General features: G+C 49.3%; 1 protein-coding gene across 1 annotated transcript; it reads right to left on the bottom strand.

Moving 5' to 3' along the window:
• Nucleotides 1–24,272: 24,272 nt before the first annotated feature.
• SH3BP4 (SH3 domain binding protein 4) lies at nucleotides 24,273–129,750 on the bottom strand. Its single transcript, XM_034955405.4, has 6 exons — nucleotides 129,581–129,750; nucleotides 85,032–85,105; nucleotides 44,579–44,828; nucleotides 36,372–38,731; nucleotides 27,176–27,364; nucleotides 24,273–26,334 (listed from the first exon to the last, which is right to left on the bottom strand). Exons 3-6 carry the CDS (start codon nucleotides 44,694–44,696, stop codon nucleotides 26,110–26,112), a joined length of 2,892 nt encoding a protein of 963 aa, XP_034811296.1. The 5' UTR covers nucleotides 44,697–44,828; nucleotides 85,032–85,105; nucleotides 129,581–129,750; the 3' UTR covers nucleotides 24,273–26,109.
• Nucleotides 129,751–144,179: the final 14,429 nt, after the last annotated feature.

The following is a 144,179-nucleotide window of genomic DNA, read 5'->3' as shown; positions in this document are numbered from 1 at the left end:
ATCAGTCAAAGACATATGAAGGTTTCATTCGTACCTATCTCTTTGGAGACAGGGGTCCTAATACCCATGCTTTGTGATGCACTTTTAGTGAAATTAAATTTGAGTTGCTCACTTTTTCAATGATTAATTATGCACAGAATCAATTGCATTTGTAAAGACCCAAACTGCTGGCATGGACATGGTGGCAGTCAGCTGCCTACCAGAGGCTGCCAGCTGCCAGAGCCGTTCTACAGGCGGAAGGGGTTCAACGAGAAATGCTCATCATAAGGCATTGCTCTAGGTTCCTCCAACCACACGTGTGCACAGAGAAACTGCCTTGTTCTCAGTCCATTTGGATAATCCACTGTGCTACATCAATCCACGAATGCCTGACACACACATGCATGCACACACACTCACACACACACCCACTCTCACATATACACACATTCACATACACACACTCGCACATACACACACATCACACACACTCGCATATACACACACATCACACACTCACATACACACAGCATACACACATACACGCTCGTACACTCATACACACATTCACATACACCACACACATACACACATACACACACATTCACATACACACACCACACACTCTCACATATACACACTCACATACACACACTTGCACATAAACACACATCACACATACATGCACACTCTCTCATACACGTTCACACACATGCACACACATTCACACATACACATTTATACACACATTCACATACACACACCACACACATATACATACTCATACACACACATTCACATACACACGACACACTCACATCCACACATACATACACACACATACACAACACATATGTACACACACACTCACAAATGCACATACTCATGCATATATACTCACATACACACATTCCCATGCATACACACACACACACTTACAAGCTAACTGAACTAGGGGATGACAGTTGCCACAAGCTGACCCATCAGATTCTCTTTCCTGGGATCTTTAAATTTGTGGACACTACAACTAACCTACCAGGGACAGAGCAGGAATATCCTGTTGACTTGAAGGCTGGGCCACCCATTTGAGGATAGCCACGCAGGACCATGTGCAAATGTGCGGGCTGGTTGGTAGCAGGGAACAATGACAGAGATGGTGGTGAAGGGAATTGACCAGACACAACGGGATGTCACCGCTGCCTTTGTTCCTGACAGCTTTCCCTGTTCATTCGTTCCTGAGTCCTGACCATGTTTCTTGCCTTTAGGCTGCATAAGGTACCTTTGTCTACATTGTAAGGCTCTCTTGACTCACCTGGTTGAATGGGCTTCTTTCTAGAAACCAAGTGTGATGTTGTGAAATATACATTTGGTCTTCCTCACTGTTTCCTAACACACAGCTCCTAAAATCCTTGGAATCTCCAGAGCGATAAGAGTGTCTTTTGTATGCTAATGAGATGACCAGCGGCTGGCAGTCCCTAGATGGCTTCAGGATGGGAGCTGGTCACAGGAAAGACCAAGGTGTGATTGAAGGTTGGGACTTTCAACCTCAGCCTGCAACCTCCAGGGAGGGGAGAAAGGCTGAAGGTCGAGTTGATCACCAATGGCCAATGATTCATCAATCATGTCTATGCAATGAAGCCTCCATTAAAACCCAGAAGGACTGGGTTCAGGAACTTCCCGATAACTGAGCACGTGGAGGTTCCTGAAAGGTAGTGCGCCTGTGGAGGGCCTGGAAGCTCGGCACCCGTTCCCCCACCCCTTGCCCTATGCATCTGTTCATTGGTATTCTTTGTAATATCCTTTATAATACAGTCATGTGCCACATAATGATAGACCACGTGTAGAAGAGTGGTGCCCTAAGATTATCATACTGTGTTTTTACTGTACCTTTTCTGTGTTTTGATATGTTTAGATACACATACACTCACCATTGTGTTATAGTTGCCTACAGTGTTCTGTACACTAACATGCTGTACAGGCTTGTAGCCTCGGAGCAACGGGTTATACCATATAGCCTAGGTGTGTAGTAGGCTACACAATCTGCTTGTGTGAGTACACTCTATGATGTTTGCACAATGACAAAATTACCTAATGACACATGTCTCAGAATGTATTGCTGTTGTTAATCAGCGCATGACTGTATACCAGTACATGTGTCTCCCTGAGTTCTGAGCTGCTATAGCAAATTAATTGAACCAGAAGAGGGAATCATGGGAACCTCAATTTATAGTCAGTAGGTCAGAAGCACAGACACAACCTGTGCTTGCAACTGGCATCTGAAGTGGCGTGGGGGAGAAGCCTTGTGGGACTGAGCCTTCAACCTGTGAGATCTGACGCTACCTCCCAGTAGAGAGTGTTAGAATTTAATTGCATTAGGGACACCCAGCTGGCGTCCACTGCAGAATTGGTTGCTGGTGGAAAGAAATCCCCACACATTTTGATGAACAAGAGTCACAGAAGTATTCTGTGCTGACTGTGCTGTGGTGAGTAGAGAGTAGGGGAAATGGAGTCTGTTTTTTCCTCTATCCTCTCACCAAGTGATTCATGATTGAGACTGAGAGGCTAATTGTGTGACTAACACATTTTAAGAAGACCGTATTTGGTCCATAAGCCACATGTAGAACAATCAGGAGAATAGGGTGAGAATGACAAGGGCAGAGAACAGAACCCGCATCACCCAGCAATTCTGTTCCTAGTTATTTACCCTAGGAAGATGGAAGCATTTGTCCATACAAAGACTTGTCCATGAATGTTCACAGCAGTGTTACTCATGATAGCCTGGACACAGGGACACTCCAAATGGCAAATGTAATCAGCAGAGAAACAGATAAATTGTAGTATATTCATGCAGAAAGACACCCTACCGCAACAGAAAGTAATAAACTACTGACACATGGATAATGTGGATAAAACTTTAAAACTTCCTTCTGAGAAAAATAATGATTTCGTTTACAAGAACTTTTAGAATGATAATACTTAGCTATATTACAAGAAACTGATTGGTGGTTGCCCAGGGCTGGAGTCGGGGAATAAGATTAATTGCAGGGGCCAGGAGGAACCTTCCAGGGGTGACAAAATTATTATTCCTCATGGCTGGAAGCAAGGATCCAACTTTTACCATGTCTTAAAAAAAAATCATGGCCGGGCGCGGTGGCTCATGCCTGTAATCCCAGCACTTTGGGAGGCCAAGGCGGGTGGATCACGAGGTCAGGAGATAGAGACCATCCTGGCTAACACGGTGAAACCCCATCTCTACTAAAAAATACAAAAAATTAGCCGGGCGTGGTGGCACGTGCCTATAGTCCCAGCTACTCGGGAGGCTGAGGCAGGAGAACGGCGTGAACTCGGGAGGCAGAGGTTGCAGTGAGCCGAGATCGTGCCACTGCACTCCAGCCTGGGCGACAGAGGGAGACTCTGCCTCAAAAAAAAAAAAAAAAAAAAAAAAAAATCATTTGCCAGTCTAGAAGTTTCTACTAAATGAACAAGGCAGAAATGAAGTCTTGACAAAAATAGGGTCAGTGGTTTTCAGCCGGTATGAGGAATATCTAAGGGAAGAGGCTGGTTTTCAGCCAGTGTGAGGAATATCTAAGGGAAGAGGCGACTATTACTCACAACATGCTCTTATTTCTTCAGCAGTTATCTTTGCAGGAAAAAAAATGGAAAAATAAAAAAAGAAACATAAAACAATAAACAAGAATAGGAAAGGAAACAGGTTCCTATAGGCCTGAAAGACTTTTGAAGAAAATGAATTCCTTAGAATGAACAGTGAGCAAGTTAACTAGTGAAAAGCTGATGCATCCTTCCTCCCCAGCCCCTGCCAACAGTAGGTCTAGAGGACGTGGTCTGTTACCCACTTGTAATCACGTCGGGATTCAATACCTTGTAAACGTGCATCGTCTCATGCCATGTCTGGAGGGCTTTGAATTTTCACCAGCAGCACTTGAGTGGGTAGGTATTGGCATAACACCACTTTTATTAAGAGTGCGAATGCAAAATAAATGAGCCTGTTAAAGAGCAGTGGTCGGAGATGGAGAGGAGGGGGAGGAAAATCCCCAGATATTTTTCTTTTAGGAAACTGCCCTCTCTCTCTCAGGCCCTCAGGTCCAGAGCCAGGCAGGCTTCCCTAGGTGCTGGGTGAGTTCTTGGCCTGGCTGAGATCACATCGGATCTTCCAGGGTGGACAACGGCATGGCCTGAAGTGAAGGTCAGGCCGGGGGATGCCAGCCAGCTGTAGCCAGTTGCTGTCATGAATGCAGCCATACCTCCAACATGCCAGGCCTGCCTCCTTGCTGATTTCCACTCGAAACACCAAGAGTCAAATCATTTCTCCTTATGTAAGGTTCGGGTTGACTTCTCCAAGGCTAGATAACGTTTTGTCTTTCTTCATTCGACTCTGGATATCTATACGTAACTCAGGCAGAAAAAGCACCAATGGATGGTATCTGCTGCAGAGCCAACTGTAGCAAGTGCAGTTAAAGGCCGTGAGTTTTCCCAGGAGACTAACAGGAACTTCAGCCGAGCTCCTGGGGGCTTATGGCGGCCTTTCATTTTGACAAAGTTGGGCTATTAAGCCACAGGTAATAATATTAGAACCAGGCACCTGCAGGCATTTTCAGGAACCGACCATACATCCAGGACTCTGGGTATGAAATTGTTTTATCAAATATGATAGCAGTTTTGTTCCTTTAAGCGACTCTAAGCACCAGTAGAGGATGCTGCTTAAAAGTGACATTAAGAAAGGTGAATGAGCCCCAAGAGCTGGCTGACTTCTCCAAATGGGGGGAGCCCTCACTCTAGCACCGACAATGGCTGGCTGTTTGCATTTGGATGTAATCAGCCAAATAAACACTGTGTCCAGCTCCAATTTTGAGCTCCGCGGGGTTGTCAAATCACACTGTCCAAATGAGAATTTGGATGGCCCAGCAATGGGATCCTTCCTGCCCTCTTTCCTTGCCTTCTCTTCCATTCCTTCTTTCCTACTCGATGTTCAATGCACCAACCCCTATACTGCCTGCCAGGGATGCAATGGTGAGCGCAGCCAGGTGGGACACCACCCAGAATCTTGTGGGGAGGTAGCATTAAGGAAATAGTTATATTAAAGATGGTGTAGGCTGGGTGTGGTGGCTCATGCCTGTAATCCCAGCAATTTGGGAGGCCAAGGCAAGAGGAAGGCTTGAGGCCAGAAGTTTGAGATCAGCCTGGTCAGCATAGTGAGACCATATCTCTACAAAAGATTTTAAAAATTAGCTGGGCATGATGGTGCATGCCTGTAGTCCCAGCTACTCAGGAGGCTGAGCAATGGGAGGATATCTTGAAACCAGGAGACTATGGCTGCAGTGAGCTATGACGGTGCCATTGCACTCCAGCCTGGGTGACAGAGCGAGACACTGTCTCAAAAAAAGAGAAAAGAAAGACGATGTAATTATAAAACAAGGTAAGTTGTCCAGAGTAAAGGGTTATGGGGCCTGTGACACTTTAACAAAGAAGCCTCCAGGGGTTCAGAGGGCATCCCTAGGGAAGTGTTAGAGGGAGTGACCCAGGGGAGCAGGAGGAAGGGGTGTGATGGAGAGAGTCATCTCCGGGGAGGGGACCCCACCGACAGCCAGAGAACCAAGAGCACCTCCCAGATGTGCTTTTTCATGTGTGAAATGTGACCCTTCCGTTCTTCTTGTTCTCACAGAGGCCTCTGCTAAGGAAGTGACAAGATGTTATTTTGAGTCCTCTGCAGTCCATCCAGTTAAGAGATTCTGGCTGCCTCTAATCAGAGTGACCGGGCCAGCCAGTCACCCAGTAAATGTAGGCTGACTTTAACAATGGCATTTGCGGGCCCCCGCATTTTTGATTGCATATCTCTTTAATTGTTTATGCAGCTCCCACAAGGACACTTTAAAGCTTTACAAGCTGTTCGCAGGATGCCTCAAGATACTCGAAAGCATCAGACTACGTGAAGTATACCTGTTTTAAAATATTGTAGAGAGAGCTGTGATAAACAAAGCATATGTTAAAGAAACATGGCTTTCAATTTATCCTCAGAACCTTAATGGAAGGACTAATATTTTCCCAAATTACAGCTTTTGAATTGCCTTACGGCTATTTCTTTGGGTGTATAGAAAACGTAAATCAAAGGTACTTCACATGATTTTTTAAAATACCATCTTGTGTAACAATGAAAGAGAAGCTATGATCCAAAATCATTCTCCAGTAATTTCTCATAAAAGGCTGAACAAGTATCTGTGTATTTTGGATTTTCTCTGTTGGAAACTAAAAAAAAAAAAAAAAAAAAAAAAAACAACTTTTTTTCTTAGACTGTGGGTTTTTGCAAAGATATACTCAATTATTTTTCCTTATGTATTAAGTCATATACATTTTCTGATTCCTGCAATTTACACCGCATTCAGGACAATCATTTTATTGCAATAAACAAGAGGGAAAATTTGGAGACTATACTATCCAGTAACATCTGTTTAAAATACAAAGGTCTCAAGTTAAAATTTTGGAATTAATGTAAAGAACATGGAAAATTTCCAAGGAAGAGAATGCTTTTAAGTTTATATTCATAATAGTTTCTGGTGAAATGTTACTATCAATTAGTAAGTTATTGTCCTTTGGAGAAGTATCACACTGCAAATATTCCATTCTTGCTTTCTTTTTTTTTTTCTTTTTGAGATGGGGTCTTATTCTGTCACCCAAGCTGGAATGCAGTGGCGCTATCATAGCTCACTGCAGCCTTGAACTCCTGGGTTCAGGGGATCTTCACCTCTCAGCCTCCCCACTAGTTGGAACTACAGGTGTTAGCCACCATGACTGGCTGCTTTTTTTAATTAAGTTTTTTTTATTTCCATAGGTTATTGGGGAAGAGGTGGTGTTTGGTTACATGAATAAGTTCTTTAGTGGTGATTTGTGTGATTTTGGTGCACCCATCATCACCTGAGCAGTATACACTGCACACAATTTGTGGTCTTTTTTTTTTTTTTTTGAGACGGAGTCTCGCCGTGTTACCCAGGCTGGAGTGCAGTGGCACAATCTCGGCTTACTGCAAGCTCCTCCTCCCAGGTTCAGGCCATTGTCCTGCCTCAGCCTCCCGAGTAGCTGGGAATATAGGCGCCCACCACTACGCCCGGCTAATTTTTTGTATATCTAGTAGACATGGGGTTTCACCGTGTTAGCCAAGATGGTCTCGATCTCCTGACCTCATGATCCACCTGCCTCGGCCTCCCAAAGTGGTGGGATTACAGGCGTGAGCCACCACGCCCGCCCAGTTTGTGATCTTTTATCCCTCATCCCCTTCCCACCCTTTCCCCCTGAGTCCCCAAAGTCTATTGTGTTATTCTTATACCTTAGCATTCTCATAGTTTAGCTCCCCCTTTTGAGTGAGAACATATGATGTATAAGGTTTTCCATTCCTGAGTTACTTCCCTCAGAATAATAATCTCCAATCTTTCCATATCACTGCGAATGCCATTAATTCATTCCTTTTTATGGCTGAGTAGTATATGTATATATATGAGATACATGTATGTATCTCACAGTTTCTTTTTCCACTCATTGATTGATGGGCATTTTGGGTTGGTTCCATGTTTTTGCAATTGTGAATTGTGTTGCTATAAACATGTGTGTGCAAGTATCTTTTTCGTATACTGACTTCTTTTCCTCTGGGTAGATACCCAGTAGTGGGATTGCAGGATCAAATGGTAGTTCTCCTTTTAGTTCTTTAAGGAATCTCCACACTGTTTTCCATAGTGGCTGTACTAGTTTATATTCCCACCAGCAGTGTAGAAATGTTCCCTGTACATCACATCCATGCCAATACCTATTATTTTTTGATTTTTTGATTGTGGCCATTCTTGCAGGAGTGAGGTGGTATTGCATTGCCGTTTTGATTTGCATTTCCCTGATCATTAGTGATGTTGAGCATTTCTTCATATGTTTGATATTCATTTGTATATCTTCTTTTGAGAATTGTCTATTCATGTCCTTAGCCCACATTTTGATGGATTTATTTTTTCTTGCTAATTTGTTTGTTGTAGATTCTGGATATTAGTCCTTTGTCAGATGTATAGATTGTGAAGATTTTCTCCCACTATGTGGGCTGTCTGTTTACTCTGCTGACTGTTCCTTTTGCTGTGCAAAAGCTCTTTAGTTTAATTAAGTCCCAGCTATTTATCATTGTTTTTATTGCATTTGCTTTTGGGTTCTTGGTCATGAAATCCTTGCCTAAGCCAATGTCTAGAAGGGGTTTTCCAATGTTATCTTCCAGAATTTTTATAGTTTCAGGCCTTAGATTTAAGTCCTTGATCCATCTTGAGTTGATTTTTAAATAAGGTGAGAGATGAGGATCCAGTTTCATTCTCCTGCATGTGGCTTGCCAATTATCCCAGCACCATTTGTTGGAAAAGGTGTCCTTTCCCCACTTTCTGTTTTGTTTGCTTTGTTGAAGATCAGTTGGCTGTAAGTATTTGGGTTTATTTGTGGATTCTGTATTCTGTTCCATAGGTCTATGTGCCTATTTTTATACCAGTACCATGCTCTTTTGGTGACTATGGCCTTATAGTATAGTTTGAAATCAGATAACGTGATGCCTCCAGATGTATTCTTTTTGCTTATTCTTCCTTTGGCTATGTGGGCTCTTTTTTGGTTCCATATGAATTTTAGGATTGTTTTCTTCTAATTCTGTGAAGAATGATGATGGTATTTTGATGGGAATTGTGTTGAATTTGTAAGTTACTTTTGTCAGTATGGTCATTTTCACAATACTGATTCTACCCATCCATGAGTGTGTGATGTGTTTCCATTTGTTTGTGTCATCTATGATTTCTTTCAGCAGCGTTTTGTACTATTCCTTGCAGAGCTCTTTCACCTCCTTGGTTAGGTATATTCCTAAGTATTTTATTTTTTTGCAGCTATTGTAAAAGGGGTTGATCCATGCAGTTATCCTGCATAGAAAAGGCTTTCAGTTAAAATTCAAGGAAACTCACAGGAATAAAGTTGATCTTACTTCATTCGACTTGAACTCTGTGTAGATGGAAGTCTTATGCCCACATGCAGTCACTCTCTGCACTCTTAAAGACGTATTTGGTCATTTGGTTCAAGATCATTTCTTGTCAATTCAGCTCCCACTTTCTCCGTCAATCCACCAGACTCATTCTCTGCTCCACCTGTGTCATGTAGTTTTATCAAAATAAAACTTGAGTAGTTAAAAATCGTGCCAGTACATTCATCTTAGATTCCAGTGGCACTAGTGAATGCAGATTGTGAGTCATACCCCCTGGCTGCACCTTCACAATGGGGTATTAGGCCAATTTTTAGCCCCAGTTGATCCAGGAATCTGTGCTTGCCAGCTCACAGGGGAAACAAAGCCATACATGGCAAACTCCACTTGGGGCCTGAATAATTTCTCTCTACTTCTATTCTTCCCAACAAGCATCACCCCTAGGGGTACATGGTTAGACTGTAACCAATGAGTGAACAAAATCCTCCCCACCTCACCCCAGGCTCCCTATAACCAGGGGCAGCCATGGGGCACAGCTCTGCTAATGCAATGCAACAGAATTCCACTGAATGCAGTCACCTGCAAAGTCTTTGTTTCCCTTTCACAAAGAGACAGACTGAGCTGGCAGAGCCCCCTCCCCTTCCTCCTGCCTGAAAAATGGACCTGACACCCAGAGGTACAGCAACTGTCTTGACTGTGGGACAAAGCTACACTCTAAGGGAGTCTATGCATTCTGAGTAAGGGACGCTCACCCACCCTGGACAACACATTAGGTGAGAAAATGAAACCCTTTCTTTGCCGCATCTGCTCTTGGTTGGGTTCCTGCTGCAGCCTGTGGAATGCAATCCTGCAGACTGGTAGAGGTGCAGGTGCCTGTTGTGGGTGTGCTTTGCCTGATGTGTATTTGCTGAGAACATCTGGGCAAGGTGTGCCTGGGCATCACAGCAGGTGAGTTGGTCCCTGGAGAATAATGGCCTCACACCTTCATTTTGTTTAGCTTTGTATGAGACAGTCCCTCACCAATACTCATTAACCTTTGAACAATATACTGGCATCCTCCTTTGCCTACCTCCAGGCTAATGGTTATTAAGCTTTTGTGGATCACGAGCCTGTGTGAGACTCTATTGAAAACTCTTGTGGATCATGAACCTGTGTGAGAATCTATAAAAAACTCTGGATAACCTCCTCAGAAGATGCACAGGCCAAAATTAACAAAACACTTGTGCATCATTTTGAGGGTTTCATAGACCCCCTGATATGGTTTGTCTGTGTCCCCACCCAAATCTCACCTTGAATTATAGCTCCCATAATTCCCATGTGTCATGGGAGGGACCTGGCAGGAGATAATTGAATCGTGGGAGTGGTTACCCCCATACTGTTCTCATGGTAGTGAATAAGTCTTATAAGATCTGATGGTTTTAGAGGGGAAACCCCTTTAGCTTGGTTCTCATTCTCTCTCTTGTCTGTTGCCATGTAAGATGTGCCTTTCGCCTTCCACCATGGTTGTGAGGCCTCCCCAGCCATGTGGAACTGTCCATTAAATCTCTTTTTATTTATAAATTACCCAGTCTCAGGTGTGTCTTTATCAGCAGCATGAAAACGGACTAATACACCCCCTAAAGCCCATCCATGGACCCTGGCTGCAAAAGTCTTGTAGGCATACACAATTAGTTTTGATTATCTGTCTGTATATGCCCACTTTGTTGATTAACAACATGTTAATTAGGTACTTGTTTGATTTTTAATTTTGCAAATTGGGATATTTGCTCTATTCCTTCGGTACTTACAGCCAATTCTAAATTGCTCTCATTTCATAAATTATCTGTCGCAAAAAAGTCTGTAGAATTATGAAAATTACATTGGCACTGAGTAAGATTCTGAACAACATAAAAGGATACACAGTGGAAACTGGGTCCTTCTCCAGATGTTGATCTGCAGGTCCCAGCAAACCCATCACTAAGTTTCTTGAGTGTCATTTTAGAAATACTTCACGTACAGCTCTATTTTTTTTTCTTTCACTATAAATGAGATATTTTATACTCACTGCTCTCTTTTTTCCCCTTACTGTATCTTGGAAAGCCTTTCACACCAATAATGATAGAGTTGCCTTTTCCCTTTTAATGGTGGAACAGGATGCCATTGTATAAATGTAGTGCAAGCTATCTAACTACTCCATTATTGATAGACATTTACGTTGCAGCAAATTTTAAAATCACTCTTGGTTCAGGAGGTCTGTGGGCTGTCTCCATGCCAGCCGTCCAAGTGTGCAGAGAGAATAGAAACTAATTATATCTGCTTGGCCAAAGGAAATTAAAAACAAAAAGCATCAAGCCGATGGCAAATCTTTCTCCACTTCTTACTGTCCTCTTCATGTCAGGAGTGAGAAATTACAATTTTTGCTATTTACCACTTTGAATTAAGTCACTATTTATTTCTCTTGCTGGGGTTTTTGACTCAGAAAACTATCACCTGAGCATGATGGCAGCAGGATACTGCACGCACATTAGAGCCTTGGGGCTGCATTTAGATTTCAGTCCACACTTCCTAGCTGTGTGACCTTGGGAAAGTTACTTAACCCCTCTGTGCCTCATTTTTTTAAAATTATACTTTAAGTTCTGGGGTACATGTGCAGAACGTACAGTTTTGTTAATTCTGTCTACTTTACAGGCTATTGCCAGAGTCAAATGAGCTAAAAATCTCTAAAGTGCTTAGGACCGTGATGGGCACAGGGTAAGTGCTAAGTGAGCCTTGGCTGTTATTAGTCCAGGTGGCCTAGGAATAAAACTGGAGCCGCTCTTGCTTCTGTAGTCATGGTGTTGCCCAGGGTAAGGAATGCCAGGAACTGGGCTTGTCTCAGAACCCTCCATGACCCTGGTGGAGACACACACACAGACACACACACACACGAATATCTCACCTGCATACCTCCCAGGGACTTACAGAGGCCTACTACACAGGTACCAGTGTGCAAAAGGGACCTGAGCAAAGTCCTGTCTGAAGATTGGCATCAGCCAGATGTGAGGACTGTGGATCTGCCCGTGTGGTACCTTCCACAGAGACAGGGAGCCTCTGTCCATCCAAACAGCCATGGCCCTTAGTCCCTGAACACATAGCCTCAGGTCAGCCCCAGGCCTTAGCCTGGCCAGGGGCACACGCTGTCCTGTTTCGGAGTTTCCAGCAAGGGGATAAAAATCACTCTCTCAGGCCAGGCGCGGTGGCTTATGCCTGTAAACCCAGCACTTTGGGAGGCCGAGACGGGCGGATCACAGGAGGTCGGGGGTTCAAGACCAGCCTGATCAACATGGAGAAACTCCATATCTACTAAAAATACAAAAAATTAGCTGGGTGTGGTGGCACATGCCTGTAATCCCAGCTACTCAGGAGGCTGAGGCAGGAGAATTGCTTGAACCCGGGAGGCGGAGGTTGCGGTGAGCCGAGATCGCGCCATTACACTCCAGCCTGGGCAACAAGAGCAAAACTCCGTCTCAAAAAAAAAAAAAAAAAAATCACTCTGTGATGCACAGAAAGCCTGAGACAGACACTGGGCAGAGAGAGGGGCCCATCGCTAAGCCCTGGCTGGCTTCTTTATCCCTCTCAGCAGGGGCAGCCCAACAGGTCCCAGTCACGTGGTCTGCATCAAGCAGGCTCCCTGAACACGACTGCCTGGATTTTAATTAAAGTTCAGCAGGAGGCGACTGCAAGTCCAACGATGATTGGAAGCCAGGAGGTGCAGAGGGAACAGGCTGGAGCTGTGGCTGCTGAAATATTTAGAAATCACAAACAGAATCCCCCTCCTCCCCTCCTCTCCAGACACGGAAGTCATTTGTTTCTTTTCTGTCTAGAATTTTACCAAAAAAATCAAAAATGGAGCTTGTCCTCACACTTTAGGACACGGAAGAGTCCGATGGAAAGCTTGCTAAAATGCAGATTCCTGGGCCTCCACAGGCATCAGATTCAGGAGGCCTGGGAAGGCCTTGGAAGCTGCATTTTTAGCAGGCTTTCTCCTGCTGAGTTTTCTTCAGCAGCTCCATGGGCTACACTTAAAGACACAGACGAGTGGTCACAGCAACTATGTTTTCAGAATGATATTAAATAGTGGAATTCTTTCATTTTCTCCAGATTACTAGGCTGGTAGCCAGTCGGCCTCCTCTCAGAGCTGTGAATGAAAGAAAATACATGGAAATCCAAGATAATAATTATATTTCAACCAGAGCTCTGTTGTGATCTGACTTGCAAAATGCCCAAATAAGATACTTTTATAAAAATTTCAATAATGTGGCTGGGTGCCATGGCTCATGCTTGTAATCCCTGAACTTTGGGGGTTCGAGGTAGGAGGATGGCTTGAGGCCAGAAGTTCGAGACCAGCCTAGGCAACATGGCAAGACCTCCTCTCCACTTAAAGTTAAAAAAGAAAAAAAATAGCCGGGCATGGTGGTGGCACACAGCTGTGGTCCCAGCTACTTGGGAGGCTGCAGTGGGAGGATCACTTGAGCCCAGGAGGTTGAGGCTGCAGTGAGCTGTGATGGTACCACTGCACTCCAGCATGGGTAACAAGAAAGAGACTGCCAAAAAAAAAAAAAAAATTCAATAATGTAAGGAAACCATATTTTTTTAAAAAATGTATTTATTTATTTATTTTAAGATGGGGTCTCGTTATGTTGCCCAGACTGGCCTCGAACTCCTGGCTTCAAGCAATGCTCCCATCTCAGCCTCCCAAAGTGTTGGGATTACAGGCATGAACCACTGTGCCTGGCTTAGAAAACATATTTTTAGGACATTTTGAAAAAGTGATACTAGTAATGACACTAAGAAACTGCTTTGTTTGAAGTGAAGTGTGAGTAACCATACAAAGCTCTTTCATTGAAGGAGAGAAAGCTGCCTGACTACAGCAAAGTACTTTAATAATATTTGAAGTAGGATTTTGGAATATTGTTACATGCACGTCACAAACAGAAAATGGAGTTGTTTTTGCTTGGATATGAATTTCTGAATGCAAAAAAAATTATCCTTGTTTTGATATTCTTGTGCCTGGCATAGTGACATCAGCCTTTGGTATATCTCTGCATAAACCTAATATTCTGTATAAACCTAATATTTATGGTTTATTCTGTATAAACCTAATATTTATGGTTTATTCTGTATAAACCTAATATTTGAAAAATGATAGCTATCTCCCAGGTCCTGGGAAAAAAATCCATAAATCTCCAGGGTCCGTGTGAATTATTTTTAAGTAGGTCGAGTGCCCTGAGTCCCTCAACACACATCCCCTTTCCTGTCTTTAATTTCTCAGCTCATCTATCCATGGAAAATGTGATAATGAGGAATATATAAAGGTGTTGTACAAAGCTCCTGGAAGAACTGGAATCTGACTTTCTAAAGATATTTTTAACGCATAATTATATACTTATGAATTCACTGGCTGTGCAAAGAATCCACGCTGTCCAGCACTCCCATAAACAGGCACAGAATTGCGTTTGTACCTGTCAGTGTTACAGGTTGTTATGCTGATCTGTCAGTGTGAATTTTGCTGTAAATTCCTCATTCTGTGTATGTTGGTTCTAACCAGGCTCGGAATAAAAAATGTAAGTGACTCAGTTCTCTGGATCTTTTCTCTCCTAGACAAAAAGGATGGCTCTGAGCCTCCTGGAGTTGCCAGGCAACCTCCCTATCCCCCCTCTACCTGCCTTGGGCTGACTCAGGTGTCAGGGGACTGTTCGGAGAGAACTTTCAACCCCCAGAAAGCTCACCTGAGGCTACAGATGTCCACCAAGCGTACCCACACTTGCTATTCTCGCCTACGTGGGATCGTCTACACCCTGGGTGTGAAGTGATTTTGCACTTCGAGTGCAGAAAAATATGTGGGTGTGTGAAAAATAAAGCAAGCACTTCTTATTCCAAAGTGTGAGCTTCAGCTGAGTTAAACATACGTAACATTATAGCGGGAAGACCAACAAACTAAAAACGAGTAGAGATGAAACTTTCTAGAACATGGTCTGGATCCACCCACAAAACATGTATTTGTTAGATTAAGAAAGAAGGAGTCGGCTGGGGGTGGTGGCTCACGCCTGTAATCCCAGCACTTTGGGAGGTCGAGGCGGGGAGATCACAAGGTCAGGAGTTTGAGACCAGCCTGGCCAACCTAGTAAAACCCTGTCTCTACTAAAAGTACAAAAAATTAGCCAGGTGTGGTGGTGGGCACCTGTAATCCCAGCTACTCCGGAGGCTGAGGCAGAAGAATCGCTTGGACCCAGGAGGCAGAAGTTGCAGTGAGCCGAGATTGTGCCACTGCACTCCAGCCCGGGCGACAGTGCGAGAATCTGTCTCAATAAAAAAAAGAAAGGAGCACCACAAGGTACTCACAAAGCTATTCAGGCACTGGGACCTGGCCTCCATGCCCCTGAGGAAATTTCTCTGAAGATTTCATTCATCCAAGAATGTATTGAGTGTGGAGTGTGAGTCCAGCGCTATGACATCCTCCTTGTCCAGTTCACAGTCTGTGGGGTACACCAGGCAAAGACTCAGCTGTGATACAGAGAGATTCAAGTTCTATTTGTAGTGAGGTCGGAGAGCTATGGGAAAACAAAGGAAGGACCTTTCGCAGAGGGAGCATCTGAGAAGACTCACCTAGGAGCGTGATTTGCAGAGCTGAATCCTGAAGGAGTAAACAGAGCAGGAAGTCAAGGTGTTCATTTGAAGGCAACAAAATTGCCAAGTGTTGATTCTTCACCAAAGGGGCTTATTAAAGGGGACCTGGGCGATTCACAGTAGGGCTGGGAGAGCTGAGCCCCACACTCAGTGCTAAGCTTCCAGGAACCCTGTCCAGAACTGGCCTGGTGACAAAAGTGTGGCTGCAGTGGGCGTGCCTGGCACTAGAGCAAACTGCCATGGCTGTGTGTCCCCCACAGACTCTCGGCCGGGTCAGGAGCTCACCCCCGTGACCACTGCTGCCCTGACGCTCCCGCCAGCTCTCTTCCCTCCTTCTGCATGAATCGGAGCCTCAGAGTCCAAGCTCCACGTGGTGGACTCTGGTCATACGCTTATATTTAGCTGCTAGGGAAGCTGTGAGTTTATGTTTTAAGGGTCCCAAATATAGCGAGAGAGTTTCCAAGATGCTGAGCACACAGACGATATGACAAAGGCCACCCTCCCAGTGAGGGCAGAAATAGCCACAAGGGCAGACAGCCATGGAAATGCTGCAGGCAGGCATCCCGTTTCTCCCTCCCTGTGTTCAACAACACAAGTCCGGAACAATGTGTGATGTATTATCGGCCAGGCTTTCACCTTGCCAAGCGAGGCATTAAAACACCAAAACAACTCCTGCCACTACAATCCCCTGTCACCTTCACTCACCAGGATATAGGACATTTTAACACGAGAAAGGAGTGAAGGGCTTAATCTCAGGATCAGAGACAGTTATTTGATGTGCATCAATGTGGCCTCATGAAAATCCTCTGTGCGCTGTCTTTTCTTCTCTCATTTTTCATGTACCAGTGAAAGCTTCATCAGGACCCACAATGACCTCCAAGCTGGCATTTGGGAGCCTCCATTCATCGGCTGAAACCAGGGGACTGCTGATGGCAGAGGCTAAGCAGGAGAGGGGTATGAATCCTTTTGTTTTGTTTTTTGTTTTTTGTTTTTTGTTTTTTTTTTTGAGATAGAGTCTTGTTCTGTTGCCTAGGCTGGAGTGCAGTGGCACAATCTCGACTCCCTGCAGCCTCTGCCTCCTGGGTTCAAGCAATCCTCCCATTTCAGCCTCCCTAGTAGCTGGGATTACAGGAGTGTGCTATCACACCCATCTAACTTTTTGTGCTTTTAGTAGAGATGAGGTTTCACCATGTTGGCTAGGTTGGTCTTGAATTCCTGACCTCAAGTGATCCACCCACCTCAGCCTCCCAAAGTGCTGGGATCATAGGTGTGAGCCACTGCACCTGGCCTGAATCCAATTTTTAACTTATTTTGTATTTTATTTTATTTTAAGACGGAGTCTTGCTCTTGTCGCCCAGGCTGGAGTGCAGTGGCATGATCTCTGCTCACTGCAACCTCCGCCTCTCGAGTTCAAGTGATTCTCCTGCCTCAGCCTCCCAAGTAGCTGGGATTATAGGCACACACCACCACACCCAGCTAATTATATATTTTTAGTGGAGACAGGGTTTCACCATGTTAGTTAGACTACTCTCAAACTCCTGACCTTGTGTGTCCCGCTCACCTTGGCCTCCCAAAGTGCTTGGGATTACAGGTGTGAGCCACCGTGCCTGGCCTGAATCCATTTTAGAAGGACCCTTCTGGGGGCCATGGAGGATCAGCTGATGGGACAAGCCTGGAATTGCAGTTACAGGGAGAGGTGACAGTGCACAGAAGTACAGCAGTAGCCGTGTCGAGGGAAGAAAAGCGATGGAAGGCAGTTGAATCAGACGCCTAATGACCAACTCAATGGGTAGATGCATGAGGGGCTGCTGACCAGGTTTCTACGTATTTTCACCTTTTCTTCTCACTGGCCGTCTCTCAAAGGCCTTTACCCTCAGGTCCATGATCTTCCAGCTACACCTTACATCCTCCCATTCAGAGCCGAGTCCTAGATCTGCTTCCCCTCCTGCTCCCCCATCTGTGTCTTACTCAGCTTCTCCCCCCACCACAGCCTCCACCCCTCCTCTCCCCCCGTCCAGCATAGCCGTTCAACACAGCCTAGGCCACATTCTCTCAGGACACCAGTGCCTCTTGGCCCAACCCGCTCCTGTCCAGCCAAACGGCAGACTGAGTTGACCCTCCCTCCTCCGTCTCTGTCTGCCTTCCCATTCCTGGGACTCTTCGGGCCCAGCCAGGCACTGCCTGAAGGTCCCACGGCCTCTGCCTCCCTGTCTGCCATTCCAGGCTGCTCACCACTGGCCCGTCTTCTCATCTCTCTTAGTCCATTTGCGCTGCTCTAACGAATGCCCAGCACTGAGTGGTGTCAAGAAAACAGAAATGTATTTCTTAGTTTGGAGGCTGGGAGACCAAGATCACAGCTTGGGCAGGTTCGTGGGCTGGTGAGGGCTGCTCTCTGCTTCCAAGACGGAGCCTTGCTACCATCAAAGGGGAGCAATGCTGTGTCCTCACGGGCAGGGCAGAGGGGCAAGTGTGCCAAACGCTACTTGAAACCTGTTTGTTTGTTTGTTTGTTTTTTGAGACGGAGCTTCGCTCTTGTCACCTAGGCTGGAGTGCAATGACGCGATCTTGGCTCACCGCAACCTCCGCCTCCCAGGTTCAAGCAATTCTCCTGCCGCAGCCTCCGGAGTAGCTGGGACTACAGGCACGCTCCACCATGCCTGGCTAATTTTTTGTATTTTTAGCAGAGACGGGGTTTCACCATGTTGGCCAGGCTGGTCTTGAACTTCTGACCTCAGATGATCAGCCTGCCTCGGCCTCCCAAAGTGTTGGGATTACAGGTGTGAGCCACCGTGCCTGGCCAAAGCCTCTTTTCTTAAGGGCCGTAATCGCATTCTCGAAGGCAGCAGCCTTCCTGATCTCATCACTGTTTAAAGACCCACCTCTCCATCCCACTGCACTGGGCATTACTTTTTAACACCTGGTGTTTCTAGACACATCCAAACCATAGCCCATCCCACTCTAATCCCCCCTTGCCCTTTTAAAAGCAACTTACACTCCAGCTTCTCTGAGCTGCTCACTTTTCCCCAGACTTCACCTCACTGGGGAGGCCTTCCAGGCTACCCTGCTCCAGCCTCGCCCCGGCCAGTGCATCACTGATTTTTCTTCCTAGCACCTCCCTCTGCCTGATCATATGAATTTAGTTTGTTCCTATTTCCCCACTAGCATGTGGGCTCCATGGGGACAGGGACCCTAACCCCAGGCCTAGAACAATGCCTGGCAAATAGAAAATCAGTGTCTATCAATTAATAAACACCTCTCCCTGCCCTTTCTGTATCTTCTCAGGACCCCACCCTGCCTTGGGAGGCTCTTGTCACAGCCTCGGCATACCCAGCCGCAGTAGCATCCAAAGTTCCATCAAGCAGCAGGCGCTCTCCTCTTCCTCAAGCACTTTCTCTGTCCACTGATGACAGTGCTGCCATCTCCCTTGAATTTCAGGTGTTTGTTCCTGGGTCTTTTTTTCTTTCTTTCTTTCTTTTTTTTTTTTTTTTTTTTTGAGATGGGGTTTTTGCTCTGTCACCCAGGCTGGAGTACAGTGGTGCAATCTCAGCTCACGGTGGCAACCTCCACCTCCATGGTTCAAGCGATTCTCGTGTCTCAGCCTCCTGAGTAGCTGGGATTATAGGCACTCACCACCACGCCTGGCTAGTTTTTGTATATTTAGTAGAGACGGGGTTTCACCATGTTGGCTAGGCTGGTCTCGAACTCCTGACCTCAAGTGGTCTGCCTGCCTCTGCCTCCCAAAGTGCTGGGATTACAGGCATGAACCAGTGCTCCTGGCCTGCTTGTGTGTGTTGATCTTCCTCATTGGATACAAACTCCTGGAGGCCCAGGAACCATCTCTTTTCTCCCTTGCTGTCCCTTGGACCCTCTGTGTGCCCAGGACTGACACGGGCCGACCTGTCTCTGACGAGCAGTGAGTCGACCCTCCATCAAGCTGCCCGTAGCTCACTAATATGTATGCTGCACCCTCCCAAAATGAAAATTACATTGAAAGTTGCAATATATATATATGATATAAGCACACAGATTTTTTAAAAAGCCAATTGAAATGGAAAATTAAGAAAGATGACTCTAGATACTTAAAAAGTCACAGGCACAGCCCATTAATTTCTTCACATTTTCCTTCTCCCTCATTAAGCAGAAAATTCTATCAGAGAAGCAAAGCTTTAAAAATACAATTCTTGCTAGCCTGGAGCAGAAAATACTAATAGAAGCACTTAAAAAATGTGTACAGCAAATCTGGGTGACTTCAGTTTCCTTAGGACGAGCTCTTTTTTCTTTAATAAAGGGAAAACATTACATCTTTATTTTCATTAACCTGAACGTTGGCGCTTCCTTCAAGAATGCACCTAGGCAAGGAACCTCTCTAATATTAGGAGTTCCCGTAATGTGCCAAACATAGAAATCTCTGATATTTTTATTTCCATCAATGCTTTTGCAGGTATCTAAATGCTCATCACTATTTTGAGTTTCCGGGGGATGTAAGATTAACTACTAGATTGTGTTATTTAATGCATAAAGAAGTACATATATTACACCACAATTTCTAAAAGTTGTTGGTAATTCTATGTAAACATAATTGCTTTCATCTGCGATCTCAGGGTTTTTATGTGCATTTCCATAATACTGAGGAGTTTATAGCCTTTCTCAAACTGCCAGAGGGGTTGACCTATGGCACAGAAAGAGCTAAGTTGTTCATTTCAATCTATTTTACATAAAGCCAAATTTTATTGCAGCATAAATCATGGACCAAACTGACAATGTTTCCCTCATGCCAGAAAATGATTCATTAAGGAATATAATGGTTCTTGGTATACACTTCATTGAGCTCCATCCCTGCAAGCTTCCTCTTTGACCTCTTAAAATCCAAGCTGGTTTTGATGCATTCATTGGTGGACAACTTTTCGCTCATCTCTTACATTGGTTGTAGACATAGCATGAAGCCCATTCTATTCAGTCCAATAGCCAAAGCCATCTTATATGGAGATGCATTTCTATTGCAGAGATAGGAACAATTCCTTCAAGAAACCAATATTGACTGTGCTAGGCTCTTGGGATTCAGAGATGAGCCAAGACAAGGTCACTGTCCTCAAGGATCTCAGTGTGTCACTCTGCCAGGTGGGGAAGGAAAGGTGCCACAGCCTGGACACAGCTTAGACCAACACAGGGAAGTTTACAAAAAGATGGTCAAGGGAGTGCTGGAGGAAGTCCATGTGTGCGAGGACATAGCAAAGGGGGTGAGCCCAGAGTTGACCACACAGAAGGATGCAGGAAGGGCTCCTGTGAAAGGAGTCCTTTGTCCTGTGGATAGGGGAGGACAGAATTGGAGGGAGGACCAGGGGGAGGGTGTTGGAGTAGCTTGGTCAAAAAGAAAGAGGATGAGCATCCAGGAAAAAAAAGTCTTAATTCTGGTCATGGCAGTAGGAATGGTTGTGAAACCTATGAGTTGCTGGAATCTGGACCACTGATGGGGAAAGGTCCCAGGACCGAGTCTGAGCTTGGGCACTACTGTGGGGTGATGGATACTCAGAGGTGCTGGGGGCTGGAGGATTACAAAATAACTGACTTGACACATGCCCCAAGTGACTTGACAGAAAGATGGCCAGGTGCAGATCAAGGCAAGAATTAATCAGGGACAAAATTGTCCTTTCGTCGAGAAGTCAGAGCCTAACTCTTTTCTAACTAAATCTTTTCTCCTGAATGAGGTCCTAAAGAACATCTACAAATACCATAATGTTATGTTAATTATCATTCTCAACAATGTCAATGTCAAAATCAGCATCAGTGAAAAACTGGAGGTTTAACTGAACTGCTTGGGCTGGCCTCGGAGTATTAGGGAGAAAAGTCATTTATATTCAGACTGGTACTGACCAATTGTGAACACGTTTAGGCCAAGAAAAAATAGTGTGAAAGGGGTGTTCTTGTTGCCGGAAATAATCTGGCTGTGACCATCTCACATCAGTTAGAATGGTGATCATTAAAAAGTCAGGAAACAACAGGTGCTGGAGAGGATGTGGAGAAATAGGAACACTTTTACACTGTTGGTGGGACTGTAAACTAGTTCAACCATTGTGGAAGACAGTATGGCGATTCCTCAGGGATCTAGAACTAGAAATACCATTTGACCCAGCCATCCCATTACTGGGTATATACCCAGAGGATTATAAATCATGCTGCTATAAAGACACATGAACATGTATGTTTATTGCAGCACTATTCACAATAGCAAAGACTTGGAACCAACCCAAATGTCCAACAATGATAGATTGGATTAAGAAAATGTGGCACATATACACCATGGAATACTATGCAGCCGTAAAAAATGATGAGTTCATGTCCTTTGTAGGGACATGGATGAAGCTGGAAACCATCATTCTCAGCAAACTGTTGCAAGGACAAAAAACCAAACATCGCATGTTCTCACTCATAGGTGGGAATTGAACAATGAGAACACATGGACACAGGAAGGGGAACATCACACACCGGGGCCTATCGTGGGGTGGGGGAGAGGGAGGGATAGCATTAGGAGATATACCTAATGTAAATGATCAGTTAATGGGTGCAGCACACCAACATGGCACATGTATACATATGTAACAAACCTGCACGTTGTGCACATGTACCCTAGAACTTAAAGTATAAAAAAAAAAAAAAAAAAGACAGCATCCTTAACTTGGTTGCACCCTCGGCAATGAATAACACGGTTCTAAGCTTCAGTTTCCTTCTCTGAAAATAGGAATAATAATAAAATTAATAATAATATTTTAAAAAAATAAACATCCAACTAGGGATGTTTCCCAGTTAAGAACAAGCTGCATTCCCCGCCAGCTTGTGGATTACAGTGATCATCTGGGTCTAATGTACCCGAGATGAGGGAAAGCAACACCAGCCACCCTAACAGGTAACTCACCTTCTCGGTGGCCAATCATAGTTTTCTCTCTCTGGATACCGTGTGACAGATACTTTGCGGAACAGAGCTTACTGGGGGTCCCTAAGGGACCTGGGGTCCTTCTGTCTGCCCCTGCCTCACCTTTAGGGACTTGGAGTTCCTCCTGATCAGTTGGAAGAAGGGAGGATTTCTGGAAGGTTCCTGTGAGCCAGACTCAACAGCAGGCGGCCCATAGCATTCTGGTTCCCATCTCCTAGCTGGACCGCACCTGACTGCAAGGGAGATGGGGAAAGACAGCCCAGTCGCTGGCTCAGGAAGAGGATGGGTCTTGGGGGAACATGGCAGTCCATCAGATGAGCTTTCTCCCTTTAAGAATTGCCTTCCTCCACCCTGGCTTTGCTTTGTGTTGGGCGGAGGGCACCAAGATAGATTAAATCTGATTTGTGCACTGTTCTTCCCAAACAGGCTACGCCCAAAGGGCCAGGCATGGAGCAGGGTGGTGGGTGAATTGTGCCTCTCAAAAAGACGTGTCCAAGTCCTAAACCCCGCTGTGAATGTGACCCTACTTAGAAACAGGGTCATCATAGGTGTGACCAAGTTAAGATGAGGTGTTGATGGATTAGGGTGGGCTCTAAATCCTAGGACTGGTGTCCTTAGAGAGATTTAGTCACAGACATGGAGAACAAGCGACCACGTGATAACTTGATTTCAGACATCTGGCCTCAAAAACGGTGACAGCACACATTTCTGTTGTCCTTAGCCATGCAGGGCACTTTGTTACGGCAGTCCTGAGTTAAGGTCCCTGCCTCTCTTATTGGCTGTGTAAATTATGGGACCACATTGAGCCCTGTCCTTAACTGCAAAATGGGTATGAGGACCCAGCTGGTAGGTGATGCATGGTGGAATTAACACAGGTACAAGCGGTGGAAAGCATCCAGCTAACAGAGGGCTTGTACTCACTCCACAAGTCCCAGCCACTTGGAGGGTTTAGCCTCTCCTTGCCCCACGTACCGTGTCGTCGACGCTGCCGACACACTGGTCCCCAGGTCTGGTCTGTTGGTGGTCTAGCTGGCTCCCACTCAGCCTTCAAGCCTTTCATCAAAGTCATGTTCCCAAGAAAGATTTCCATTAGCCCCATTCCTCCCCCTACCTCCAGGTGGAGCTGGTCTCCATTAGGAGTCCTTCACTCCGTTCTCCCCCTACCTCCAGGTGGAGCTGGTCTCCATTAGGAGTCCTTCACTCCGTTCTCCCCCTACCTCCAGGTGGAGCTGGTCTCCATTAGGAGTCCTTCACTCCGTTCTCCCCCTACCTCCAGGTGGAGCTGGTCTCCATTAGGAGTCCTTCACTCCGTTCTCCCCCACAACACGGTCTTCCTAAAGCACGGTCTGCCCTTGTTTGCCGCAATCAGCACTCCAAGGCTGACACCTGACACACAGAAATGACTCCATCCTAAACTTTCTATTTCGGGACTGGGGTTGCCAATTCATGGGACCCAGAAAACAGCAAGTCATCGATGTGCTTTCCTTTGGGTGCCTGGTATAACACCAATTCCCATTTGGTTAGTGGTGACTGAGTGACTCATGTTTCAAGAGCAAATTAAATGAACAGCAAGAAAATAGACACCTGCCACACCAGCTGTCATACTGTCATCTAGGGGTGACTATTTTGGGGAGGCAGCCATTGGTGTATGTATAAATACTTACATTAGGTTTCGTGTTTGTTTTATTTAAAGTCTGGTTGGGTACAGAAAACACACACACACTTAACGGGTTAAAATATCCAAATAAAATTTACTGCAACTTTTGTAGAATTTTATTTGTGCTACAAGACACGTTGCATAGGAAACTATTTAAAGCCCCTGAGGAAAAAATATCCATGGTTTAAGGTGCAACTGGTTTTGTTTCTTCTTTGGGGAAAAGGTGATAGATGATCTCTGGGAGAAATTATGGGGTGGAGTTGAGAAGCACAATCGAAGGTTATATGGTGGGATGATTGGCGAATTGTGTGTCCTGGTTCTTGCAGCATAAAATAGCTAATGTTTGTTCTTTTTTTCAGTCCGTTGGTCTTCAGTATCTGAATAAGTAGCTATACAGCGTTTCAGGCCAGTAAGGGAGTACACATTGATTATACTAAGGAAGTAACATGTTTCAAGAAAGCAGTTTTAGAGAATGAGATTCGGGATCCCAAATGGTCCCTGACAACTGCAGGCACACAGGAAGTGTCCTGGCACGTTGCTGAGGATCACCTCACTCTACTGATTTGCCAGTATCAGTCCTTCCTCCCGCTCCCTTCCAACACGCAACATCTACGACGCATTGTGAGATTCACACAGCATGTCTGCACCCTAAAGTTATTAATGCAACACTGTGCCAAGTTCCTGATTTTATGTGAGTCACATTTTCATTTTTACAAAATGCTCATCTTGCTCAGATGATCTTTACATTGTACAAAAAATGGTTTCATCTAAACTATGACTTCCTTCCGAGGAGACACAGGTACACCAGGAAGGAAGAGGGGTTAAGCCTTAGATGAAATGAAATGCAGAGTTTGGCAAATGGCAGCTGGCACCTCTGCACATCAGCATAAGGCGTTGCTTGTGAGGCCAACCACAGCATCTGCAATAAGCACGAGAGTCAGTGGCCACCAAGGCTCTGATTCGGTCATGAAGTTTTCTTCCTGTCCACAGAAGAGGCAGCAAACTCTATGGGAAGCACTGCTTTGACCCCAAGGAAAAAACAGCACAATGGCCTCGTAGCAGCAGGGACCACCTCACTCTCAAATGGCATTGTTCTTGTCAATGACTAATTGCACACTGGCAGGGGCCCTAAAGACTGTCAACTCATGGCTGCTTTCTAATCTATTGGCAGAAACAGCTCAGTGCACCTAAATGCTAATGCGGGACTTCACTCTGCCCACTGAAGCTCACCAAAGATTCACATATTCTATGGATGGTCATTTACTACGAGTGAGGCAAAGCACGGAAGACAATCAAATCCGAGGAGGGAGCAGGACCTGGGGCCTTCTCAGAAAGAATGAGCTGTACCCGTTTACTGAAAAGCCACTTTTTCCCACGTGATTCACCTTCTTACACGCAGGGAGTGAAAGAGGTCCAACAACCGAACGAGCATCTTTCCGGGCTGAGTGTTGAAATGCAAAGTGTGGCCGGGAATCAGAAACGCCCCCAGTGACCTTTAAATACCTATATACATCTCTAACATAATTTAAAAAGGTCTATAACAACATAAAAACCTCAACAGCCTGTGCCCCTAATAAGTTTTCTTTTAAACCTTTATGGTCCATAAAAAAATTAGATACCACCTTTCTCATAGATCCCTTCCCCCCATTCGTTAAAAAAGTGATTTTAAATTTAAATTTATACTTAACAAATAGAAAGCTATGTGATTGGCAACGAGCTGCAGTAGGCAGTCCCTTCAGGCCTCTCCCTCGATGGAGGAGGGCGGCGCATGATGGGTGTAGCCTAGCTGGCGGGCCCTAAATCTGTCTGAGCAGCCGCCCCTTCCTCCCTCTTCAGCTCCGCGGTGACAGCAGGGCACACAGGGCAGAAGAGGGCTTGCACTCCAGAGCAGCAGGAGGGGAGGGGACCCATTCAAATCACGAAGTCGTCCTGGTCCGCAGGGCTGAAGGCGGCTGCTCTCAGAATGTCCAGGGAGTTCACCAAGATCAGAGTCCCAGTGAGGTGCTTCCAGCGCTTGGTGATGGGGTTTTTCATCTTGTCCAGGCCCAGGTGCAGCTCCTGGATGACATCCCGGTAGCTGTCCCCGATCTGATGGCTCCAGGTGAGTAAGAAGTCATACGCAGGCTTCCACATGGCCTGGGAGGTGGAGTTGTAAAAAACAAAAGGAGGGAGAGAGGAAGAAAGATTAGGAGACAGAACGAGATTTGTTCCTATTACTTGGTGCAGCTTCAGTAGTCACTATTTGGGACACTCTTTCACGAGTGAGACAAGCCCACAGAAGAAACAGTGGAACCATCTCGGGGCCAGGGTCAGCACATTCCAGAGGGAAAAGCAGGGCTTTGTGCAAGAGTAGGTGCACAACAAATGAATAAACAGAAAGGACTTCTCTTTCCTTACAATCTTAATGGCACTTTCTCTCTGTGCCATTTGTTTGGAAATTCATCCCATTCATAAAAGACAGCTTTGTCCTTGGGACTTCCTGCTTCCTGGATCTTGCAAGCCTGAACCGTCTTCCAGGAAGCTTACTAGGGTGCCCTCCACAAACATGCGAGAACACAAAGGACCTCTGAGCAAGAGCCCGGCCACACCGGCTTTGGCCCAAGTTATGTAACATACCAGGTATCACTCCAGTCCAGAGCGGCTCACAAAGTCCTCTGTGTATGTGTTATTGCATTATTCAATCCTACAGATGGTAATTTAAGATCAAAATGAACAAGGGACAGGCAGTTCTGTTTGTCCTTCCCATGTCGTGCGGAACAGCCTTGACATCCTAAAGCCAGGGCTCATGACAACCAATCCGGAGGATGGCTCCCACTCAGTGAGGCACACCCAGTGCTGGGCACATGCGTGCACATTTCCACCTGTTGCACCCTCACAGAAATGCCGCGAGGCAAGACTTTTTATGGCTGCACTGCATGGGTCCACGGAACCCAGGGACAGAGGGGCTCGGTGAGCTCGAAGCTCAGCCGCTGCTCACCTCGCTGTCCACAACCCCGTTCCTGTCCCGGTGGGGAGACTCGTAGGCGTCCATCTGCTGCTTGGAGACCTTGGCCAGCTTCTCAGCCAGCTCCCGCCAGCGCTGGGCCACCTCTACAGCCGTGGTCAGGAGCACAAAGTCCTGGATGAGTCTGACCACCAGGCCCTGGCAGTCCATCTTCAGTAGGGCCTGCAGAGGAAGAGGCACAGCGTGAGACAGTGTAGGGAGTGGGGCAGGCTCTGCTCCCCGCAGAATTCCAGCAGACGGTGCAGGAATGGCCATGGGCTCTCTATTCTCCATGTTCCCTGACCTACTACCAAATGTCCCCTGAAATCGATCACTGCCAGGACTCACGGGAGAGAAGAGATGATGTGCAGAGCGTGCCAGGCTCACCAGTGTCTCCCTCCAAAGCCCACATCCACCCAGAACCTCAGAACGTGACCTTACTTGAAAATGGGGTCTTTGCAGATGGAATTAAGATGAGGTCCCTCTGGATTAGGGGAAGTCACCAACGACTGGCGTCTTCATAAGAAGAGAAAGCAGACAGAGAGGCAGAGAGAAGAAGGCCGTGTGAAGACGGAAGCAGAGACGGGACAGATGCGGCAACAAGCCAAGGAACAGAAGGAGGGTTGAGCCAGTGGGGCTTAGGAAAGGCAGGCCTGCAACCCCTTCTCCCCCACCGCTTCCAGACGGAGGCCACCCTGGGACCCCTGACTGAGACCTGTGGCCTCCTGAATGGTGACAGGACAGGTGTCTGTTGTTTGAAGCCCCTTGGTTTGTGGTCATTTGTCTTGGCAGCCCCAGGAAGCTAACAGACAGGGTGCATATGGATTAGAGTTGTCATCACTCCCACTCTCTGGGGACACCAGAGAGAAACGAATGCATTTCACCAAATAGACACCATAGCCTGAGGCCGAGACGGACGGAGGGCGAGCTGGACCTGCTGAGCGTGCGGTGCTGACATTGGCCAGTTAGAGAGCACCGCGGGCAGAAGGGACGAAGGCTGGTGGACTCAGGCAGGGACCACCCAGGGAGAAGAAGAGAACAGAAGAGGCCCCGGGCAGAGACAGGGTGTACCACCAAGAACCACGGTGACCAGGAGATGCACAGACCTCCCCCAGGACTGTGCAACATGAGAAAACAGTTTCCACAATTGGTGGGACTGCTCCCACGTCAAAGCTGCAAGAACTTTCTACTGTGTCTTTAGGACAGGGATTACTAACCACAGAGGAAGTCAGAGGGGAGGTAACAGGACAGACAGCCCTGCTGGGACAGTGAAGTCCCAGCTGAGGCTGGAACAACCACGTGGCCGCCTTGGGACTCAATTCCCTCCTAAAAACGGGGGCTGGATGGGACAGGCATTGAACATATGGCTCAACAGCCTAATATATCTGGGGGGACCCCAGGCTGGTGTCAAACTCACACTTCTGGTTTAAAGAAACAAATCAAATTGGCTAGCACAAGCCAGCAGGCCTGCTAGTCCTGTACACTGTGCCAAGTCACATGACTGCCACTGGGTGTCATGCAAGCGACTCTGGCGCCATCCTAATTATAAATGAGGCCACACATGGTTAGCGTGTGGCTCTGAGCCAGTCAGGATGACGTCATCAGGATGGCAGGAGAGCCGCATGCTGGGTCTGATTCTTGTCTGAGTCTCCTCTGCCATAGAAGGCACAGCTCACCCCCACCCTTAAAGCTTTCTCTCATCCAACAATGGGAAAGGCTTGGCTTCCAGGGCACAGTGGCCCGAGGCAGCCCAGAGACGGTTTCTGAGGCTCCCGTGAGCCCTTGGACAGGCGAGTTGCTAAGAGGAGAGGAAAGTCACCAAGCCTGGCGTTCTTTCTCTCTACGCTCTGTTTCAGCACCTGAGGTTGTCATTTTAGGACTCCAAAGTGTGCTAAAAAACAAACAACCCCCCACCCCCGCCAACCACACCGCTGGTACCGGCGCTCTTTGGCCAACTATTTTGTGCCGATAGCAGGGTCGTCTTGCTAGTGCTCATGCGGTCGGCTGGGCTGCTTACTTCAAAGCGAGCCCAGCTGTTTTAGACTGAGCATTTCAATGTACACTTTATGTTTACTTGGGGGGAGTCTAACAATACAAAAAGGTGACCTTTTTGGCGACGTGTGGCATGCATTAGCCAGAGTAGGTGACTCACGATCCTTCTAGGTGGGCCCCCAGCATCTCAATCCATGCAATTTAAAAAGAACCAGGAGTGACAGATCATTCTGATGCCTCCCTAGATATGAGAGGCTGACAGCTGGCTACCAAGGAGGCTGGCCAGAAGGGGGTTTGAGGACCTGGTGGCCATTTCTGTTTTTGTAGAAGCTACTAGAAACCCAGGGCTAGGCCAGGAGCGGTGGCTCACGCCTGTAATCCCAGCACTTTGGGAGGCTGAGGCAGGTGGATCACGAGGTCAGGAGATCGAGACCATCCTGGATAACACAGTGAAACCCTGTCTCTACTAAAAGTACAAAAAAAATTAGCCGGGTGTGGTGGCGGGCACCTGTAGTCCCAGCTACTCAGGAGGCTGAGGCAGGAGAATGGCGTGAACCCGGGAGGCGGAGCTTGTAGTGAGCTGAGATCTCGCCACTGCACCCCAGCCTGGGTGACAGAGCAAGACTCCGTCTCAAAAAAAAGAAAAAAAAAGAAACCCAGGGCTTGCTGCGAGCCAGACACTCAGCTCCTCCACTCCCCAGAGGCCCCCATGAAGCAGAGGCTGAGTTCAACCCACTTTACAGAAGAAGCTGAGAGAGGGGAAGTGGGTTTCACACCTAGAAATGCCAGAGCCAGAGCTGCCTCTGGGCACCCAACCCCAGGTCCTCTCTGCTGTGTGGGCCGCAAGGCATCTGTTCTACAGATAAGCACAGGAAGCCTGCAGACCCCAGGCTTGTCCCAGGTCCCACAGCTGGAAGTGACAGGCGTGGAGGCAAATATGCAAACTTCTCAGCACTCGGCCAGCGGCCTTCCCAATTCCATGAGCCCCACATGGCATTGGGAATTGAACCGAATGTAATACCGGTCTGGATTATGCTTCATATCAACTATTTATATATTTCAGAAGAAGGTCTGTTTCTATTTGAATTTGGATATATTCAAAACAAATTGTTTTAAAAAATTAAATGTTGACTAGATTTGTTTCAGAAGATAAAAGCATACGGGTGTGTATTCACGTGTCAGGAGTGTGTGTAGTTAGCTGGTAGGCTGTCAGATCCTAATTTTCTTGCTGTGGTGGCAGCCTCGTCTGTGGTCCTGGGAAGGTGTGCTGGACCACCACAGGGTTTGACACGAAGTCACTCAATGTCCCCAACTCAGCTCTTTTGTGGCTACTCAGCACACACCAAGCTCATCTGGCTGTGTGCACAGCTGCCTGGCTCCAAAGCGGCCTCATTTTCTAGGTAACAGAACATGTCAAAGTCACCTGCTTCTGACTCGAGTCATTCCTGGCACGAGTGATCAAAACCGCTCTCTCCCCAGGGGAACTGGGCACAGGTCCCCAAGGTCCTGGGAAACACAGGTGTTCTCTGGCCCCTGGGAAGGAGAGCGCCTGGACTCCATCCAGGGGCAGCCAAGGTCCCATTTCCATGGATCCCGGATGAATGGAGAGGTCGGCACTTCCAACACCAAGAATGAAGGCATCTCTCCCTCACTCACTTACACAACTTTTACTGAGCCCAGCCCTGGTTTAGTTTGTTACAAACCACCCACACCATCAACAAGGCATAATTGATGCATATTTTTAAAGGGCAAATTTTGGGTGCCAACCAATTCTTAGCAATAGAAAAATTTCACAGCAGGAGGCTCTAGCTCTATGAACCTGATCCTTGCAGCTTCCTCTTTTTATGGGCACACAGGTACACCAGGAAACACTCGATGGACTGCTGCACTACCCTGGTTTCAGCTGGAATTTTGTTACAGTGAGTACACCATGATTTCAGTCAGGGTGACTGAACTTTATAAAGGGACAGATAGTACTTTTGCCTTTGTGGGACACACGAAGCCTGAAAGCCACAGACGATGCACATGGGAATGGGTGTGGCTGAGTTCCAACAAAACGCCATTGACAGGAATAGCAGGCCTGGTGGCCAGAGTTTGGCAACTTGCTTCAAGAGATATTCTTGTCCAGCCATGGTGGCCCACCCCTATAATGCCAGCATTTTGGTAGGCTGAGGTGGGAGGACAGCTTGAGCTCAATGAGTTCCACACCAGCCTGGGCAACACAATCAAACCTTGTCTCTACTACAGACAAAAAAAAAAAAAAAAATTAGCTGGGTGTGGTGGCACCTGCCTGTAGTCCCAGCTACTTGGGAGGCTGAGGTGGGAGGACTGCTTGAGCCCAGGAGTTCGAGGCTGCAGTGAGCTGTGATCACACCACTGCACTCCCGCCTAGGAGACAGAGCGAGACCTTTTCTCAAAAAAGGGGCGGGGGGAAATATTTTTATAAAGTACAAAGAAATACAATTTAGGCTTTTCTGCTGCATGTTTATTCCATCCTGCTTCCTTCCCAACATGCCCCAAAACTCGAGGGGAAGCCTTCTGCACATGGCATCTGGACAATGGGCCCATCCTCCTTTCCTCTCCCACATTAACAGCCACAGGCTCTGGCTTTGGGGCTGCCTGGGAGGAATCCCTCAGGACCCCATCCAATGCACACTGTCCATCAACTCCTGCTCTTCTGGAGGTTAAAGTGGGTCTTCTCCCAATCCACAGAGAGTCCCTTCACACCACCCCATTCTTTCCCGCCCCAATGCGCCCCATGCACTTGCTAGCTTCCTTATTTCTGTTAGTTTTCAAGTCTCTTTGGGTTTATTCCGGCCCCCACTCCGCTCCTAAAACAACCACCCTCCCTTGCTTTGCATCCCACAGCAACTCCTTCCCTTTCTCATAGAAACTTCTCTACAGAGCCCGACACGCCTATTTCCCTACCTCCCGCAACTTGACCAAAACGCCCCTGCTACAGCCATCACCGACGGCTCCAGGTCACCACACCCCACGGCTTCGTTCTTATGGTGGATCCAGGACCAGTTGTGACAGCTCACTCTGGCCCCTTAGGAAGTTCTCCCTGGGCCTGAGGCCACCGTGGGCTGCTTCTGCTCCCATGGCTGATGGCCACTGCCCACGGCTATCTCCAGCTGGCTCCCCTTCCTTCCCCACCATAACAGAGACCATGTGCCAAGTGCTGACAGTATCCCGAGAATTGGGAATAGTCTCTTGCATCAAAAGGGCACTGTTGAATGACTTTTCTTATTCTTAAAAAGCTGGGTTCCCTTTCAAAGGCCTCTACCACTGCCAGACGCTGCCCCTCCTCTTTGCCTGACAGGAGCCCACCGACCACGCAGTGTTTCTGGCCAGTCTACAGAGGATGTACAGCGAGGGTTTCATGTTCCCTGCTTAGCCTCTGATGCGTCAGGGAGCTGAAAGAAAACCCTACCCTTGAATCATGCCACCGCCACCATTTTTTGTACATGGGACCCCTGAAGGAGCACAAGGCTTAAATGTGAATGTGCACGTTTCTCCTTTCATAAATATTCATGACTCCCCCTACGGCTTATTGAATATGTATATTTGGCCACCAATATCCATAAATTCTTGTTGCCTTTGCCCCTCCCTTGAAGTGTCTGTTTTTGGCTTCTGGCAGGAGGCTCTGCTTCCCAACCTGTCAGAATAGCCACCCGCAGGCTGCAACCCTTTATGAGGAATGAGGCTCTCCTTTCCAAATGCACAAACCTTGTCATTCTTCAGCTGACACCATCACGGACAGAGGCTCTGGTGGGAGAGAGGTGGCCAGGACAGAGGGGTGCTCTGAGTGCAGCCACAGCCATGCTGCTGGGAAGGGGCAGGCAGAGGCACTGGGATGCCTCACACACGGACTCTATCAAAAACAGGCGCAAAAAGAATGGAAAGAGGAAATGGAACCACAGAACAGAAGCATGGTATGGCCACGTGAGAATGCCTCTAGCTTGGATTCTTAGCCCAGCCCAAGGCCTGCATTCATTCATTCATTCATTTATCATTCATTCATTCATTCATCCATCATTCATTCATTCAATCACTTATCCATCTAGTACCTCAGTGTTTCTTATGTGCCGGGGCCCTTCCTCTCATGGGATCTATGTTCAGTTAGAGGAATAATGAGAAACAAGTGCACAAGAACATAAACACACTTGTTTCTTTTCTTCTCTTCCTTTATTTTCAAGACAGGGTTTCACTCTGTTGTCCAGGCTGGAGTGCAGTGCTGCAATCATAGCTCAGTGTAGCCTCGACCTCCTGGGCTCAAGTGATCCTCCCACCTCAGCCTCCCAAGTAGCTGGGACTATAGGTGCACACCAACACACCTGGCTAATTTGAAAAAAAAAAAATTGGAGAGATGAAGCCTCACTGTGTTGCTCAGGCTGGTCTTGAATTCCCGGGCTCAAGCGATTCTCCTGTCTCAGCCTCCCAAAGTGCTGGTATTACAGGTGTGAACCTCCATGCCTGGCCAAAACAAACCGCTTCTGATTCAAGAAACACCATGGAGAGAGAGGATGATGGAGTGCGCGGGGCTGCAGAGAAGGACGTCCTGGAGAGACGGCATTTGAGCTGGCAGCTGAGGGAGATGAGGAGGTCTGGGAAGGGAGCTCCAGGAAGAGGAACAGCATAGCATCTGCAGGAGCTGGAGGCCGGGCGAGCTGGGTGTGTTCAGGGCAGGGGTGCACGGAGCACAGTGGCCCCCAGGGGTGGGATGGGTAGGGCCAGATCTTACAGGACTTTGTGGGGCAGGGGCAAAGGCTGACCCCGTTCTAAAGGCAGTGGAGAGAGGAACAACCCAGGTCTCATTTGATTCCTTTTTCCTTCCCATCTCCCTGCACACTGACTGTCTCCAACTCTCACACTTTCCCCATCATTTAAACACTGTTTCCAACCCAAGGCATCAGAACAAGGACACCGAAAGCTATGCTAAAAATGAGAGGCAGGGGGTGGCCTGGCTGTGACTCTCTGGGAGGGGCAGGTAAAGCGGTGGCAGAGGCCGCAGAAATCGTGGCAGCCCTGTGATGACAAGCGGAATAGAACAGCCAGTTTTCAGGGTCTCCTAATAAACGCCCTGGGAGAAATCCGTCTGCGGTTTCTATAAGTTTGGCCAAGATGATGACTGACACAGGTGTGGGGGGCGGGTGGGGACACTGCAAAACCAGTTTCACTTTATCACCACAAAATCTAACCTTGCCTCAGGGAGCCGACCTGGCCAAGGGCAAGTTTCACTTCCTCCTCTCTGGGTAGAAGAAGGACTCGGGCACAGATGACACACCCCTCCCTGGAGCGGACAGGGAGGCCCACCAAAAAACCCCCTCCCAGAGATGCTCACCAATCGAATTGAGAGAGTTTGATCATTTATGTCTTTTGGAAAAAGATAAAAAAGCAGGAAAATGAGTGTAAAAGCCACCTACTCGGCGGTTATTTTCCACAGCTGGTGTGGTACTCCTGGTTGTGTCATTTTTCCACCTCCGGTGCAACGTCGAGGTGAGTGTCCTGGGCTCAGCAATGCTGTCAGGTTCCACGACAGCACGCACAGCCACGGCTGTGGTCTCGGGGCCGCCCGCACAGAGGCTCTCACGGGATGGAGGTGCTTTGTCTGCCACTGTGCTGGGTGCACCCATGAGGAGACCAGGCCACGGCCCGGCACCAGGTTCTGGAGAGCCAGGAGGTGTGCTCTGAATCACACACGGGTGATGGCTGACGGGAGGGACGCAGGCCATCCCCTCCCTGCAGGTGACCCCACATGGGGGCCCGGAGGCTTCCCTGCTGCGTTTGTTCGCTTCCTCCCCACCCAAGTGCAGTGATTTCCTGGTTGCCAAGGTGGCCCCCCTGACGGCCGCTTCCAGTTCCATCTCCCTCCCCTGGGCAATCTCGTGGCTCCATGCTTCTGGCACTGCACACGACTGCAGGCCACCCAGAGAGGGTCTCACCCGACTCCTGCCCCACTCCTGCCGGGCTGCGTCCCTTCTGTCTCCTGGCTCAACATGGGCAGCCGAGCCGGGTATGTGCCACGTGTGACCCTTGCCTGCACACCTGTGTCTACAGGACACTCTGGGCTCTCCCAGACAAACAGGACTCAATCCAGGGGAGCTGGGGAGGTGACAGAAAGGCAGGGCACCAAGAACCACGCCTCTCAGAAGCTAGGATGCAAGAAAGCCTGCGGGCTCAGAGGAACGAGGAAGAGCGGCACACACCAAGGTCACAGGGTTTTCCCATAGGAATGAACACCAGCAATGCGCCCCTCTCCGGAGGATGGGGGTGGACTCCGTTCTATCACAGGGAGAAGTCCACAGGGACTCTCCACCACAAACACCCCTGGGGATGCCAGGACACGGGTATGGCTAAGCCTAGCCAAGGTAACCGCCAGGACCCAGCTCTGCTGACGGCGGGGCTGCCTGCAGGGAGCGGTGCTAAGAAAGCGTTGAGCAAATGCTCCCCAGTTGACTCGTGGGCCAGGGCGTAACCCACAGTCTGATGCTTACTTCCCCCTTTTATTTCTTTGGATTCCAGTTCACGGTTGTGCTGGCAAAACAAATGCTGTCCTCGCCCCAACTCAAACCAACACAGAGGGGGAAGTGGAAACAATACAGAGATGTTAGAAGCTTCAAGGAAGCAAAGGCGAGAAAAACTCACATTACAATGAACACAGGCTTTGGGGCAGCGGTTCGTGGGACTCTGGAGTCAGAGACCCTGTTGGGAATCTAACGAACCACACATCTGCTCCCAAGAGATCTAAACTGAATGGCGAGAGCACAGGCCTCCTTCTGCCCCCACCCGCCTCTGGTCCATTCTGGGACCCTCTTGGAGCTCACAGATTCGGTGGGAAAAGTAACTGGAATGCTCTTCTTTGCAGGGTCCTTGGGTTGTCTGGGGCCCCCCAGGATCCCCCGTAAACCCCATCTCCACTTCAAGCACACTTCAAGCCCCACACGTATATCCCAGGCAGCGGGACATCAGCCACAGACACTGTCCTGGTGACTTACAACACCACGGCCCATGCCCACGCATATTGGGAAGGCGAAAGGCTGTGCTGAGCCGCACCTATCTCAGGCAGCGGGACATCAGCCACAGACACTGTCCTGGTGACTTACGACACCACGGCCCACGCCCACGTGCACTGGGAAGGCGGAAAGGCTTTGCTGAGCAGCACCCCTGAACGCCCAGGCACCTGCTGAGCACTCACCATCACAAGTTCCTTCTGGAAGGACTTCCGTTCTTTGTTCTCAGTGTTGTTACAGTCCTCCTTCAGCTTTTCCAGGACAGACGCCACCCGCTCGGGCTCACTATCCAGCTCTGCCCGGCAGAAAAAGGTGAGCGGCAGGTTCACGTAGCCCAGGGCGTCAGCGAAGGAGCGCCAGCTGCTGATGTTCTCCATGAGCAGGGTCCTCACGGAGGCATAGATGTACGTGAGGAATTTGCAGGGCCGCAGGATCTGCTCCAGCAGCACCGAGGTGCTCAGCTCGGGGCCCGAGCACAGGCTGGGCCGGGCCCTGCCGACCACCAGCACGTTCTTGGTGTGCACGAGGCCCACCCTGCCCTGGTAGTAGCCGATGTACCACTCCTTGGTCCACAGCTGGCCCCGGAGCCTGACCCGCTCCTCGCTGAGCAGGGCGATCCCGTCGCCCTTCTTGTACTCCAGCAGGTAGTGGTTCTTGTTCTGCCGCACCACAGTCTTGAGCAACTTACCAAACTTGAGGCTGGACACCGGGCGGTCCTGGAAAGTCGGGTACTTTGTAGTGGTGGCAAACGGGGACAGGATGATTTTCCCGACTTCGTTCTTCTTGAGAAACCTCCTTTGCCCCGAAGGCTTGATGGCACTTTTAGGGGGTGGCTGAGGAGTCTGGACACAAAACTGGGTGAGGATGGCCTCCTGGTCATCCTTCACCTGAACCCGCAGCGTGAAGTCAGAGAGCTCGTTGGGGTTCTGGGAGGTGATGGGGAAGATCAGGCGGCTCACCTTGCCCAGCTTCAGCTGGAATCCTCGCACCACTTTGGCCTGCTCGCTGGCTTTGACCTCGTAATTCGTCATATTGGAAAACATACAGACCTTGAGATCCTGGGGCCTGGACAAAACGAACTGGTGCTTCCCCCACAGCTGCAGGGCCACCGGGGCAGGGTTGGGTGCCTGGCGTGTGACCTCGCTGACCAGGAGCGTCTTTGGGGCACAGTCATGCCCAAAAATGGTCACCACCGTCTTGAAGGATGGGTGGATGTGTTTAGGGCCGTAGAGACCCACTGTGACTTTTTTATGGATGAAGTCCCACACGGTGGAAGGGTAGAGGATGCTTGGGCCATGGGCCACGACAGCCACGTACATACAGGGCTCCAGGTTGTGCAGCTGTGCCTGGACCGTGTCCCCACAGCTGCAGTTGAGCGGGACGGAGACATATGGCCCTTCCTTCGAGTCGCTCCTCAGGCACTGGAGGCCCACTGTGCTTTTGCTAAAAAGGTCATTTTTTATCTCGGCTGACACTTTCATCTCCAAGATGATAGAGGTTTTCACTTCCAGGTTGCTCAGCTTGACCTCCAGCACAGGGCTGATGCTGCAGGACCTGTCACTGTTGAGCTCCAGCGGGGGGTCCAGCAGGGCTTTCATGGAGATCTGCTGGGTCTCCCCAGGGGCGACGTGGCCCTCAGGCACGTGGATGCTGATGCTAGTGTCAGGAAGCTGGACAGCACCCCCGGAGCTATCCAGCTTGCACACGATGTTTGTCTCCACGGCTTGGGTCTGGCCCCAACCAGGGCTTTGGCCCAGCAAGTCCAGGTCATGGCAAGACCGGGCCAGCTTCCGGTGGTTTAGCCAGGCAGTTCGAAAATCCTCCCGGCTCTGAAATTGCTCGGGGGCAGGTGATTTCAAGCCGGTGAAGAAACTCGACGATGTGGGAGCGTCGGACTTGGCTTGGAGGACGGAGAGTTCCGAGAGACTGTAGGAGCGCTTGCTTCTGAAGAAGGGGTTGTCCCGCCTGACCGGCGGCTCTGCGTGGAGTCCGTTTGTGACTGGAAGCTCATCGAAGATGTTGCCAGTGCTATTCGTGGTGGCTGAGCTGGATTCAGTGAAGGAGGATGTACCTGTGTCAAAAAGGAGCAAATCCACAGTACTTTTGGGATTCAGCTCATCCAGGCTGGGCATGACGGGCACGTTCCCATTCAGAAACGGATTGGTCTGGACCCCATTCCAGAAAGGGTTATTACTGTACGTTCTGCCTGGTACTTTTTTGTCATCTGTCCATCCCCCGAGCAGCTCCAGCTCCTTGGCTACCTCGTCTGGGCTGTCTGGAAGATTATCAATCATACCGCTGTCACTCAGTGTTGAGTTTCGGTAGTTCAAGGGCTGCACATAGGAGGAGGGGATGTAGCCCATTTCGGTGGTGTTGTGTGCGTACCACCACTCACCGCCAGATGTGTCCAAGACGTAGAGATGGTCGCCCTTAGAGAACTTCAGTGTGGTGAAGTTGGTGGGGCAATAGTCCTTGATCGCAATCACTTCCTTTGCATTTCCGAAAGGTGTGGGGTTGTCTACGAGCAAGGCACTGGGAGAAGGCACTGTGCAAAACACAAAGAAAACAGATGGTGAGGGCAAGGCCGGCGGGGCGTCCGGAGAGCTTCCCAAAGGAGAGAGGACGGTGGTAAACAGACAGGTGCACAATAACCCAGGCAAGTCACCAACAGAAACAAACCAAAGTGAAATTCAGTAGGTAATTTACCTGGCCAACGAACTGGTTCCTGCTACTTGGTCACCTTTGAAATCGACAGCCTATGTCCGGCAGAAAGACCACAGAGGAGCCTCTCCATTACTCACAGAAAGGCAAATCAGTGCAATGGAATATTTAACATGCCCTACGCCCTAAACATCTCATTTTGGGCAACGTTAAAATTCTTCTTAAAAGAACTGCTACTAGATACAAAGAGAAACTGAATGTGATTAACTTAGAAAACACGGTGACATGGTGAGTTAGGTGACCACTGCATGTGATCAGGGACTGGAAATGAACAGCTTCCAAAAACTCCCGCAATGACATGTATGAGCTTATTCCAAGCTCTGCCTCTGGATGGAAAGCTTCCCTCAACCTGCTTCTTAAATTTCCAAACTCAACCTGTTCCTCACCAAACTGTTTCCTCAGATAAAGTAAGAATTCTGAAGTCAGTTCCTTCCAACCTCTTTTATTCTTATTTTACTTATTTATTTATTTATTTATTTATGAGACAGTGTCTCGCTCCGCCACCCAGGCTGGTGTGTATTGACATGATCTCAGCTCACTGCAACCTCAGCCGCTCAGATTCAAGCGATTCTCCTGCCTCAGCCTCCAAAGTAGCTGAGATTACAGGTGTGTGCCAACATGCCTGGCTAATTTTTGTATTTTTAGTAGAAATGGGGTTTCACCATGTTGACCAGGCTGGTCTCGAACTCCTGACCTCAAGTGATCCTCCTGCCTCAGCCTCCCAAAATGATGGGATTACTGGTGTGAGCCACTGCGCCCGGCCCAACCTCTTTTAAATTATCATTCAAAATCACAACATGAAAACAGACTGTCTACATACCTTGAAAACGAGAGATTATGCCTAGTCATAGCTCATACTATCATTGAACAAGTGTTGAAGCAGTCTGAAAAATTCCAACCCTTTAAAAAGTGAATCAAGTTAATTCATGGCTCCTGCCATTGAACTCTGTATGTTACCAATGTAGACGGCAATTGAAACAGCAAAAATAAGTCAGCCAAACAAGTGGTGTGTTTTGAAAAATAATGGATATGATTAAATATCCAAGTGTTTTCTCTCCCTCTCATACATGAGAAGGTATATTCAGAAGATGAAGAACATTCTTTCTGAAGAAAATAAGCATATATACTTCTCCCCAGGACTCCCCTCCCCCACCTCCCAAACTGCCTCACTTACGGAGTCTGCTGACACTCTGGCTTCCTGTAATAAACAATTGAAAGAAAGAAAGGAAACGTTTCTTTTCTTTTCTTTCTTTCTTTCTTTCCTTTCTTTCCTTTCTTTCCTTTCTTTCTTTCCTTTCTTTCCTTTCTTCCTTTCTTTCCTTTCTTTCTTTCCCTCCCTCCCTCTCTCTCTTTCTTTCTTTCTTTTAAGTTGCCAAAGCAAATGACCAAAGAAAGGAATCTGTTTTCAGTTAAACTAAACCTACATCTTTTCTAATGTGATGAAGTCCACAGTCATCGTATTCTATCAAATTGCCCCCCCACCCCAGAAAATCACCTGCCAGTTTCCTTTTCCTTTGAAAGGAAATAATCACACTTCCTTGGGAAGGTGTTAGGAAATCAGGTAGACAGTTTCTATTCATTTACATTAACTGGGTTACAGAGATGCGCTTAGCTGGGAGCATCCCTGGGCCTTGAAGCCCCACCTACCTCCTCCTGTGAAATTACAGCAGGCGGTCTATCTGGGTGTCTCAGAGAACCCGGCTCTGGGATCACTAAACCCAGACTCGAGTGGAGCCCTTTAGAAACTGTGTGATCTCCAGAGCCTAAGACTCCACTCATGGTGGACAAAAAGTGTATTTCCTCAATGAGCTTTGGAGAGGACAAAATGCAAAGACGTAGATAAGGCACTTGTCATAATATTGCTTGACCCAACTTGCGGACGCACAGGATGTTATGTGAAATAGACATCTCCTGGCCCCAATGTTATCTTTTTCCATAGCTCTTACCACCAACCACTACATCATGTACCTGATGAGGTTCAGAACATGCTACCCCAAAATATAGCACCACACATATTTTAAGCTGGAGGAATTTGAGAAACCGCAGGTGCAGGCAGGACTCCCTGCCTGCCCCCTGAAGCAGGTCATAGACCCTCAAGTGGGAGGGGCCCTCCCTATATGTGGGGGACAGAGCATCCTATCTCCAAGGACACAGGGAATCTGCAATGCCCAGGCCTTGCTGTCCTCCAGCTCATGACACTCGCTTATGCTTTTTCTTGTCCCATCACATTTTTCCAGGACTCTCCACACCTCATCAAATCCCTCAGGTTTAATTACTTCTTTAAGTCTTCATTTCCTTATGAAGAAATTATATATCTGTAATATACATATAACATATATTAAGTAAGTTTGCATGCTTTTCTCTTATTAATGTCTTTTGTTATAGGGGCCCAAGCCAAGAACTAAGAATTTTTCCTTCTCTACATACCATATATATATATATATACACATATATATATTATATATATTATATATACAGATATATATATTATATATATTATATATACACATATATATTATATATATTATATATACACATATATATTATATATATTATATATATAAAATACATATATCCTTTATATATATATTATATGTATGTGTATATATATATGAAATACGTGTATGTGTGTCTGTGTGTGTGTTTCTTTTGCAGGGGGAGCCTCCATCTCCCCATTAGGGTATCAGCACCATTAGAGCCTGTTTTGTTTGCTGTTGTATCCCTGGGCCTCGTACAAGGCCTGGCACGTAGCGGGGACTCAATGAGTATTTGTGGAATGAATGATCATCGTGCATGCGTAAACGACACAGAGAAGCCATAATCTATGCTATTGGATCCTGGTGTTGGTGAAAGCAGTGTCTGAATTCCCCCTGGCTGTGCCCTTGTGCTCTAAAAAAATCATAAAACCAACAAATTATTTAATATGAGATGGGAGTGAACCAAAACCTGTGAAAGAAAATGGCTTTCATGGAGAGGTGGGAAGAATTGATGTGGGTCAGGCTGAGGCCAGAGGATACAGAAGCTCTTCTCTCTCATTTCTGCTTGCTAGTCATGATCTCCAGGAATATAATAAACCATTTTATCTCCTTGACATAATCTACTGGAAATGTCACATAAAGATGAAAACTAAATGAAAATTAAGTAGAGCTTGCCGGCCATCGAAATCTTGCTAGAATCCCTCAAAGGTTATGTCCTTATTATGCTCACTCAGAATAATTCCCTTACAGTAGTTTCAAAATTAAGAAACCAAAGCAATCAATTATGCTTTGTGCGTAGCCTAGAATGTATCAATGAGAATTATCACTCAGTTTTATCCAACTGAAGAATAAGAATGGTTTCACTTAAAATTCCCAGCACTCTCCTTGGAAGAGAAGTGGTCACAGATTTCACTCAAGGGATCAGGCTTAGCCAAGGGAAATCACCCCACTCTTCCTTTCCAGGACCCTACGGAGGTGGACTGTTGTGTGATTCCCCCTTCTAGATGAGGCCCTCCATCAGTCAACTGCCGCCAAGCAGATGGGGACACTGGGGAAGGGCTTCCATCCCATCAAATGCCAGAGAATCCCTATCGAATTCTATCTTAATGAATTCTGAGGAGTGTTACCCAGATTCACAGCCACCTTGATTTTAATACAAAAATCTCCCTGGGTGTTAGGAAGTTCAATGTACTGAATAATACATTTCCTATCCGTCTGCCTACGTTCTTCTGCAGGCAAAACATTCATCAGAGTAGAAGGTTTCATGGCAGATACTTTGGCTCAAATAAATTCCCACCTTGAAGTCTGTCTATCACTGGGATGTGCGTGAAGCTTCTGGCTAGCAAACTGCCTGGGTCACATGTGGCGCCTCGGAGGTAGATTCCCCAGGATCTCTGGGCAATCTCTGGGCAAGGCCAGAGATCCCATGGTTCTGTCCACCTCAGATTCTCAAAACACCCTCCCCTTCATGTTCGAGGCTGTCTTGTTTGTCTTCCTCCTCTAAATTAGGGATTCTTTTAGGGATAACAGCCAATATTTCCTCCAGAGCACTGTCATTATTATTATTATTATTATTTTTTTTTATATAGAGTCTCAGAGTGCAGTGGTGTGATCTCGGCTCACTGCAACCTCTGCCTCCTGGGTTCAAGTGATTCTCCTGCCTCAGCCTCCTGAGTAGCTGGGATTACAGGCACGCTCCACCATGCCTGGCTAATTTTTTGTATTTTTAGTAGAGACGGGGGTTTCACCATGTTGGCCAGGCTGGTCTCGAACTCCTGACCTCGTGATCTGCCTGCCTCGGCCTCCTAAAGTGCTGGGATTACAGGCGTGAGCCACCGTGCCCGGCCCACTGACATTTTTAAAAATTCACCTCACTTTAAGACTCTGCCCTCCTCACTTTAACACTCTGCCCAAATCACACACTTTATGCTCCCAAGTTCTAGCTTTGACTCTGATGAGTTGGGCTATAAAGTAAAAAACAAAATGTCCATTAACAGAATCTGAAAAATAAATGCTTCAGTTATTTATGGCAACACCCAATCACTGCTGCTCTCTTACAAATAAAATCTCACACGGGCTAGACGTTTCTTTTAAAGAACATTTACAGCAATGCTCAGGGATGCCAGCATCAATCAGAGGCAGGGAGAAGATGTTTGGGATAAAGGGGAAGGAGAAGCTACTCAATTAGACAGACATAAACACAGTGCATATAATTTTTGTACATCAGGGTAGAGGATTACAACTTTATCTGGGGGATAGCAGTTTAGTTCAAGAAACATTTACTTAGCACTGACTTTAGGCTGGGGCTGAGGATACAAATGGTCAAAGTCAAGTTCCTACTTTTCAGCTGTGCTCCAGGCAAGACAATTTCAACAGCTAAGAGAAAGCCAAGGGATGATGATATTGATGATGATGGTGCTGTCACTGTAGCTGCCAAGCCCCAACGGAGCATGTGAGAGAGACTGAACGTGGCCTAGGTTACGGCAGATGTGCAGGAAGAAAATGACCTGCTAGTATTCACCTTGGTGTCCAAAAGATAGGTTTTCTCATGAACTCAATTTTACGAGGCTACTGGAGAAACCTGGAGACCCAGGGTTATTAAACTTTAGAACCACCTTCTAGATCAGGGGTTGGTAAAGCACGGCCCTGGGGCCAAATGGGGCTGTCTGCAAAAAAAAGTTGTCTTGGAAACACGACTCTGGCTATTTAATGACTTACTTCATGGATGCTTTCATGCAACGAGGCAGCAATGAATAGTTGTGACAGAGATGGTATACGGCCTGCAAAGCTTCAAATATTTCCTATCAGACTGGAGAAAAGGTTTGCTGACCTCTCCCCTAAGCTACCTTTTTTCTTCTCTAGTGGTTCTCAATATTTCATCTACTTACCACACTCTCTGTTCCTCTGGGTTTCTGTACCACCAAGCTCCCTACCACACTGTCACGGAATTTTATCAAGTAAAAAGAAACATACCCTGTATCAAGAAGGGGTTTCACTAATAAAGGGGAACCAAAAAATAAGACAAGTGACTATGATTCCAGGGCTAAATCTATTACCATGATGAAGTTTAAAGAACTAAACTTTAATTATCTGAATGCTAAACTGGCAATCTTTAAAGCAGAAAAGTTCTTGGGTCCCAACTTGAAATTCCCAACATTCTCCCTTAGCCACAGTCCTGTTCCCCAGAAGCTCACCTTTGACGTCATTAAAGCTCGTCTCTGAAAACCCTTCGCTCAGGTCAATCAGGGTCCCCTCTGACTTGCAGCGAGGGAGGCCATTGGAGTTGGCCGCTCGGATCCGCTGAGCCGCCATCTCGAAACTCGCTTCCCGGGTAAAGCCGCTAAGGCTTCATATTTCTTCCTCCGGTTATCCCAACAGATGCTGAAGCTTCTGCCTCAAGCAAACACGCTGCGCGGCGGCATCCACTTGGCAATATGCTTCTTCCTGAAAGTAGAGGAGGAAAAAAAGTCCCTTAAGCAAGCGAAACATGAGTTCAATGGTAATTTTATGGGAAGTGGGAATCCTCTTTCTTCCAGGCTGTTCTAATGAGGACAGACCCATTTCATCCTTCCTGGCCCAACAGAGCAGAGCAGCGCTTGCTCCTTGGCCTCTGTGCCCACTTTGTGCTTGTCTCATTGGCACACTGGGCACACACAGCCCAAGCAGTGTTTTCTGGCCGGCTGTTTGCACCTGCTCTTCTTAGGGGCATAAGGATGTTTGTGAAATGTGCTCCAGCACCTGGCCAGTCCATTCATTACAATCAAAGAGGAGGACAGCGCAGGACTGTACAGTTCATGCTGCTAGCTGCAGGGCTCGGAAAAGGAAAAATCGGCCTCTGCTTGTTCAGAGTGGCTGATCCCAGTGCAGGGGCAGTCATCATGGTGACTCGGCCCCGGGAAGCAGCCATCAATGAACACAGCCCAGCAGAGACCCCAAGGGTGATGCTCCCTACCCAATCCGCTCCTGAAATCCCCCTGCACCCCAAATAAACAATTCTAAACACAACACAGAGCGGCCATAAGGTATTCTCAATGCAACGTATGCAGATGAAACCAGGGCATATTTACTGAACCACTGTTACTAAGCAGGAAAGATCTTTCCGTGGAAGAGACCACAACAATCACCCCTAAGGCCTCTGCTTTTTTTTCTGGAAGGGCGCACAGACAGGACTGAAGCATGTGGGGGGTTCTGGATATGAATGAGGTGACTGGCTCTGAGCAGGCCCTTCAGCAGGGTCCAGGGAGAAGGGACAGGAACAGGAGTGAGCCGATTTCAAAGCAGTGAATTTCATGTGCTCTCCAAGAGAAACTGGCAGACACTTTCACAGCTGGCCACAGTACTTAGAGCTCTGAGCAGGCAAATCTCACCCCTACATAACTGGGCACATATACAATAGTCTGAGGTCCCTTTTTCCTCAATTCCTCTATCCAGGGACAGCTGAGAATGTAGCTTCTGACCCAGTGTGCTGCCTTTACCATGCAGAGACCCAGAGGCCCTGACACCACCCTTTGCAACGTTTCTGCAGCAGCCGGGTGGGAGCCCTGACCATCCCCACTCTTCCCCCAGGCTCCATGTGCAGTGAGCATGGCTTGGAGAGCCCCTGTGCAGTGAGCAGAGCAAGGCGTGTGTCCACATGCTGCTATAGGCACAATCTTGTGTTCAATATTTAACCCTGCCAAGTCTCAGCCACTGTCACCACTGCATCAGAAGCTGCAATCCCAGCTCCCAGTGACCGGCGGATAGTGGCTCAAGGGAGGTGTCCTTTCCATCTCAAGGCCTCAGAAGGCTGCATTCTGCACCTGAACGCTGTCTGGAGAGAAGGCATGTGTTATGGACTGAACTGTGTTTCCCGAAACTCCTATGTTGAAGCTCTGTCCCCTAATGTGATGGCACGGGAGGTGGGGCAGTGGGGAGTAGTTAGAGTTAGAAGAGATCATGAAGGTGGGGTCCTCATGATCAGATCAGCGCCTTTATTTGAGACACCAGAGAGCTTCCGTTCTCTCTCCCTCTACCACGTGAGGACACATGAAGCCAGGAAGAGGGTCCTCCTAGGAACAGAGTTGGCCAGAGCCTTGACTTTGGACTTCTGGCCCCTGGAACTGTGAGAGATGAGCCTCCCTTGCTGGGCCACCGGGGCTGTGGTGCTTGAATGCAGCAGGCGGCAGGAGAGGAGGGCGTGGTGGCCACCTCTCTGGGGAGGGGCAGAAGTACCCTGCTGGGGGCCCTTCCCTTAAAAAACACCTACCTGAGCCCAGCCCCGCCATCTCTCCTACCCAGCAGTGTAAGGAGGGGCGGAGTGGAGGCCAGCACTCACCCAGGCCAGTTATTCACAGGAAGGAATGAAGCCGTTCTCCCCAAACTGGGTGGTCACAGATGTTTCCATCTTTCCCCATGAAGTTACAACGGTCAGGTCTGCACGCTTATTCCCTATTCCCGGCCCCTGAGAACTATGCGTTGGGGAGAACCCCGGACGCCCTGGACCGAGAGTCCCTGGCTGGAAGTGACGGTGCTCATGCCAGGAGGAGGCCTCCTTCCACCCCACACTCCACCCCTCTGCTGGGGTCTGGGACGCTGAGGCTCAGCGCTGACGGCACAGCACCCTTGCCCCCTACCAGAAGCAGTGACCAAGTGGCTCTGAATGCACAGCCTGCGTGTAGAGCAGGATGAAGGGGTCTTGCCACCATGTGAGAGACCACCCTACCACAGCCAGGCAGCCCAGCAGCCCCCAAATGCAAGGGCCACGTGTGCAAGCCCCCGGGCTGCTTGGAGGCCACTGTGGAGACCCCAGTGATGGCCACCTCCAGAGCAGCCTGACTTCAATAGGCTGAGTGAGGAGTAAAAATCCTTCCCATATAAAAATGCGGGATCATTTACTGAAGAGAATCGATGCAGAAAGAAAATGAAGAGACCCATGAGTGGGTGAGGGGAGGAGCTTCAGGACAATCTCCAGCCCACAACCGGTACTTGCCATGTGGCCTTTCACGTGTGACAGTGACAGTTCCTGCCTGAGAGTCTCCATCTGACTGCACCCGAGGAGGAGGAAAAATCAGGGGGTGTCAGCTGTGAGGGCAACTGGAGCCCACCTGCCCATCCTGTCAGGGACTGGGGTGCTCCCACCCCCACCAGTCCAGAGCTACTCCGAGGACTGCGCCGGGTGAGGCTCTGGGTCACAGTGGCCGAACGAAGACTCCTGTTAATCACCAATGTGTGCTCTTCCCACGGCCCACAACTCTCCTGCAGAAGGGAAAGGGTTGCCTCGGCCACCTCGGCCACCCCGCCGCCTCATGACTATAGCATTGTCTGGTTTCACATTCACGCCAGGAGGAATTATTTCATGGAGGGTTAACAAAAAGTCCATCTGGGCACAAGAGGGAGGCATTCCCAAAAGCTTCCAGGCATGTCCTGGCTCTGCAAAGCTGTCAGCAGAGATGGGCATCAGGCATCTGGGGCTCCATGCAGGCTGCTCAGGGCATCGCCAGCCCTGGTGGGGCCTAGGGCGGTAACAGGAACTGTTACCTGGAGAGCACGACTGGCCACCTAGTGGGGCCCAGAGAGCTGCCCATAGAAGGTGAGATGCCAGTGAGTGTTCAGTGAGAAGGAGGAGGCCCAGAGGCCTGTGGAAGGCCTAAGAACAGGTGGGCACAGTGAAGACCTGGCCCCGCGAGTGTGGAGGGGCTAGAGGGATGGAGGGGCTGTGGTGGAGCCCACAGCAAAGGCGGGAGGCCAGGTAAGCTGGCGGAACGCGGTGGTGAAGGGTCAGTCTTGTCCAGGAGACCCTGGGAAGCCACTGCAGCTTTCCGATTGAGGAGGAGAACTCTGGCTGTAGAAAAGGGCAAAATGGAAGCAGCAATGTCATTTTCTTTGAAAACTACTGACATATGGCCTCCAGCGCCCTGGGAGCAGAAGAAAGAAGTCACAGAACTGCACACGTGCTTTCTGGAGATGCACCAGTGTGTGTGTTTATTATTGATGATGGAGTATGGCCACTCCCCTGAACTAGTGATGAGACAAAAAGCTAAAGTGTTTGCAGTTCTAGAAAGAGATCTGCAGTCCTCTCTCCATAGAGGAAACCATTCAAGGAAGACGAGTCAACAACTGTGGACTCTGCCACCCTCACCCCTTTTCAGGCCGAGAGAAGCCAAGCAGGGAAGTCCCACTCCCAGGGCCCAGAAGCCATCATGTTCCCACGGGCACCACTGAGCTCACTCACAGGCAGCCCTCCCCTCCACATAGCAGGTGGGAGACGTGTGTCCTGTGGCCCTCAATGCTCTGTAAATCCCCAGACTGACAGCTTCCTCCCCAGGGCCAGAGGGAGGCCATCCTTGAGTGTAGCTGTAACACCCATCCAGACATTCAGGGGTGAGTAACAGAGGTGCCCCCTGTCCGCACCCTCGGGGCCGTTTTTACAGCACAGAAAGAGGGCAGCCAGCCCTGGTGTGGACTGAGTGCAGAGGGCTCTCCACTCCCAAAACCTTCCTGAGCAGGTGGAGTCACACTGAGGGCTGAAAGGGAAGCTCTGCTCCTCCAGACACCACTGCATCTACAGAGGGCTGGCACGGGATGGAGAATGCAGCCAGCATCCCGGGGCTGCCCTGTGTGCTCCTCACTGGGATGTCAGCTCTGTCCTCTTTTCTACAGCAGAATCCTCTCCCCTCCCACCCCTCCTCCTCTTCCCAGCTCAGCCTGGTGTGGCCACCCTCACTGGCCACCTCTGGGTGATAACCTCTCAATCTCCCCTGGATCACCCACTTCCCCCGATGGATTCTAACGGCATCTAACAAACAGACGTGGACGCTGACGGTTATGTGTCCTCCCCTTACAGCACAGGCTGCGCTCCAAGCTCCACCAGGCACCATCCCACTGCGTCCTCAAGGGCCCTAGGCAGCAGGTACCAGACTTGGCTGCACTTTGCAGATTCCATGAAAACGGGCTTGGAGAGATCACTAAAGCAACTTGCCCAGGGTAACGCAGCCAAGACGTGAGCCTGACAAAACACTCTCTGCTCCCAGTCTTGCTAACTATTTCTTCCCACGCCCAGAGTTGTCCAGGCCTTTGCTGCCAGTGGCTGCTGGGCCCCTGGAGCTCCTCAAGCTCCTCACCATCCACCTCTGGTGAGCCCTTGATTTTCTCAAAGCCATGCTGCTGCCCTGGCCTGAGATGAAAAGCCCCCGACTACTCAGTCTCCACCTGTACCTCCAGGGTTACGTATTGCCGATCTCAACCCTTCAATCAATCACTGGCCACATTCGCTGGAACTTGCTGTGTCTCCAGCTGGCCCAACACCATCCACCTCTGCATTGTTCCTTCAACCTCACCCAAGCTTCCAGGAAGCCCATCTTCTCTTTCCTCATCTCTTAGCTCCGCTGATTCCCAGCCCTGCGAGGTCCTAGAGTGACCCACCAGTGCATGGACTGTGGAGCGCAGGTAGCCCAGAGCCCACGGCCCAGAGCCTCAGATCCGACTCACCCATCCCGAGTGCCGCACCCGTGAACTGGTCCTTGCTTTATTAGAAAAGGAGTAAAAGGCACAATGCTGTGATTGACTTTATAATGAGCTCCCGAAGGTTCATTATGCTATCTTTCCTAAAATTATGTACTTGTATGAAAATGTGCACAATAAAACATTTTTAAAATTAGAAAATATTAGGAAACATACATTAGCTACCTTCCCAGGCACGTGCCATGAGAGAGAATGGTGTGTTCATGGGTGTGGCTATCTCCCCTTGGCTAGGAAAACTGCTAAGGAGCCACCAATTCAAATGCCCAGGCAGCCTGAGCCCCCTCAAAGCACAGGTGGACATGGCTGCATTCCCATTCTTTTAACAAGTGGCTCCTGAACCTCAGACTCAGACACCCACCTGCCCACCAAGTGCTCCCTTCAGTACCTAAGGTGCATCTTGAATTTCCTGGATCCAAAGCCAACTCTGGAGCTTGCCCCAAACCCCTGCCCCTGGCCTCACCCATCTCAGCCATGCACGGCAGCTCCATCCAGCCATCCAAGAAGCCCAGCATCCCTCTCCGTCTTCCCTGCCCCGTCCCTCTCTCACGCACTCCTGGTGGCTCCACCTGCAGAACACAACCTCTGGCTGACCTCTCCCCAGCACCTCCACACCACCGTCATCTCTCGATGCAATTACAGTCATCAGCTCCTCTCCAGCAGGCCTGCCTGCGGCCTGGGGTCCACCCCTCAATTAGCAGCCGGAACATTTTGAAAAGTCAGTCAGACACCCTCCAGACTCTGTTTGAAACCCTCCAAAGGCTCCTGGGCTCTCATCAGCAGCTTCCAGTGCCCTAGAAGCCCAACATCATCAGCCCCTGTCCCATTTCCTGCTGTTCTCTGCCTTCCTCCACTTGACTCTTCTGGTCTCCATGAAGTTCCCCAGGTACCAAGCCCCTCCCACCACGGGGCCTTTGCACATGCAGTGCTCTCAGCCCAGAAGGCCCCGGCCTAGACACGAGATGCTCTCATCCCCTCACTTCATTCAGGTCTTTGCTCAAATGTCAACACAAGCGGCCCTCACCCCATCCTCTTTCTCTGCCCTTTACCACCGCTAGACACACCATGCACAGACTTGTCCCTGGCCCAATTTCTCCATGAGAATCTGAGCATTCCCAGGACATAGGACCATCTGTTTGTCTTTTTCTGTTCCTGTCATGTGCATGGTTGGCTCTCAAACCCGAATGAATGAACGAATTCGGTTTCAACAAAGATGACTGTTTCAGAGGTAACTCGGTAGGTATCTCTGGGATAATCTTTAAGGGAGCCAAATGGCTGATGTGATAGGATTATACTCAGGAGACTGAATTTAGGAATTCTACTCTGTTCCTGAAACCTAAGCCACACATTCTCAAAACACCAACAGGTTCCCTTGGTGGGCACCTCGGGTTTACCTGGACAGCCCAACAAGCTTGACCACCGTCTACTCAGCAGGTCCCAGTGGTCACTTCTCCAGGACAGCCTGCAGTTGCAGGGCCCACCCTGGGCAGGACAGCCACCACTGGATCTCAAGACCCCCTAGAGGAGCAGGCTCCATCTCACCTCTTCACCTCCCAGCCAGGGTCAGGTCTAGGAAGACAGGAAGGCGCATTTGAACTCATAACTGATAAGTTTTTCCTTTTTCTGTGCAAAGGCTGATTCATCCAGAGACAAAAGAGGCTGCTCTTGGCTCCTCCCCAGGAACCAAGAGGGCAGCGTCTGAACAGACAACATCACTGCATATAGAAGGAATCACTGACAGATTCCGGCGGCAAACTCAAGAAGCCGCACACACCCCCTCTGCTACGGCTGCCGTCACGCCACGCGCAGACTCCAGATCACAGAATATTCTCCCTGTGGCCTACTGCCAATGATCTACCCCAAGGAACAATTAGAGAACAAATCAATCCAGAAAAACCAACCTAACGAGAGCGTGTCTGGGGCGGAGAAGGTCTTACGGGAACCTCAGGCTGAGCGCACAGACTGTTCACGTTCTCCTCCGTTCTCCTGCGGCCATGAACCTGAACGCTGCAGAAGGAAAGCAGCTGGCCTGGAGGGGATCGAGGCATAAATACTGCCCTTGCTCCTCCCCTGCCAATTCCCTGTGTGCCTTGTTTAGAATGACTCATTCTCCATGTTTGATGATAATTTCTGGAGTATCATGTTGATTTCATCAGATTTCCTCCGGGTTAGAAAACAAAAAGCGGGAGATTCCACCTGCTCTCTGTAATTTCTGTCACCAGCTCTGTCGACGGAAACTCATCACATCTGCTCATCTCCCTCCGCGAGCAAGAGTGCATTCCGGAGGACCCTAAAACCCACAGACATTCCGCCCCAGCAGGTCGGTCCTCCTGTTACTGACGGCCTGACACCCAGCACCCCGAGCTTTGGACCCCGTTGCTATAGTGGAGAAGCCTTCGGGGCCTGGGGTGGGTGGGAGGGACTCCTGGCTTTCACAGAGTCACTTGATGGGACCATGAGGAGACCACGGGGTTAACACCCCAGCCTCCTCTCACTCCAAAGGCAAAATCGCGGAAATCTGCCTCCTAGTTCTGATCCGACTGGTCTGGGAAACAGCCCAAGTAGAGTCAACACGTGACTGGTGTCCCTGCCAGGATGCTTCTGGGCGTGGCTTGGCAGGGAATGCAAGGCTCCGACTCAGGGCGAGGACCAGCCCAGGTGCAGTGAAATCCAAACCTTTCCCGCCACCTTAGCAGATGCCCCGCCCTGTTACAGAAGCCTGATCAGCAGAACCTTTCCTAATGCTCCCGGAGCACTGTCTATCGTCATACCACCCTGAACACGCCTGATCTCGCCTAATGCACCCAGGGCACAGGAGGAACATGCTGCCTGGGGCTCGGGTGGGCTGCCTCTTCCTGGGGGAGAAAACAGCAAGGCCCATCGGAAGGCATGGGCAGCCACCGACAGGCACGCCAGCCGATCAGACTCACTCATGGTGCCCCTCTGGGTGCATTTCCCTAGACAACTGTGTTCAGTTTAGGAGGTGGCAGCGGTTATTCAGAGCCAAGACCACGCCGCAGGGTGAAAAAATGAGGAACGAGGGCAGGACCACGCGTTCCAGTCTGAGTTTGAGAAAGGTGGGCATATCCTGGGTGCCACATCTACCTGGGACTACGCACAGAGGTCACCTTAGTGAACATCTACGGAGTGCCAGGCTCTAGCAACGAGGCTCTGTGCTCAAAACTAGGGACAGAAATAAATGGAAGAGAGTTGGTTTTGAGGGAACCCGTATTGGAGACAAATCAACAAAAGAATGGAAGACCTGGAGGGGAAGGAGCGCTAAGGTTCTCCGTGCCAGACACCGGGTTATAACTTGCACACCTTCAAGGCTTAACTGTGGGTGCCAAGCTGGTGACTCAGACTCCAGAGATGCGGGGAAAACAAGGGCCATGAGTCGTCACTAGGTGTTCCTTGCTTGTTCAGTTTTTATTATAAAAAGTGAGATGGCTAGCGTGGCTGGAGTCACGATTCCAGATGTTTTCACCGGCCAGACTGAGAACATCTGAGGCTGGGGATGCCCCGACAGGTCAGGAAGAGGAGGGGAGGGCGTGCGAATCCCTCTTCAAGGCCTGAGCTTCTTCTTACCTGGCCTCCTCCCTTGCCTGCCTCCCCTCTCCCCTGCTTCCTCTCTTCCTGGCCCCATCCCTCCCCCCATCCCCTCTGTGGGGTTGTTCTCAGCACACTGCACAGATCCCAGAATCTCCTTGCATTCAAAGCAACCATTACTTCAGACTCTTCAGAGGCCCCCACAGTCTGTGGGAGACATTCTAAGCTTTCCAGATTCTTCACACCTTCCTCCGTACATCCCATGCGCTCACCAAACACAGCTACTGTTTCTTCCAAAACATCTCCAGACCTTGTGCCTTTCTTCCCACCCACTTTCTTGAAGACCCAACAGGGCTCCCCGTTTCTATAACATCAAAACCTACCGATTGGAGAATGACCCCCTGAAACAGTGCCTTTGCCTTTGCAAATGGAAGTCCACCTCTTTTCCTAGCTCTCCTGGACACACGTCATCATCTGTAGGCATTTACTGCTTTTATCCCGGGCATCGCACTGTTCATCATGCTTGTTATTTTTTCTTAGTTCCCTAACTACACTCGTTTCCTTGAAAGCTGGTGACTTGGCTGCTCTGTCTTTATAATTTTCCAGCATTGAGCGCAGTGCCCAGCCCAAGCTTGGATTGTCTCCCACAGACTGCGGGGGCCCCCGAAGCTTGGTGCTTGGTGTCATCTGTGGCACGGATGACTGTTGCGCTCAGACATTAATTTAGCATCACGTGCATTCAGGACCAGTAAATACACAAGGGAAAGCAGGACCCGGACCTTCCCTCGACTGCTTATCATTAAGCTGGAAAGACACACACATGCAACCAACGCCACAGGAGAGGGGTGGGGGCCCCCACCATGTCTTCTGGGTGTGGATGGGACTGGAAGTCCGCAGACACCTTGGCTCGCTTCCCTAGCGCGCTCCTAGGTCAAAACTCTTCACCTACATCTTCCTTCCCCGCCCTCATCCTGCCGCTGAGAATCATGAAGAGCTCACAGACACACCAGTGTGTACCTGTCAAGTGCTCATCAAGCCTGGGGTTTAGGCAGACATTTGTGGCAATGGGCTGCTGTCAGCCCCCTTGAATCACATGGGAAGGCTGGCCCGCCCGTGTCAGACGGCTGACAGCAGACAGGCTGTGAAGCAGGACCCTGTGATCAGCCCAGACCAGAAATACTTCCAAGCTCTGGTCCCCAGCCAGTGACCAGAAATAAAAAGTGCAACTATCTCTGAAGACGTTTTAAGAGCAGCAAGCAGAGAGGCCCATTCATTTGACTGGGGCTGGCCAGAGGGTTGTACTCAGACTCCTGGCTCCCACCTGCCACTTAAGACCGCAAAGCTTCGGCACTGGAAGGATTTGTGGCCTCCAAACACTACTCACTGACTTACCATCTTCTTTAAAAAAAAATCAAATGTTATTAATACTTCTTTATCAATCAACCCGCTTTTTACAACTTGATAGATCTTTTCTAGTACACATTAACTCAAAGGAATGTTTTAAAGTGCATCTTAGGTGCCATTCTGAAAACTGCAGAGCTAGCCAGCCCCACACATACATCTTACAGATGAGAAAACTGAGGCCTCACTTTTATTGAAAGGGGCTTTCCCTGATGAAAATGCTGGATCTGAACAGGCTGGAGAGGGGGAGGCAGCTTCTAGGGTTTAATACTGTTCCTGATTCTACCAACAGTTCTCATTAGTGACACACACATGCCATGTCTGAGGCTCAAGGAATTTCATACTGTGAGGACGTGAGTGGAGCCCTGAAGCCAAAGCAGCCATGAGGATGCCACAGTCGTTGCAAAAAGCCACAAGCAGAAAGCAAAGCCCACCCAGTGGATCTGCTGAAAAAGCGCCAACACACCCCAGGATGCCTGACCTGCCAACCCCATGCATGCAAAACTGTGGATGGGCCCTCAGGGCGTCGCTTAGGAGAGATGACTTTGCAAGGTGTCACTCCTTAGTTTATTGTTTTAGCCTCTGCCTCTCAGCCAGACCTTTAGCCACAAAGAAAGGGAGCAACTGCAGTTTTAACCACCAGTTTATCAAGAATCTGGCCTCTAAGCAATGAGTACAATTTGTGAATGAATGAATGAATTTCCTTACTGAAGAGCTCACATGTCCATCAATTACTAATTGAGATATCTAGAGCAAAAAAGCAATGAAAAATCCATCCTTGACCAATATTTATTAAGAAAATGAGAGGGGACAGAATTCCTGTCCCTCCTCCCCTCCCACTGTCCCTCAATATACCCGTCTTCAGGAAATCAAAGATGTAGATAAAGTGCTTGGTGACATGGAGATGGGAGCAACCTAGTTCCTCACACACAGCTTGAGGGCACCGTATCTCCAGAAACAGCTGTGCAGCCATTACAATTCTTCTTAGGCTATTTAATAGAATGGAAAATCCATACAACATAATATTTAAAAATTTAAATCCACAGATTGTATAATAAAATCTTCTACTTTGTTTTCAAAAAAACACCTTTTATAGAAAAAGAAGAGTAAGTTCCACACTGAATGCTAACTTTATCTCTAGGTAGCAAGTGTATGGAGAGCTCTTCTCCTCTTCAAAATTTTCTTAATTTTCCTAAGATTTTTCTACAATCAAAAATGCTTTTTATAAAATGAATTTCCATTCTTCTCCCCCCCCACCCCACCGCCCGAGATGGAGTCTCACTCTGTCACCCAGGCTGGAGTGCAGTGATGCGATCTCGGCTCACTGCAACCTCCACCACCCGGGTTCAGGCAATTTCCTGCCTCAGCCTCCCAAGTAGCTGGGATTACAGGTCTCCACCACCATGTCCAGTTATTTTTTTGTATTTTAAGTAGAGACAGGGTTTCACTATGTTGGCCAGGCTGGTCTTGAACTCCTGACCTCAGGTGATCCACCCGCCTCAGCCTCTCAAAGTGCTGAGAGTACAGGTGTGAGCCACCGTGCCCAGCCTGAATTCCCATTATTATTCTGAAATATGAGGCCTTGATTCCAGCAGGTCTTTGCAACTTTGTAAGGCCATGCTACGAGCAAGTGAAAAGGAGGCCAGCTGAGCTGATTCTGGACGCTCTCAGATACTTGACTGAGCACCTCTAATTGTGTACTAATCCTGGTGGATCTAACTCCAGGATTCCCAATTCCAGCTCTGTGATTTGGGGAAAGTCATTTTGCCGTTACATGAAAATAAAGGTACACCTATTTCTCCCGGCCTTATTACTCCACTAAGTAGGAGACATGGGCTACTGGCTAGAAAGATGTGAGGAGGGACAAGGTCAAGGAGTGGGGCCCAACCAGACCCATCAGGCCCCAACTGCAACTCTGCAGAGGGAGCACCACCCTGACCCTGCTCCTCCCAGCAAGACTGCCACATTTTTGCTAGTGTAAGTGGCACAGCAGTGATCATCTTTGTATCTAATCATACTCCATATTTTGGGTTATTTTCTTAGGACTGCTTTCAAGTAGAGTAGGAAGGGTTGCCAAAAGCAGTCCTGGAAGACTGTGACAATCCATCCTCTCAACAGCAGCGGGTGTCCAGTTCTCACCCCTAACTAGCAGGTCAAGAAAAGCCTTGCTCATCTGACAACGAGGGGATGGGCCGTCAATGTCTCGATTCACCCGCTTTCAACATTTCAATCCACCCTCCTTTGACCATTAGTCAGAAATAGTTCAAGTATCAACTACTACTTTTTTTTTTGGAGACAGAGTCTCGCTCTGTCGCCCAGGCTGGAATGCAGTGGCACGATCTTGGCTCACTGCAGCCTCCACCTCCCTAGTAGCTGGGACCACAGGTGTGCACCACCACACCTGGCTAATTTTTGTATTTTATTAGAGACGGGTTTTCACCATGTTGGCCAGGCTGGTCTCAAACCCCTGACCTCAAGTGATCTGCCCGCCTCAGCCTCCGAAACTGCTGGGATCACAAGTGTGAGCCACCACACCTGGCCAAGTAGCAACTACTTCTTATGTCCTACCTTGTGGATTATCATTTTGCACCTTCTGCTCAATTACATCCTAAAATCTCAGCAGGTCGGCTGCAAATATCTCCCCCACTCTGTGCTTGCTTGCACTAATCCATTTGGTAACTTGATAAAGTCTCAATTATTTAATCATATCAATCTTTCCTTTGTCATTTCCCCTTGATGCACAGAAAGGCCTCCCTTGATGACAAATTCAATAAACATTCACATCTATTTTCCTTTACTTAAAAATAAAAGGTTTGTGGACTGACATTAATGTACAAAGAATGTATTTTGCTTCTCGGGGAGGGATGTTACAAAATTAACTAGCAAACAGATGAGCAATTACTCCTGCATGAATTCCTGAACAATTTGTCCCCTTCTGACTCATGTGATGTCATCTTAATGCATTTTTTAATGTGTACAGACACTAGGGTCTGAATCGGGGCTGTTCTGTGTCATTAGTTTGCCTATATTTACCACAATATCAACCTTTATTTAACCATGATAGTTCTGCTGTGTTGGACTACATGGAAGGTCTGGCTTCTATGCACTGTTCTATTTCAAAGTCCCATCAGTTATTTTTACCTTTTTTTTCTTCCAAATAAACTTTATTATTATCATTTTTTTTTTTTTTTTGGAGACAAAGTCTCACTCTTTCACCCAGGCTAGAGCACAGTGGCATGATCTTGGCTCACTGCAACCTCTGCCTCCTAAGTTCAAGGGATTCTCCTGCCTCAGCCTCCTAACTGGGATTACAGGCATGTGCCACCATGTCTGGCTAATATTTTTTGTTTTTGTTTTTGTTTTTTCAGTAGAGACAGGGTTTCACCATGCTGGCCAGGCTGGTCTCAAACTCCTGACCTCAAGTGATCCACATGCCTCAGCCTCCCAAAATGCTGGGATTACAGGAGTGAGCCACTACACCCGGCCCTCTTCCAAATAAACTTTAGAATAATTTAATACAATGTCTCCCACCATCTCATTTGTGCAAAAACATATTCCCACTGGGATTTCCTGGGTACTGCCCTACAAGAAGTGACATCTTTATACTATTCCATCTTTTCTTCCACAAATGTGGTTGGGTCCCCATTGGTTTAGATATGAGTCCCAGAGCAGTGTAGGGCAGAGACGGCCAAACTTTTCCTGTAAAGGGACAGAGAGTAAATTAGGCTTTGTGGGGCCATATATTCTCTGTCACAAAGACTCAGCTCTGCCCTTGTGGTCCAAAAAAAGCTGTAGATGATACAAATAATTGAGTAGGATCATGTTCCAACAAAAATGTATTTATAAAAAATAGGAGGCAGACTACAGTTTGCCCCTCCCTGGTGTCAAGATTATGAGGGTGGGACACTCTGCCTAGAGTCTGGCTGATGGACTTGGGGCCTTGGCACTACCAATCACCAGCTGGGAGGCTCAGGACAAAAATCACTTGCCCTTGAAAGGACTCCTTAACTGCAAAATGGAAACAATGAAAACACAATGAGATAATAGGTACACAAAAAGCACTTCTTCTAGGGTTGATGTTAACTAAAAGCACTAAAAATAACTGTTGGGTAACACCAGCACTACCACTAACAACTACTAGCTGTAGTAGTAACAGTAGTAGTCGGAAGAGGACTCAAAATGTTTTCTTTGCAGAAATCATTTTTAATACATTATGATATTTTAAATTTGGGTTTGGATGTTGTCATCGCCGTGAATGCCGTCTCTTTTTCCGATTATATTTTCAGGAGATTATTGCTGCAAAAGAGAAGTCACTTATTTTTTCTTCTCTTTTTTTTCCAGACAGGGTCTCGCTCTGTCACCCAGGCTAGAGTGCAGTGGTGAAATTTTGGCTCACTGCAACCTCTGCCTCCTGGGTTCAAGCAATTCTCCTGCCCCTGTCTCCTGAGTAGATGGGATTACAGGCATGCACCACCACGCCTGGCTAATTTTTGTATTTTTTGGCAGAGACAGGGTTTCGCCATGCTGTCCAGGCTGATCCTGAACTCCTGACCTCAAGTGATCTGCTGCCTTGGCCTCCCAAAGTGTTGCGATTATAGGCATGAGTTACTGAACCTGGTCAAGAAGTCACTTATTTCTATATCTAGGCATTTTCAATTCAGTAACTAAAATCTTGTTTTAAAGACACCCATTCCTACAAACCTGCTTCAGGGCAAGCCAGAGTCTGCCCAGCTCAGTGGTGTCTGTTTCACTGCCTTTCCCGTTCTTTCTCTTATGTCGCAAAGAAGAATCTTCCTAGATTCGGTGGCTCTCCCTTGGGGGGTCCACAAGCTCCAGCTTGAGTTTCTTTCTCATAATCTGATCAATAGTCAATTCAAATATCATTTACAACAACATTTCCATATAGAACATGAACTTGCTTTTGTCTCTTTTAAAGATTTTTTTTTTTTTTTTTTTTTTTTAAGAATCTTTAGAGTATAGTTTGGGAACTCTGGCCTCAGATCTCTCATCTGGAAAAGGAGGAATGGAATGGACCACCTTCTAGATTGAGAAGGTAGCAGCAGCAGAAACAGTGGTGACAATAGAACTCACCCTTCCCTGGCCAGGCGTGGTGGCTCACACCTGTAATGCCAGCACTTTAAGAGGCTGAGGCGGGCGGATCACCTGAGGTCAGGAGTTCGAGACCAGACTGACCAACATGGTGAAACCCCGTCTCCACTAAAAGTAAAAAATTAGCCAGGTGTGGTGGTGCATGCCTGTAATCCCAGCTACTCAGGAGGCTGAGGCAGGAGAATCGCTTGAACTTAGGAGGCGGAGGTGGCAGTGAGCTGAGATCGCGCCATTGCACTCTAGCCTGGGCAACAAAATCCAACCTCCATCTCAAAAAAAAATTCACCCTTCCCACCGTCAAGCCCATCATCCTCACACAAGAGGCTTTCCCTGCATCTCTCCCTTTCTTCTGCCCCCAATCCAGCCCACTGTGTCCAGTCAGTGTGATCGCCAGTGTATTCCAGTCTGATCTCCTCTCTCTATTACCTGCTCCCGGCTGTGTGCACCATCACTCACCTGAGTGCCCTGCAGCGCCCTCCTGGGCTCCCTGGTTCCACTCCCTCCACCCACCCACCAACAAAACCATTCTCCTTAGGGCACCCAGCAAATTAAGTCTCTCCAAGGGCATCTCGCTGCATTCAGAACAAAATTTCACCTCTTCACTAGGCCCCGAGGCCCTGCCTGAACTTGCTCCTTCCTGGTGCACAACGGAACTGTTCCTGCCCCAGGACCCTTGCACTAGCTGTTCCCTCTGGCAGGCAAGCACTGCTCCAGAACGTCACTTGGCTGATAACTTTTGCCACCCAGATCTCAGGCCAGTGTCACTGCTCCAGAAAGGTCGATCTGACCACTCACCACGGCAGCCCTGCTCAGCGGGTTTTGCTGTTTTCTTGAGGGCACATGACTTACCTCAATCAGCTTTGTCTTTAGGTCTTGTCTATTTCCTGGCTCCCTCTGGAAGGTAAGCTCCGTGAACAAACTCCCTGTTCCCAGATGTGCCCCGATTCCCAGAACAGCACCAGGTATGACTCAGTCACTCAGGAAAATGGGTTTAAAAAAGTAACTGGAACCCAAAGGCAGCATTGCACACCAAAGGGGACCCCCAGAACACCCCAGTCCTGCCTCCCTTTCTCCCAGAAGTACGTCACTGTGGAAACAACAGTCATCTAAATTACTCGTAATAATACATATCTTTTTTGCTCAAAACTTTCAGGAATGTTTGCTTGCAAAGATCATGGAGGGGTGGAAGAATGATTTACCTATTCAATAAAGCCTCCCTGAAGGCAAGCTTATGCCAGAAGCATGCTAGATGCTATGGTAACTAACATTGGTGTTTAAGAGGGAAGTGGCAGCTTTTCCTATTCACCTGCCCAGGGGCCTGAACCTGGCTATTGCACACTGGCCTGGGAGGGACAGCCTGTACCCGTACCCCACGAGACTAAAATAGGCACAGGGACTGCTGTTTTGTTTGATTTATTGCTCTACCAAGCCCCCTGCCCAATCCCCTGGCTTCTGGAACTGCACCTCACTCCCAGCAAGCACCCAGACTCTGTAGAATGAACTCAGGGCCATGGTCTGATACGAGTTACATGGAAACAATCACCTCATCCAACTTCCTTCCTCCTGCAACCTCCCTGCCCCACACCAAGGGTTTGGCTACACCATAAGCCACTTAGACCCTTGAACACAGGTAATCCAAGACCCTGTAAGCTCTTGTCTGCCCCCGACTCACCCTGGGCCATGGAGATCTGCCAGGGCCCCAGAATTAGGGCCTGTGTCTCACTTCCGTACAGAATGTTTATGTAGGTGGTGTTGATAGGAAAGACACTAGGTACCTACAGTGCTTTCTGCTCCAGTGGACCCACTAAGAGTCCTGCTGCGTTTCAGAAAGAACCAAAAAAACTGGGTGAATATCAACCATTTGATGTCGTTCATCCTAAAACCAACATTCTAAAATAATTCATTACAGATTTAATGTGGCACTGCCTCTAATTTCCTGAGAGGGATTTTAACGCTGATAACACTACACCCATATGAAAAAGCAGGGGAGGGGGCCTGACACACGGCACCCAGTGAATGACACTGGGCCCCTGGAGGGCAGGGGAGATAAGCACGTGTGCAGAAATATCAATGCTCACTCATGTCGATAAAGCAACTTATGCCCAGTCACTCATCCTGAGAAGACGGATGGGAAGCCAGACACAAAAGCTCAAGATAACCCCACAGACGAGGGTGAAACTGATTAATTAAAGTCTGATCTATGGATGACAGAATGCCAAGCAGCCATTAATATGGCTCAGGAAAGGATTTCTTTTTTTTTTTTTTTTTTTGAGACTGAGTCTCACTCTGTTGCCCAGGCTGGAGTGCAGTGGCACGATCTCAGCTCACTGCAACCTCTGCCTCTTGGGTTCAAGCAATTCTCTGGCTCAGCCTCCCAAGTAGCTGGGATTACAGGTGCCCACCACCACACTTGGCTAATTTTTGTATTTTTAGTAGAGACAGGTTTCACCATCTTGGCCAGGCTGGTCTTGAACTCCTGACCTCGTGATCCACCCACCTTGGCCTCCTAAAGTGCTGGATCTCACCCAGCCAGGAGAGGATTTTAAAATATGAGAAATGTGAATATATTAAGTCTTAAAGTATTTTACCAAACAATAGTATAGCATAGTCTCAATTTTCTTTGGGTACATGAGAAGGCTATATACCAAAAAAAAAAAAAAAAAAAAAAAAAAAGAAAGAAAGGCAAACAGAAACTCGCTGCCGGAAGTGAGATCTGGGTGATTTATGTTGTTGCTTGTAATTTTCTCTGTGTTCCCTGTATCTTCTGAAGTCAACGTGTTTTGCTCTCAAGGGAAGTGTCAAGTGGCACCCCCATCCCCCATAGACAGAAACCCGCATCTCTGCATTAGCTCGGAAGGGATGGATGGATGGATGGATGGTTGGATGGACAGACAGATAGAAGGATGAATGAAAAGATGAGTTGAGGTGGCTCACACCTGTTATCCCAGCACTTCGGGAGGCCGAGGTGGGTGGATCATGAAGTCAGAAGATCGAGACCATCCTGGCCAACATGGTGAAACCCCATCTCTAATAAAAATACAAAAAAATTAGCTGAGCATGGTGGTGTGCGCCTGTAGTCCCAGCTACTTGGGAGGCTGAGGCAGGAGAATCGCTTGAACTCACGAGGGCAGAGGTTGCAGTGAGCTGAGATTACGCCACTGTACTACAGCCTGGTGACAGAGTGAGACTCCGTCTCAAAAAGAAAGAAAAGAAAAGAAAAGAAAGGACGAGTGAATGGGCGGTGGTGCTGAGGGCGGTCAACTCCCCAGGCCCAGCTTAGCATTCAGCATCACCAGACACTTCCAGTCACAGAGGAAAGTGTTCCCTTTCTAAGTACAACACAGCAGTACACCCAGTACAACACATGCTCAGGTGACTTACAGGAAATTTGCCTGGCCTTCCAAATCTCTTCTTACACAGAAGCAGCAGAAAACAAAGCACCTCTTACTTTCATTCCTCAGATGTGCCTCGTGTTTTTGGCCCAGGTCTCTGTCCATGTGGTTACGTCCATCACAGCAAGCTCCCCTGGGCCCAGTGCAGTGGCCACCTTAACTACCCCTCTCCCCTCACTTCTCCTCCCCCCACCCCCCACCCCTTGCTGTGACATCTAAAGATGTCTCCAGACATTATTTAATATCCCTGGGTGGGGAAGCAACTCTCCCAGAACTAACGCTTTAATCTGAGCTTCTTAATCCCAGCCAAATGTGTGTCCCCCAAATCTCTGCAACGTACCCCCATGTGACTGATGCTGATGAGCACAGGGGACCCCACGAGGCCCATCGTTTGCACCTTTCTCATACTGACCCAGCTCAGCCACTCTCAAGATCAACTAGCAAGGCGCCCATGGCTGTGGTCTCTTTCTGGCAATACCATGCAGGAGGACACCTGAGAGGGATTTTCCCTGGATGACGTGTTACTCTTGAGACAGGCTGGGCACCACATTAAATAACCAGCCTCCCAGATGGTTCACACCTTTATCTGTTCTCAGCCAGCCCCATCCTCTGGCCACCCCCACCACTCAGATCCTCAAGAACCTGCCCACAGCCTCTTTCTTCCCAACCTTCCTCTACCCGCCTGGGAAACGCTGGCTCACCAGAGTGAGCTGTACCCATCACAGTCACTGAAACCCTCTCACTGCTGGTCCTTCAGGCTAACACTGGACTCAAACCATCCTTGCATTCCCCACAGAGCCCTGCAGTCATGCCTAAGCACTGCAGTTATCAGTCACATGATCTGGGGAAGTTGCTGACCTCTGTGCCTCACTGTCCCCATCGACCATAGGGAGGGACAACCGCAGCGAGGGCTCCCATGTGAGATAATGTGGCACGGGCCCGGGACATGCTCTGCAGAGGTTAGAAGTTGAGCCTTCTGCAGAGGTTCATCGTGACCCAGCTCACACCCAGGCCCTACATTTTTCCTCAATAATAGCTCAAAGTCTGTGAAAGTTTGTTTGACATACTCTTATTTTTACTCAGCCTTGCTGCTTCCCAAGTGTTCCACTGTGGTCTGGAATGCAAAGAATTACACCAGATTGGGTTAACAGGTGCTTCATTAAATTGGGTAGTATGATTTCTTTATTAACTACTGATCAATTACTAAATTTTACCTCCATTGACAGCTGTGGCAACTATGGGCTGCACATAGTGAAGGTTTAGCAATATTCACTGCACCTAATATGCATTTGTTTGAGCCATTTAAGGCCCAAACAAGGGGTTAAAGGATAACACAGAAATGCTTGTGAGCAAGCACCTTTTGGCTAAAACCTAAATGCCACCAGGCCAGGGAGAGGATAATACTGAGAAGTCACTATGTTCCCATTGTTTTAATACCCTTTGTCCCTTCTAAAGATGCTGAAGTCCTCATCCCCAGTAGCTGTAAATGTGACTGTCTTTGGAAAGAAGGTCTTTGCAGATGATCAAGTTAAGATGAAGTGACTGGGGGGCCCTAATCCAATAGGACTGGCATCCTCATTTATACAAAGAGGAAATGTGGACACAGAGAGATGCACACAAGGAAAGGTGATGTGAAGACCCGGTGAGAAGGTGACCAACCGCAAGCCAAGAAGGGATGCCAAGGAGTGGAAGCCAGGAGCGGAGAATGGGACAGATTCTCCCTCACAGCCTCGGGAGGAACAGCTCTGCTGACACTTGATTGTGGACATCAGGCTTCCCGAACTGAGAATAGATGTCCACGGGGAAGACACCTGGCTGGTGGTGCTTTGTTATGGTGGCCCCAGGAAACAAACATTTCCCTAAAGGCTAAAACTGAGAAGGCTGGGACACATCCCTATTCTCAGAACTCATTTCCCCCAGTGCCATGTGGGCACTTCTTCCCCAGCGCCTCCAACATCTAACACAATGCAGACTCCAAGAGCACACAGAGGGCGAGCTCCCAAAACAGAGGGACGAGGCCTCCACCGCAAAACTCGGCCGGCCTCCACGCTCGCTGAGTGGACTTTCTAAGAGCCCAAAGTATCCGGCATCGCCCGATCCTGCTCGCCAAACATTCCTGAAGGATCAGGCTCACGTTGGCAGGCAACGGGTAATTACACCTCTATATCCACCGTGCAATTTACAAAATCCTGCTATGTCACCGTAAGAGCCACGCAAAGGCATTTCTTTTTTTTTTAAGTTGATTAACATATACTTTAATAGCTAATAATATTATGATAAACCTTTTAGTAAATAACAATTTTATAGAAAACAATAGTACATAATACACATATATTCTATATGTACATTGTTTATATATGGTAGATAGTAGTAATCATTTGCATCTGAAATCAATCCTAGGAGGGGGTTAATATTATCATTCTGTTTTATAGCTGAGGAAACTGAGGCACAAAGAGGTTAATCTTCACACTCTGCTTACTCACCAGGTGACCCTGGGCAAAGGCATTTCTTGATGGCAACCAAATCACTGGGGCTTTCACACTAACTTTCATTAAGATACTGGAACTATCTGAACATTGCAATTAACTAGGAATGCGCTCAAACCATTAGAAAATGGGGGGAGGGGCTTGGGAATAAAAGGACAGAGCAGAACGGAGACCCTGGAAGCGACTGCAGGCAAAACCCTCTTACCCTCAGTCCAGCAGTTACATTGGGAGCTCTTGAGGCAGTGCTGATCTCCCCAGAAAATCAAGTTCCTCCTGGTGGGGCCCAACTCGTCTGCAGCGGTATATGCACCAACTAACAAAATAATTACTAATGCAAATGAATGCCCATCCCTAGTCACAGCTCTAAGATCAAACTCCAAGGAGAAACTTCCAGCAGCTGGTAGGAGCTGAGTGAAAACCAGCCAAGGGCAGGAGACCCCAGCCTGCAGGAGTGCTGGGAAGCACATGGACTGCCCAGACACCGGGGACAACTGGAGAAGGGGGAACAGCTCCATATACAAGGTTCCTGCGGGATTGTGGGGAAGACGGGCTGGACCGTCTGCACAGAAGGGAGGAAGGGCTGGCAGCGAACCACACAGGCCGGGGAGAAAGCCACTCGGACAGCGGAGGCCTGAAGACCTCCTCCCTTCCCACGCTGGTCAGATGTGCCTTGCGAGTCAGCACTTAGGGTTTTAATGTGTCTTCTCTCACAACTGAATCTCACCTCTGCTGATTCAAGATTCATTCTGGGAAAAGACCAGGGAACAGAAAGGCTGTTTTGGAAACATTTCTTTTTATTGTGAGTGGGCTGAAATTTCCACAGCCTGGGAGAAAAGCTGTGTCACCATCTGCATTTAGGGAGCGTGCACATTCGGCGTCCGGCCTCCAGGCCCACAGCCGAGGCGCAGAAAGGCCAGCCCTGCTCCCGGAGGCCTGTGCACCCATCTGGTGTGGTCCTTGGCTTTCTCACCTGATCCTTGGTAAAATATTAAAAACTCATCCCTGTCTCCTTCCTCCTGCTCCTTGGACCACAGTGGGGACTAAGTTGGGACAATGGCACGGCATGAGTTGGAAATGCATGTTGGGGTTAGAAGTGCGTAATGCACTCCGAGATGGAAACGCATTTTAGGGTTAGATGTGCGTAATGCACTCCGAGGAGTAAGGTGGGTGATAGCAAGAGCCGTTGCACCCTGCAGGCACTGCAGCCCAGCCGGCCAGGCAGGTGAAAGGAGGGAACTATGAGCGAGGCTTGGGGTCAGGCCAGGCCTGCAGGCACACAGGTCACCCGGCAGTAAAAGGAAGAGCCCTCCCTTGCGGTGCGGCTGGTTATTGTCCCCACTCAGACACAGGGTGTGCTTTCTTTAGGTGGGATGTACAATGATCCAAACATGACAACCAGGAAGAAAACTTGGCAGACAACTCAGGCGTCCCCTCGGCTCCCATTTATAGAACGTTACAGGACACATTTGTAGCCACCACCCTTCTCAACCTGTGTAAGTGGAGCCTGGCCAGCATGACCTGTCTGTCGGGTGAAGACGCTGGGTCACTACTGGCTGTGGCTGTCAATCACTGAACTGTGCTGTGTGCAACAGGGACCCCAGGGATGGTCTGCTGAGGTCAGGGCGCTTCCCATCCCAGTTACTGTTCTTGTGTCTCCTCTGGGCTGGCTGTCCCTGCCAGTACCCTGAGCCACTGTCAGCGCCCCGTAACATTCATGAGCAGCTGGAGGGAAGATGCCAGAGTGTTTAAACCAATAAGCTGCTCCCTGCGTCCACACTGAGTGTGTGGGCACCAGCCCCGTGCTTTCCCTATAATAGGACCTAATCACTTTATTGTAACAGCTTATTGAATTGTGTGTCTCTCCAGCCAAGCTGTGAGCTCCGGGTCAGCAAGGGCTATGCCTGTCTCTCAGAATCCCATCCCCCACCCAGAGCCTGGAATGCAGCAGCAACCGCTCAATGGACACTAATCAACTGCAAGGAGGGCTTCAGGGTGGCTCCCATCCATCTCCTTGTATACGAATGGGGCTGCTTCCCAAAAGCAAGACTTCTTATGCTCATATCCTTCTCATTTCCAGCTGGTACAGGCATATGTTCTGACAACCAGAGAGTTACCAGAACTGGAGTCTTCCTTAATGTAAGTCGAGAGGAAGGACATTCACTAAATACACAGGTACTGAGCCTTTGCCAGGAATACAAAGAAAAGCAAGACTGTCGCTGTTCTCAGCAGGTTTACAGAAATGACAAAGACACAGATGAGAGCTATCATAGAGACTATGATCCAGGGAAGACAGCGAGAGCTACTGTTATGGGTGGAACTGAGTCACCCCAAAAGATGTGTTCAAGTCCTAACTCCTGGTACCTGTACATTTTACCATATTTGGAAATACAGTCTTTGCAGATGTGACGAAGTTAAGATGAGGTCATACGGAATTAGGATGGGCTCTAACTCCAATCACTGGTGTCCTTATAAGAGGGAAATTTAAATCCAGTACAGAGACACAGACAGAAGAGGGCCACATAACAATGAAGGCAGACATTTTTTGAAAGGAATGCAGCTTTAAGCTAACGAAGACCACCAAAAACCACCAGAAGCTAGGAGAGAGAGGAAGGGTTCTCCTAGGAGAGAGAGGAAGGGTTCTCCTAGAAGAGAGAGGAAGGGTTCTCCTAGGAGAGAGAGGAAGGGTTCTAGGAGAGAGAGGAAGGGTTCTCCTAGGAGAGGGAGGAAGGGTTCTCCTAGGAGAGGGAGGAAGGGTTCTCCTAGGAGAGGGAGGAAGGGTTCTAGGAGAGGGAGGAAGGGTTCTCCTAGGAGAGGGAGGAAGGGTTCTCCTAGGAGAGTGAGGAAGGGTTCTCCTAGGAGAGGGAGGAGGGTTCTAGGAGAGGGAGGAAGGGTTCTCCAAGGAGAGGGAGGAAGGGTTCTAGGAGAGGGAGGAAGGGTTCTCCTAGGAGAGGGAGGAAGGGTTCTCCTAGGAGAGGGAGGAAGGGTTCTCCTAGGAGAGAGAGGAAGGGTTCTAGGAGAGGGAGGAAGGGTTCTCCTAGGAGAGGGAGGAAGGGTTCTAGGAGAGGGAGGAAGGGTTCTAGGAGAGGGAGGAAGGGTTCTTCTAGGAGAGGGAGGAAGGGTTCTCCTAGGAGAGTGAGGAAGGGTTCTCCTAGGAGAGGGAGGAGGGTTCTAGGAGAGGGAGGAAGGGTTCTCCTAGGAGAGGGAGGAGGGTTCTAGGAGAGGGAGGAAGGGTTCTCCTAGGAGAGGGAGGAAGGGTTCTAGGAGAGGGAGGAAGGGTTCTCCTAGGAGAGGGAGGAAGGGTTCTCCTAGGAGAGTGAGGAAGGGTTCTCCTAGGAGAGAGAGGAAGGGTTCTCCTAGAAGAGAGAGGAAGGGTTCTCCTAGGAGAGGGAGGAAGGGTTCTAGGAGAGGGAGGAAGGGTTCTCCTAGGAGAGGGAGGAAGGGTTCTCCTAGGAGAGAGAGGAAGGGTTCTCCTAGAAGAGAGAGGAAGGGTTCTCCTAGGAGAGGGAGGAAGGGTTCTAGGAGAGGGAGGAAGGGTTCTCCTAGTAGAGGGAGGAAGGGTTCTAGGAGAGGGAGGAAGGGTTCTCCTAGGAGAGGGAGGAGGGTCCTCCTAGGAGAGGGAGGAGGGTCCTCCTAGGAGAGGGAGGAGGGTCCTCCTAGGAGAGGGAGGAAGGGTCCTCCTAGGAGAGGGAGGAAGGGTTCCAGGAGAGGGAGGAAAGGTTCTCCTAGGAGAGGGAGGAAGGGTTCTAGGAGAGGGAGGAAGGGTTCTCCTTGGAGAGCGGGGAAGGCTTCTCCTAGAGTCTTTGGAGAGACACAGTACTGCCAACATCTTGCTTTCAGGCTCCAGCCTCCAGACTGTGAGAATGTGTTTCTGCTTTAAGGCACGCAATCCTTGGCACTGTGTTACAGCAGCCCTAGGGAACCAGTATGCCCTGCAACATTCATTGGCTGCTGGGTGTGTGTCAGGCACCATTCTAAAAGCTTTCAATGTGTTAATTCATTTGTGTATCACAAGTGCCCTATGAGGCAGATAAGGATTATGACCTCTATTTCACAAATGAGGAAACCGAGATGCAGAGAAGCCAAGCCTCTTGTCCAAGGTTTTCCAGCCACCAAACAGCTGGACCGAGTAGTTCTGGGGCCTACTGTGTGCATCTTGCCCTGCAGGCCTCCCCATGAAGCAGGCTGGGCCCAGCACGGGAGGTCAGTGCCACAGGACTCAGATAGGCAACTGGAGATGAAGTGGGGTTGGCCCAGGGACAGAGCAAAGGGGGCTCACAGAAACACCCATCACTTCTGGTGCATGAAGGTGTGCTGGCTCAAGGTTTATGGAGAAAACCTGGGGTGGGAGCCATAGGGGCCGTGTGCACCATGGGGAGGGGTCTCTAATCTGCAAGTCAGGCTGCCAAGGAGGGGATGATACACCCTCAGTAGTTTGGGGGATCCCAGGGATGGGACGAAGGGTAGATAAGCAGGAGGTAACCCTGAAAAAAGACCCTCCAGGAAGCTCCAGCACTCACCAGAAGGAGGTGACTGAGCATCTATACCACGGCAGGGAAGGTTTGAGGAGAGGCGAGACTAACACACTTTCCCAGGAGCAAGAGGAAGGTCCTGGGGGTGACATGGAGGTGGCGAGCGGAAACCACAAAGACGCTATTAGCTGGGATCTCCAAAATAGGCTGAATGTGGGCAGCATGGAGAAAAAGGAAGGTAGAGGGTTTTCTCCTGGACATGCCAAAGTGGGGTACCCACGTGAGGAGCAAACACATGGCTCTGGCAGTGAGAGGTAAATCTTGATTAGATCTGGAATAGACATTTGGGGGAGAGATCCATAGAGAGATCCAGACCAAGGATATGGGAAGGAGGCAAGGGTCAAGGGCAAGACCCCAGAGAACAGTTACCATCAAAGGCAGGCCGGCTAGCAAAGACCAGACACAGATGCAGAGAGAGGCCAAGGAGAGAGAGAAGAGACACAACAGAGAAGCCAAGAAATAATGGAGGCCAACGGAAGGAGCTGAATCCCCAAAGCACTCTTAGACACAATGACCTAGGAGCTCCGTCCTCCAGGGTCCCAGGCACACCACACCATGGCCCCTCTCCCAAACTCTCCTTTAAGATCCTCTTATCTCTGGTTCATTCAGTGACACTTTGGTCCTTTCAACCATCCCGCCATACTGGAGCGAGCCTCTGAGTTTTGTTCCTTGGAAGTGGAGGGGACAACTGCCTTTGCAGAGTGGAGGCCCACGGCAGACAGACACACACTGCAGGCTGGATGGCACCTGCAGAGCTCAGAGGGGAGCTGGGCAGAAGGAGGGCCCAGACAGCACCCTGGGAAGCCTGGTTATCCCAAGTAATAGTCCTTCAGGTGGTAAGGAGGCAAGTATATTCTACCCGGAACCATTTCTATTTCAACAAACTCACCAATGGGTCAGTGATGAACATTAAGCTCTCAGCTATGGGGAAACATTCTTATGCAAATCAGCTGATTTCTAGACAATCCCAGAGAACACAAGCTGTCCGTCCACCTGTCCCTTGGGCAAATGTCAGCCCAGCCCCTGTAAGCCAGCTGGAACCCCGGTGTTGTGCTGGTGTGGTAGAGCTTACAGGACAGTCAGACAAAAACAGGCAGGCAGCAGCCAGCTGCTCCCATTGCTTTCTTTTTTAAAGCAAAGCATAAATGAGCAAAGTGTGTGAATCACCCCGTTTTTCAGTAGGGCCTCTGCTACAAGCCCATACCAGGTGGAGATAAAATAGAAGAAAACCTACCCAACAGGTTTCCTAGCGGGAGAATGAGTTCACCAGAGGCCGGTGGCCTTTTGATAATTCACAGCTTGTTTGCCTTGGAGTTTTTACAGCGAGTAGGGAGAGGTGCTTGGAAAGGGCACCAAGAGTGATCCAGAGCCAGAGGACACTGCCAGAACCAAGGGGAGCCTGGAGAAGCTTCTTTCTTGTCTCCAACTAGAAAGTACCTAAGGAGCATTATTCTACACAGAGGGTACCAAAAAGAGAATCAGGAGAAAATAACCACCTACGAGGAGAAGCGGTACAAGAGGTAGCACCTCAAGCGTTCTCCGCCTCCTGCTTTATTTCACCATGGTTCCTGAGCAGGCCTCAGCTGGTTCTTCCTGGCGTTTTCTCTCCGGCCCTCCTGGTGCCCTGCAGGGAGGCTGCAGCCCAGAGCTCATGCCAGGTGACCACACAGCCCCGGCTGCATCAAAGGGCCTCCCTCCCACCAAGGGGCTGTCCCAGCCCAGGGCTTCAGGCTGGCTGAGCTGGGAGGCGAGGCTGGCAAACAGGCCCCCTTCCTTTCAGCTTATACACATCCTGCAGTGGCCCCTCAAGCTGTGCCACAGCTCTCCGGGCACCAGCTCCCACCTAATGGCTCACGACACTGTTCCCACCCAGGCTGGAGAGTAAGGCCACACAGAGGGCCAAGTCCCAGGGCAGCTTTCCTGACAGCTCTGAAATCTCCAAGCCACCCAGCTGCGACTCTCCCTTTCCCGCGGGGGTGCAGCTCACGCGGCATCCTCCACCCCTCACGGCTGGTCCTTCTTGGCCTCCTTCAGAGGGTCTCCTCCCCTGCCTGCCCTTGACGTCCAACCTCTCCGGTGCCCATCCCTGCTCTGCTGGTCTCCTCGCTGGCGCATTCTCCTCGGGTGCCTGAGTCCACCCTGGGCATGGCTGGGGCATCTCTGCTGATGGCCAAACCGTGTCTCTACCCTGCCTCCTCAGCACTACCTACAACTGCCCCCACGGGCTCAGGATGGCCGCAGCCCGGGCTCAGGATGGCCACAGCCTCTCAAGCACTGCACACCTGGTCTCTTCTTCCCCACTTAGCAAGTGGCAGCGCCCAGAAATCCCTCATCCTAAATTCCTCCTTCCTCCAAAACCAGTCAATCAATTCTCTAGGTGAAACAGCAAACTGTCTGGAAAACCATTTCTGCACCTTATCACTGCTGACATTTGGGGCCGGATCCATCTTCGTGTGGGCTCTCCTGGGCACTGCACGATCTGCAGCAGCGTCCTCAGGCTCTACCCACTCCATGCCGGTTGGAACCTCCTCCCTCCTCCCTGCGTGGTGACAACCACAAATCTCCAGACATTGCCAAGTGTCCCTGGGGGGCTGGGAGAGGCAAGGTCGCCCCAGGTGAGAAGCTCTGTGGTAAAGGATCAGAGAGTCAGTATCTGGGGCTTTTCAGGCCATTTGGTCTCCACTGCAACCTGGAGGAAGCAGGGAGGAGCTGCTCTGGACCCCACCTGCCATCTCTCCATCTCTGACCAGCTCCCCTGTGTGCCTCCTGCCCCTGCCTTCCTGCAGGGACTCACCTGTCTCACCTGGACTCTCCCACTCAACTGCCTCCACTCCCTCCCCTCCCTCCCCTCTACTTGATTTCACAGGTGTGGGCTCACCCGACCCTAGGAAATGGAATTCATTTCCATTCTGACCGGGGGAAGATGACATCCTTTACCCGTGGCCAGGCCCTGTGCGAAATGTTCCGTCAGCTCGTTTAAGTCTCTGAAGCAGATCCGATGAGTAGAGGAAATGGAATGGATTTGGGGAATGAACTTGTCTAAGGACACACAGATGCGGCGTGGCACCCCCAATCTTCATCACTAAACACCAGGTGCATCAGCCATGTTGCTGCTGTCACTGAGGTCCTGCCCTAGTCCCCCTCCCTTTATCTCCCCTAACCCAGCCCCTCTTTGAATCCCCAGGCAAAACCCAGATGGAGGGTCAGAGCTGGAGGGTCTTGGCAGCCGTGCAGTAGTACAGACGGACGCTTCCATTTGGGAACAGGCCTCACATGCTTGGCCTTGCCAGTCTCATCCGAGAGCCCACGGGGTGCTGGCCCAGCAGAAATCTAGGCTGGGCAGCCCCTGGCAAAGCAGATCGAGGGGGGCCCCTGAGTCCACAGACTCCTGAGAGCACAGGCCCCTGAGAGCACAGGCCCTTGAGAGCACAGGCCCTCTGCTTCTGAGAGTCCTGTGGTCCCGACTGCAGCCAGCCCAGCACCATCGGGACCTTCATCCGCTGGCTTCTTTCCGGGAATGCTTTTATATCACAGCTAAAAATCCATTAGGAATAAAAGGCACTATGCTTCGTTTCCTAAAAAATGCTACTCCACAGATTTTTGATGGATCCACTCTTGACCAAACCCATGATGCGTATGATACCCCCGGGGGCAGCAAGTGGCCGCTCTGAGATTTTCTGAACACACCCACGCCCAGCCCAAAGGAAAAAGGCAGGAAAGAAAAAATCCTCACGGAACAAAGCCCGTGAAGACAAAGGAGACCAAGGCTGACTCCCATCTCCCACCTGCTGTCCTTTTCCCGTCCTGCTCGCTAGGTCATAAAAGCCGTGGCCGGCGTGTGCTCTGGGTACAAAGCAGGCCCCATTCTCAGGTCACTCCACTCCAGCCAGCCCAGCACCAAGCCAGGACAGGCAGCTCCTGCCCAGGATTAGTGGCTGGGGCCAGACAGCTGCAGGGGCTGGGCCGGCTTCCTACTCCCCCAGGGATCAAAACCTCCCCCTGGCGCCTCCCACAGCCGGGAACACAGGCAGGCACGCAAGAGCGGGATTCCAACTGCAGGAGCTAAGAGTGCTTGGCTGTGTGTAGCCCCAACCAAGCCAGCCTGCCTGGGACCCTGGGATGGCCAGCGCTGGCTTATTTACAATGGGCCACCCCTCCCAAAGCCAGCATGCTCTGGCTCTCCTCTCATTCTGCCCCCACTGCATTTTGTAAGATGTGTGTGAAACCTGCAAAGCCTGGATCCCTGGGAGGGTTCAGCAAACATGTGCTTCCTTTGAAGCTCTGAAAGGCAGAAGCACAAGAGAGGTCAGCCTGTAGCCTGGACACGAGGAAGCCGAGATCAACAACTAAGCGGGGTGGTGGAGGCGGGGGTTCAGCAGCTCTGAGGGGCTCAAGGTGTCAGGGGAAGATTTGTTAAAATGCAGGTTCTGGGCCTGCCTTGGAGATCTTCACTCAGTAGGGCTGAGACATCACTCAAGGCCCCAACAGGAAAGGGACAATTTACAACAGTGAAGGGACCCCTGGGGGAAGTGACGCCAGGGAAGTGGGGAAGGGGGAAGCCTCTACTGGAACCTGGGGGAGACAGGGACCCCCAGTCAGGGGAGCCGGAGTGAGCCCCAGGCGAGGGGCTCCCCTGACACCTCCCTCTCCACCGCAAGCCAGAAGTCAGGGGAGCCCCCTGGGGTGCAGCCAACTCAGACCACTCCCTGGGCCAACAGCACAGCAGGGCTGGGAGGGACAGACAGACAGACAGACAGACATGGCCAGCACAGGGCATGCCCAGGAAGCTGCTTTTCCACAACAAGCCTCCTGTGTGACACCTGGGCAAACACCTGGCCTAGGTCTGTTGTTGACTATCCTGCTCTCCACAAGCAGTGCTTCCTCGCAGTCCTGTGTTAACACCCAGGGGGATCTGCAGGCGGATGGCACCTAACACAGGCCTTTATGTGACAGCGACCCTTGCTGGTCCATGCCAACGGTGAGTTCAACAACATACCAAGCCCTAGCTCCTGGGAGATTCATAAAATCCTGGGGATAGGCATGGGGTGGAGGAGAAGGAATCAAAAGCCAGGGATCTCTCCAAGAACTTGGAAATGAGAGAAGACAGCTCTTAGAACAGAATTAGACCATCAAATACATGAATCCTAGTAGCACCAGTCACAACAGCCAGAAGGTGGCAATGACCCAAATGTCCATCAACAAATGAAAGTGTAAACAAAATGTGACATAGCCATACAATGGAATATTATGCAGCCATAAAAAGGAATGGGATTCTGACACATGCTGCCACGTGGATGAACCCTGGAAACACTCTGCAGTGAAAAGAAGACAGTCACCAAAGGCCACCTATTATATGGTTCCATTTATAAGTCATGTCCAGAATACACAAATCCATAGGAATCCATAGAAACCGAAAGCAGAGCAGTGGTTGTCAGGGGCGGGAAGGAGGGGCAGCGACTGCTAATGGGTGCCCTTTAGGGTTGAAAAAATGTTCTGGAGATTTGATAAGAGGTGGTGGTTGCACAACTTTGTGAATATTCTATACAGCACAGAATTGTGACATTTCAAAATGGTAAATTATATGTTATGTGAACTTCATTTCAATAAAACTTTTTAAAAAAATAATGAAACCCTGTAAAGAAGCAAAGCCACTCTAAAGAGGTCCAGTGCCACCGAGGCGACTACAGGCAATGACACCTTAAGAGGTGCCCATGAGGAACCCATCTGAGGCTAAAATATTATGCACATGCGCAGAGAACAGTCTGGAAAGATACATTTATTAAAAATAACTGTGACACTGAGAGCATATTTTTGTTATCAGAAATAACTACTAAGGCATAGAAAAAGAAAACCTACGTTTAGTTAGGAGTTAGGAGGGTACCTAGTCAGTCAGGCACAGGAAAAACGCCAACAGGGGAAGCCGTGGCAAACTTCACCGAGTGACAGCCAGGAGCCGGGAGCAGTTGGGGTCCTAACGGGGAGCCCCAAAGCCTGCAGTCCCACTGAGGCAATGTACCCCACAGAGGGCAGGTACCTAGGGCCATCTTGGGTGGGTTTTAGGACTCTCAAAACCCAACTCAAACCAGCTAAGAAAAAACAGGAACAGACTGTGGCCCCTAAAATCACACCGAGGTAAGGACAGGGGTGGGGCCATCCCTGGAGCCAACTGGATACAGACACTGCAAGCCCCCCAGCCTCCAGCCTCTGTCACCATCACTGTGAGTTCAGCTTCTGTATGCCAGAGCCACATCTCCCTGCATAGCAGCATGACTGGGAAGGCGTCACACGCCCATAACTACGACTTCTCACTCCCGTTTTACAGATGAGCAAACTAAGGCCCAACAGAGGTCAGTGAGCAGAGCCGTGCAACTGTTCCTCACCAAGATTTGACCCCCTCCAGCCCTCAGACCAGAGAGTTTAGTTCCAGAGTCCAGGCTACACACAGGTGCTGGCAAAATGGGAAGAAAACAGGGTCGGCTTCTCAGCAGATAAAACAGTAAACAGACACTCTATCCTTCGAATGACCCTCATTCTGCTCTCATGCCCCGACCTGTACAGTGAGGATGCATTATCTGCACCTCCAAAGTATCCCCTTTTTCCCTGTCAGATGAATACATTGGTACCCTGGCCTCCGTGGCCTGGGTTTGTAGGATCTAAGTCCACCCCAGAATCTGGTGTTTGAGAGCTAGGCCCTGGCCAGGGGAGAGTTCTCCTCGGTCACGCTGGTTCCAGCCCTTGGGTACTGCTTCCTGGGTCCCTGCCACAGAGGACCAAAAGGACAGGGCCACGCTGGTTCCAGCCCTTGGGTACTGCTTCCTGGGTCCCTGCCACAGAGGACCAAAAGGACAGGGCCACGCTGGCCCTGCTGCCAGCCACGCCCCATCCACCGAAGCCCTGGGCTTATTCGATCAGAAGCCTATTCACGTGTGATAGCTTGAAGATTTTCTAAAGAAACGTAGCATCCGAGTTGGGCAAACTATTTCATAGCAACTTAGAGGCAGACCTGCCTCCTGGCACACACCTATGCCTGGGCAGATGGCAGCCAGGTTCAAGTTACTTCAAGTTCTTTTGAAATCAAGAGATCAAAGGCAAAACGGAATCAGCATTCCTGTTGGAGGTTCATCCGGGCCCTCCTTGGAATCTGCTGCTGTCAGGCAACTCCTCCCTCTGCTGACAATTCTAGAATCTTGTGTGGCCTTCCGTTATCTGAACCCAGCCCATCTGCTCTGGGGACCCTATGTCACGGCACTGGGATCAGAAGATTCTACTGGGGTCCATCCCTGCCAAATGCCTGACACTTTTTGTTTTACTTGTTTTGTTTTTGAGACAGGGTCTCGCTCTGTCATGCAGGCTGCAGTGCAGTGGCGTGATCACAGCTCACTGCAGCCTTGACCTCCTGGGCTCAATCAATCCTCCCACCTCAGCCTCCTGAGTGGTTGGGGATACAAGTGTCACCAGCACGACTGGCTAATTTTTTGTATTTTTTATAGAGACCAGGTTTTGCTATGTTGCCCAGGCTGGTCTTGAACTCCTGGACTCAAGTGATCCGCCCGCTTCAGCCTCCCTTGGATTACAGTCATGAGCCACCGCATCCAGCTTGACCTTGGTTTGATGACTTCAGCTTCTCTGAGGCACAAGTTTCCTCATCTGTAAAAGGAGGCTGCTAATGAATATTTGGCTCAACCCACCTGTCCTTGAGAAGATTACGCAACATAACAAACCCAAGACAGCCTGGCAAACTATAAACCACTGTGCACAATTTAAATATAAAATAAGCCTGCAGGAGAGTTCTTCAAATCCTGTATAGTAACAATTCTCTCCCGCAGCTTCCTCTTCGCCAAATCTGACGATGGCCCCAGAATTGCATCGTTTAAAAATGTACCCTCCAGCCCAGCATGGTGGCTCACACCTGTAATCCCAGCACTCTGGGGAGGCCGAGGCGGGCGGGTCACCTGAGGTCAGCAGTTTGAGATCAGCCTGGCCAACGTGGTGAAATGCTGTCTCTGCTAAAAATACAAAAATTAGCCAGGTGTGGTGGCGCACGCCTGTAATCCCAGCTACTCTGGAGTCTGAGGCAGGAGAATCACTTGAACCCGGGAGGCGGAGGTTGCAGTGAGGTGAGATTGCGCCACCGCACTCCAGCCTGGACAACAGAGTAAGACTCCATGTCAAAAAAAAATAAAAAACAAAAAACAAAACACCTCACCCTCCTTTGAGAGCCAATTCATAATTCCTCTTCAAATGCAGCACTGAAATGTCCAGGCCTGAACACCAAGTTGCCCGAACGGTCCGTGAGAACTCATCTCTCCAGTCACCTGTACACAGGCTTCCCGGATGCGGCCTCTTGCCCTGGACTGTGGGTTTCTATTAACCTATCTAGGGGAGCACCTTCGACGTTCAGGCATTGTTCAGAATAAGACCAAATTCAATGAAAAACCTAAAGGTAATTTTCAGAAGCCAGGTCTTCCCTGGTCTGTAAGCGAGCAAAGAATATCTGTACTTAATGAAAAGCACAAGAAATAAAAGCTAAATAAAGGGAAGGAGAGTTTTACACTGGTTTCTGTCAAGTGTCATCTCCATTTCAGCTGCGCACTCTGGCCAAGACATTCAGGCCCCATTAGGTCCCGCCTCGGCTTATCTTATCTCCAAGTGCGATAGGCTTGTCTTAGGCCTTCCTCCAGCTCAGAGGTTGTTAACGTTTTTTGAGGGTGCAAATCCTCTAAGGAATCTGACAAAGTCTCTGGACCCTCTCTTTAGAAAACTACCTCCATCTGTAAAGTTCCGCATGCAGTTTCAGGGGTTTCACAGACCCCCTCAAAGGGCCACGCCAAGGGCCCGGGAGCCCAGGATAAACACATCTGTTCTGTTACTGATAACAGTTACCTTCAGAAGACCAAGGCCGGGAAGAGCAGCAGATGCCCCAAGTCAAGCCAGAGCCTCTGTCAACACTGTTTATAATTAATTTCTCAAAAACTGGAGGCAGAGACGAGGTTGTACGTCCCAGCTCAGACACAAAAGTGGGCACCGTGTAAACGGGATTTATGGGCAATGATAAGGTAAGAAGGAAAAGAATCAAGTTGTGTTTACTGAGAGCAAAGTCCAGAGCTGCCTGGGGGAAGGAAAGAGGTCAAAACAAGGTGACGCCTGCCCACAAGCAGCTGGGGCGATGGGGAGACACCACCAGTGCAGAAAAAGGCAGAACCCACACAGAGGCTGCTGGCAGTGGGGACAGGCCCCAGTGTGTGGGGCACCAGATGGGGGGTAGGACCCGGCACAAGTCCCTGGCCTTTATGTCTCTGCTTTCTCCTCTGCCAAATGCAAGGCTGGGCTCTGTGATCTTTCAAGTCCCTCTGACCCTCCAACAGAGTGGAAAGGAGATTCAGAGCACACCACATGTGGGACTACAGGACCCACCTCTATGCAATGGGGACATGAACATCACGGCTTGACGATCTCCGTGTCAGCGGCTCAGAGACAAAGCATCAGAGCCCGACCCCAAGATCCAGGCTTCCCCTTCTGGCTAAGCCCCTCTTGGAAGGAGGGGCCCCGTGTTATTGACTCTGGCCAGTGGATCATGCTAATCCCTCCTCTGACCTTCATATCCCCTGGAACCAAAGGGCGGGGCCCAGATCAGGAGAGCAACCTGCATGGGAGAACGGCATGAATGAAATGTCAGGCACAGGGGCAGCCCCCCAGTCACATCAATAACATGTTAACAGTGAAGCCACACAGCCGAGGCTCGGGGGCCCTCCATAAGCAGGTGAGAGAAGTGAGGCCGAGAGAGGCTACAGGACTTGCTTAACATGATAGGGTTGTAGGGAGTTCTGAAAGGAAGGAAGAAGGGAAGGAGGGAGGGAGCCTGCAGAGAAGCCCAGCTGAGGATAAGTGAGTGCCACTTCCCCTATTGCCTGGGGTTCCCAGTGGCTGTCGCTGCCTGGCCCAGGCACACCCCCAGCCTGGAAACCCCTGTGGCCTCACCCCTCTCCAGATGGATCAGTGGTGGAGACCAGGTACAGGTGAATCAATCCACAGCGGACCCAGAGCTTGAGCTGGCCCAACCAATTGCTTCTGAGACTTGGATGCTCAGAAACTCAAAAGCAGCCCATGGGCAGGTCCTGCAAAGGGCTGCTGCGCATTGACTGGCAGCCACTCCTGGGCCAGGTGTGTGCTGCTGGTGAGCAGCAGAGGCCGGGTGACAGAGCCAGCTGCACAGGTGAGAGGAAAGTCTAATTTTTGATTAGACTTTTTGATTAGGAAAGTCCAATTCATTTCTCAAAGTTTGAGAAGACTCACTGTGCTCTCTTTCTGGATCATTCCAATAATCCTGCCCCGTTTTCTTCTTGAGCAAGTCTGAGGGTGTCTTAGATTCCTTTTTAGTCTTTGAGAACCTTCAGAGACCCAGGTTCCATCTTTACCAAGGAGGAAACTGAGGCCCAAAGAAATTGATTTATGTAACATGCTATTGTGCCAATAATTGAAATCTGTCTATGCTTAGTCAGAAGCTCTTTGCATAGGTATTTTTCTGACCCAAGAATGAAACGCATCCAGGTGCCCTTCTGAAATTGCAGTCTGCCCAGACAACTTTAAGGAATGAACTAACAACAGGGTGGGGGACAATTCCAAACACAGAGACAGGAAAATCAGGGCTTTTCTGATTTGATGGGAAGCGTCTTCAAAATGGGAGCAGATTTCAGCAAGAGAGTCAAAGGCTCTTGAAATAAATAATAGCGGAATCTTTCTTTGACTGATGTCTTTTGTCCCCGAAGCCTCAAGTATGTTAAAAATCCCTCCTGTGAACTCACAACATGCTTGCTTTAAGAAAGGTGTAAGGCAGGCTAGTTATGACACCACAAAACAAGCCCCTCAAGAAGGCAGGCGCCGTTCTTAGTTCAATGTGTCGCCGGGAGTGCAGCTCACGTTTCTTTCTCCTCCGTCCAGATTCCCCAGCTTCCCTTCGGCAGCTGATGGCCTCACCAACGTGCATTTGCAGTGGTTTATTCACTGAGGCCCTGTGGACGTTGTCACTGGAATGCAGAGGCTTGGAGAGACGCTGAGCACGGCTTCCCGTTCAGCCGCTGCATGGCCTCAAGTGCCCTTCTCCTCTATTGGATTATCTGCTGATAACGGGGAGGTCAGGCCTTGACGGGTGCAGAATCAGTGCCTGCAGGACACCTCAATGGACAGTCCAAGCAGACCTGGTCATGCTATTAAGGACGCTGGCCTTAGTTTCTCTGTCCCAAGGATGTATGAAAGCCAGGATCTCTGTCACAGATTGAAGGCCATGGGGACATAGCCCAATGCAAACCTCAAAAGTAAACCAATTAGCGGTTGCCAGAGGCGGGGGCAGGGGCAATGGGTGTGGTCACGTAGTGAGTACAGGGTGCTCTTTCAGGGTGATGACGAAGTTTTGAAATGAGAGAGAGGCGGTGGTGACACAGGACCAAGAATGTACTCAATGCCCACTGCAGTGGTCAGCTGGAGGTTATGTGACTTTCACCTCGAAACCAAAACCAACAAACAAAAAGCTCACCAAACACACAAAGGGATAGGAACTTTGGAGACCCCCAGTCTGACGTGACCCCTGAAGACTTTCCACATGGTCCAGGCAGGAGGTGCGCAGGCAGAGCCTGCGTGGCCAGTCGCCCTGCGAAGAGTGGGTGACTCCGCTACCAACCATTTCTTCACTGCACCTTCAACTGTCGTGTGAATTTACAATCCCAATAAAAAAAATCATGTTTACCTGTTCATTTTTATGTCTCCTGTTTGTGGCTCACGATTTATTCCCATTGGCCAGTCTAGAGGGGGTGTGGTACCAGCCCACGTGGTTCACGTGCCCCCCCAGGCACCCAGCTAAGCTAAAGGAACAGAGGAGTGGTTTAGGGGACACACAAATGCAGCCGGTCTGCAGGCTGGGCTCCGAGACTTTTTTATTTTTTATTTTTTTCTGGAGATGGAGTCTCGCTCTGTCGCCCAGGCTGGAGTGCAGTGGTGCAATCTCAGCTCACTGCAATCTCCGCCTCCTGGGTTCAGGCGATTCTCCTGCCTCAGCCTCCCAAGTAGCTGGGACTATAGGCACCCACCACCACGCCCGGCTAATTTTTTTGTATTTTTAGTAGAGACAGGGTTTCACCACGTTAGACAGGATGGTCTTGATCTCCTGATCTCGTGATCCGCCCGCCTCGGCCTCCCAAAGTGCTAGGATTACAGGCATGAGCCACCGCACCCAGTCTTCCAATTCTTCTTAATCACCCTCTGAACATGAACTTGAATGAAGTATTCTGGGTTTCTGAGTACTCTGAGATGAGTTTCTCATCTGTGAAACAGGCAGGGTGTTCCCAGACCTTGAGCAGACACAACTACAGAGGGTGTTCAAGCCACCGGGGGCTGGAGCTCACCCTTCCCAGCCATCAGTGGGACAGTGGGAACAACCACAGGGGCAGGCCTTGTGGGGCCTCGATCTCCGCACCAGCTCCGTCCCCTAGCTGACACTCCTCGGAGGAGCAATCGGTTGTGCTCTGCTGCAGGCCTCCGTTTCCTCAGTCATTCTGGTCTCAGGAACTGAGTCAGGGAGCATTTCTGCTGCCTCCTTCATCCTGAAGGACACCAGGCACCAGGATAAACTACCTCTGATGGTGATGACAGTGGGAGCAGGATCAGGTTAACAACTTGAACCCATGAGGTGGGAACTATGTGCAAATCACAAAATTTGCCACGGGCAAAACTCGGGGCCTGGAAATGGAAACCCTGGGTAGCCGTGTCTCTCACTGACCCCCGGGCAAATCAGACTGTGACTATTCAGAGGCACCAAGAAAACACCGCATGTATGCCTCTGGGAAAGCAAGGCAAAACGAAAATCAGTTTAAAGTGTGGTGGCCTGTGGATGGTCTCTAACTGCTGTGGGGACCCACGCCCCCAAGCACCCCTACACCCCCCCCAGAGGCACATGCAACGCTCTGCCCGCTGTATCCAGGGCAAGTCTGGGTGCACCTCCCTCACCGGGCTCCCGGAAGCCTGTGTGCCCGCCACGGAGACAAGCGGGCACCGCTGTGGGATGGCGGCACCCGTCCCACCCTCCCGTTCCTCTTCCCAGACGTCTTGCTGCCCCAGTAACTCTGGCACAGGGTCAGAAAAAGCCAACCACATGCGTGCCGCCCAAGGAACTGCTGGAGCCCGAGAGGGACCCCCATTAACCTCCTCCTGCTTTGCTCAGGATGGGGCCTGCTCTGGCGATGCCCCAAATGCAAAGTCCAGCGAGGCCAGTCCATGTGGGGGCCCAAAGAGAACCACGCCGCACAACCCCCTGGTGTCTCTCTAGTTTATCTACAGACAAGAACCAAGCTGCAGTGCTCGCCTTTGATTTTAGAAACCCCCGCTTTCTGACCAATGCCAGGCCGAAAGAATGCCAGGAATGTGGATGCCTTTCAGGAGGGTTCACCGCAGCCCAAAGAGACCACAGCCTCCAGGGCCAGGGGCTGCACTTATAAGGAAAGGCCTGCTGGTGGCCTCTGCCTGGGCTGAAGTGTTTCAAGTCGCTGAGGCCCCAGTGGGCGGAGGACTGACCCTGGGACCAGAGAACCCCTGAATTCCTCACGTCGCTATGAAAAGCCCTGAGCCTCCTCCTGAACATCTCAAACCTTCTCTCCATCCTAAGGCACAGGCAGATACTGGAAAACAAAGAGACAGGACAGAAAGGGTAGGGGGAGAAGTTGAAATAAAATCCAATCAGCTACCCTCAGTTTACAGGATTTAAAGAAAAACCTGAAACAGTGCAAGTAGCTGCCTGCTTTATTTAGAAGGGCTTTTAAAATTCCAACGTGGCCCAAAAAGGAATCCCACTGTGAGCTGCGGCTTCTCACCTCCCCCTTTGGCCTTGAGCATCCAAATGTAGCGTTTACTTAGATCCAATCCTTTCTACTTGGTGGGGAAAGACTTGTATGTTGCTTTTTTAAAAAACTGGAGGCTGTGCCCGCCCTATGAGGTAGGTGATCCTATCCAACCGACTTTACAAAGGAGGGTGTTCCTTCTATTGCCAGCCAGGAGTATAAAAGCCAAGAACAGCCAAGAAAACCTCCAGGAACATTTTACCAGAACACCATCTAATCCAGCTCTTCCTCACGAACACCAGCTGAGGCTTCCTTGGAACATTTTTTGCCAGCGTGTTTCAAGGACAAATGCTCCCCTGACGCCCCAGGGAGGGTGACCTCTAACCGTGGGTCCATCCCCATCTCGTTGTGCTACGTGAGAACAATCCCTCCTTTGTGTACACACCACCCAACCTGGGCTCTGTCCCGCGGCTGCTGGGGCGGGGGAGCTGCTAGCCTGGCTTCTTGGAAGAGTGAGAACGTTCCATGGGTGGCAACAGAAAGTGGATTCGCTGAAAAGAGAAACACGGGGCTGTTCTGGGAATGTGCCGGGGCCGGGCTTCTGGATGCCAGGATGACAAATGACCTTCCCACACTATGTGCAACACTGTGGGCTTCGAGGACAGGGGAGAGCGCCATGAGGGACAGGCCTGCAGTGCCTGAGAAAGGTCAAGTGTCACCAGAAGCTTCCAGAAGCGTTCTCCCTCCTGCAGCTGCTCTGCACACGTTTGGGGCCTGTGTCCCCATGAGTCCGGCACCTTGGTCATGACATGGTAAAGCGGGTCCAGGTACGGCAACCCATTCACACCATGCCTGCACTGCCTACCTGGTACAGCCGCAGCCTCCCGCCATCAGAGAAGTCCCAGGACACGGCCTTCTGTCCAGGAGAGAAGGGAGACGCTGCAAGACAAGAAGGAAACACAAGTGAGCTTCAGTCCCGTCCAGCGCAGAACTCAGGCCTGCTTCCCGCCAGGGCCCCTTCACATCCTGGAGGACAGACGGGCTCTGCGGTGCATTTCCACGGCAGGTGAGGATGGTGGTAGACGCTGCCACGCAGCCCCCAGGTCCCCTTCTGAAGCCAACTCTGGAGAGTGGCCAGCGGAAGGACCTTCACCGGGGGCCACCCAGAACTGTCTCACTGGAAAGAGCCCTTGTGAGGCCACATCAGCCCCCTTCCTGGGCCAGCCTGCACCCAATGACCAGGCCAGTGACCAGCGCGGGGTAACAAAGCCTGCCCCTCACCCTACTCCTGAATCAGGGTGACTCGGCAGTCCGGCCCAGGCCAGAGCTCCTGTGGAGAAAGCGACAGGCTGCATGGAGGCTGCATCCCAGCCTCACTGTCCTCTTACCCTGCTGCTGTGCTCCCCAGCAAACCTAAACGTCCTGCCCAGTGGCCTCTGCGTCACGTTCCGCTTCACAGGGAACCCTGCCTGTGACAATAGCTTATTGTGCCTTTTCTCACCCCAACACTGAGTCTCCCGTCACCTGCCATTACTTCTGCTGCAATGACTGGCATTGTGAGCGCAACAGAAGCATCTTATCAGCTGCGCCCTGAAGATGAACCCCAGACACACCGCAGCAGTGGGGTCTCCTCCTCAAGTCACACGGCGCTGACATCACTACAGAGCCGGCGCCTTTGAGAGCAGAACCAGCCAACATCAATGCGACTGACAGAACTGCAGGTGCCACCACGACGCCCTCCCCCTCAGGCTGACTTCCTCCACAGGAATAACAGAGTGGGCCCCGGGGACTTCAGAAGAATCCAGGACCTCATCAGACTGTGAAAGAAGGAGTGGGAACTTCCTTCTGGACACCTTCCCTCAATCATGGCCACTCATCCTCCGCAGGAACCAGACAGCCCAGAACAGACCTCCATCCGTGTAAATATTTAACATGCAATTAAAAGGAGCGTCACAATCACCCAAGAAGGAAAGAATCATTCCCTGTGATGCTAGGACAACTGGCTGGTGTTCAGAGCACAGATCCCCCCCTTCAGGGCTTCAACTCACACCCAAAGACAAAATGAATTCCAGATCAATAGAAGGGTGTGGAGGGGAAGAGGGAGGGAGGAAAGGAAACCGCCCAACAGGTAATAGAAAATCTGGTTGTATAGTTGATCTCTACGTAGACACGGACCTTCTAAGGGTACAAGCGATGTGCAAAATCACACAGGCAAAAAGAAAAGACTCAATGAACACTACGAAAAAGGCCGCAACAATGTGACAAAATATATGCACAAACACAAAAGATCTGAAACCAGAGAAGACAAAAACAAAGGGTGGGAAGAGACAGGCGGGACTGCAGGTGCCACCACAGCTCCAACACAGCCACCTGCACCCAGGCTGATTTTCTGGACAGGAATCACAAGGCGGCCCCGTTCTCGGCAGAGAAGGCAGGACGCCGCCATCCGTCCATCCCTCTCCTTTGAAATGGGTCTACCATGTTGCTCAGAGCTCTTCAGAATGTCTCTCAAAGTACTCGTTCTCCAAAGAGTCATGTCAAGACAGAACAGTTGAAAATCTCATCATCTTAAAAGAAATAAAAGGGCACTGAAAAAAACCTGGGGGAAGTGAAACTACGAATGAGGCTGGCTTCATGGTATATGTCCCTGCCTTTTTCAGACTTCTGCAACTTCTCCCATTTCCTCTACCGTGAGCGTGCATTTCCCATTTTTTCTTTCTGATTCTAAAAGCCACTGCACCAGCATCTCTGAGAACCTAGTGCCTCTTCTTTCCTTTGTACCCCAAGCCCCTATGCCGTGGTCAGGGTTCTCGGAATCTCCATCCTGAATTCTAGGCAGGCACTGGCACTGCTGGGCCCCTTCATCAGGCGGGTCCATCGCAAGCCGTCATAAAGGACAGATGGGAACAGCCTCAGTGGGGATCCGCCTCCAGTGGCCGCAGTTACTACTGGGCCAGTGAGGAAATGAGGGGGGGGTGAGTCCAGTGACACAGAACGGATCACCCCAAGAGAACGTGTGGCCCGAACATCAGCTCTGACGGGGGCTTCGAGAAACCGACCCCCGGGGCTCATCTCAGCCTCCTCACTCTGCCGCGGGCACTTCCTGAGACAAGCCCAAGGCAGGGACAACAAGCCCCACCGGGTACTCCCCGGAAGGACCCAGTTCCCTTCACAGGAACTCCCCAGCCTCCCAGGCTGTGGGCAAGGCCTACCCCAAAGCCCGCCAGGTGCTGCCCAGACCCAGAGCCACGCAGCAGGAACGCGTCCATCTCCAGGGGCTCCAGACCCAGAGCCACACGGCAGGAACGTGTCCATCTCTAGGGGCTCCTGATGCAGAGCCACGCGGCAGGAATGCGTCCATCTCCTGGTGCTGCCCAGACCCAGAGCCACGAAGCAGGAACGCGTCCATCTCCAGGGTCTCCAGACCCAGAGCCACGCAGCAGGAACGCGTCCATCTCCAGGGGCTCCAGACCCAGAGCCACACGGCAGGAACGCATCCATCTCCAGGGGCTCCAGACCCAGAGCCACACGGCAGGAATGCGTCCATCTCCAGGTGCTGCCCAGACCCAGAGCCACGCAGCAGGAACGTGTCCATCTCCAGGGGCTCCAGACTTAGAGCCACGCAGCAGGAATGCGTCCATCTCCAGGGTCTCCAGACCCAGAGCCACGCAGCAGGAACGTGTCCATCTCCAGGGGCTCCAGACCCAGAGCTACACGGCAGGAACGTGTCCATCTCTAGGGGCTCCTGATGCAGAGCCACATGGCAGGAATGCGTCCATCTCCAGGTGCTGCCCAGACCCAGAGCCACGCAGCAGGAATGCGTCCATCTCCAGGGTCTCCAGACCCAGAGCCACGCAGCAGGAACGCGTCCATCTCCAGGGGCTCCAGACCCAGAGCCACACGGCAGGAATGCGTCCATCTCCAGGTGCTGCCCAGACCCAGAGCCACGCAGCAGGAACGTGTCCATCTCCAGGGGCTCCAGACTTAGAGCTACACAGCAGGAATGCGTCCATCTCCAGGGACTCCAGACCCAGAGCTACATGGCAGGAACGCATCCATCTCCAGGGGCCCACAATGCCTTCCTTCTTGTGACACTCCTCCCCCAGCTCACTCCGCTCCACTTGGTCATGGGGGCTACTGAGGCCATGGAGCTGCCTGGAGAGCCGCCCTCCAGCCACCCCGAAGAAAACGACCTGCATGTGGCCCAGCGCCTCAGCCTCGCCATCCTCGCTGCTGCCCAGCCCTCCCCAGGCTGCCCAGCTCCTGCCCCCCAAGGCACAAAATAAATCTTCGCTGGAAACTCCAGATGCCACCTCGCCCCAACTCCAAAAAGCTGCTGTGCTCCTTTCTCTATTTAAAGAGAGGCTGCGCTGACAACACCCTCCGTCACTGTGGCTTTCAGCACTGATTATTTTCACATTTTTGGATAAGGGCCCTGCAAGCCCTCTGGAGCTTTCCTTCTGGCAGGTTCTTTAGGCAGCGTCTTTACTTAACAGCCTTGTGGTCCTGAAGCTGAGCCCGGCAGGCTCCCTGGACAGGGGGATGATTGGGTAAACTCATACCTCATGCCTAAGTATGGGAGGACACAGCTGCCCTGACAGGGGGCTCAGAGACGCCAGAACTGGACCCTGGGCAGGGACAGGTGCACATGTGGCACCACTAGCCCCTCAGTGCTGGAGTGGAGGGAGGAGAGAATCTGGCTCGTCATGTCCGGGAGGTCCCAGTGGATGGATTCAGTGGACAAGACCGCTGGCCCCTTTCCACCTCCCCAACTCCTGATCAACCTCTCCAGAGGCCCAAGGTCTCTGGACAAGGATCGCCTTGCTGAGAAGAGCGGGGTACGATCTTTCAGTCAAGCACTGTTCTCCTGTGGGCACCACCAGACACCAGTGTGGACCCGTCAGTCTTCAGGGGCCCCAAGAAAACCACACGGTTTAGCGTGGGTGGATGGAATTAGCATAAAGTCTAGAGGATGCCTTATTCTCCGGCTGTTTCAAGAAACATCAGTGTTGTCATTAACCATGATTTGGGGCAAATCTCCAAAAACCACAATGCCAAGAAGACAAGATTCTGTTGTCTTCAGCAGCTCAAAACACAAGTGTCTTCTCCCACGGTGCAGAGAGAAGGGCAGTTATGTCACTCTGTCCATCTGAGTAGCTGTTTTAACAATGGTTGACAGTCTCAGCTGGTGACAAATCTGCAGAGAGTTGATCCCACCTCAGAGGGTCTGGGAGGGCGAGTGGATAAATGATATGAGGCTCATGGTCCTCACCCTACCACATCCAGACAGGAAGCTATATTCATACACAGAGATGACCACCGTGTCCTAAATCCTCATTCCAGGACAGTCACCAAGACAGCTATTCACCCCATTTCCCAATGGTATAGATGGAATTGCATCCCCCCAAATTTGTATGCATCACCAGTACCTCAGAAAGTGACCTTATTTGGAGACAGAGTGTTCAAGGTGCAATCAAGCTAAAGTGAGATTACCAGGGTGGGCCCCAGTCCAATATGACCCAGTGACTTTATAAAAGGGGGGAGTTTCAACAGACATGCACACAGAGAGGGACAGGTGACAGGATGACTAAGATGGGGGGTGAGGCTTCTACAAGCCAACAGCTACCTGCAAACCCCCAGATGCTAAGGGAGAAAGGGCTGGAACTGATTCTCCCTCAGCCTCAGAAGGAACCGGCCCTGCTGACACTCATCTTGGACTTCCAGCCTCCTGACCTGTAAGACAATCCCTTTCCACTGTGCAAACCACCCAGCAGTTTGTGGTTCATTGACAACAGCCCCGTCAAAGTAATTCATCAGACCTCAGAGTCTTCATCTGCAAATTGGGAAAAGGAATTCTCACGGCTCTGCCCATCTCAGAGGTTGCTGAGGGAGTGACAGATCTGAAAATGCTCCGTGAACTCTTCACCCAACTCAACCTACAGGCTGGCCTGTGCTGACCACACCAAGAGCTGGTCCACTCTGCAGAGCTGAGTCTTTCAGGGCCAGACCTGCATGAGTTCCCAGGAAATATGCAGGAACACACAAAACTAATTTTGTTCCAACAACTTCAGGTATAGGCCCAAAAGTCCAACCCACTTAGTTATGGGACACATTCTTGAAGGGTTGAGGTGAAGCAATGTTAGGCTGGTGTTGAGTAAATTGGAAAACGTGTAAGCCTATTTCTTAGATTTTTTAAGCCTCCACAGTGGACATCAATGGAGCCATCGGCCAGAGGAGCCTCTACAGCCTGCATCCCCGACAGCTGGATGACTGGGGTCGCTCCAGCCTCACCCACCACCAGACATCAGAGCCAGTCAGTAGAACCAAACTACAAAGTAGAACTAAATACACCCTGAGTACCATTTATCCAAAATCCCTGGGACCAGAAGTGCTTTGGATTTCAGATTTTGGAACATCTGCACATACACAATGAGATATCTTGCAGATGGGACCCCAGTCTAAACACTAAATTCATTTATGTTTCATCCGTACCTTATACACATAGTCCAAAGGTGATTTTATATAACAGTTTACATAATTTTGTTCTGGAGTTTTGACTGCAACCTGTCATGTGAGATTAGGTGAGAAATTTTCCACTTGTGGCATCACGTCGGTGCTGAAAAAGTTTCAGAGTTTGCAGCATTTTGGATTTCAAATTTTTGGATGAGGGGTGTTCACCCTGAAAATTCTTGTCCAAACCCGAGGCAAACTACAGCCCGCGGGCCAAATCCAACCTGGCCACCTATCTTTGTATGGCCCATGAACAAAGAACGTCTTTCTATTTTTAAACAGTTGGGGGGAAAATAAAAAGAGTAATATTTCACGACATGAAAATGATAGGAAATTTAAGTCGCAGTGTCCTTACCTAAGTTGCACAGAGCCCAGCCCCACCAGTTTATCAATAGCTCTTCTGTGCAACCAAAACAGTGGAGCTGTGACACAGACCTCATGGCCCACAAGGCGGAAAATATTTACTCTCTGGCTTTTTACAGAGAAAAGTGTGCCAAGCCCTGTTCTCTACCCTTCCTACTTACGCAGTGGGCAAAGGGCCAGACGGGATGTAGGCTCAAGCCAAACGGAAGTGGGCATTCACCCGGGTACATGGCTGCATGCCAGGAGTGTTTGCCAAGAGACCAGCTAGGGTAGGAGATGGCAAGAGGGAAGGAAAGAAAAGCAGACGTAGGTGTGGTCAGAAAGGGAGACGGGAACGGGCCCAACATCCATTTCTTTCTAGAGCTGGTTCCAACCTCAAAAAGAGGGGAGGCATCTCTGGCCCCGCTCTGGCAGCACAGTGACGCCATCCTCCTCCAGCTTCAGATTCGCACAATCAGTCCTCATGCACGGCACGTCCAAGACTACACAGAGACTTCATGGCTGACCCAACCCCAGGTTTTTCATTCTCTATGAGGGCAGATCATTCCACTCCGAGACAACCAATTTACAGAACTGAGAAAGTGACACTCTGATAGACGGACAAAAGCCTTTCTACTTCATGCTATCAAAATCAACACTATTAAAACTTACACACTGACAACGTATTTGGGCAACAGATGGATGAAGCAGCCAAGTGAGAGGGCCTGAAATCTCACCTGATGGATGTTACATTTTCTTATGCAGAACACAGAACTGCTTCACTTACCTTTCCTGTAATTACATAAAATTTCCAATTTTACAGAGAATGTGATAAGGAATGGGATATAACCTTCCTCTCTCCTGTGTCAAACCTAGAATGAATACTAAGCATAAAAATGGAGGAGGGGCGTTGAGACAACCACCCACCCAGCACCCGCAACGGCTTTGTTCACCTGTTCATGCATCCCCCCTACACACGGTGAGCTCCCCCTGGCACCCGCGCAGCACCGAGTGGCTGCCTTCTCTGAACTCCCTTCCTCCCTGGCAGGGCGGTGGAGGAGGCAGAGGCCCCCTGCCCTTGAGTGTGAAGACGGGAGGACAATGAGACACAGGGCCCACTACACCTGTGTGGCCAGAAGACCACTTTCTCATTCCCCTTTGGGCTCTGCTCCCCTGGCTGGAGCTGGGGTCCTTGTTGTGGAAACTTTACATATTTAATTACTACATAAACTGATGGCCAGGGGTGAGACAAGGGCAGCTCCCTTGGCAATTCAAGTGGAATGTTTCAGAAAGACTCGCTAAAGGTGAATCACTTAAAAACGTGGCTGGCGGGCCGGGCGTGGTGGCTCACGCCTGTAATCCCAGCACTTCGGGAGGCCAAGGTGGGCGGATCATGAGGTCAGGAGATCGAGACTATCCTGGCTAACACGGTGAAACCCTGTCTCTACTAAAAATACAAAAAAATAGCCAGGCGTGGTGGTGGGCGCCCATAGTCCCAGATACTTGGGAGGCTGAGGCAGGAGAATTGCTTGAACCCAGGAGGCGAAGGATGCAGTGAGCCGGGATTACACCACCGCACTCTAGCCTGGGCGACAGACTGAGACTCTGACTCAAAGAAAAAAAAATGTGGCTGGCAAGCTAAATGACATTCAACGCCTGAGGAAAATGCAGTCAACTCTAGGAGAACTCTGGGCATGGATGGCTTCACCAGTGTCCCTGTGTCATGGCGCCATCTTGGACTGGAAATCAATGACGTCATCATGCATGTGGGTCACACAGGAGACACCATGGCCAAACCCACACTCAGAAAAGACCCGCACCCAACAGAAAGACTGGAAGACCCATGCACACTCGGCTTTTCCTTGTATTTTTAATGATTCTTCTAGACTTTGACTTTTTCAACTCACTGACAAATCACTTCTGGAGCCTCACAAGATCTAGTTCATCATTCTGGACTCTACCGTGGCTGTGGGGGGTGAAGGTTTTAATCCAAGGTTTCGACAATCACCACCTAAAAGCGAGCCAAGGAGAGCGTCTCAAGGAAGGCGTCCTAGGCTTTGATTCTGACCTTGGAACTCTCTCGCATGGATAAGTAGGGGGGCACCATGAGCCGCCCATGTTGGGGGGAGGCGGCCTGGGGAAGGAAGGGTCCGGAGATTGTCATGAGTCAAACGTGTGGGTTCACGTTTCTCACACCAGCTCCACGACCTTTGCTAAATGACTTATCTTTCCTGGGCCTCGTTTTCCTCAACTGTAACATGGGGCTCTACCGTACATCCAGTTCATGTGGGTTTCTCTTGCTTTAATTTTTCTTCCAGCCTGTAGACCATGTTGAGGGCAGGGACCCTGTCTTTTTTTTTCTTTTTTCTTTGAAATATACCAGACACTGAGTGCCAAATACATAGTAGAAATTGCATACAACACCCGTGAAATTCTGTGACTAAGGCAGTAGTTCTCAAACACCAGCATTCACTGGAATTACCTGAAGGGCTGATTACAACACAGGTTGCTGGGCCCAACAACGCTCAGTTTCTGATTCTGTAGGTCTGGGGTGGGCCTGAGAATGTGCATTTCTAACATGCTCCCAGCTGATGTTGATGCTGCCTCTGAAAACCATTAGCAGGCCGGGCGGGGTGGCTCATGCCTGTAATCCAAGCAATTTGGGAGGCCGAGGCGGGTGGATCCCTTGAGGTCAGGAGTTAGAGACCAGCCTGACCAACATGGTGAAACCCCATCTCTACTAAATACAAAAAATTAGCCGGGCATGGAGGCACATGCCTGTAATCCCAGCTACTTGGGGGGCTGAGGTTGCAGCGAGCCAAGATTGAGCCATTGCACTCCAGCCTGGACAACAAGAGTGAAACTTCATCACAAAAAAAATAAAATAAAATCATTAGCATAATGTATCGTAGTTGATAACATACTTTCCCATCTGGCCTCTCGGTCGCTTTTCACAACCCTATGAGGTAGGCCAGACAGGTATCATCATGCCATCATTTAGCAGATAAGAGAACTGAGGCTGACCAGGTTTCAAAGACTCACCCGAGATCAGGAAGTGAAAAGCTGGGATCCTAACCTAAAGCCACCAGCCATGATATGCAGAGTAACGACAAACACAAACAGAACAATCCCAAGACCACACAGGCTGCAGTAAGACAGGACGTGGACAAGTGAGGGTGTAAGATTCCAGACCAGGCTCCAATCCTGCATTTCCTTTTCCCATGGCAGGTTATAAAATCACAAGTCTTTAAAAGTAGAAGTTAACATTCCTGCCTGAAACAGACTAAGAATGTTTGTGATGGAGTCTTGAAAGAGTTTTGTCCCCCTAATAAACCTTTAGGAAGGTGAAAATATCTGGGAAACATCAGTATGTTGAAGACTTGGACCTTATTTAAATACGGACTCAAATCCTGGCTCTGCCACTAAATGCTGGGACCACAGTTAAGTCTTATCCTTCCTCCTCAACTCAGGGTAGGGAGGGAATGACTGGGCCTCCTCATGAATAAGAGAGATAACGCCTGCACCGTCGTCTCTGTGCTCATAGGTGTGAGTGGAGGGCTGGTTCACCTGCACATGGACCCTGAGCTCATAGGTGTATAGTAAGGGCTGGTTCACCTGCACATGGTCCCTGTTCTCATAGGTGTATATCAAGGGCTGGTTCACCTGCACATGGACCCTGAGCTCACAGGTGTATATCAAGGGCTGGTTCACCTGCACATGGACCCTGAGCTCACAGGTGTATATCAAGGGCTGGTTCACCTGCACATGGTCCCTGTTCTCATAGATGTGTGTTAAGGGCTGGTTCACCTGCACAGGGACCCTGAGCTCATAGGTGTATATCAACAGCTGGTTCACCTGTACACGGACCCTGAGCTCATAGGTGTATATCGAGGGCTGGTTCACCTGCACATGGACCCTGAGCTCATAGATGTATATCAAGGGCTGGTTCACCTGCACATGGTCCCTGTTCTCATAGGTGTGTGTCGAGGGCTGGTTCACCTGCACAGGGACCCTGAGCTCACAGGTGTATATCAAGGGCTGGTTCACCTGCACATGGTCCCTGTTCTATGTGTGTGTCAAGGGCTGGTTCACCTGCACATGGACCCTGAGCTCATAGGTGTATATCAAGGGCTGGTTCACCTGCACATGGTCCCTGTTCTCGTAGGTGTGTGTCGAGGGCTGGTTCACCTGCACATGGACCCTGAGCTCATAGGTTTGTGTCGAGGGCTGGTTCACCTGCACATGGACCCTGAGCTTATAGGTGTATATCAAGGGCTGGTTCACCTGCACGTGGACCCTATTCTCATAGATGAGTGTCAGAGGCTGGTTCACCTGCACTGTGGTCTCTGTGCTCATAGGTGTGTGTCAAGGGCTGGTTCACCTGCACATGGTCTCTGTGCTCATAGGTGTGTATCAAGGGCTGGTTCACCTGCACATGGTCCCTGTTCTCATAGGTGTATATCAACGGCTGGTTCACCTGCACCGTGGTCTCTGTGCTCATAGGTGTGTGTTGAGGGCTGGTTCACCTGCACATGGTCCCTGTTCTCATAGGTGTATATCAAGGGCTGGTTCACCTGCACCGTGGTCTCTGCACTCATAGATGTATATCAAGGGCTGGTTCACCTGCACATGGACACTGAGCTCATAGGTGTATATCAAGGGCTGGTTCACCTGCACATGGACCCTGAGCTCATAGGCGTGTATCCAGGGCTGGTTCAGCTGCACCGCGCTCCTTGAGCTCGTAGGCGTGTGTCACAGGCTGGTTCACCTGCACGGTTCTCCTTGAGCTCGTAGGCGTGTGTCACAGGCTGGTTCACCTGCGCCCAGTCCCTGAGCTCACAGGTGTGCATCGAGGGCTGCTTCACCCGAACATACATCAAGGGAGGATGTTACAAACAGACAAGTCAAAACACCTGTGCGCAGAGGGTCAAAAATATCTGTGCGCAGAGGGTCAAAAATACCTGTGCGCGGAAAGTCAAAATGCCTGCACACAGAGGGTCAAAAACACCTGTGTGCAGAGAGTGAAAAACGACTGTGTGCATTGGGTCAAAAATGCTTATGCACAAGTGTCAAAAACAGCTGTGCACAGAGGGTCAAAAATGCTTGTGCACAAGAGTCAAAAATGTGTGTGCAGGTGAGATGCGTTTTCCCACTTCGTTCCCCTTCATTCACGCACACTTTTGACTTTCTCCCATATTCTTCTAAACAGCTTCCGCCACACTGACTGTCTGTGAAGTCATTAAGGCAGATGTTGGCAGGTGACTCAAGTCTTGGTGGATGGAGCTAAACTATGTGCCTTTCTTATGACTCCCAGGGAACAGCCACAAAGTGAGGACTTCGTGGAAGTGGAAGGCCAGCTATAGTAGATCTTTGTACACTCACTACTCTGTTGCTGCGCTGTCAAGATATTCTCCGAATAGGGGGTGTGATCTGCAGGTGCTCCGCTATCCCAGCACACCACAGCCCCAAGCCCGGGTCAGCCTGCAGGATGGAGGATGCGCTGCTGACATATAGCCCCCGGGGCTGCCGTGGGGTCGACGCCCCCGCCTCCTGGCCTCCAGAAAGACAATTCTAGGGCATAGTCTCATGGCTCCTCAAATGCGTCTCCAGCATGATGGAGCCCTAATAGTTGGTTAACAGTGGCCACTAGCTCAGTAGCTGACCCCCGATTAGCTTTTCCTCTTCCCTCTTCTCACCCTCTTCTATTTGGATGGACTGCTGGGACCAGTCATCTCCCCGAAAACATCAGCACCCAAGTCCTTGTCTCAGGCTCTGCTTTCAGGGGTTGTAAACCAGGACAGATGGTAAATGGTGCTAGACCACTGGGTTTTCTGTCCACGACACAGGCACTCAGCTGAGTGATGTAACTGAGCACTCGGTCGGTTCTGGTCCTGAGCACTCAGTTGGTTCTGGTCAAAGCCAGTGGGCTGTTACGGATTGTTAGAAATTCCCAATTTAGAAAGCCAAGCAAACATTTTCTTCTGTTAATAAGATACACTTATACTCAGCAAAGGGGATGGATTCCTCATCTGACATTTTTACATTGAAAAGGACAGGGCTTAGTGGCTCATGCCTGTAATTTCTACACCTTGGACAGCCAAAGCAGGGGGATTGCTTGACCCCAGGAGTTTGAGACCAGCCCGGGCAATACAGCAAGACTTCGTCTCTACAAAAAGTTAAAAAAAAAAAAACTAGCCAGGCATGGTGATGTGTGCCTGCAGTCCCAGCTACTCGGGAGGCTGGGGTGGGAGGATCACTTGAGCCCAGAGGTCGAGGTTGCAGTGAGCCATGATTGCACCACTGCACTCCAGCCTGGAGACAGAATGAGACCCTGCCCCGCACCAAACAAACAAACAAACAAACGAAAACTCATACACATGTATATGCACTGTGGGTCACTTCCAGGCTGAGGACAACTGCCAGAGCAGGGATTCCTGACCCTTAGCTAGGCCTGGATCCTGGTTCAGGCTCTGTGGCCCCAGCCCACGTGTCAGCAGGGAAGCCGAGCCCCAACCTCAGACGGCTCTACTCAAACGTAACTCCCTCAAAGCCGCAGAACCCTGCATGACTTTCCTATCGATGTTGTAACAAATTACCACAAACTTAGTGGCTTAAAACACACATTGACTCTCCAACAGTTCTGGAGGCCGGAAATCTGAAACCAGGCCCACTGGGCTGATGACAGGGCCAGTGCCTTCTGGAGGCTCCGAGGGGGCAAGCTGCTTCTGTGGCCCTGCCCTTTCCTGCATCCCATGGCTGCCTGGATTCCTGGCTCAGGGCCCCTCCTCCATCTTCAAAGCTCGGGACTCCAGTCTCTGCTCCCATCATTCCAGGGCCTCCTGCTGTGGTAAGATCTCCATTTCCCTCTTAAAAGACTCATGATAACATTTAGGGTCCATCTGGGTAATCCAGGGTATCTCACCATCTCAAGAGCCTTCAATGAATCACACCTGCAAAGTCCCTTTTGCCAAATAAGGTAACACCTACAGGTTCTGAGCATTAGGATAGAAATATGGTTTTTTGTGGAAGGGATTACTCAGCCGACCACACCGTATCAAAAACACAAGCACACCATTGCTGCCCACTCCCTCCCCTGGTCTCGTCCACTGCTCTTGACATTCTTGTATCTATCATTTACTTCTCTCCTTTTTCTCCCACCAGAACAGGCTCCATGAATGCAAGGACTTTGTCCTGTTCACCAGGAACAACCTGGAACATAGCAGGTGCAGTCAGCCAATGTTTGAATGGATGGATGATTTATAGAGTACCCATATGCCAATGCAGGTGGACAGACGGGAACTCAGAGCTTCTCAAGCACAAATCTGTGGACAAGAACAAGAAGCACCTTGAACGGGCTGTGTGGAGTGCCCTGGGGAATTGGCATCCAGGTGTTTGGCAAATTGGCCTGTATGGCCTGCGGGCAGGAACCCACCTGTCCTGCTCACTTCTGTATCCCCACCCAGCCCCTAGGCCTGCACTAGTGCTCAGCAGCAGCTGCATCAATAGCACCTGCTGCCTGAACAGAAAAGGAAGCTTCCCAAGCACCTGTAATCGGCAGTTTGGTCTCAGGTCCACCGATCCACCACCTCCCCGCTGGTCTCAGCTGCATCTCTCCACCAAATTTACAGCCCCACTGCCTCATCATCATTGTATTATCCCCGGCTCAAGAGCACAGGGTGCCCTGCTCCTTCCTGCCTCTTCCTCCCTTGGAGCCAGGCTTCCCTGCCCCATTTCGGGGTTCTCTGCAGTTTGCCCTACCCCACGTGGACAGACTCCATGGCATCCACTGGTCACTCCAGCCAGGTCAGCGGCCCCACCTTCAAACTCCCCTACACATATCCCACCTCCTCCCATTTGCCCACTGCCCCTGTGACTAGGGAATGCCTCCTTGGTCCCCTCCCTGCCTGTGCAAAAACTGCCTCTCCCTCAAGCCCCACACTGAGGCTTCCCCGCAGCCTGTGTTCCCAGGTCTTGGGGATAGCCCACCTGCCACCCAGACTCTCAGCCCCACAGCACTTCCTCCCTGTGTGTGAGTTTCTGACCATCTTTTTCTTGCTCCCCAGGGAGGAAGATGGTTTAATTTCTCCTGTGCCCTCCAGCTGCTGGGCTTTGAAACCTACAGACTAAGAGTTCCATTTACCAGCTGCACACTACTGGACAGGCTGGTAACCCTCCGGCCTCTCCATTCCGCCTCCATAAAGTGGGCACACAACCCCAGCCCAGCACCAGCAGGAGGAGGGCACCAACACAGAAGTGGACAAAACCCTGCAAAGCCACAGGTGTGCCCACTGGTGCCAATAGCCCGCCTGGTGCCAGCGATGCCCCGCTCAGCTGGGAGAGGCCCAGGCACCACCAGAGACCAGGACAGAGGGGGCTTCAAAGTGTAGCTGGGCCGGGAGAGGTCTCTAGACAAAACCCAGAACACCCGGTTACATCGAATTTTCAGGTGCACAACTAATAATGTTTTAGTGTACATTACCCCAGATATTCAAATGGAGCCGGGTATTCTGCATTTGTATTTGCTCAACCTGGACCCCACTGCCTGTGCCAGTCAGAGGGAGTTTCCCAAAAAGCCCGGCCTCAGGAGGCGACATCAGAGGTGGCCACCCAGGAAGGAGGCGGGGACGGGAAAATGGCAGCCGAGCTTACAAAGAGATGTGCTCCACGATATGTGCTTCCCACTAAAAAGCTGTTTTCTAGAATAAATAAAATAATCTTCTTGCTAACTATCAACAAGGGATTGTTTCGGTAATATTTTTCCATTCCGGTATGATTCTGCAACAACTCGGAAAACAAAGCAGTCACTCCCACAACAAAGATCCCGGTGGAAACCGCTCACCTCCATCCCGAAAATCGTGACTTCACCTCACATTCCGCCAGAAACCGACTACAGATTGTTACCAAAGAATCCTTGTGCAAACACACACCAGCCAACTGCGACTGAATGGCAGGAAATGTAGCAGCTTTTTCTAATTTTAACCTTCTCCAGGAATGCATTCCTTCTAAACACGCTGGGCAAATTCTCCCCAGACCCGTGCATTCCTCTGCGGTCAAGCAATCACCTTCAGGGGCCTAAGACAAACTGCAGATTCCAAGCATGCACTGGCCTGGCTGTGAGGGGTCCCCGGGCTCCAGGTCCCGTGCTGATTCACTGAACGAGGCTCTCCAAAGTGACTAAGAGGTTGGAATGAGCTATCTGAACAGGAAAGCACTCCCAGACTAGAGGGTGAGCCACAGACGGGAACAGAGCCCAGCAGTCTCCACCTCAGGAAGGCAGCATCAAGCAAGAGCGATAAACAGGGGCCGAGTCCACAGGCACCAGTCCATGACCCAAAGACCAGGACACACAGAGGCCAGGACTAGGAATGCCGCAAAAGTGTAATTCTGCAAAGTATCCTCCCGGGACAGAAAAATTCAGAATTGTGCCTGATTTGATTTTAAAAGCCCATGAGGGCAAGGGACAAACTGGGATGCAGTGTCTGCAATGCTCGTAACTAAGAGAGGCTTATTTTCCAGAAAATTCAAAGCACTCCTACAATTAGCCAGGCATGGTGGCACAAGGCTGTAATCCCAGCTACCCAGGAGGCGGAGGTTGCAGTGGGCAGAGCTTGTGTGCCACTGCACTCCAGCCTGGGCGACACAGTGAGACCCTGTCTCAAAAATACAAAAACAAAAAGCACTCCTACAATTCAGTAAGAAAAACGGGCAAAAACCACAAAAAGGATTTCCGCACGGGAGGAAATCAGAATGGTCAGTGAACATTAGCTTCTGGCAGAACATAAAAACACTCAGATACCATCTCACACCCATCAGACCATCCCCCCAAGTGAAAAAAAGGCGGACAATATTGAGGGAGGGGAGCATGCGGAGGAGCCTGGGCGAACCTGAAGGCTGCTCTGGGAAGTGGAGCTGGACTGGCAGCCAAGGCCCAGCCGCACTCCCTAGATAAACATTTGCACGCTGAGCTGGAAGTCATGTACAAAGACCTTCACAGCAAGTGTGGTTTTTGATAGCAAAGGCTGTAAACAACCTATTGTCCTTCAGGAGCAGAAAGAATAATTAAGCTGAGGCATTAACATACAGCAGTCCCCCCACACCCCAAGTTTCCATGGTTTCAGTTACCCCTGGCCAACTGTGGTCCCAAAACAGGTGCTACAGTACAATAAGATATTCTGGCAGGGAGAAAACACATTCACACAACTTTTATTACAATATAGTGCTATAATTGTTCTATTTTATTATTCATTATTGTTCTTCTCTCAGTGTGCCTAATTTACAAACTAAACTTTATCACAGGCATGTATACATAGGAAAAAATAAATAGTACATATTAGGGTTTGGTACTATCTGAAGTTTCAGGCACCTTCTGGGGGCCCTGTATCCCCTGCAGATAAGGGGGGGACTACTTACAGGGGAAAGGCACATAGTAATGAAAACAGATGAACTACAACTACAGGTATCAACACAGATGAACCTCAAGAACATAATGCTCAGCCAAAAAAGGAACTCTTGCAAGACTATGTATTAGCTACCTAATGCTGTGTAACAAATCGCCCCAAACAACAGACTTCTATTATCGCACAGCTTCTGTAGGTCAGGAATCCAGATGTGGCTTAACTGGTGAAGAAGAGACTCTCTTCTTCAGGGCCTCTCACAGAGCTGCCATCAAAGTCTTGGCCCAGGCTGGGGTCTCATCTCAAGGCTAGACTGGGGAGTGGTCCTCCAGGGTCACCTGCTTGTTGTAGCATCCAGTTCCTCATGGCCATGGGACTGAGGCTTCAACTGCATGCTGGCTGCCGGGGGAGGCCACCCTCAGTTCCTTGCCACATGGCCTCTCTATATGGCAGCCTGCTCCACCACAGCCAGCAGGGGAGACCATCTGTTGTCAAGGAAGAAGTTCTAAGCCCACATAACGTAATCACGGGAGGAAGGCACAGCGTCAACTTGGATGCATCCTACTGGTTAGAAGCAAGTTGCTAGCTCGGCTCACGCCAAAGGGAGGGGACTTCACAGGATGTGAACACTAGGAGGTGTGGATCACTGAAGGCCATCTCAGAGTCTGCCAGCCACAAAAGATACTGCATGATTCCATGTATATAAAAGTTAAGAACAAAAACAAACGATGTTGCTTAGAAACACAACCCCATGTGATAAAACTAAAAAACAGCAGAGAATGACAACTGCGAAATTCAGGACAGGGACTCCCTTAAATGCTTCAGGTTTATCTGATAAACACATTTTTGCAGGAAGGGGAGAGGATCGGGAGCTGGAAGCTGGGATTGGGAGGGGCAAAGGGAATTTCAAAGTTAAGTTCCATTTCTTGGCCTGAGTAGTGGCTACACAAGTGTTCATTGTTTTTGTGATTGTGTAAACATCCCCAAATATTTTCAAATATTACCTGTATCTACTCAAAGTTCAGGGACCACATGGCTTGCTCCCTTGGCACCCCATGGAACAGTGAGGACAGGGGGTCTGCACCCTGTGAAACCTCAAGAAATGCAGCAGATGCCTCCCCGGCATCCCCGCCTCCTGTCCACCTTGCCCTGCAAAGAAACGCACCAGCTCTGACCCAAAAGCATGTCCAGCACCCAGAAATCCTGCTGTCTCTCCTCGCCAAACCAAATGCAAAAGCCTCCAGCCTGACCTGGAGGTAGAGCCGTTCCTCCAGAGGTTCAGCCTGTTCCTCCGTGCTGCGGCATGACTCTCGGATCTCACCAGCCTCTTGCCCTTCAGTTTCAAATGCAGGCCACGGATGCTGCCCGACTCGGTCTCTCTCCACAGGGCCAGGGCTCCCCTCCAGGACCTCGAAGCACCCTACTGTTGGGTGCTTGTCTCTGTTTCAGTTGTCCCTCTTAAGGTAACTGAAAACAACCATGGATTTGCTGGAAGTTGGGAGTCGCCCAGAACCACATCCTGTTTGGCTCTGGCACTGATTCAATCATGCCAATGTTACCCGGACAAAAGAACTTTCTTAAGAAAGAGACGCGGCACCTGCAGCAGGAAAGGAGCCCAGCCGGAGAGTTCACTGCACCAGTCAGCGAGCACAGAGTGCTGGATGGATGACCAGTGGGGCCTTGGGGCGGTGTGGGGCGCAGGAAAAGAGTACCTGGTCCCGCAGTGACTGCAGTGAGGGGGACCCTGCATTTTTACCCACCCTCCTCACCTGGCACCACTGCTGTACAGGCTGTCAGGTACTTGTTGAATGAATGAATGAATGGATGAATGAATGAATGAAGCTCTTCTCCAGGTGCAGTGAGGCAATGCCAAAATAGAAACAGACTGCCAGCATGGTGGCACACGCCTGTAATCCCAGCACTTTGGGAGGCTGAGGCAGGCGGATCACCTGAGGTCGGGAGTTCGATTCCAGCCTGGCCAACATGGTGAAACCCCTTCTGTACTAAAAAATACAAAAATTAGCCGGCATGGTGGCGCATGCCTGTAATCCCAGCTACTCGGGAGGCTGAGGCAGGAGAATTGCTTAAACCCAGGAGGCAGAGGTTGCAGTGAGCAGAGATGGCGCCACTGCACTCCAGCCTGGCCAACAAGAGCCAAACTCTGTCTCAAAAAAAGTAAAAAATAAAATAAAATAGAAACAGACCATCCAAGTGGGACAGACTGGCCACTAGCAGCTGCAGGACACAACCTCGGTGACACCCTTCTTGCTTAAGACTAGAAACTCAAGTGCAGGGTCTCAGGGTCTGCGTGTGTGTGCACGCATGTGTGTGTGTGCCCATGTGTGTGCATATGCGTGTGCGTGTCTTTCCCAGCGCAGGGCTCACTCTGTGCACTAACTGCATAAGCAAAAAAAAAACATCTAACGAGCAGGTGCCTCGGTGTGGCTGTGAATATTCATACTTGAACCAGCCCTCTTTGGGGGAGAGACACTCTCATCCTGTTTTCCATCCACTCACCCCTAAGTCGCTAATGGGATTAGTGGGGGCCGGTGCCACGGCCGCAGGTCCAACACCTGCCAATCGCCCCAGAGCCGGGTGCTCTGGGCTCTGAGTTTCAGAGCAGTTTAATAATGCAACATTGTCCCTGCAGCTCTGCTTCGGTTCTCAAGTTCACTCGGCAAAAAGCTGATCTGCCTCCGTGTTTAGAAGCTCCTCACTGGCCAGGAGGGTGGCTCACCTCTACAAGTCTGGGCTGGAGAGAACAAAGGATGTGCTGTTGGGAAAACAGATGGGCCTCGGCCCAACTGGGAGGCCTGGGCCCAGCTGCCATGGCGCACCAAGCGAGGGTCTGTAGGAAAGGGAAGTTCCCGGCCAAGAAATGGGGACCCTGAGCTTCTCCCCAGCAGGAGGTGCCCAGTGTCATCTCCCTGAAGCAGACACGGGTGCAGAGGGTCAGGCCTGGAACCCCAGCCTCCAACCAGCCTTCCTAACCACTCTTACCTATTTTCTTAAATAAGCTTTTTCTTTTAGGATAGATTTAAATTCATAGAAAAGTCGTGGAGATAATACAGAGAATTCCCACAGGCCTCCTGCCACCCGGCTTCCCTGTGAGTGTCTTACAGGAGGACGGCACCTTTGTCACAATGGATGTCGGTGCACTATCATCAAACAATAAAGCCCGTCCTTCATCCGGGTCTCCTATGTTTCTCCGTGAGGTCCTTTATTCTGTCCCAGGATCCCATCCAGATCACCACATGACATTAGGTGTCGTGTCTCTTTAAGCTCGTCTTGGCTAGGGCATCTCCCCAGACATTGCGTGTTTTGGGTGACCTTGACAGTAGAGGAGGCCTGGTTAGGTATCCTGTAAGACGCCCCTCGGCTGGGGTTTGTCTTATGTTTTCTCCCAGTTAGACTGGGTTGTGTGTTACCGAGAGGAAGACCAGAGGCAGGTGTCCTTCTCGCCACACAATGCCATCAGCGTGACTTATCCCTGCCATGGTGACCTTGGTCACCTGCCCAGCCCCTCTTAACCCCTTCCGCAGGCCCCTGCTTGCTCTCTGCTCAGAGATGCCCCTATGTCCGCTACCAGAGGCAGGTAAACATCGGCTTCTGTATTTATCATGAAACAAGAAGCCCCGGGCCGAGAGACGGTAGCCCTGCTTAACTGCAGGCAGCCACCCACAAAATGCAAGAGAGACCTTAACCTGGTACACACCTGCCCTGTCACCCCCTAAGGATCTAACTTAACTACTCAGAACTATCAGTTGACTATAAGGTCAACACAAGTTTAAAATCTAAGTGACTGAATGAATAAATAAATAAAGGTGACAGCCTGGCCTGCATTTATAAAAAGGCAATTTCTAGGAGAAGGACCCAGATACCACCTGTCCTGCCCAAGCCCTTCAAACCTGGCCAGGTGGGCTGCTGCTGGGGTAACCCGGGCCACCCCGCAGGAGCCGCTCTTCATGGGTAGATGGGGAATCCGCAGGAGTCCTCCACAGGGGTCAGCAGATAAAAGCCAGGGCCCCTGTCCCTAGAAGATACAACCACACACATCATCCCTGGTGCCAAACTCGGCACAGACTCCCGTGTTCTGGGGTCCTCGTTCAATTTGAAGAGCTCAGTTTCTATGGGGCTGACGAGACAGGAAGCTGAGGCTGGAGAAAAGAAATAGCTTCTTTTAAGCAGAGAAGTGGGGAAGCCACTAGAGGTTAGAGGGAAGCTAAGGTTGAATGTTCCTGGTCAAACTACCTTTATTTGTTTATTTATTTTTTTTGAGAGAGGGTCTTGCTCTGTTGCCCAGGCTGGAGTACAATGGCATGACTGCAGCTCACTGCAGCCTCAATCTCCTGGGCTCAGGTGATCTTCCCACCTCAGCCTCCCGGGTAGCTGAGTCTACAGGCATGCACCACCATGCCCAGCTAATTTTCATGTTTTTTGCAGAGACGGGGTTTCACCATGTTGCTCAGGCTGGATTTGAACTCCTGGACTCAAGGAATCCTCCTGTTTCAGTCTCCTGAAGTGTTGGGATTACAGACATGAACTACAGCGCCCAGCCTCAAACAACTTTCATTCAATTTTTGACCCTCAAAGCTTCAGCAAACTGCTCGGTGCCTCAGTTTCCCCATATATGAAATGAAGCGACTTACAGTGCTTGTCTCGCAGGTAGGATTCTAGAATTAGGCCCGATCCTGAGGTTAAAGCCACATTAGACGATGGGACTCAGATGCTGGAGGTAAGGGACACTGTGCTCAGGTGCAGGCAGAGTTCTGGGCTCCAGTCTGGCCGCTGGGACCTCAGCAAGTGCCTGCACCTCGCCAGGCCTGGCTTCCCCACCAGTGAAAGGGAGAACAGCAGCAGCTCCAGCCATAGCACCCTGCACCCTCAGTGACACGTCTGTCGTCCTGCAACTGCTGCTGTCCCCGATGTTACTGCCATTTCCTGGAGGCAAGAAACCAATTCCCTGTGGGATCACAATGCAACCAACCACAAAATGCCTGTCTCCCCAGGAGCTCTCCAACAACTGTCTCCACCGGAAATACTCAATCCCGGCACCAAATGAACCCAGAGAAATACATCGCAAGCCAACCTTCCCCTGTCCAGTTCCTGAAACTCTGAGAATTGCAAGGCAGCTGCCTGCCGCCCGAGCTTGGCCTGCTCTGAGGGACGGGACTGAGACGTGTGCTGGGCATGCTTCCCACATGCCTCTAATCAGGCTAAGTTTTATTATGATCCCCATCACAAATCGCCACATGTCATGGGGCAGGCAGGGCGTGCCAGGGTGAAACGCGACCTGCAGCACCCCCAGTGTGGGCACACTGACTGGCTCAGATTCCTTCCCCTCCCCTCACCCTTGTCCAGAAAGCACCCCAACACCAGCCAGGGAACAAAGAGGAGGCAGACAGGAGCCAGAGAAGCTGGCAAGGAACCCCTCGATTTTTCGGAGCTAAGAGAGCTTGTGAACGCCCTGGGCCGCAGGCTGCATGAAGCCCTTGTTAGTGTAAAATGCGACCAGGGAACGGGGGCCCTGAGCACCAGAAGGCCCGCGCCAGCCTAACACTAAGGCAAGAAACTGAAGGGCTAAACACAGAGGCTTTTTCTGGGCTTCCAAGTGGACTCAGCACATCCTGTGGTGGGATGCAGGATACTCCTGTTAGCTCCAGGGCTGCGTGTCCACAGAGCAACTCATCCCGCCCATTTCACCAACGTAGCATTTTATGGAGCAGTGAAATGGGCTGGAGCTCATGACCTTCACAAATCTCTCTTTCTCTCTTTTTTTTTTTTTTTTTTTAGACAGACTTTCGCTCTTTGCCCAGGCTGGAGTGCAATAGCGCGATCTTGGCTCACTGCAACCCCAGCCTCCCGGGTTCAAGTGATTCTCCTGCTTCAGCCTCCTGAGTAGTTGGGATTACAGGTGTGTGCCACCATGCCCGGCTAATTTTGTATTTTTATTAGAGATGGGGCTTCACCACGTTGGCCAGGCTGGTCTCGAACTCCTGACCTCAGGTGATCCACCTGCCTCGGCCTCCCAAAGTGCTGGGATTACAGGGGTGAGCCACTGTGCCAGGTCCTTCACAAATCGCTAAATGAGTTTTCCCAGAGCCAGTGAGGAGCTGCTGAGTTCTGAAAGCCTCCCCTGTTGACTTACTAGACCCGGAGCACTTGGAGACTGGCTCATGTTGGCAGTGCAGCCTCACAGCCCCCCCAAAATCCAGGCTTGGCCAGGTGCAGTGGCTCACATCTATAGTCCCGGCACTTTGGGAAGCTGAGGCAGGAGGATCCCTTGACCCCAGGAGTTTGAGACTAGCCTGGGCGACATAGGGAAACTCTCTACAAAAACAGTTGTAAAACTTAGCTGGGTGTGGTGGCACACGCCTGTGGGCCCAGCTACTCAGGAGGCTGAGGCAGGAGGATCCCTTGAGCCCAGAAGTCACTCATCCTTGTGCCCTCCACTCCAGCCTGGGCAACAGAGCAAGACCGTGCCTAAAAAAAAAAAATCCAGGCTTTACATAGAAGGGCTTCTGGGAGCCTACAGCTGAATTAAGTGAGAAAGGGCAGGTACTGTCTGTTCAGGGGGGTACGTATTGCATACGACTGCCTCAGAAAGTCAAATTGCTTTGGGACTGGTGCCTCCTGCATAAGAGGTGGTCAACAAATCCTCGATGACTTGATTTCAGGACAGGGCACTGGAATGACTTCTGCGAAGTGAGGCTGTACATACTGCTTAGAAATGCTGCAAAGATGCCAATCTTAGCAAGGAAGATTGGAAGGGACATGTTAAAACCGGGAGGGCACAGGGGTAGGTGAACCACTGTGTTCCATCAGCGAAGGGTCACGAAACAGCACTGAAAATAATTTCCCCGGAAGATGGCCCTCCACCTCCCGCCAGGGATGGCTCACAGGTGGATGGTGTGTGGGCGACGTCAGCACTGCCAGTGAAACCACCCAGTGAAAGAAGCAGGGTGCAGATATGAACACAAATGACCCCATCTAAAAAGAATGTCTCTGTGATTTAGCTCACAGTAATGCAGTTAAGGGAAGTCAGGTGATTTTTAATTTCTTTCCGAGGCTCTATTTTCTACATCTTCTATGATACACATGTAACTCACCAACAGACAAAAGGACAATGGCTGGCCATACTTTAGAGTCACCAGGAGGCTTGAGTCTCAGCCCTCAGGTCTGCGGTGATGTCTGTGTTCTGCATGTGTTTTTCAACACAACCTACTTCAACTACATTCAGTCTCAACAATCTGTGAAGGTAAAGGTGGCTTTGGAAGAGTGAAGCCGGGAAAAAGGCTTGTTCCCACTTTCCACGGAAGGAACTTCTCTCTGCAGTCTGTTCAGAAATAAGCTCCCCAAGCAAACGTGCAATGAAAGAAAACACACACTATCTAAAACAATTCACTTGAGCTTTATTTTTTTTTTTTTTAACAAGGTCTTGCTCTGTACCCAGGCTGGAGTGCAGCAGCATGATCACAGCTCACTGCAGGCTTGACCTCCCGGGCTCAGCCATCCTCCTGCCTCAGTCTCCCCAGTAGCTGGGACTACAGGTGCATGCCACCATGCCCAGCTAATTTTTTGTATTTTTTTGTAGAGACAGGGTTTCACTATGTTGCCCATGCTGGTCTCAGACTGATGGGCTCAAGCGATCCTCCTGCCTCAGCTTCCCTCCTCCCTCCTCCATCTCTACCAAAAAAAGAAAAAATACAAAAAAACCGAAGGGATTACAGGTATGAGCCACCATGCTTCCCAGCACTTTGGGAAGCCTAGGCAGGTGGATTACCTGAGGTCAGGAGTCCGAGACCAGCCTGGCCACATGGTAAAGCCCTGTCTCTACTAAAAAAATACAAAAATTAGCCAGGCATGGTGGTGCGTGCCTATAATCCCAGCTACTCAGGAGGCTGAGGCATGAGAATCACCTGAACCCAGGAGGCAGAGGTTGCAGTGAGCCAAGATGGCGCCACTGCCCTCCAGCCTGGGCGACAGATTGAGACACTGTCTCAAAAAAAAAAAAAAAAAAAGGCCGGGCACGGTGGCTCACACCTGTAATCCCAGCACTTTGGGAGGCTGAGACGGGTGGATCATGAGGTCAAGAGATGGAGACCATCCTGGCCAACATGGTGAAACCCCATCTCTACTAAAAATACAAAAATTAGCTGGGCATGGTGGCACACGCCTGTAGTCTCAGCTACTCTGGAGGCGGAGGCAGGAGAATCGCTTGAACCTGGGAGGCAGAGGTTGCAGTGAGCCAAAATCACGCCACTGCACTCCAGCCTAGCGACAGAGCGAGACTCTGTCTCAAAAAAAAAGAAAAGAAAAAAAGAAAAAGGAAAGCTTTACAGAAAATTTAAGTTAATAAATGCAGTTTAAAGAAGGGAAGCTGGCCAACATTATGAGTCATCAGAGAGATGCAAATCAAAAACACTGTGAGAGACCACCACACACCTGCTGAGACGGCTACTGTGAAAAAACCAGAAAATAACAAACGCTGGTGAGGATGTGAAGGAACCGGAACCCTTGTACACTGTCGACGGAAACGCCAAATGGAGTGACTGCTAAGGAAAACAATATGGAAGTGCCTCAAAAAATTAAAAATAGAATTACCATATAATCCAGCAATTCCACCTCTGGGAATATACCCAAAAGAGCTGAGAGCAGGGTCTCGAAGAGATATCTGCACACCCAGGTTCCCAGCAGCATTATTCTCAATAGCCACGAGGTGCAACTCAAATGTCCATGGACAGATGAATGGATAAATAAAATATAACATATACATATAATGGAATATTATGCAGCCTTCAACTGTAACATGATAGGCCACAGCATGGATGAACCTTGAAGACACTATGCTAAGTGAAATACGCCAATCACAAAAAGACAAATATTGTATGATTCCACCTATGCGAGGTACCTGTAGTAATCAAATTCAAGGAACAGAAAGTGGAATGGTGGGTGCCAAGAGCGGGGGGAGGAGGAAACGGGTACAGAATTTTCATTCTGCAAGATGAAAAAGGTGTGAAGATTCTGCTGTACAACACTAAGGCAACTGAACTGTATGCTCCAGATGGTTAAGATGATAACATTTATATTATGTCTTTTACCACAATTTTAGAATTTTTTTAAAGGCAGTGGGGGAAGGCCATAATGAGTAGCCTATTTTGTTGTCTTCATGTAGTCTCTGAAGAAATTTGTGTCTGGTAACTCACGCTGCAGCCATCCCCACATCTACCTTCTTTCAATTTGGGCCTGATAACCTACAGAACAATTCCAAAGCAGTTAAAAAAAAAAAAGTCAACCCTCTCTCCAATTGCTTTTACGAAGTAAAAAGTGATCCTGATCCCCAGCGCTAATAAACAAAAAAGAAAACGACACATAAATCCCATCTGAGAATACAGACATGGAAACCTACGCAACAGAAGTCAGCTGAAGAGTGCACCCCAATTAGCTGGAATTAGCGGCGGAATGCAAGGCGGGTGCCCCGAGGGAAGGCGCTCCAGGAAAGGAGGGTGACTCACTGTTCACTTTCTATGTGTCTGCAATGTTTGGAATGACTACAAAGGCTTTTATTATTCCTACAATAAAAAGAGTTATGCACACCCGAAGTTTTGTAAAACCATGATCTCAGAAATGATACCACTCAAGACACGTATTCCAAGGGAGGTAACTGTCTAAACTGCTCATTTTCAATCCCAGTTGGGCCTATCGAGTCACCTAGGATGCTTTTAAAATTAAAAAGCCAGAGGTCCCAGCTCCAGGCCAATGGAATCTCTAGGGGAAGGACCTGAGCAGTATCTTTAACCTTCACAGTTGATTCTAATGCACAAAGGAGAAGTCCCGCCAAGGTTTACAGGGGGGTTAAGGCTTCTCTACATTTAAGATTCCATCCGGCCAGTCCTTCGGCATCAGCGTTCCCAAATGTTTTGAGTTCTGACCAACACGGCTACAACTGAAGCAGAAGCGCTCTAGAAACAAAGGGGGAGTGTGAGTGAGTGTGAGAGTGTGCGTGTGAGAGTGTGTGTAAGAGTGTGAGTGTGTGTGAATTTGTGAGTGTGTGACAGTGTGAGTGTATTTGTGAGTGTGTGAGAGTGACTGTGTGTGTATGAGTGTGTGAGAGTGAGTGTATTTATGAGTGTGTGAGAGCGACAGTGTGTGAGTGTGTGTGAGACAGCGAGTGTGTGTATGTGGGAGTGTATGTGAGTGTGCGTGTAAGAGTGTGTGTAAGACAGTGTGTGTGAATTTGTGAGTGTGTGAGTGACAGTGTGTGTGTATTTGTGAGTGTGTGAGAGTGACTGTGAGTGTGAGTGAGTGTATTTGTGAGTGTGTGAGAGCGACAGTGTGTGTGTGAGACAGCGAGTGTGTGTATGTGGGAGTGTGTGTGAGTGTGTGTGTGAGACAGCGAGAGTGTGTGTGTACATAAATGTGTGTGTGTGACAGTGTGTTTGTGTGTGTGTGTAAGTGTGTGTGAGAGACAGCGAGAGTGTGTGAGAGAGAGAGAAAGAGGGGGTGTGTGTGTGCGCACGCACGCGCACGCACGCGTCTCAGCCTGAAAGCTGAGAAGGTCCCACTGGGCAGAGGCAGTAAGGGAAAGGCTGGGGTACACACGTGCTTCCCTGAGGGGACCCACGGGCATCCTAGGGGCCCACCAGAGGAGGCAGGGCAGGAGCAGGCTCGGGATAAAACCCTCCAAGTCCAGCCTGCCAGGCTCCGTGTGCTGTGTGGAAAGCGGAGGCTTAAGCCCTTGAAGTCTGCAGGCCAGGAAGAGGCACGATCAGATCTGTGTTTTCAGTCCTTGGAATAGCTGGAAGGCGACAGCTGGCGCTGAAGGCAGCCTGTGCGTGTCTGCTGAGCGAATCAATGAATGAATGGGCAGGAGGAACAAGGGTGGCCTCCCAGTCAGAGGCCAGGGTCACAGAGCCACCTACTCAGAGCCAGCACACACTGGGACGTCCCAGGGCTGCACGTGATGACATGCAACTTCCAAACTTCAGGGGAGAGGACTTGACCATGAGGAAGGAGCATAGACCCAGACTCTACCGTTCCCCAAAGCCACCCGCAGATCAGAGCACCAAACGTACAAAACCAAAACCACCCACAAAATTCTGCAAAAAGCCAATAAGTGAGATAGCCTAAGCTGTCAGTCTGCCTAACAAGACTGGCAACTTCAACAACACAAAATTAGAACCTCTCAAATGAAAGCTCCCCTGTGGCTACGGGGAAGAGGCGCCCTGGGGGAAGTAGCCCTGGGCTGGGACTAGCTTGAATGCTCTCCTTTCTAAAGCTAACAGCAAAGTCGCCTGGAACCAGGGTGGCTGGTCTCACTTCCAAATCATAAAGGAAGAAAGAGCTCTAGACGACAGCATCTTCAAAGAAGAGGGCAGTGATCAGCTGTGTGAGTTACAACACCAAATATGAAAACCGGCAGAAAGAATCACTTGCACACTGTTTGCATAAAATAAAACCACAATGAAATGACCTAGAAAGGGAGGCAATAAAAGGGTATCAGGAAAAGTATGAAATACACACACACAGGATTTCTCTACTGGTAAAATTGCAAAGCAACGGAAACATCCAATTATGCCGAAAGAACGACTAAAACATATGGTAAAAGCCGTGAGTGTGGATCGGGGAAGGGGCAAGGCAGCAGCCACACAGGGAAACCCAAGCCCGTCTCTTGAGACCTGACAGTCCAACAGACAAGACACATAGCATGTGACGTGAAATACGATATAATCAAGCTTCATTTAACTGATCTATCTGAAACCCCGTGTCCCAGAGAAAATACAATCGATTTGCAAGTATCCAAGGAATAACCACAAACACTGAAGGCATTCTCAGCCAAAGAAAATTTCAATAAATTCTCCAAAGTAAAAAACTGTACTAGACACCACCTGGCCCCAATGCAATAATTCTAGAAGGTAACTAGAAAATAAGAGTAAACAACTTGAAAAAAAAAAAAAAAGAACAACTCTGTTGAGTTAAAGACTCCTTAGAAGGTACATGGAGAACACCCCAGGGTCCATCTGGTTCTACAAACTCACTGGGCATCAGGTGGCCGTGTTTCTGCAGCCCCTCATGGAAACACAAGCCCCCAGTCCCCACCTCATGAGTCTACTGATGTTGCTACTAACAAATATTCCCTGAGTAGAGTTCAGATTTCCAAAGGGGAAAACCTAGAACACTCCATCTATTATCATTGCTACCACCGAGCTGACCAGATCCCTAGCCACCTGGCTACAGCCCAGCTGCTCCCTTCATTCCATCAGCTACGGACTGGTTGGTGGAACCAGGTGGACCTGGGTGTGGTCGCCCTCACCTGAGCAAGGGAAGGAGCGGGCTTCTCCACAGGTGGCAGGAAACCCAGCAGGTGCCTTCACCATCTGGGTGGGAGCTTCCCGTCCTGCACTAACTCTAAGATGAACACACAATGGCCAATCAGAGAAGCCCCACAAAGTACAGATACCTGAGGGCAAGCTTCTCAGGTATAAAGAGTTGTCTCTGCAGCATCCGCCACTCAGGGTGGCAGGGATCCTGGCTCTGATCCTCTCCACCAAGGGTCCACTGTGGCTGCCCCTGTGCCACACCTCCCAAAGCAGGACTCAGCATCACTGGGTCACTGGGGGAGGGGCTTCAGTGACACCTGTCTGTGCAGAGGTGAGCACCAAGAACCAAGAACCCAGGGAGCCAGGGAGGCACGGGAAGGAGGTAACCTGACACGGATATGGAGCCATGAGAATAATTCCTTGTTGCAATGAGCGCAGCTCCAATACCACTTAGGGAAGTGCAAGGCTGCAGCAGAAGCTGCAGGGCTGGAAGGTCGAGGACTGCTGCAGGAGACTCCAAGCAGGCAGGGAAGATGGGGAGCCCACGTGTCAGGGTGTAGTGGTGAGACCGCGGCTCCACACCCTCTTGGTGTTAGGGCCTTCCCCTCATCCTCCAAGGAGTGGCTCCTGCTGTAGGTCTGAACTCATCCTCCTGATTACCCACCTGGCAACCTCCCGCCCACCCTCACACGTCATCTGCGACCTCAGGTTCCCTACCTCCCACAACACAGCCCCATCCTGCTCCCCAGTCTGGTCCCGGTTAAGCACCTTGTTCACCCTGGAATTGAGACCTGGCCCCCCGTGTAGGGGAGAACAGTATCATGGTTGAGACAGCCTGGACTTAACTCCTGGCTTCTGCACTTCCCAGCTCACACAAGTCCCTAAACCCCATGGTTCCTCAGTTTCCCGATCTGTTAAACAGAGACAGTAAGAGTCCCTCCCCTCCTATGGTTGTAAGGTTGTAAAGCGCTGAAAACACAGGATGGCATGCAGCCCTATTCTATTACTATTATTACTGTAAGCATAATATATGTGTTATGCATGAACACCAAACAAGAATCAGAAAGAGGGAATACATAAATGTGATTAGTTAGCGAAGTAGGATTATGTATTTTTAATATTTCTACTATCAAGAATAATGTTACCTTAATTAAGCAAAGCTTTTTTTACATTTTCTGCCAGACAGGCAATGTTCACATTAGTTTGACACCAGGGCCATTTGCCGCCAATGAAAATAACTATTTCCAAAGTTTCAAAAGACCCTTATAATTCAAAGGAATAGTAGAGAGTCAAAATGATGTCCAAGTCACAGGCATCCTCAAATGCAGAATGCGAAATAGAGTTTGCAGAAAATTAAAATCAACATGCCGGTGCCTTGTGTCTCCAATTCCCCTCGGTTAATATCCAGACCTAAGTGCCACACACAAGATTTACTGCGTGGTATTTCAGATACTTGCTATGTTCACGGACACATTAATTATCCTCTTGGCTTTAGTTTCATCATAAAATGGAAACAAAACCATTTACTCCACTGAGTTTTCCTGAGGATTAAGAAAGTGAAATAACCTAGTACAGTGACTGCCTGTAGCTGCTCCACAAATTTTAGCCACCACTTCCCTTTCTCCTCTTTGTTTAATTATCATTTTTTTAAACCAAGTTTCGCTCTGGTTGCCCAGGCTGGAGTGCAATGGCGCAATCTCGGCTCACTGCAACTTCGACCTCCTGGGCTCAAGCGATTCTCCTGCCTTAGCCTCCCAAGTAGCTGGGATTACAGGCCAGGCCCGGTTAATTTTGTATTTTTAGTAAAGATGGGGATTCGCCATGTTGGCCAGGCTGGTCTGGAACTCCTGACCTCAAGTGATCCACCTGCCTCGGCCTCCCAAAGTGTTGGGATTACAGGTGTGAGCCACCATGCCCAGCCTCTTTCTCCTCTTTCTCCCGAAGTTTACTTTGTTTCCTTAAAGACAACGGGAGGGGTCAGGTGTAGTGAGCAGGAGATGACCATCCTCAACCTCACCAGGCCAAATCTCAACCCAAACAACAATTGTTATTTTCGTACATTCCCTTCCAGACCCCATTTGCAAGCTCTACTGCATTGCCTATTTGCAAATCCTAGTAGCACAAGAGGACAACCACAAACAACCTGACATTCGAAGTCACACAAGCGCAAGTTTTTCCCATCATGCCTAGTTGGCAATCATCGGCTGAGCAGTAAATCAGAATTTTGTCCCGAATGTTACTCACCTGTTAGTCGCAGCCCTCCAACACAGGTTCGCTGTGGAAATCACTGCCATTTTACCCATCTTCTTGCGCATGAAAATAACCCCCATCTTCCCAGAATAACGATCCCACTCCCAATTTAGCAAGCAGCCAATTTCTAGACAATTTGACTAATGACAAAGAAATCAGTGTTTATGACATCATCTCCCAGTGTTTCACTATTTCCTTTTCACCTTGAAAAACTAATAGTTTTCCTCTGAGCCAGTTGAGGACAGCCGGTTTTCCTATTGCAAAAGGTTGTATTCAAGTTTTCACAGAAGAGATGGGATTAGCCAGGTTAATGTGGGTTCAACACAGAAGTCTCTCTGGATGGCCAGTAAACTCAGCAGCTCACCGCGGTGCAGAGACAGTGGCTGTCAGGAGTCTGACTACCCAGCCTGGTGAGTTTCAGAAACTGACAATTAAAGCCAGGACACAGCCTGTCCGCTGACCTTCCCTGAGGGGGAACTGCCGAGGAGTTCAAGGACTCAGCTGACCAGAGAGAGGTGCACTGATGCTGGGTGCCTCTCATGTGGTTTTCACTGGACAGTCTCCTCTTCTTCATTACCTTTTTTCTCTCTGGGATGAAAGAATGCTGTGACTCCTTCAATGATTCAACCGTCAGCTTAGTTTCTGAAGTGTTGTTTTGGGTAATAAAAGTAACTTTTAAAAGCTGTACAGGGTGATTAATCAGAGACAATTTTATAAGAATCTCACAGCAGGCCGGGAGGGAGAAGTACCACATGTGGGTCACGGGAGCACTGGGCTGGGAGACCGACTCTGCTACACGTAGTGCCAGGGCTGTGAAGATGGGTGTCTGGAACAGGATGTGGTGCACAGGGTAGCCTCCCTGCCAGGCCAGGCCTCGATGATGGATGGGTCACCCCCTGTGCCAGGGAACCCCAGGCAGGTCACCCGGCCCCTTTCAAGTCACACTTACACATCTAATCGCGTCTTCTCGGTGCCCTTAGATACAAGTTCAAAGCGAGGGAAGTGCAGAAGGACCTGTCCGATCCAGCCACCTGCCCCGGAATCCCTCCCAGGTGCTCTTGGGAAGGGGGTCTCACTATGGCCCTCTTTTGGTTCCTTGGACTCACCAAGCCACCCTGCCCAGAACCCACCAGTCCACTGCCCCCCTAAATCACCATGCACTTCCTGGCCTGCTCATTCTTCAGGTCCCCCTACTTAGTGGGGCTTCTTTAGGGATCCTGTCCTGACGCCCAGTACAACTTCATGAACCCTGACCTTTCCCCTGGTGCACTTGAATGCCCCTTCTCCCCTGCTGGGCAGTGAACTCCCTGTGGGCAGACGCTGCATCTGGTGGGCTCCCCATTTATCTCCCCCACCCGGAATGCAGACGGGCTCAGCAGTGAGTCAAGGAATTAAAAGGCATTAAAGCATGAACAAGAAGAGGGAAAGAGCCAGGACCATGTCCCAGAGAGTTAGAAAAGGGGTCAGCTCTCAGGCTTGATGTCAGGGCCCCTCCCCAGCCTCCTGAAGGTGTCCTCCACACTCAGAACAAAAAACCAGAACTCATGGACAGTTTCCTGCTTCTAAGCAGCCCCTGGGGCGTGCTGGGAATGCTGGCCAGTCCCTTATCCCCCTAGCTGGGGTTTCACGAAGCCCCAAAGTGCTGCCTCATGTTACCTATAGGTGGATGACTCACAAATATTGCGGTGCCAAGACCTGAGGAGGCAGCCAGGCCCCTGTGCAAAACTACAGGAGACAGGCCAAAAAATATTCCGCCCATAAATTAGTTTTCCTCTCTTGCCAGAAAGAAGGCTTGCGACACCAGACCGCAGTCAAAGATCCAAATTACAGTCTTGCAATCAGCAGGAGGCATGACAAACTCTCCCCTTAGTGAACCCAGAGGTCCTGAAAACCAAGTCTGTGCTTTTACCAGATGCCAGATCCAACTGCAGTCCGTCTTGTCACAGCTGATCAAGTGACACAGCCACAAAATCACTCTGGACACCCATGACGACATGACCCTGGAGAAGCTTACAACAACAGTTCCGAAGCTGAATGCATGAAAACCATCACTCATCCCCTTCTAGGAGGGAGTGGGCCCTGAAGACCTCCCAACGGAAACACCTCCTGGACTCTAGAACATACAGTTACTCCCAGATGGTAATGCTTCTGAAGCTGGCATGTATGTGTGCATCCTAAAACTGAAGTATGCGCTTAAGGCATCAACATTACTCTGTTGACCCACCCTCCCACTCCAAAAGCGCAGAACGCAAAGCACGTCAGGATCTGGAGAAACAGAAAGCATTCCCCCAAAAAGGATGGGAACAAGTACGGTTGCTCTTAAAGTTCACCAAGTTTTATACAACAGATTCTGGAACTCTTCCCAACGTCACTCCCTTTTGAGGTGCTTTTCTGTATAGTAATTATACAGTCACCCAACAATTAATATAATTATAAGTTCTTCATAGATTTTAAGCACAATAAAAGTAAAAGATTCATTCAAATGAGAAACTTAACATGCATGGAAAAATCTATATATCAAAGATGTTCATTGCAGTGTTGTTTATAATTTCAAAATAACTGGGAAGTGTCTATTCACAAACACTTGTTAAACAAACAGGGTACTGTACCTGTACCTATACAAACCTGACATGAAAAATGAGGATGCAAATCTGTATTTATTGATCTGAAAATATGTCAACAATTTTAGATAAAAAGCTATTTTTAAAAGCATAGTATTGCTGGGCGTGGTGGCTCACGCCTGTAATCCCAGCACTTTGGGAGGCTGAGGCAGATGGATCGCTTGGGATCAGGAGTTTGAGAACAGCCTGGCCAGCCTGGTGAAACTGTGTCTCTACTAAAATATTAAAATTAGTAGAAACTGTGTCTCTACTAAAATATTAAAATTACAGGCAAGTGCCTGTAATCCCAGCTACTAGGGAGGCTGAGGCGGGAGAATCGCTTGAACCTAGGAGGCGGAGGTTGCAGTCAACTGAGATTAGATCACTGCACTCCAGCCTAAAAAGTCTCAGAAAAAAAAAGCATAGTATTCATTCAATAAATACTTATTGAAAAATTGCTATATGCCAGGTACACAGGCAAGACCACTCACTGTCTCAGCCTGTTTTTGTTTGGAAGCTCTATACTTCAAGCGAAAATATCTGAAAGACGCATATGAAAGTGTCCAGAGTGGTCATCATGGGTGGTAGAATTCCACTGATGTGATTTTTTTTCTTTTTACATTTTCTAGTGTTTCTAAAACAAACATGTACAAACATCTAATTTATTCAGTAATTTAAAATACATAAGCAGAAAAGTTTTTTTATTATTTTTTTTTTTTTGGAAAAGAAGAGGCCAGGCACAGTAGCTCACACCTGTAATCCCAGCACTTTGGGAGGCCAAGGCGGGCAGATCACTTGAGGTCAGGAGTTCAAGACCAGCCTGGCCAACACAGTGAAACCCCCATCTCTACTACAAATACAAAAATTACCCGAGCGTGGTGGCATGCACCTCTAATCCCAGCTACTAAGGAGGCTGAGGCACAAGAATCGCTTGAACCTGGGAGGCGGAGGTTGTGGTGAGCTGACATTGGGCCACCGCACTCCAGTCTGGGTGAGAGAGGGAGACACTGTCTCCAAAAAAACCAAAAGCTGAAAGAAAATCACAAGGAACAATTCTGAAAACAACTCATATGTCTATAAAGTACTTACAGTGAACAAAAGATGCTTATCACCTCCCCACCCCACCCAAGAAGTCAGAGCAGGTAAAGACCTCTTACAAACAAAGGCACAGGGGCCTCCGGCACTTGCTGCTGGTCCTTCTATGCTACCTGCCAGAGCCACACTCCACCCCAGGTCTGGGGACCTGTAGCCTCATCAAACACATCCCCCTCCTCACCCCCACCCCCACCACCCCACCTCCTCCAGGAACTTCAGGAACTGGGCAAAGTCGGCATGGATGAGCCCTAAACCTTATTTAGACACTTAGGACTGCATCAAGCCCCTGGTCCACACCTACGAGCTTTTTAAAGGTCAAGTTGAGCATCTAAAGAATATCAGACCCTTACACTCTGTTCAACTCAGATGCTGGAACATCACAGAAATTCTATTAACTCAGTATCTAAGAATAAACTATGGTACATGTACACAAGACAAAAGAAGCAAGGCATGATGAACTGCACGCTGAGAAGCATGGGGCTCAAAACCAACATGGAGGCCGGGCGCAGTGGCTCACACCTGTAATCCCAGCACCCGGGGAGGCTGAGGCAGGTGGATCACCTGAGGTCGGGAGTTCGAGACCAGCCTGGCCAACATGGTAAAACCCCGTCTCTACTAAAAATACAAAAATTAGCTGGGCATGGTGGCGCACACTTGTAATCCCAGCCACTTGGGAGGCTGAAGCAGGAGAATCACTTCAACTCAGTGGGTGGAGATTTCAGTGAGCCAAGATCGCACCACTGCACTCCAGCCTGGGCGACAGAGCAAAACTCCATCTCAAAAACAAACAACAAACAAACAAAAACCACAGGGACAATGATGGAGCCAAATCCACAGCTAGCAGTACAGTGGCATTGAGTGTGATCTCATTTAAACTGCCCAACTCCAGGAGCGAAGTACGATGGTCATCATTTTAGAGATCAGAAGGCTGAGCCTCAAAGATGTCCAAAAATGTGACCGAGGTCATAACAGGAAGAGAAGCCAAATATTCGGACACAGACAGGTGTGTGGGGCTGAGACACCCCCTGCTCTTTCCCACTGTGATGTCCCCGCAATGAACCAGGTCCCAACAAAGAGCCATGGAGCTGCCACTGGAAAAAGGAACTTCTCATATTGCGGTCTGTGAAAACGTCATTCCAGCTATTGTTCCCCGACAATGGCTGGGAAACAAAAAACAATGTAAGAAGAACATGATACGTGAGCCATGTAATTCTTACCAAGGATCTTCCTCCATACAACAACTTTCAGTTTTGCAAATCAGGCTGTTTCATATTTGATTGATTTCGAAGAAACAGCTGCGTACAGAAGTGTCTCAGTGCGTAACACAGGGAAAAGGCCAACAAAAATGGGAAGAATCCAAAACCACGGAAAAATCCTACATTACACAGTGCAACTGAGCATTTCAAGTGTGTGCGCATGTGGCCCCAAACAGTAGCGTCTGCTTTCCCCCAATTCAGCAGTTCTGAAAATCACAGGTGGCTCCAATAAGATACACATATAAGCAAAAATGGGCACTAAGTGAACTCTTGGGATTCTGTTTGTGATGACTAGCCAGTGCCTGATCTCCTGATGTCACCCAGAGTCAGCACCCCCTCACACAGGCCTGAAATGAGACCAAAATTCAAAATTGTGTTGATGTCCTAGTCCCACACTGTAAAGGAGAGAACCAATGGCTGCTGCTCTGTACTGAACCGGAACAGAGCATTCCTCTTACAAACATTTGAAATATCGATTCCACGAGATAAAAACAAAAACCCAACTTGCTCGAGGGGATATTTGGGACAGGGGTAAGGAAACGTGAGACCAGACCACAGCAGGAAGAACCACAACCATATCTGTATTCACCACGTTGCAATGGGGCATAGGCCCTGGGCCTAGCATTCTACATGAATTATGTATAAGTATTACATCAGCTCCAATCATTATTTTCAGTTAGATCTGAACACCGTTCCCTTATTGCCCATTTATGCCCAGGACACATACAAATATTTGACGGCACTTGTACATCAACTATGATTGTTAGGAGGATTTAAAAATGCTTAAATGTACATGCATTTTAATAATACTCCATTTATCTCTTAATCTTAAAGCTATTAAAAAATCAAATCCTCGCCGGGCAAGGTGGCTCATGCCTGTAATCCCAGCACTTTGGGAGGCCGAGGTGGGCAGATAAACTGAGGTCAGGAGTTCAAGACCAGCCTGGCCAACATGGTAAAACCCCATCTCTACTAAAAACACAAAAATTAGCCAGGCATGGTGGCATGCGCCTGTAATCCCAGCTACTTGGGGGGCTGAGGCAGGAGAATCACTTGAACCCAGGAGGCAGAGGTTGCAATCAGCCGAGATCGTGCCATTGCACTCCAGCGTGGGCAAGAGTGAGATTCCGTCTCAAAAAAAAAAAAAAAAGTCAAATCCTCTTACAAAGGGCAACAGTGGAAAATGGGTAAACAAAGGCAAGGTAAACCTACCTGAATTAAAAATTAAATTGCACAGAATTACGGGGACGGCCACTGGACAGTATTTATAAGTAAGCTGTTTATTATTCATAGGGAGGAATTACTTCTATCATATATTGTAAGTTTTACTGCCAAGATGTCAAGAAGAGAATACTGGAGTTGTCACTACATGGCTGTATGAAGTCACCACCCTAAGTTTTCACCTTGCCCAGACTCTCTCTCTCTCTGCCAGCTCTTTCATGCACTGGGCATGGTGTCTGAGGGGCTCCTGTGTATGGAGGATGCAGAGATAATAAAATGCAACTGCCCCCAAGCAGCGCCCTGCCTAGGGGGACAACAGACAGGTAAGAAAGCTAGGACACAGGCAGACCCAGGGGCAGGATCACTCGGGTGTGTCTGAGAGGGGAGTGTGAACTGGGCCTGGAAGAGCAAGTGAGTCCGCTGAATTGCGTCTTAAGGACAAATGGGGCCCCCAGCCAGCCCTCCACAAAGGCTAGTGGGGAAAAGTTGCAGATGTTATGATCTGAGAAAGCATTTGGGGAAGGTCTTTTAACCAGCTGCTCCTGGTGATCAGCTTTTCACACCGAATGCTTCCCTCTCAGCATCTGTGGCCACTCCCCACCGCACGGGTACTCCAAGGAGAATTTTCCACCCCTGCTAGAATCCCAGTCCCCCTGACCCAACCCTGGCTCCCTCCTGCCCTGTCTCCACACCATCAAATACGGTCCAATTTCTTTTATCACCAACATTCTTCTGCGTGGCCTCCACTCTGTGCTATTTCTTCTATTATAGAGTTTCTCCACTACCACAGTGACAGGGTTCCAGCCCTCCCGTTCATAAATCCTCCGCACATGATAGACCCAGAACTGTCCCGTCTCCTTTGAGCTCTCAACCCCCTCTCTCCCTACCCCCATCTTTCTCCTCCTTGACTTCAGGGCCCCACAGGGCACTTGTTCTCCCATCCCAGCTCCTCCTCCACTGGCTCCCCCTTAGCCTTCCTGCCCCTTCCGGGGGTGATCCAGCAGTGTGATCCTGGCCCCTGCTCTTCACTCTAGGTTCCCATGTATGAGCTCTTCCACACTCACTGCCCAGCTCTAAGGAAGTGAGCCCAGGACCGCCCTCTCTCAAACAGCCCTCCTCTGGCCAGCAGGACAGACCCTTCCCCAGACACCCCCCCAGGGCGAGCACCTCCTTGAATCCTGCACCCCAGGGGCCTCGTGTGCCTCTCCCCAGTCCCAGCCCCGCTCACCATGGCTGGCTCTGAAGTTGAATGACTTTTCCCTCCCACATGCTTACCGCCTCCAAGGAAAGCTCTCACATTTTAAAATAATTTTACTGGTAATTATGATGGAGAAAAAATAATCAGCTTATGTGTGCACCCAAGCTCAAGGACTCTTACGAAGTGTTCAGCTATGGTCCTTGAGCGGTAGGGTTTCTCTTTCCTTCATCTGGGTGGTCCCAGTAAGCCCCTCTGCTTTAATATCTGAGAACAGCTCATCACACCCACCCAGGGGGTCTGCCTGGCTTCATTCTGACCCCCTGACTTCCTGGAAGGAAGACTCTTTTCCTTTCTAGACCAGCAGAAGCAACCAAAGCCAAACAAGTATGTGGACCTCATCAGTGTAGGACACGTGCCCCTGGAGGAGGACAGACCTGTTGGGGGGAAGATGGGCTCCGCCTGCCTCTCCTAGCCCAGCACTTCCTCACCCTCTACAAGGCTTTAAGGAAAAACATTCCCTGCTCTGCAAGGGAGATCTCACCTCCTTGGGCTCAAATACAGGCTCTGCCACGCCCTGCCCCAAATTGCACCCCCTCAACTTTCTTCTTGAACAAATTCATCACCACATCCCTGGTGTTCAACGTGGATATACATTACAGTCACCCGGGAAGCTTTCCAAATCTACAGAGGTCTGGCCCCACACCCAGACATTCTGATTCAAGTGGGGATGGGCCTGGAACATGGATTGTTGTTTTTTTAAGCTCCCGGGTGATTTTAAAATGCAGCCTGAGTTTTGAAGCCTTCTACTCTTGCTGGCCAAATTCGGTTACTCAGTAGTACCCAAATCCTTTTTCAGTACTGCTCCTAGGCAGACATGGACCAAGCAGAAGTGAGGCCACAATTTCTTCCATTAAAGTGATGGGGGTGACGGAAGGGGAAGCAGGGGTGTCGTGTGGGTGGGCTCAGTGCAATGAATGGTGAGCAGGACCCGGCTCTTCTTGGCTCACACAGATTGTTAACTATTTAGTAATGTTCCCAGCCCAAACTGGCAGTTTGAAATCAGGCTGGGCATGGTGGCTTGTATCTGTAATCCCAGCACTTTGGGAGGCCAAGGTGGGCAGATCACCTGAGGTCAGGAGTTCAAGACCAGCCTAGCCAACATGGGGAAGCCGGTCTCTACTAAAAATACAAAAACTTCCTGGGCATGGTGGCGCATGCCTGTTGTCCCAGCTACTCAGGAGGCTGAGGTAGGAGAACAGCTTGAATCTGGGAGGTGGAGGTTGCAGTGAGCCGAGATTGCACCACTGCACCCCAGCCAGCCTGGGTGACAGAGTGAGACTCAAAAAAAAAAAAAAAGAAAGAAAAAGAAATTAGCCACCGTGGGAATATTTACGTCACATTGGCAGATACTGCAGTCGAAGCTCTGCTTTCTCCTCAGAGAGCAGGTTTACCGGCACACTATGAGCTCAGGGACCTCCTACATTGGAGGGGCTAGAAAAGCTTCCTGCCTGCTCATAAAAATGGGGCAAGGGCAAGGCAACATACCTCACACCTGTAAGCCCAGTGCTTTGGGAGACCAAGGCTGGAGGATCACTTGAAATCAGGAGTTCAAGACCAGCCTGGACAACATAGCGAGACCCCATTTCTACAAGAATTAAAAAAAAAACTACCCGGGCGTGCTGGTGTGCACCTGTAGTTCCAGCTACTCAGGAGGCTGAGGAAGAAGGATTGCTTGAGCCCAGGAGTTGAAGGCTGCAGTGAGCTACGATTGAGCCACTGCACTCCAGCCTGGGCAACAGAGAAATCTCAACTCAAAAAAAAAAAAAAGAAAAAAAAAAGAGGCAGGGTTGTCCTCAGTTATGCAGATTTAATAAAAACTTGGAACCATAAAATCCTTTCAAAGGAAGTATTATTCTCAATCTCTACAGAAGAGTTGGGCTAACAGGCTTCAGCAAAGAGAGCTCCCCTGAGATAAGCTTTTATTGCGCAGATAAGAATAATCTCATTAGTATGTCATTTATTTGATTGTAAAGAGGAAGGTGGAACCCTTATTGTACATTTACTTAACCGCCTTCCTATAATCTTAATCTCATTCTAGTGACCCCATGTGCCCAAACACCCTCTTTTCACGGGACAAGGAAAGACGTCGTACCAAATCCTGGGTTATCCCAACTTCAAAGTCACAATCTTCCAAATAAACCTTGCTTCGCCCTGGTGACGGGGTGAAGGTTTCACGAACAAAGGTGCAAAATGGCTGCCTTCCATTTAGGCTGAGAAAGCGTCACATGTTTTAAAGATTTCATCACCTTCAGAGTACAAGCTATTTTCTAATTGTGTGAGGGAGGCTGGCACTCTGCTATTTGCATGCCTGTATCTTCAGGCTCCAATGTGTGACTGAGAGCCGTTTGTTTCTTTAATTTCAGCACCCTGGGAGATGTGATGACGAGCTCTGGACTTGGACAGATCCAGGTTCAAATCCCAACTCAAGCACTCATTAAAGTCTAAGGTTGGAGGAGTTTCTTAAATTCTCGTAGCTTCCCTGTAAAATGAAACCCCTGGTAGTTTTCGTGAGGATTCAAAAGGGCACACATGCAGCCTAGCATATGGTAAGCCCTCAACGAGTGGTACCTATTTCCATCCCTCAAAATACCCAAACCTTAAATTAGAGGAATTCCGTACAGCAATTCTACTTCCTCAAATCCACATGCTTCCTGATGACTTCAGGAGGCACTGTTCACCTGGAAGATGGGAGGCTGTGATGTTCTACATGGGATTTTACCCTTCTTAAAACACGGCACACAGCCTCTTTCTAAAGCGTATTCTGCACTCCCTCGCCCTCTGAAGACTGATTATTGAGACTTTTTCCCTTTAGCGAGGTCACGGTGGGATCAGGTGCTGGGTTATGTAACACATGGACGCCCTCAGGACCCACCGAGGAGCTGGTTTCGGCTTCCTGGAGGATACTGAATCAAGTAGCTGGATTGTTCCCTGGGTATTTGGGGGCTAGATGAATTGTTTTTCTGTCACTGCTCCACAGGGTGGTGGCAGAATGTGAGGCTTCTTTCGTGCAAATAGCTGGGGAGCCCAGAGACCCAGCCCAGCTCCCCAGAAGCTGAGTGTAAACGTTGCTTGGCCTGAGGCTCGCTCCTGGCCAGGAGCAAAGCTGACCCGCGCACTGAGAGTGCTCTGAGAACTCTGTTTAGTGATCGGTGACCTTTTTGGATTCCTGGTTGTCAGGCGGCTACCTCGCAACAGAGAAGACCTGATGCCCACCTCCAGGGCCTTGGGAAATGTCCCAGGGGCCTGACTCCAATTTTCAGAAGAAAAATCACAACACTGCCCAATTTAGGTGTGGAATTTGAAAATAATAAAGCCAAGGGAAATCCACATGGCTGGCCAGTTGTAAACAGCAGCTCCTACTCGGTCAAAACAAGGCTGGTACCTGAAATGAGGCTGGAACTGGGAGGCCTGCCTGGAGCCAGGGTCCAGGGACGGGGTCTGCCAGGGCCGCACTCTGGAGCTCTCAACCTTGTTTGGGTCAAGGGCTCTGTAAGAAGCTCCCCAGGAAGAGAAAGCACACACACCTCCCACGCAACTTCAGGGGAGCCAAGGGCTCTTAACTGGCCAGGATCCCAGGATTTAAAACCAGGAACACCTCCCAGGATTCAAGGGCGTAAACCACATTCACCATTCGCATATCTTATGATCAGACTAGAATCCAGCATTAGAATAAGAAGAAAGTCTATTCAAGCAGCCCAGAGGGAAATAATTCCAGGCTGCCGGATTAGCAAACAAGAGCAAGGGAGAAAAGCCAGGAAGGTCCTCCCTCCACAGAGAAAAGTAAGAGCACAATACATTAACAGACAAGGCACCCACCCGGTGAAGGATACTTTATCAGCAATTTTTTCAGCCCACTTTCTGGGTCTTTCCAAAACCCCCTCTTGAGCTGTGATCTGCAACTAGACAGACCCTGATCAGATCCACGTGCTGGTGGAAAGGACAATTTAAAAAATGAAACTATCAAACGACAGACAGTTACAGAAGGAGGATCTTCTACCCTGATTACTTTGTTGTTGTGGGGGTGGCATGGGTGCTTGGGGACAAAAGGCATGCTGTGAAGTACCTCTCCCCACCTGGGCCTTTGGTACCCAGAATTAACAAATGGCCTGGGTTCTTATTTATTGTTTTATAAGATCACTAAAATGTAGTCTTGGGACAACAGGAAAAAAATAATAATAAAGCTCACAGAAGTGTCCTGGGCTTCTCCGCAGCCGGTCATTGTTCATTTAGTAAACAAGTGAGCCATACAAACCTCTAGGAAGCCAGGTTTGTTCAGTTTATGCGCCCTCCCAGAACTAACTGTTCTTTTGGATAAGCACGGCCCGGGCATTCCACAGACCCACAAACATCAGGCAGTGGGCAATCTGGGGTCCCGCCTAAATATCACTGCCCCCTTACTTTAAGAAATCCGCCTACAAGCAGAAAGCAGAGGTGGAGGAGGGGGATTGGAGAGCGCTGCCTCTTCCCAAGCTTCCCACTCTGAGGGATTTGGCCGAGTCCCGAGGGCACTGAGCAAGGAACCAGGAATATTGTCCTCAGGGCTCCACTGGACATTCCTGGAGTCTGTTTCCTGGGCAGGACGGCCAGGTGAGAGGCAGCCTATTACACTGCATGACCACTGCAATGAGGAACAGTAGAATGTTCCCCAGCGCCTTAAAGTACAGCCGCTGTCCATCCACGGATGTCAAAACGCTCTGCAAACCACCCATTAATTTTTATGGTGGCCTGAGAAGCAGATTGAGAATCATTACCTTCATTTTTACAAGGCAAGGAACCAAAACCACAGAGGGCGGTGAGGATCCAGGCCTCTCCCATCATTTCATCTGGGCCACGGATCTCAAGGAAAGCCCCCAGCCCACTGGGAAGGGGACTCGTGGCCAGCAGAGATTCTGCCCGGGTAGGGAGCAAGGAAAAAACCCAAACTTTGGAGCTCACAGACGGTCACAAGGGCGAGAAGGGGCGGCTGCATTCAGGGATTCTCTGGTTTAGGCAAGAATGGCTCCAGTTCTAACTTAATGTTCAAATCTGCCAGGCTGTGACAAGGCTGGTAAAAAATGTGGGATTGGGGATGGTTTCCTGTTTGCTGTTTATATTTCTCTTTATCTCTAGCTTTCTGCCCTGAGCATACATTGTTTCTGTAATCAGAACAAAAGTTATGCGAACTTTATTATTATCACGGATAAATTCTATAGTTCCAATCTGCCTACTAACTTGGAAAGAATAAGCAGGAATACAATCTCGCACAGTGTTCTTTTTCAGATCTCATCGATCCATCAGGCTCCACGACCCTCTGCTCGCTGAGTCCGGCGGCTCTCCCGCGGCTCCTCCCGCGCGGCATCTCTGGGCGCCCGACACCCGGTCAGGGCCAGCTGGGCCTGTCCCCAACCCCCGTCTACACCGCAGGCCCCGGGCTAGGAGCCGCGGGACCCAGGGTTGGGGTCCCAACAGACACCCGCCCGTGCCGCGGAGCGGGCTTCTCGGTAAACATCGCTCAGAGAACAACGCGCCTCTATCCCAGCCGGTCCCCGCCCGCGGGCCGCCGGCGCTGTCACCTCGCGGCTGCTGGGTCACCCGATCGCCAAGCCAGAAACCGGAGTTTTCAATTTCATCCTCACAGGAGGGATCTCCGAAGAAGTTGAAATATGCATTGTCACCAACAAGTTTAACCGGAGACCGCGCGTCCTTCCCTCCTCCCCAGCGCCTCTCGAGGGGGGCGCCCCGACCCCTCCACGCCCTCCCGTGGCCCCCACGGCCCCCGTGAGCCGAGCGCGCCCCCCGATTTGCGCCCGAGGACGCGTCCGGTTGCCCAGGGAGGCCACCCCGCAGGGCCGCCCGCCGGGAAGTGGCCAGAGCCGGGGTTGGGGGGCGGCCCGAGCGCACGTGGAGGGCTGCGGCTCGGCGCCCGGAACCCCGGGCCGGGTCCCTGCCCACCAGCACCAGGGAGACCCGAGCGCCCGGGGGAGCGGCGAGGGGCGCGCGAGGCTTCCCCGAAGCCGCCCCACGCCCAGGCACCCGCGCAGCCCCGAACTCCGGCGGCGGTGGCACGATCGGCGCCCGCGGCACGATCTGCGCCCGCAAGAGAGTGCAAAGCCCCAGAGCACGACCCCGCGCCCCCGCCGGCCCCCAGGGCCCTGCCGCCCGAGGCGCTCCCCGCCGCCGCCTGCCTACCTGGCTCGCATGGCGTCCCCGCCGGCTCCTGCGGCTCCGCTCGTCGGCCAGCGGCTCGGCCCAGCCGGGGGCGCGCGCGGCTCCGCGGGACTCACGGCGGCGGCGGCGGCGGTAGTGGCGAGGGGCCCGGACCGCCGAGAGTGCCGGGCGCGCTGGGCCCCCGCCTCGGCGGGCGGAGGGTGGTCCCGCGCCTGGGCGGGGGCGGGGGCGGGGGCGGGGGCGGGGGCGCGGGGGGCGGGGCCGGGACCGGAGCTGAGGCCGCGGAGGGGGTGGTCCCGCGCCGGGGCGGGGCTTCGGGAGAGGGGCGGGGCGGGGCGCGGCCGTCTGAGGCTGGCGAGCGTGGGGCGGGCTGGGGGTGGTGCCGCGGCTCCGGGTCCCGGCGGGTATCCAGTCTGGGCGCCTCCTCTTCTTCCTCCGCCCGGAGCCGGCCAGGGTAGCGGGGCCTTGGCCGCCCGGCATCCTCGGGTCTGGGTCCCCGGTACCGAGCAGGTCTGGGTGCTGGCCCGCGCTCCTGTGCCCCCCCGCACCCCCATCTCCCACCCCTTCTCCGGGAACCTCTAGCGAGGACCCCTGGGGCGGTGCGGTCCCCCCGCGAGCGGGCGTGGGCGAGGGTCGCGCCGCGTTCGGAGACGCTTTACTACACCTTGGCCGAGGACAGTGGAGGGAAGGCAAGCGCGAGGCTGCGGGGGCCGGAGCGAAAGTTACAAACTAACAACAGGGAAGGCAGTCCGGCTGAAAATCATAAAAGGAGGAGAGTTTCCTGCGAAGCGGAATGCAGATTGAAGGGCTCTGGTCGGAATCGTTTACACTTTGTCTGACCTGGGCGCCTCTGGGCCCCCGGCGCGTAAAACAGGCCTGGCACGTAGTAGGCGCTCCATCAATGCCCAGTGAGTGAACGCACCACTTAACTATGTGGCCAGCGACGTCTATGGACCGACACATCTAATCCTAAAAAAAAAAAAAAAAATCCCAATTTTGGCTAGTCCATTTCACACGAGTAAACTAGAGCTCGGAGGGTTGGTTCGCCACAGCAGGAGAAGGGTAGAACCAGAATCTGAACCGAGGCCGACTCCAGAGGCTGGGGTCTAACCACTGCGCCACTGCCTGGGGCCCTCGGGACTGCGCCCACCCCCACCCCGGGAACCCGGAGCCCAGGAGAAAGCGCGGGTCTTTGCCGGGGAAGAAGCCAACATTTGTTGCTCCTGGTCCTGAGCGAGACACACACAGTCAGTCCTCACCATTAACCCCGAGGCAGATATTGTTATTGTCCCCGTTTTATAGGTGGCTTGAGACGTGCAGCACTATGTTATGATCACATGGGGCGTGCCAGAGTCTGAATTCAAACCGGGTATGTTCAGACTCCCGAGCCCCTGCGGCTGCCCCTAAGCCCTGCCGCTCCTGCCGTCTGGGAGACCTTCCTTTCCCTAAGGAATCTGGTTTTCTGCCACTCCATTTGAAGTCTGTGTTGAAGTTTCAGGAGACACAGGTGGACAGAGGCACCGACCTAGGGCTCGGGAGAAGGGTGGACATTGCTGTTCCGATTTTGGTGTCATCTGTGTGTAGATCATGGAATTCCTGACAATGGATACGAGTATCCCTAAAATACACGCCGCAGATTTTAAAAGGAGGCAGTGAGGCGAAGGGGCAGATGGAGGAAGCAGAGAAGCCTCCGAGCAGAGGAGAGTTTCTGGGTGGCTAGGAGGTCTGATTGGTGTAGGGATGTGTCTGGAGTGTGCTTGAATCTCTGGCAAGTTATCTCGCCTCTCTGTGACTCAGTTTCCTAAATGAGTGTAAAAATGAAAGGCAGCATGTAAAGTGCTCAGCAGACTGCCTGGCACACAGTAGCTTTCAGTAAGTTTTAGCTGCTATTAGTACTGCTATCCCAAATGACATCCACACTGTGTTTTTTAAAAAATGCCTATAAAAGCATTGAAAAAGACAAGCCAGTAGAAAATGGACAAAAGCTATGAAGGTAATTCCTGAAACGCCACAAATGGCTCAAAGCATGAAAAGCTCCTTGACTATACTAGTGAGGGAGCTAAGGCAAAACATACACACACAAAAAACAATCGAATAAGAAAACTCAAGGCCTGTCCAGGCAGCTCAGTTCACTGAGCAGAGAGGGAGAAAGATACCCTAAAAACCACAAAGAACAAAGTGCCGTGGAAACGCAGGATAGAACGTGAATAAACAAAGCATTACAGATTTCGCCTGGGGAAGCAGAGAGCGTGTCTTACGATGTCCACATATGTATGCGCAGTACTTGCTATAGTCATGCCTCAAGCATCCTCAAACCAGTCCACATCCTAGAGAGGAATTAACAGAGGTCAGAATGTTTAAACAAAGTGGTTAAAAAAAAGAAAAAAAACAAGAACACATTACCTTATATTCTTACTACAGTAACTGGAATTCTTCTTCAGCTCCTATGAGCCAGGGAGACAACATTACTGGTTTAGATGTAAGTTGTTTATGAACTGTTTTCTTTTTGTATCCTGGAAGACAGAAAGGTCTCTAGATGTTGCTTCCTGTTGAATGTGTGCTTTTTTTCCACCAGTTTTTGTTACTTGCTCTTCTAAAGGCCTCTGGATCAAAAGAAAAAAAAAATGAGCTATTCATTCATAACATTCAATTATTCAATAAGCCTTTCCAGTGGGAACACATACAGCAAAATCAATAACTTGGGTTTTTATTTTTTTTTTTAGTACAGAGATAACACATTTGTTTCAAAGGATTAAAATGATTAGAGAAATGTGTAGAGTAAAAAGTAAGCATCGATCCTAAGTTCCTACCCTTTCCCAGATTCCATAGTTAACAGTGAATTATACTCTACCAGAGGTTTTTCCCAAGCGTTTGCACGCGTTGGGTGCGTGCATGTGTAGATGATACATATGTGCGTGATGTGTGTGGGTATATATACGTGGACATGCATCTATGTATAAAGACAGTGTGGTAGGTTCTAAAATCAGGCTGCCCAGCTTTGAATGCCAGACCCACCACTCACCTGCTGGGTGACATAAAGCAGGGCCACTCAGTACCAGTGTTCTCACCTTGAAGTGGGTACAGTGCTCCCCAGGATTAATGGAGGTGCTGCATGGAGACTGCTTAACGTAGTGCTGGGCGCACGGCACATTGTTTACAAATATAAGCTGTTACTATTCATATTTACGCACACATATACGTTATTCTTTGTTTCACATTAATAAGTTGAAGACAGTGAAATTTGGACGTCTCAAAAGGACTCCACTTGGCAAATCTCTCGGTGAGCGCGGGCTCCTCTGTGTTGGGGTGTACTCAGTGGCTCTGTTGTCTAGGAAAGTAAGATGCACACAGATGAGCAGGGAAAGATTGGGGTAGGTTTGACAGTCAGTGTGCTGCGTCTGTTACTAACACCAGCAACAGTTCAATCACACCAAGCACCACCAATTCATTCCAAGGACTTCTCAGAATAGATACAACACTCCCAGAAAAAGCAGCCCGGGCAAGAATAACTCCCAAGTAATATACACTATCCCGAACTCTACATAAGCTCTCTAATATGTTATAACATTCTGACCACCTATAAAATACACTTCATATTAGGAAATAACTACTCAGAAATTGCATGTGGCCCATAATGAAAATATCTGTCTATGGACAAAAACATTCTCGGCAATGAAATAAAAAGAATAATGTTCTTCTGGTGAACTGAAATCATTAATGACCAAAATGCCCATGTCACAGGGAAAATAGAATACAAATGTACAAAACACAGCTAAAGGGCAAAGAAGAACACAAGGCATAGGATATTTTTCAAATGGAATCTGTAAGAGTAGAAATTTAATCGTCAATGTGGGTGAATGGATTTTTAAATTAGTTGCCTCTGACTCAGAATGCAGAGAGAGGACCTGTTATCAAAGTGCAAGCCTAGATACATACCCTCTGTTGGTGATAAAATTTGGATATTTGTTCCTTCAAAATCTCATGTTGAAATATGACTCCCAATGTTGGAGGTGGAACCAGGTGGGAGGTGTTTGGGTCATGGTGACAGACCCCTCATGGCTTGGTGCTATCCTCCCAATAGTGACTGAGTACTGGGGAGATCTGGCCTTTGAAAGTATGTGGCACCTCCCCCTCTCTCTCTTGCTCCCACTTCGCTTTCCACCATAAGTAAAAGCTCCCTGAGGCCTCATCAGAAACTGAGCAGATGCCAGAGCCATGCTTGTACAGCCCACAGAACTGTGAGCCAAATATATCTCTTTTCTGTATAAATTACCCAGTCTCAGGTATTCCTTTATAGCAACACAAGAACAACCTAATACAGTGGATTTAAGTTGAGGGAGAAAATGCTGCTTACATGATTCACAAGCCTACAGAATGACATTCATTTGTTCAAGAAATACTTATTGGACATCTGCTGCATGCCAGCCCCGAGCATGGCCCCAGGGAGTGAGAGCCCTGGTGAGACAGAGGCAGCTGAGATTCCAGAGTGGAGCCAGGCAGAAGGGGAACCACAAAGCCTACAAGTGGTGATAAGCGTCCTAAAAGAAAGCACAGTGGGCTGTGAACTAGGATGAGGTGAGACCTGCTTTATGTGGGAGGGCTGGAGAAGGCCCTAGGGGAGGTGACATTGGACCCGAAGGGAAAGGAGTGGAGAGGGGCATGCTGGGCAGAGGGAACAGCATGTGCAAAGACCCTGAGGCTTGAAAGCGCTTCACACCCTCAGGGAACTGAAATGACACCAGTGAGGCTGGAGAGAAAAGAATGAAGTGAATGGAAAGAGGGAAAGAGAGAGATTCCAAGGGGACCGTGTTGGGAAATGGGGGCTCATGGGGCATCTAGATGCTGCCCATCCTCTGTAACTTCCCCAGCAGCTTGGAGAACGTTACTTTGCCAAGAATTCAGTGAGACACTAGCTATAAGAGAGAGCAAGACTTCAGTTTTGCCAGAAAATGTTGGGTGATCTGTTTGCCATTCTGAGAAGCCTCTATCCTTCCAGTTGTAAAAAGCTGTGACAGGGAGCCCCGCCACATGGCTGACTGTCCTTAATAAATTTATATGCACTGGGCCTGGGCACTGCGGCTCACGCCTGTAATCCCAGCACTTTGGGAGGCCAATGTGGGTGGATCATCTGAGGTCAGGAGTTTGAGACCAGTCTGGCCAACATAGTGAAACCTCATCGCTACTAAAAAAAAAAAAAAAAAAAAAAATAGCAGGTGTGGTATCACATGCCTGTAGTTATAGCTACTCAGGAGGCTGAGGCGGGAGAATCGCTTGAACCTAGGAGGCGGAGGTTGCAGTGACCCGAGATTGAACCACTGCACTCCAGCCTGGGCAACAGAGCAAGAATCTGTCTCAAGAAAAAAAAAATTCATAAGCACTGGGACATAACCCAGGCATCCCAGGAACATACAGAATCCAGAAGGGATGCAGAGACAAAATGATCTGCTGAAAAGAGTTCTGTGGCTTTAAGGAAACTTCCAGAAATACTTCTAAACAAATATTCATTACCTTGTTCATTTACTCACTTATCCATTCAACAAATATGTGTGGAATGCTTACTGTGTGTCAGGCAGTGTGCTAGGAGCTGAGGATAGGAAGATAGGTATGTTCTAGATTATTCTACTTAAGGAGTACACAGTTGCTATCATTCTATATAGTTAGTCTATAGAACGATAGTTGGATAAGTGTCAGGGTACACAGAGGAAGGCCACCTGGACCCATCCTGGATGTAGGTGGGCATGGGTATCCTCAGGGATGGATGATGAAGGGTGAATACGATTTGTTAGTAGGCTTAGAAACAGAGCTGGGGGGCCGGGCGCCGTGGCTCACGCCTGTAATCCCAGCACTTTGGGAGGCCGAGCAGGCAGATCACTTGAGGTCAGGAGTTTGGGACCAGCCTGGCCAACATGGTGAAGCCCTGTCTCTACTAAAAATACAAAAATTAGCTGGCTGTGGTGGCGTGTGCCTGTAATCCCAGCTACTTGGGAGGCTGAGGCAGGAGAATTGCTTGAACTGGGGAGGCAGAGGTTGCAGTGAACCAAGATCGCACCACTGCACTCCAGCCTGGGCGACAGAGCGAGACTCCGTCTCAGAAAAAAAAAAGAGAAACAGAACTAGAGGACAGACATCCCAGGCAGAATCTGCAAGTGCAAAGTTTGGAGGTTTGAGGAAGTTCCAGGGAAGGAGCAAAGGGCTTTCTGTGTCTGGCAAGGAGAGTGGGATATTTCTGCGAGGCCAAGGAACACCAGGCCAGACATGCAGGCTACCTCAAATCCCGGAAAGTCCTGCAAAGCATAGAATCAAAACTGTACAAGGCCAGTTGTCTGCACGTTAATATTTCAATGTCAAACTATGAAAATTTAACAAAGGCATTTTGGTGAGTTTGGGAATGTAAAAAAGAGGTGACAGGTTTGCAATCCACAGCCAGTCTTGTGATTAAGAAATAGCACGAACAGCAGAACATTCTGCCCAGAGGGCTGAGATTTACTCACACTTGTTCCTCTGGTTCACACATGGCTTTTCCACATGGCCTGGGAGAAGTTGCTTTATTTCTTAAAAAAAAAAAAAAAAAAAAAATCAGGGATGGGCGCGGTGGCTCATGCCTGTAATCCCAGCATTCTGGGAGGCCGAGGCGGGCGGATCACATGAGGTCAGGAGCTTGAGACAGACCTAGCCAACATGGCAAAACCCTGTCTCTACTAAAAAGTGCAAAAATTAGATGGGTGTGGTGGCGAGCGCCTGTAATCCCAGCTACTCCGGAGACTGAGGCAGGAGAATTGCTTGAATCCTGGAGGCGGAGGTTGCAGTGAGCCGAGATGGCACCACTGCACTCCAGGCTGGGCAACAGAGCAAGACTCTGTCAAAAATAAATAAATAAATAAATAAAAAATCAGTAACTACTAGTCATGTCAACATGGATATCAATTGGATTTAAATAGGGATTTAAATTGGTGTTTTCCATTTACATCAAAAAAGGAGAAAGATCTCAAACAACTTAACATCATGCCTCAAGGAAATACAGAAAGAAGAATAAACTAAGCCCATTGTTAGTAGAAGGAAAAAAATAATAAAGATCAGAGGAGAAATAAATGAAAGAGACTAAAAAAAATACAAAAGATTAATAAAACCAAGAGTTGGTTTTTTGAAAAGATAAATGGCCAGGTACGGTGGCTTATGCCTATAATCTTAGCACTTAAGGAGGCCAAGGAGGGGTGAATCACTTGAGGCCAGGAGTTCGAGACCAGCCTGGCCAACATAGTAAAACCCTGTCTCTACTAAAAATACAAAAATTAGCCAGGTGTGGTGGCGTGTACCTGTAGTCCCAGATACTCAGGAGGCTGAGGCATGAGAATTGCTTGAACCTAGGAGGTGGAGGTTGCACTGAGCCAAGATCTCATCACTGCTCTCCAGCTTGGGTGACAGAGCACGACTCTGTTTCAAAAAATAAAAAAAAAATAAAAGAAAGAAAAAGAAAAGATAAACAAAACTGACAAACCTTTAGCTAAACTGAGAAAAAACGAGAGGACAAATAAATAAAGTCAGAAATAAAAGAGGAAATAATACAACTGATACTACAGAAATATAAAGGATCCTAAGAAAACTCATGGTTTCACTGCTGAATTTTACCAAACATTTAAAGAATAACTAATACCAATCTTTCACAAACTCTTCCAAAAAATTAAAGAGGAGGAAATACTTCAAACTCTTTTTATGAGGCCAGCATTACTCTGATACCAAAACCAGAAAAAGACACTACAAAAAATAAATACATACATAAATAAGTAAGTAAAACTACAGACCAGGATCCCTGTTGAACATAGATACAAAAATCCTCAAAAAAATACTAGCAAGCTGAATTCAACAACACATTAAAAGGATCATTCACCATGATTAAGTGGGATTTATCATAGGATAGGAGGATGGTTCAACAAATGTAAATCTACAAATGCAATACACCACATTAACAGAATGAGGGACAAAAACCATGTGATCATCTCATCAGACACAGAAAAAGCATTTGACAAAACTTGACATCCTTTCATGATAAAAACTCTCAACAAATTAGGTATAGAAGGAATGTACCTCAACACAATAAAGAACATATATATATGGTAAGCACACAGTTAACCTTATACTCAATGGTGAAAAATTGAAACCCTTTCCTCTAAAATTCGGAACAAGACAAGGAAACCTACTCTCACCACTTCTATTTAACATCATGTTGGAAGTCCTTGCAATTAGGCAAGAGAAAGAAATAAAAAGCATCCAAATGGGAAAGGAAGAAGTGAAATTGTTGCTGTCTGTTGTCCCATACAGAGGAAACCTTAAATATTTCACCAAAAAACTGTTAGGACTTAGAAATTAATACAGTAAAGTTGAGGATTACAAAAGCAACACACAAAAATCAGTAGTTTCCATTGATTTGTTGACACTACAAACTTTCCAAAAAACAAATTAAAAGAGCAATCTCATTTACAATGGCTTCAAAAACAAAAACAACTTAAGAATAAATGTAGCCAAGTAGGTGAAAACCTGTATACTGAAAACCATAAAATGTTGATGAAAGAAATTGAAGAAAACACACATAAACAGAAAGATATCCTATGTTCACAGATTGGAAGAAGTAATATTGTTAAAGTATCTGTGCTACCCAAAACAATCTACAGAATTAATGAAATCTCTATAAAATCTCCAATGTAATTTTACATAAAATAGAAACAATGATCCTAAAATTCATACAAAACCACAAAAGAAATCCAAATAGCCAAGGCAATCACACACAAAAAGAGCAAAGCTAGAGGCATGACACTACTTGAATTCAAACTATACTACAAAGTGATAGTAATTAAAACAGCATGACACAGACATAAAAATAGACACACTAACCAATGGAACAGAATAGAGAGCCCAAAAATGAATGCACATCTGTACAGTCAATAGGTTTTTGACAAAGGTGCTAAGAATACACAATGGGAAAAGGACAGTCTGTTCACTAAATGGTACTGGGAAAATTGGACATTCATATGCAGACGAATAAAATTGGATCCTTATCTCACCCCATATACAAAAATCAACTCAAAATGGATTAAATATTTAAACATAAAATATTTAAAAAATAGCCATGTCTCAAGACTTGAGACTATAAAATTACTGAAGGAGAGTATAGGGGAAAAATTACATTAGTCTACATAATGATGTTTTTAGATTTGATTCCAAAAATACAGGTAAGAAAAGCACAAATAAACGAAGGGGATTACATCAAACTAAAAAAGCTTCTGTACAATAAAGGAAACAATTAACAATGAAAAGACATCCCACAGATTGGGAGGAAATATTTGCAAGCCATATATCTAATAAGGGGTTAATATCCAAAATATATAAGGAACTCAAACAACTCTATTAGGAGGAAAAAAAAATCTGATTTTAAAATAGCAAGAGACCTGAATAGATATTTCCCAAAAGAAGACATATAAATGGCCCACAGATATATGAAAAATGTTCAACATCATTAATCATTAGGAAAGTGCAAATTAAAACCACAATGAGACATCAACTCACACCTGTCAGAATGGCTATTCTCAAAATGACAAAATGTAGCAAGCGTTGGTGAGGGTGTGGAGAAAGGGGAACCCTTGTAGGCTGTTGGTGGGAATGTCAATTAGTACAGCCATTATGGAAGAGAGTATGGAAGTTCCTCTAAAAACTAAAAGTAGAATTACCCTATGATCCAGCAATCCCACTTCTGGGTATTTACCCAAAAGATTTGAAATAAGTATGTTGAAGAGAAATTTGCACTTCCATGTTCATTGCAGCACTATCCACAATAGCCAAAATATGAAATCAACCTAAGTGTCCATCAACAGATGAATGGAGAAAGAAAATGTTGTATATATACATGGTAGAATACTATTCAGCCTTTAAAAAGAAAGAAATTTTGTAATTTCCAGTAACGTAGATGGAAGAGAAAAACATTATGCCCAGGCACAGAAAGACAAATACCACATGTTCTTACTTATATGGGAAATCTAAAACAGTCAAACTCATTGAAATGAAGAGTAGAATGGCGGTAACAGAGGCTGGGGGTTGGGAGCACGAGGAGATGACAGTCAAAGGGTACAAAGCCTCAGTTAGACAGGAGGAATAGTAGTTTTTTTCTTTGAAATCTGTTGCATAGCATGGTAAATATAGTAAATAATAGTGTATTGTATGTTTCAAAATTGCTAATAGAGTAAATTTTAAGTGTTCTTACCCTAAAAACTGATGAATATTTGAGGTGATGGATGTATTTGTTGGCTTGATCTAATGACTTCACATTGTATTCATGAATCAAAGTATCACTTTGTATCCCATAAGTATATACAACTGTAGCTTGTTAATTTATAATAAAAATGATAATTTGATATAATCAGAAAAAAAAATTGCTGTTTTCAAGAAAGTGAGGGGGATGTGGACACAGATTCCATAGCAAAACCTGCAAATTTTTCTTCTCTTTTGCTGTTGTGTCTACTGGTGGGTGGACTTTTCTCTCTGTGTGTAAGATGTTAGAGAAGGCATTCTCTCTTCTTCCCTCCATTTTCCTCCCTGTCTCCCACTCTCCCTCTTCTTTTTTCTTTCTCTCCTCCACCCTCCTCTCCTCTCCCTCCCTCTCCTCTCCCTCCCTCTCTTCTTTCCCTCCCCTTTTTCTCCTGCATTATAAGGAGCTTTACCGCTTAGCTACCTTAGCCACATTTCTGTTCTCGTTGACCTTTTGAGGGCCAGAGAGAAGCACAGATTTGAGATTGCTGTTTAGATAGCACGTTTCTCACTGGGGAGAGGTAAAGGTCTGGTCAACATGTGGTTCTTAACATCTGGAAAGTCAATAGCAAACCTTTGTATTCCTGGCCTCTGGTGCATTTTGGGTTGCCTGCCTGCCACTCTACCACCTCATTCATGAACCGTACCCCCATCTTCCTTTAGGGAGTCACACTCAGATGTGTGCTTCTGGTGGCGCCCACAGCTCCTGACTCCAGGACCAGCCAGTCGGAACCTCCAAACCTCAGGGGCAGACACCTGAGCCAGGTCAGGCCAAGGCGACAGAAACCCGGGGCTTTTGCTGGAAGCATGCGGGAGAGAAGCTGCAAAGAAGCCATGTCCATTTCTTATTTCCATTTTGTTTTGGTTATAAAGGGCAGAGGAGGGAAATGATTTGCTTCTTTATGCTTGCTTGTGCATCAGGTGCTTTTGAGAGATAGTCTGAAAAAGAAAAAAAGAAAACAAGAAGTGCCCTGGTGGGGTGCTTGTTTTGTGCGGGGCCCCATTTCTGCAGCCCAGTAGGTGATGAAGAGAGCTCACGCTTGCTGGGACTCTAAGACAGTCTGAGCCTGGACCTCACAGTTCATTCTTCCCCAGCGGCATGCTGGCCTGAAAGCAGGTACTGGCCCTGGAGAGGAATTTGGAGGCTGCCAGGTGCCCCGCGCCTCTGGTCAGTGCAGAGCAGGGCAGCACTTGGAGCTGTCACTGAAGAGAGGCTGTGTAGGGAGAGGACCCGCTGCGGGCTCAGCTTTGGGGTGATCTCTCCCTAAGGACCTCCCCTTGAGCTGGTAGCTTTGTGTATCAGCCTCTCTCCCTAGGGGTTCTGGGAGGGCAGAGAGTGGAGGGCAGGTGGCCCTGCTCCCTCCCCAGGTAACGGGCATGGTCAGAGAGGGCCACTATGGGGGCAGTAATCTCACAGGCTCACTGTCTACACACACTTGGAAAGAACAGGGAGGGGGCTTCCTGATTTTCTCCTCTGAGCATCCGAATCTAAATTATCATAGATTAGGGCAGGAAGGAAGTCGTCTATTTCTGGAGTCTAATATGTGAGAAGTTCTTTTAGACAGCAACTAAAGGACTGGGTCTCAAAAACTGTCACATATTAAAAATGTATAATTCTATGCTGCAGGCTAAAAGCACCACTGCCCTCCCACCAGCCCTCCTACCTCTGTTTCTGATGTCAATTTCTAGTTCCTTCTCCTCATAGAGGCAGAGTATGGAATCTAGGCAATGGGACACTGGTTTCTGGGCTGCTTCTTAGTCCTGTATAAACCTGATCTATTTCATCTTCACAAGAACCGGCCACCCGTATCTCTCAGGGGAGGACTCCCAGGCCTGGCAATTGTCTCTGTTTATGCACTTGTTCCAAATGCCACCTTTGGATTCCAATTCTTTATCAGTTGTTTACATGGGAAGTTCTTCCTGACATTTATTCTGCTCCGCACCTTGCAGGTGGACCACCCTGCCTGGGCTGGGGTACTCTCTGATGCCCTGGCATTTGGGTCTAGTGTCTCAGGCAGCTGTGGAAAGAGTCAGGCAAAGGCATAGATTGTCATCTTCAGATCTCTCTGCATACTTTCCAGGTTAGCAAGTTCCCCAATAAGCACCGAGTCAAATTGAACTAATAGCTCTTGAGTGCTTCTTCTGAGCCAGATACTATGCTGCACACATTGCCTCCTATTATTTTCATTTTTACAAACTCATTCTCAGTGATTAAATACTTTGCCCAAGATCACAGATAGATAGCTGGGAAGTGGCACATGACAGGCTCGAACCCAGGTCTCCCTAACAGCATATGTTTTTCACCTGCAACTCTTGTGCCTACTGATGCTTCCCCACAGGTGAGGGCCATACAGTCCTAGGTGTGCCCATTGCTGCCTGTGTAACCTTGAATAGATCACTTTTCTTCTCTACAGTTGGATCAAATAAGCAGATGAACTAGATCATCTCTGAAGTCCCCTCAACCCTTGACAGGCCGGGTTCATGTGTTCATTTAATAAACATGCAAGAGCCTACTGTGGGCCAGGCATTGTTGGAGTCACAGGGAATATTGCAACGCACATGCTGTCACAGAATTAAAATCAGGTAGGGGTAACAGGCAATAAATGACAACATAAAAAATTCTAGGGGATGCGTTTTCCTTTCTCCTTTCCCTAGACTTGAGAATCACTGCCAAGGAAGATCATCAAGAACTCCAAGGGAAAAAAGGGCCGTTCAGAAGGAGAGGGGGCTATTCCCACACACAGAGGCTCCCAGGGTTGCAGTGTGCCCTGAGCACAGGCTAGAGTCTGACATCTCTGGGGTGGAATGGGATAAAGGCAGACTGTTTCTTCAGGCTTATTTTTCATGCCCCTGTGTGCTCCAAGGGGATTTAGACAGTTCGTGATAAATAATACAAAGTCCATAAAGCCATTAAAAAGAAAGGAAATGTTTAGGAGCCTTGTAATATGGACTAAAGATGGAAGGAGTTGTGTTTTTTTTTTTATACCAGCAAAACTTGGCTGAGGTGTATGCCTGCAACGGAGCATAAGATTTAACACCGAGCTCCCAGGTAACTAAAGAAAACGGAACACGCAGGAAGTTATGAATACACTAATTATCCACTAACAATCATTTTATCACTTATCCAGAGAGACCAGCGTTTTTCACCTCTAACGTGCACAGCGCACCTGATGGATATGTATTTCTTCCCTCGGTGTTCTTACAAATTTCTCTCTGTTCCCAGGGTTGTGAAATTTCTTGAGATGTCACTTTGTGTTCTATTTTCATCTATTGTGATTTGTGATGAACAATTTAACAGCCTTTCAATCTGGAAACACACGTGCTTCTTGTGTTTAAATTGTGGGAGATTTTCCTGAATATTTTTTCTTTAATAATTTGAACCTGGCCTGGCATGGTGGCTCATGCCTATAATCCCAGCACTTTGGGAGGCTGAGCAGGGGTGGATCACTTGAGGTCAGGAGTTCGAGACCAGCTTGGCCAACATGGTGAAACCCTGTCCCTACTAAAAATACAAAAATCAGCCAGGCGTGGTGGCGCATGCCTGTAATCTCAGCTACTCGGGAGGCTAAGGCTGAAGAATCACTTGAACCCAGGAGGCGGAGGTTGCAGTGAGCCGAGATTGCACCACTGTACTCCAGCCTGGGTGACACAGTAAGACTGCATCTCAAAACAAACAAACAAACAAACAAAAAAATGAGCCCCTCCATTTTCTGTCTCTGGAACTCTGATATTTTTTTCTCTCTCTGGGGCTCTGATTTTTTTGGATGTTTGACCCTGTGTTCTTTATTTTTTTCCTCATGTATTCCCTATCTCTGTGTCCATTTGTTCAGCTCTTTTTAGATACTGGCTTCATTTTATTTTCCCAATTTTCTACTGAATTCCAAAATCTTTGCCATTGTACTTCTAATAGTCTATTTTTTTTAAACACAAATACTAGCCTCCCACCAACACTATTCTGCACCTTACCTTCTGCCCAAACAGAATATCCTGGAAATGGTGTCAAAGCAGAGGACAGAGTGTTGCCTCCTTCTCTTTAATGGACATACAGTGTTTCATTGCATGGCTGTGCCAGACTTTATTCACCACGTTGGGGTGGTTCTGAAGGATGACAGGCATCCACTAACTGAGAGGGGGCTCTGGGCATCACAGGTAGAGGAGCAAGTCAGTGGGAAGATGTAGGATGTGAGACAGCCTAGGACATTGCGAGAGCTGGGCATGGGTGGCCAGGATGAGATTGTAGCACATGTGTCTGTGCGTGTGTGTTGGAGAGAATGTGACTTGAGAGTCAGATGAAGGACAGGTCGCTTTTCCAAGTGATGTTAACAGA

Source organism: Pan paniscus, chromosome 13, assembly GCF_029289425.2.
Source record: "Pan paniscus chromosome 13, NHGRI_mPanPan1-v2.0_pri, whole genome shotgun sequence".
Lineage (NCBI taxonomy): Eukaryota > Metazoa > Chordata > Mammalia > Primates > Hominidae > Pan > Pan paniscus.
The sequence above is the reverse complement of the archived record's forward strand: the minus strand, read 5'-3'. Positions and strand labels throughout refer to the sequence as shown.

Bases quoted from the DNA above. Each gene is read 5' to 3' on its own strand.
- SH3BP4 (XM_034955405.4), bottom strand. From the start codon at position 44,696: ATGGCGGCTCAGCGGATCCGAGCGGCCAACTCCAATGGCCTCCCTCGC. The intron at 38,732-44,578 runs GTGAGCTTCTGG...TGTTTTGCACAG, and splicing joins GAGCTTTAATGACGTCAAAG to TGCCTTCTCCCAGTGCCTTG. The intron at 27,365-36,371 runs GTGAGTGCTCAG...CTTCCTCTGCAG, and splicing joins TCCAGAAGGAACTTGTGATG to GCCCTACTGAAGATGGACTG.